This window comes from Urocampus carinirostris, chromosome 1, assembly GCF_059441175.1.
Source record: "Urocampus carinirostris isolate Australia breed hairy pipefish chromosome 1, RoL_Ucar_1.0, whole genome shotgun sequence".
Lineage (NCBI taxonomy): Eukaryota > Metazoa > Chordata > Actinopteri > Syngnathiformes > Syngnathidae > Urocampus > Urocampus carinirostris.
In genome coordinates this window covers 59,973,260-60,117,438 of record NC_142349.1, presented here as the reverse complement: position 1 = coordinate 60,117,438, position 144,179 = coordinate 59,973,260, and the positions used below count along the sequence as shown (strand labels likewise).

General features: G+C 39.0%; 7 protein-coding genes across 10 annotated transcripts in view; 3 read left to right on the top strand and 4 right to left on the bottom strand.

Moving 5' to 3' along the window:
- The window catches only part of cdk5 (cyclin dependent kinase 5), an 11,908-nt gene extending 11,506 nt beyond the window's left edge, over window positions 1-402 (bottom strand). The window contains exon 1 of the mRNA XM_088347223.1: window positions 208-402. Coding sequence (XP_088203349.1) covers window positions 208-244 — 37 coding nt within the window. The 5' untranslated portion in view covers window positions 245-402. The remainder of the gene's footprint in view (window positions 1-207) is intronic.
- Window positions 403-1,753: 1,351 nt separating this feature from the next.
- abcb8 (ATP binding cassette subfamily B member 8) lies at window positions 1,754-8,054 on the bottom strand. 2 transcript variants are annotated; one of them, XM_088319912.1, is made up of 16 exons: window positions 7,894-8,054; window positions 6,948-7,269; window positions 6,730-6,885; window positions 6,551-6,645; window positions 6,378-6,483; window positions 5,742-5,903; window positions 5,078-5,163; window positions 4,894-4,991; window positions 4,545-4,650; window positions 4,428-4,461; window positions 4,215-4,351; window positions 4,023-4,117; window positions 3,812-3,945; window positions 2,623-2,770; window positions 2,209-2,459; window positions 1,754-2,082 (listed from the first exon to the last, which is right to left on the bottom strand). In XM_088319912.1, exons 1-16 carry the CDS (start codon window positions 7,989-7,991, stop codon window positions 1,999-2,001), a joined length of 2,112 nt encoding a protein of 703 aa, XP_088176038.1. In that variant the 5' UTR covers window positions 7,992-8,054; the 3' UTR covers window positions 1,754-1,998. The 2 variants fall into 2 exon arrangements, with proteins under 2 accessions (XP_088176038.1, XP_088176045.1); XM_088319919.1 differs by lacking the exon at window positions 1,754-2,082 and having other exon boundaries at window positions 2,398-2,515; window positions 2,605-2,770.
- A 260-nt stretch (window positions 8,055-8,314) lies between these two features.
- On the top strand, window positions 8,315-24,115 carry atg9b (autophagy related 9B). Of its 2 annotated transcripts, XM_088347209.1 has the most exons (14): window positions 8,315-8,955; window positions 9,063-9,106; window positions 9,982-10,046; window positions 10,786-10,956; window positions 13,863-14,004; window positions 14,361-15,109; window positions 15,190-15,343; window positions 16,811-16,990; window positions 18,370-18,615; window positions 18,699-18,937; window positions 19,896-19,977; window positions 20,056-20,140; window positions 21,513-21,676; window positions 23,439-24,115. In XM_088347209.1, exons 1-13 carry the CDS (start codon window positions 8,847-8,849, stop codon window positions 21,656-21,658), a joined length of 2,412 nt encoding a protein of 803 aa, XP_088203335.1. In that variant the 5' UTR covers window positions 8,315-8,846; the 3' UTR covers window positions 21,659-21,676; window positions 23,439-24,115. The 2 variants fall into 2 exon arrangements, with proteins under 2 accessions (XP_088203335.1, XP_088203327.1); XM_088347201.1 differs by lacking the exons at window positions 8,315-8,955; window positions 9,063-9,106 and having other exon boundaries at window positions 9,988-10,046; window positions 23,311-24,115.
- An 11,505-nt stretch (window positions 24,116-35,620) lies between these two features.
- On the top strand, window positions 35,621-94,779 carry obscnb (obscurin, cytoskeletal calmodulin and titin-interacting RhoGEF b). Its single transcript, XM_088325985.1, has 80 exons — window positions 35,621-36,689; window positions 39,024-39,293; window positions 40,478-40,738; window positions 40,839-41,144; window positions 41,325-41,591; window positions 41,673-41,779; window positions 42,009-42,177; window positions 42,581-42,856; window positions 42,939-43,220; window positions 43,302-43,577; window positions 43,662-43,937; window positions 44,126-44,407; window positions 44,502-44,783; window positions 45,290-45,568; window positions 45,641-45,907; window positions 46,841-47,110; window positions 48,681-48,947; window positions 49,714-49,980; window positions 50,232-50,344; window positions 50,434-50,587; window positions 50,657-50,818; window positions 50,997-51,101; window positions 51,691-51,957; window positions 52,891-53,160; window positions 53,225-53,494; window positions 54,575-54,841; window positions 54,917-55,183; window positions 55,275-55,544; window positions 55,609-55,878; window positions 57,464-57,730; window positions 58,199-58,465; window positions 58,788-59,054; window positions 59,262-59,528; window positions 59,790-60,056; window positions 60,795-61,061; window positions 61,175-61,441; window positions 61,631-61,905; window positions 63,009-63,072; window positions 63,246-63,512; window positions 64,923-65,189; window positions 65,318-65,584; window positions 66,077-66,343; window positions 66,676-66,945; window positions 69,045-69,311; window positions 69,546-69,824; window positions 69,931-70,188; window positions 72,093-72,359; window positions 72,681-72,953; window positions 74,982-75,248; window positions 75,395-75,943; window positions 77,536-77,826; window positions 79,053-79,486; window positions 79,682-80,585; window positions 80,741-81,022; window positions 81,352-81,433; window positions 81,509-81,630; window positions 81,695-81,892; window positions 81,979-82,011; window positions 82,193-82,291; window positions 82,368-82,586; window positions 84,847-84,880; window positions 84,958-85,010; window positions 85,226-85,330; window positions 85,663-85,719; window positions 86,187-86,326; window positions 86,399-86,599; window positions 86,685-86,761; window positions 86,839-87,009; window positions 87,093-87,252; window positions 88,501-88,617; window positions 88,685-88,849; window positions 89,532-89,690; window positions 89,759-89,936; window positions 90,054-90,167; window positions 90,237-90,404; window positions 90,477-90,579; window positions 90,930-91,059; window positions 91,221-91,311; window positions 91,393-91,435; window positions 92,845-94,779. The coding sequence occupies exons 1-80, from the start codon at window positions 35,621-35,623 to the stop codon at window positions 93,887-93,889; spliced, it is 19,569 nt and encodes a 6,522-aa protein (XP_088182111.1). The 3' UTR covers window positions 93,890-94,779.
- A 2,578-nt stretch (window positions 94,780-97,357) lies between these two features.
- On the bottom strand, window positions 97,358-106,181 carry guk1a (guanylate kinase 1a). The gene is made up of 7 exons (XM_088347189.1): window positions 105,489-106,181; window positions 103,189-103,302; window positions 101,689-101,730; window positions 101,367-101,602; window positions 99,559-99,643; window positions 99,180-99,265; window positions 97,358-98,074 (listed from the first exon to the last, which is right to left on the bottom strand). The coding sequence occupies exons 1-7, from the start codon at window positions 105,520-105,522 to the stop codon at window positions 98,036-98,038; spliced, it is 636 nt and encodes a 211-aa protein (XP_088203315.1). The 5' UTR covers window positions 105,523-106,181; the 3' UTR covers window positions 97,358-98,035.
- c1h1orf35 (chromosome 1 C1orf35 homolog) lies at window positions 105,631-116,279 on the top strand. The gene is made up of 8 exons (XM_088347175.1): window positions 105,631-106,145; window positions 108,219-108,366; window positions 108,445-108,490; window positions 108,562-108,644; window positions 110,160-110,232; window positions 110,548-110,627; window positions 111,535-111,648; window positions 115,857-116,279. The coding sequence occupies exons 1-8, from the start codon at window positions 106,049-106,051 to the stop codon at window positions 116,107-116,109; spliced, it is 894 nt and encodes a 297-aa protein (XP_088203301.1). The 5' UTR covers window positions 105,631-106,048; the 3' UTR covers window positions 116,110-116,279.
- A 4,165-nt stretch (window positions 116,280-120,444) lies between these two features.
- LOC148376442 (ADP-ribosylation factor 3-like) lies at window positions 120,445-135,200 on the bottom strand. Of its 2 annotated transcripts, none has more exons than XM_088347164.1 (6): window positions 135,086-135,200; window positions 125,626-125,739; window positions 124,883-125,055; window positions 124,702-124,812; window positions 123,461-123,585; window positions 120,445-121,407 (listed from the first exon to the last, which is right to left on the bottom strand). In XM_088347164.1, exons 3-6 carry the CDS (start codon window positions 125,022-125,024, stop codon window positions 121,249-121,251), a joined length of 537 nt encoding a protein of 178 aa, XP_088203290.1. In that variant the 5' UTR covers window positions 125,025-125,055; window positions 125,626-125,739; window positions 135,086-135,200; the 3' UTR covers window positions 120,445-121,248. The 2 variants fall into 2 exon arrangements, with proteins under 2 accessions (XP_088203290.1, XP_088203281.1); XM_088347155.1 differs by having other exon boundaries at window positions 125,613-125,739; window positions 135,086-135,198.
- Window positions 135,201-144,179: the final 8,979 nt, after the last annotated feature.

Sequence of the window (144,179 nt, the reverse complement as noted above, 5' to 3'; positions counted from 1 at the left end):
TCGCATTCGTACGTCGACACAAGACATACTATTAATATATTATTTGTTAATGCGTCTAAATCAATGTCCTTAAGTTTAACTACGGAACAAAAGCAAATTAAACATGCCGCTAACGCCAGCTAACCTATAAGCTAAACAAATGCTTCTAAAGCAAATTTTGGTTAGCAGACATACCGGCGACAATATATTCTATAGAAAAAAACTTACCCTCGCCGATTTTTTCAAGTTTTTCATATTTCTGCATGGTCTCCCTCTTTGAACCAGCTAACGAGTAGCCAGCGGCGCAACCCGATGACCAAGTCCCGAAATTTTGCCGGGGGGTTGAACTTGTTATGATAGCTAGCGTTAGCTTGGTGCTAGCGACATTCGCTGCTCCCGAGCGCTTCAGTCTAGCCGCGCTTTTTGCGCCCCCTAAAGTACAAATAATGTATTGCATATATATATATATATATATATATATATATATATATATATATATATATATATATATATATATATATAGGGTTGGGTAGGGTTACTTTAACTTGAATACTTTCAATTACTTTTTGGATTACTCCAATACCAAATATGCAAATAAAGGACAAAAGAAACTAAATAAGAATAAAATTATGACTCACAACAAGTGGTAAGCTCTCTCTCCTGGCTTTGATCTCCGGCAAAACTAACATAAAATGCGACAGAAACTAAATGAAAATAAATCCAAACAGCTTGCCAACATCATTTTTGCCGTTCCATGTATTCCGTTACTCCCCAAACCTGAACAAAATTTAGTAATTTTATTCATATTTAGTTTCTTTTGCCTTTTTTTTAGCATATTTGGTAATGGAGTAATCCAAAAGTAATTGAAAGTAATCAAGTGAAAGTAACCCTACCCATATATATATATATATATTATATATAATTATTTTACTTGTTAGTAAAAAGTATTTTAAGAGCTAAATTGTCTGCTTTAGTGGGTTATGTTGCTCACGTTATAGTTTTGTTTTATTAACACAAATAAATGACACGATTTACTAGAAAAGATGGCTAAAGTATGCCAGTAAAGCCCCATTTATCTGCTTTGATTTAGTAATTAAACTATTAAAAATCAGAATAATGTTAAAACTACTTGTAAGCAATTTGATATAAATGCGAACAGGAGTCATACATAGTTTTCAACGCAGCAACGAAGATCATCAGCGGCTCTCTGCCCAGTTTGGAAAACAGTGCCAGCTTGTGATAGCGCAGCAGAAACATCATTTTTTTAGGACTCTTCCAACCCTGGCCACCACCTCTTTTACCTGTTGCCTTCTGGTAGGCACCAGATGTCCCTTATAACAAGGACAAAAAGACAGCTTTTTCCCCAGGGCTAGCACCACCCTAAATGAGCGCAAAAAACTGTTAAAAACATAGCTTGCGATTTTTTTTATGAGGGTTTTATTGCTGCACAAAATTGAAAATATACCTTGTGACTTATTTGGGGATTTGTGTTGCTGCAAATTTTTATATCATTTTTCATTGCATTATTATTATTATTATAACTTTGGCCAGTCTCGAAGCACTACGTTGTAAATGTTTAGCCTACTTAAGCTCACAGCGTTTATATTTTTTCCTTTAAAGTCTATTACATCTTTACCCTGGAGTGTCATGTCTCATCTCACTTCATACAATGATTCACTACGTTGTTATCAATGACAATGAAGACATTTTAATTCAATTGTTTTCTTAAATGTTTTTCAAAATCTCACCTATCCCCATCTGAAAACTACTGCATTTAAATAGGCAATGACATAAAAACAACAACCATTTTTTTCTGAATTATTATTTACATCAATCATTTACATACAATAAACTTTGGATAAGCTACATGTAAAACCCCTAAGACATCATACTGTTTTTTTTTCATTCACATATGGCCCAGGTGATCCCTTACATTAAAAATAATGACTGATATTTTCATCTCATTTGTTGAAGCTAATTGGAAATTATAATCATAAAATGTACAGTAAACATTATGGCTCATTTCTGCCCCTCAGCTCTCTGTCTTCGAATCAAGTCGGAATACAATCCACCTCGGCCCAGTAGTTCGGTGTGAGTTCCAGCCTTAGAAAAAAAAATACAAAAAATAGTTCACACACTTGAAAAATCTGCATTATTTCCTAAACAAGAATGATTTAACTTAAAATTTTCTTTCACCAATTAATACTCAAACCCTTCTGTCACACTCACTTCTGCGATGCGCCCGTTGCTCATTACGCAGATGAGGTCAGCCGCCCGAATGGTGCTCAAGCGATGGGCAATGATGAGCACGGTGCGCCCTCTGGTGGCTAGGTCCAGGGCTTCCTGCACCACACGCTCAGACTCTGCATCTAAGGCACTTGTGGCCTCGTCCAATATCAGGATGCTCGGGTTCTTAATGAGAGCTCGGGCGATGGCGATGCGCTGCTTCTGGCCTCCAGATAATGTCACGCCGCGCTCGCCTTAGGATGGATGGTGAAAAACTTTTAGGCCTTGTATCCAGATAATTGGCTCTAAACTAAATTCACAAGTACAATCTTTAGCTTTCTTTTACTTTAAAAGAAGCAGAGCTGCATTAATCCAGGAGACATTTTGACATACACACACATTATTAAAATCTCACACCCAAAACAGTGTTGTAGCCATCTGGGAAACTGGTAATAAAGCGGTGAGCGTTTGCTTGCTTGGAAGCCTCAAAGACCTCAGCGTCGGTGGCCTCGGGTTTCCCAAAGCGGATGTTCTCCATGATGGATGCGCCAAATAAAACCGGCTCCTGGAGAAAAGAACATGACGCAAATGAGACTCGTTTTGTGAGGTCAATTGTAATACTTGTCTTTTTTTAAGGTAAAAAACAAACACATAACATCCCACTATTGATTCTTAAGCAATTCTGAGCATTTATTCCCTTTTGTCATTCATAGTCAACACAGGCCCATTTATTTATGTTCTTATCCAAAAAAGCAGCATCTATTTATTTTATCAGACTTAAATTGAGCTTATTTTGGGATTTAGCCCCTATTTTAGAAAATATAGGATGCCTTTGGATCCGATACATTTATTTGGAGAAGTACTGATACTATACAGTCCTATGGCACCAGCCCTCTTATTTTCTTCAAGTAGCAATGGTAGTCAAAACAGTATCAGATGCCTCCTAGTGCCATTTCACAATCAGGAATCTGACATTACAAAATATGACAGAAATGAAACTAATGTAGATATTTTTTAAAGAGGAACACTGCAAAAATGTATATTTTAAATTATGTATTATGATAATACAATTAATTTCATTTACTATAATATCATAGTATATGATGTAAAATTAAAAAAATAGATATTATACTATACATATATTTTTTAACTAAAATAAAATTACTAAATGTCAAAACTTTCTGAAAAAAGGAAGAAAAATAGCTAACTTAAAGTACTAGTTTTCACATTTCAGTAAAAATATATCGTAAAAAAATAAATTATTCATTTTACTTGTTGATAAAAAATATTTGCCAAAGCTAATTATATTTGCAATTGGCATTTCTTTTTCCCATGGTAAGGATTATTTTTCTTGTTTTAACAGGAAATACTTTTAAAATAGTTAAAAATGTATCTTTTTTAATAGAAAATCGAAAAATGCCATTAAATAAATGCAACATTGACGAAAAGTTTTACTTTTGACTTTAAAAGCATTTCTCATAAACAACCTAAAAAACAGTCATCTTTAGCAAAGGGACAGGTATCAATGACATCAGTATGAAAGTTTTGTTATTGATCAATACTCAAGATTTGAGTATTGGTATTGGTCAGAACATCCCAAAAATACCTGATTAATAAAGCCAATAACTTGTCCCCTGAGCCAGCAGAGATCAAGAGTTCGAATGTCGAGTCCATCCAACATCACTATGCCGTTCGTCGGGTCGTAGAAACGCTCCAATAAGGATGCTACTGTGGACTTTCCTAAATTAAATAACGCATTGCATACATCATTGCAAAGTTTGAAGTTTATGTTACACCACAAATCATAAGGAAATTACCTCCTCCAGATTCCCCGACAATGGCAATTGTTTTGTTAGGTGGCAGTGTTAGGTTGAACCCCTCCAAAACCTGATGACCGGGTCTTGTCGGATAGCTATAAATGTAAACCCACAACAAACAAATTATAAAGGCATGTGCCAAATGTTAAATTTCAATATTTTTGTTCATTAAATATCAAAAAAAGGTAGAACCTGAAAGAAATGTCGACAAAATCAACTCTTCCTGTTAATGAATGATACGGGATGTGTCCCCCGCCAGAAAGAGGAATTGAAGGCTTCAATGACAAATATTCAAAAACCCGAGCACCGGCGCTGGTTCCTCTCACCATCTTGCATGAGTAAAAGGATGTAATGAGAGCAGACCAAAATCAAATTATCATCTCATTTGGACTTAATTTTACTTACTTGCCCAAACAGGATAGATATACTAGCGAGCGATCTAAAAAGTATGCAGAAAAAAATAATAATGGTTAACGTATAAATGATTTATAGCATGTTCACCAAGTGGGATGTGGCGTTTACCTCTGCACTGTCTGGGAAGCAACCAAGAAAGACATCAGGTCACCAGGTGACATTTCGTTGCTCGAAATGAGAGTTCCTCCGGCAAAAATTGTACCAAGAACAATACCTGCGGCAAAATAAGAAAAAAAAAAGTTTTTAAAAAAAATATCCGTAGTGCACATTAGCACATTCCCCTAACACGCAAAAGTCCCCTGTGTGGAAACATATGTTGGCTTTTAAGGGATGGGAGCCACCAGGCTGTACTTGCCAAAGAAACACCACAGGAAATGGTGTCCTGGTGGTTAAGGGATCCAACCATCCAACCAACCAACCAACAAATTTCAAAATATTTTGAAACCAGCCGACTCACAGTTGAGCACAATGTTTGAAAGTCCTTGGAAAACAGCAATTCCAGTCCCAAGATTTTCATTCATTTCACAAGACTTTTCAACTTCGTATGCGTACAGCCTGTTTGAAACATGGTGAAAAATGAATTAAAGCTAGTTGTTAGTATTTAAGCATACAACACATCACAGTCAACTGCTTTCACTTACTGTAACTCCCGCTCCTCCATGGCAAAGGCTTTTACTGTTCGGACATTGCCTAGAGCCTCATCTGCAACGCTGGTTGCCTTGGCAACCTTGGTGAAAGAAAAAAAAAACTTAATAGTCGTAATGCATTTTGAAAAATAAATTTGACAACATGAATACTATGGATCAAGATAAATACATATATGGTTGAATTTAAATAACATATTTAATTTCCTCATTTTAAAATGAATATGATTAACTACTCTATATTAAGACGTTCCCATCACTGTATATTTAAAGCAGCAGGAAAATGGATGATTGTATAAAGAAATGTAGTTTCCTCATACCTTTTTGATTATGGACAACTTCCAATTGCTGCATATGCAATCAAGTTAGAATTCCATACACAAATCACATCTGTAATGTTTGAGATTTTTTAAGTGATTGACATTATTTATATTCTTTTTTTCAACAACTGCACATCTGACAGTTCTAGGTGTTTTCCTCTTTTTTCCAATACAGTTGTCATTTGAGAGGGTGCACTCAATGTATATGTTTAAGAGGGAGTGGCAGAAATCCAATTTGAATCAGATTATTATCCATCATGTGAAAAATCTGTGTACAATGTCAGTTTGGTTTTATACTTGTATAAAAAACAAAATGGCACAATTTAGAAAAACACCCTCACTTGTTCTTGAGCCAAACGAGACAGTCTGCGGAGGAACGAGCCAATGATAGCCCCCACACAAACTAGACAGGGGAGCACCACCACAGTCAAGCCTGTGAGTTTTGGAGAAATTATGTAAAGCGACACAAAGCATCCCACTGTTTGAGTGATACTTCGCAGACCCTGGAAAAATAAGACAAATCCACAAAGTCTTTCAACAAAGCTGTTCTGGATGTAATATTCATAAATTAATAATCAGGACTTTCAACTCAGGAATAAATTAAACCACATGTGGCCACATCAGGTGCATAATGCATGATGTATAAAACAAACATTTAATTATTAAAAAGAAATGTAAACACGTGAATTATGGGGGTGGGTGGTCAATGAATGAAGGTCTTTTTTGTACCAATAGGAGGCACTAAATAATACACAATGTCCCTTAAGGCAGAGAAAGTTGAACGTGTTTGCAAAGCAACACTGCCCTCTAGTGGTATTTAGTGGCCATGGTAATTCCTTAGGCACCATAAAGTGGTCAAACAAAAAATGGATGAATGTTTCAATTACCAATTCTACCCATATGATGATACAAGTTCTCTGTTTAAAAAATTAAACCCTTTCGATGATGTGACTAAAAGAGGTATGTTTGTGTTATACCTGAGAAATGACCAATTTAAAGGAAGACTTGAACTCCTGAATGTCAGCTGTCAGGCGATTCACTAGTTGTCCAGTTTTGTTTGCATCAAAGAAAGCCACATCTTGCCTGAGGGATAAAGTACGTTAAGTATGGGACATCTGATTCAAATTAAAGTGACGGTAGGAATAAATACCTCAGTATGGATGCAAAAAGGGTTTTCCTCATGTCCGCAGCCACTCTTTCTCCAACTCTTGACAGGAGAATAATGTAGCCGCTGGTCAACAAGCCCTGTTGTACATGTCATGTTATTAAAGGATTGACAGTACAGCAGTGTAATAAACTGATTGTTTTCCAATAATTTTTATGACGTACTTGGATGCCATAAAGTCCAAGCAAGTTAAAGGCGGGCCCCCTTATTTCACTGGCAAAATTTCCAGTGTGCTCCCTAAGGTAACGTGCCACGACATTCACCAGCTCCCCCAGCATCAGCGGGATTTGAATGTTCAAAATGGCTGCACCAAAAGCCAGCTGGAAAAAACATGCAATTGAGAGAAACACCATTATGTTGCATTCATCAAGAGCTGGCTTACCATTACGGCACACATGAGTGCAAGCACTTGGGGCTTCACAAACTCCCACAGGATGTGCCATTTGAACTCTGGAGTTTTGGTCACAGTCTCCACTTGGTTGTTATTCAGGTCAGTCTCACAGTACGCCACGCGGCAAAAAAGTCGCCCGGAAATTGTCAGCGCTGCCGGTGCAAGGATAAACCGCAGTGTCACGCCAGATCGTTTGGATGCTCGTGTGGATGATAGTCGTGTGCCTCTCTGAGCCAAGCTCCATAAGCGACTGATAATATTCCCACGTTGCTGAGAGGCAGTGAAAACATTGGATCCAAAAGATGAATGCAACCTTAATACAAAATGAAATGATTACCGAATGAATACAAAAGCGCACGTCTTTACAGTTATTAGTCTGCAAACCTCTTGGACTTGTGTAATTGTTGTATTAGAAATGTATAAACTTTAACTATAAATGACTAAATAAAAACTCAGTGATGTTTGACGGATTTATTATCTTATTCATGTATCATTTTGACTATAGTTTAAGATTCAAGTCAAATCATGTTTATTTGTATAGCCCTTAATCACAAAAAGTCTCAAAGGACTGCACAGACCACAGATTATTGCAAACCAGACTATTATGACACCATCCCCTGATCTAAAACCTACATGAGGGAAAATAATACACAGATATTGTCAACATAAAATATAAGCTATTCATATGCTATAGAATAGAAGAGTGTTTTAAGCTTAGATTTAAACATTTCCACTGAGGTTGAAGATCGAATCTCAGGGGGAAGAGATTCCAATTACAAACAAAAAAAATTCAACAGAATAAAAATGAATTTACACTTTTGACTACGTAAAATGCAAAGTGCATACAGAATATTTTCGTCTAAGCAGATCAGGTCAAAGGTGCAACAAGCATTAGGCTGTCATAAGCCAACCATGATACTGGGTCACATTACCCTACCTTGAATATTTCCATAAACCTGCAGTGTTATTGCATTGTAGCTGTACCAAATGCGACCGCATAGTTCTAGCAAAAATTACTCTGCAGCAAAACCACATTTTAACGTTTTTTTTTTACACAAAAACAAACATATGATTGTTAGACTGGTGTTACAAGTACGCGGCCATATTTAATTTACCCAGAATGCACTTCTCAAGCTAGGGTAGGCAGGTGAATTACTTTTTATTTCACGGTTGTTATTTTGATGCTTTTGATGATTTCTAAATGTTTTTTATATATATTTTTGTACTTGAAATATATATATTTTACGTTGTACTCGCAAAGAGCCAACGTGACCCGGAAACCAGACAACAATTTGTGAAAAACTACAAACCTAAACCGGAAGTAATCACTGCTACTAACCTGGAGTGACGTTTGTTTGTGAAAGACAAAAACAGTGAGCTCCCACACGTTGGCCATGTTTATTTATAGAAGTGAGCTGGCCGAACTTAAACTCTGGCGGACTCCGGTCGATTGGACCGTTACGTGAAGCGAAGCGATCGGGTTAAAAGAACGCGAGTCCTCGTTTTCGCGGAACTGGGAGGAAAAAGAGTTCTACCACAGCGGGTGGACGGAGCAAGTCTGGAACAAAACAAAACAGCGCTCTCCGCGCGACCACGCTCGACTGGCTGAATCATCCTCCACCAGCCGATCGCTTCACACTCTCCACCGGGGACTCGACGTCGTCTTAGGGGATTGTTTTATCACGTTTACCAACACCAAAAAATCCTCATCTGGGAAATTTATCAGCTGTCATCCTAAATTGTCACGCTAATTTAGCATTTAGCTAACGTGACTGGGGTGACTCAAATCGCTAGCTGCAGAATGTAGCTACGCCTTTGATGGTCTTCGATCGTTTTGGATATAAGGTAGCTTCTTCTTGCATACTCGAGAGGAGAATGTGAAGCACAGCCATGGCCAACTTGGAAGCCTACCGGGAGTATCAGAGGATTGAGGATGTGGAGGAGGATTCTCCACCTGGAGAGGAAGACTTGCTGCTCCATGTGCCCGAAGGCCTGAAAGGTACATTTGTTTTTTGTTGTTTTGTTTATGTTGCGTACCCATTTTGCAAGTCTCGGGGCAATGCTATTTCTTTCTCTTCTGATTATGTACAAACATGTGTGTTGCAGATTCATGGCACCACATCAAGAACTTGGATAACTTCTTCACTCGAATATCCTTGCGTTATTATGCCCTGACTACTGTCTTTGTACTTCACCGTACCTAATCTATCACCCCGAAGAATGGATACAACGTATTTTTCCACAGTGAAGCAAAATCTCAACTTGAACTACAATTAATTATTTGTTAATCAGTCAATTACTTAGAGTATTAATAGATTGTTTTGTTTATCATTCAAGTAACCTAATAAGGTCTTAATTTCAATTATTATATTCCAAAATTCATGACGATTGACCCAAATAAATCCAAGCAATAACACCAATCAGTTTTTAAATAACAGAAAAAAAATGCATTGAGGCACCATCTGCAAAAAAATAAAGACTCTGGTATAACAAAAGTGGTCAATAATTAGTAAAATACCATACACCAGCAGATTGATCAATATTAATGATTTGTTTTAATAAGCTAAGAATGTACTAAATTTATTTATGGACATATGTAAATTATATCATTTTAATCACAAAAAGCAGTAAAACAGAATACAAACTACAGATCATAAAAAATGTTGTCAATTTATTAGATAATCAATCGCTTGTTTATTGATCGTCTCATTTCCGGTCTCTAATCAAAGTAAAAGATAAAGACTATTCAAAAATCAGTTAAAAAAAAGAAGACACGCAGCATTCTAAAATTAAAAAAAAGTACAGAAATGGATGAGAAACTGCACTGCATTGTCCATAATGCGCAGAAGCTTGTCACAGTGTTCTACATTCTCTTTCATCTCTTTCATCATAATATCTCCAGATTTTAGTGGCGTTCCACACTTGTTTTTTTTTTTTCATATTTGCTTGGGGCTTCTTTTTTTTTAATCTTATACTGCATTTGTCATCCATATGTGCCTCTTTTTTCCTTAATTTTTCTATCTACATCTATCATTTTCATCAGAAGAATGGCTTTGCCTGTATGATGCTGTCGGAGTTCTTTGAACTTGTGTAAGTATTACTCTGCCGAACTTCCCACATATTCATTTATTCAATGTTTTAAAATTGGAACCTACTAGTATATATACTTGTGAATAACACTTTGTTAACTTTGTTAAATGTTGTTGTTTTTTTAATATAAAAATGAGATGTAAACAATTTATACTTGTACAACTCAGCTATCTTGCATCCTTGGACAAAATATGTCCTGTGAGATAATGCAAACATGATTTTATCGTTTACGTGTCAGTTGTGTAAATCATGCCCCTGACTCCGAAGTGAATAGGTTGAGTGGGGGAACTTTAATAATTTTCGTCGTACCTGGTTATATACTATGATTTACAACACAAGCAAAATTTAAATAATTTGATTTTATTTTACTTTTGCAATCAATTTCAAAACAGTTCGCAGCTGCAGAACTTGACCTCATTTCACTTATTGTTTATTTTTCATTCCGACTCTGCTAGCGGGGGTAATGGCTATTTTTAGGTCTTGATGTTTGTCTGAATGTAGCCAGCCGACACCTTTAATACGGGGGTCAGGAAATAATAATCTTGTAGCGACAAGTCAAAGTTTCATCATAATACAACACTGACTTTTACACATATATATCTGGATAAGACATGTTTATTTCAGATTGTGTTCGGGGATTTGGGACAGGTAAGATAATGTTTAGATTTTTGTTTATGAGGTGGAAGGATGACAGTTCATTTAGAATTGATGCTTCAATGTTATTTCATGTGTCCGACAGCCAGTTTTTGTTCGTGGTCACTTTCACGACGTTCTTGGTCAACTGTGTGGAGTATGACGTCCTGTTTGCCAACCGCGCTGTCAATCACACGAGAACGGGTCACAACCCGACAGACAGGAGCAAGGTCACCATCCCCGATGCCCTTTTGCCCAGCCAGCAGTGCACTGACCAGTAAGAACCACTTTATTCAAGATCATCCGCATTTTTGTAAGGTGCTTCAAATCGGAATTGTATTTATTGTCATCAATTGCAACGTGCTTTATATTGTGAACTACAAGATTAGACGTGTCACTCCTTGATAAATATGTAATAAAATAGGTAAAAATGAATAATAGGATAATTGGCATTTTTTTTCTAGGCAGATAAGGAAGATAAACATCTTCATGTGATTATAGCTTCATGTTGTGTGGTTAAGTGGAGGTTGTTCTGTAAAAGGGACAAGTTGTTCCGCTCGGATTAAAAATACCTTATGATTGATTTTCCTGTTACAACATTTAGGTGTTGATCCCACTGATGTTGTTAGGTTACAAGTTGAGTAATTGATTCTTGTGAGTGTGGTAAATGTTGTCAACAAGACTACAGGTTTTGGGCTTTGGCTGACTGCCACATGTGACTTCCCTGGCAGGCCATACTCAACTCATCTAAACTTTATTTATCATGCTCTTAAACACAGCCACTACTGAAGACAAAGTGCTGTACACCAGTGTTTTTCAACCCTTTTTGAACCAAGGTACACTATTCATATAAAAAGAAGAAAATAATAATTAAAATAAAAACATAATTATTTGCTTATTTATGTTTTTATTTTTCACAGTGCAATCTTAAACCGCTTTATTAAACAACATAAGTTATTAAATGTAGTGTGCTACCTCATGAGCAGATAATTTGAATATAAAAAGTATATAAAAGTCTACTGCTACCTACTGATGTGGATTACTATTACAGTTCCTCGTGTGAAGAAAGCAACAATGCTGAATAATGATTTTTTTTGGAAGGATTAAATTGGGCAAATTCCAGCAGCACACTAGTGTCGTTGAAGAACACTGCGGTGCACAGATAAATTATTGTTAATAAAAAACTTAAATAAACCCTAAAATAATAAAAATGCTTTAAAGATATTTGATGAATATAATGATGATGATGATAATCTATCTATCTACCCTGGTCATATCCCTCGGGAGGGGTGACCGACAGTAAGACAAACACATACAAAGAAAATAGAAAGGGGAAAAGTAGCAAAAAAAATCACACACAAATTGTTTTTGGACCATGGCCAACCCAAATGCCCTAACACTCAAACAAGTTAAGCACCTCGGCACCCAAGTTGGTCATGCTTTCATCCCACCAGATTATCATAATTCAGCCGGATGATAATAATAATAAATACAATTGAACAAAGTTTCATGCTGGGTCAAAAGGCAAGGAATACAAATCTGTTTAAAGGTTAGTTTTAAAAAATCTTGAAATGAACCCTGAAACGCACAGGCAGCCAGTGAAGGGAACCCGGAACAGGTTTTATGTGCTCCTTCTAACCTGTGCCAGTTAAAAGTCGAGCATTTTGGACCTGCTGTAGGCGTGAAATTGAAAACTGTCTGATTCCATAATACAGTTCATTCGAATAATCCAGCCGGGATTTGATGAAGAAGCTTGACTTCACTACTGCACTTATTTGTTGAATAAGGAAAAAAGTTCCTCCATGTCTGATCATAATTTTTCCTCCACAGTAGTGTAGCTTGTGTTTTTTTCCCACATATTCCACGAAGTAAGAAAAACTTGCGCAATTTTCTTGGAACCCTGTTTGGATCATCTTGTTTCTTTTCTGCTTTTCGAAGGAAGCTGAGCATATTTATAGATTTGGCTAGTGGATATTCACTGAATTTTAAAAACATGATCAATAATGTTAAGAATGTTGTAAAACTAAATTTAAAAACACTCCATCACGCGAATAACAAAGGCTAAAAAGAAAGCGAACAAGGAACTATAAATCCTTAAAAAAACAATGTCTTGCAGTTACACTTGGTCACATTGCAATATAAATTAGATTTCAGGTAATTGTGTAGCCCTACAGTATGTCTCCTTCGTTTTAAATAAGGAGCAATTTTGTGGTAGTCTAAAAATATTTGGTCCGTTTTAATAATCTGATTTATCAACCATTAAATGGGCTAAAATCTTAACCCAATTACACTATCTTTTTATTTGCTATTTTTTTCAAATGACAAACTTGCATTGACTTAGATCGTTGTGTAATGATGCATGAACACAAATATACGTGATATGAACACACCATGCCATATAGAGTCTCTGATGTGCTGCCATGGTCTAATTCAGGGGTGTCAAACTCATTTTAACTCGGGGGCCACACGACAGAACAAACATTATGTCGGGGGCCGGACTAGTAGATTAAAGAGAAAGGAAAAGAGAGATAAAGAAATAAGAGAAAGAGGGAGGGAAAAGGAGAGAGGCCGGGACAAAGAAAGGGAGAGAGTGTTAGAAACAAAAGAGATAAAAAGAGAAGTCGTGAGAGAGGGGGAAAGAAACAGAGCGGAAGAAAGACATCCAAAGAGAAATAGAAAGACAAAAGGAGAGAAAAGAAAGCGCAAAGGGTAGGAAGAGAGAAAGAGATAAGAGAGAAAGGAAAAAAAGGAAGTTAGAGCAAAAGAAGTTAAAAAGGCACACAGAGAGAAAGAGACAAAGAGCAACAAGGGAAGAGAAAAAGAGAGTCACAGAGAGTGGGAGAAAAGGGGTGGAAAAGAGGGAGAGAGAGAGAGAGAGAGAAATACAAGTAGTGTCTTTGTTCGAGGCACCTTTCTTTGGCACGATCAAGTTGACATATTTCAACCTGCAGCTTGTTTTTCTCTTGCGCTTCTCTGAGTGTTGTCTCGCGGGCCGGATTCAATCCCTTAGTGGGCCTGATCTGGCCCGCAGGCCGCCTGTTTGACACCTGTGGTCTAATTTGTCCCCGCCAGGGTTTCTAATTTTTAACTGTTCCCCTCACATCACAACTTTACTCCGCTTTCCATTTGGAAACATGGATTTCCTTTAATGTTCTGCTTATGTACTCTTATTTTTTGCTTCAGAATCCAAGAAAACAGCTGGATTATATTCCTTCTCATCATGGCGGCCATTTTCTGGATCTATCGACTCATCAAGGTCATTTGCAACGTCTTGAGCTACTGGGAAATCCGTCAATTTTACATCAAAGCGCTGAAGATCACAATGGTACATATATAGACCTTAAAGTAAAATATTTTATGAATTTCAAAACAGCAAAAACAATATCCCGCTTCTTTAAAAATTTGAGAGAAAAAATCTACTAACGGGTGCATTATTCAGAAACATGCAGGTCAGAGATTTAAAGGGTTGATTAAATTGACACTTAATAGGTGGATAGACTATCCACAGTATGTTATTGTACAAACAATCCAAATGTCAATGTTGGAATAAATACCTAAACGTACTTTTAATTACTTTATGCTCAGTGAAAAATATAATGCATTATTTAACACCCTTCATTTTGCATTGCTGGGGTTTGTTTATCCACTAAGGCGATTTCTTTTTTAAATTCACTGTTCTAGGATGAACTATGCAACTTCACGTGGCAGGAAGTCCAGGACCGTCTCATCAGCCTGCAGCGAGAACAGCAAATGTGCATCCACAAGAAAGAGCTGACAGAATTGGACATCTATCACCGCATCTTGCGCTTCAAAAACTATATGGTGGCCATGATCAACAAGTCTTTGCTTCCCGTGCGACTGCAGCTCCCCCTACTGGGGGAAGTGGTCTTTCTCACCCAGGGCTTGAAGTACAACTTTGAGCTCATCCTTTTCTGGGGCCCCGGCTCGTTGTTCCAGAACAAGTGGAACCTGCATCCCAAATACAAGCGCAGCGGAAATCGGCTGGAGTTAGCGCAGCAGCTCAGCAGGGTCATCCTTCTCATGGGCGTGGCCAATCTGCTGCTTTGTCCATTTATCCTGGTGTGGCAGGTTCTCTACGCGTTCTTCAGCTACACAGAAATTATCCGGCGGGAGCCTGGCAGTCTGGGCGCTCGCCGTTGGTCCCTCTACGGCAGACTGTACCTGCGTCACTTTAACGAACTGAACCACGAGCTGCACGGACGTTTGGGCCGAGGCTATAAGCCTACATCGAAATATATGAACTCTTTCATGTCGCCGCTGCTCACAGTGCTGGCTAAAAACGTCGCCTTTTTCTCGGGCTCAGTCTTGGCTGTGCTCATCGCACTGACAGTCTATGACGAAGACGTTTTGACGGTGCAACACATTTTGACGGGCATCACGGTACTGGGGGTGGTGATCACCATCACTAGGTGAGTCGTCCGCTCCTTTTTCTCAGTGAGTCTCGCATCCACATTATTAAGCGCTTATGTTCCTTTATGTCCTACACAAGGTCTTTCATCCCAGACGAGCATATGGTTTGGTGCCCAGAACAGCTGCTGCAGTGCATGCTGGCCCACATACACTACATACCAGACCACTGGAGGGGCAACGCTAACAAGAGCGAAACCCGCGACGAGGTGGCACAGCTATTTCAGTATAAAGCGGTAAGTGCAGGGAACTTTATTTTTTATTGAAGCTCTTAAGGTAGTACCCAGTTAACCAAGGCATTATAAGGGGTAAATAAATTTAAAGGAGCTGAACAGAATTTGACACCTTGTTTCTCTCTGCCACCATCTCCTGATTTAAAGTCATGATTGCAGCCTTAATCAGCTCGTTCATGATGTTCATGCAAGTACGTGTATTTTTTAGATGTGCACAAAAAAGCTCTTCATCTTTCTTGGGGCTTGGGTTGGCGTTTGAACTGTATTTGAAGTAGGTCTTTTCTTACTTTCACCATTTTCACCCAACACTTAACAAAAAAACTCTGCAAGGACAAGCAGGACGTCACTCTACAGCACTCCCCCAAGGCCTCTTTCTTCAAACCAAATGTGTTCAGGCCCGAATAGCTCTGATAAAAGTAAGGTAATATCAGGTGGGCGCAAAAAAATAAGGGCTCTTTGAACTCACTTGGCCATTTTAACACTTACTTTACAGAGAAAGCTATTAACCCCTCTTTTAAGTAAACTACACTGTACAAATGTTTAGCCCTGATAACAGGTTTTGGGCCAATAACTGGCCTTTTAAGTTCTTCACTCAAATATTGGCCAAAATTAGAATATTGCGAGGAAATTATATTAATAGAATGTTCTCCCCATGCCTGTACTCTGTATTGTGACTGCACAAAATAAATATTCATTCTGGTGGTATCTGTCTGAAAAAAGTGGTATTGGTTAGGTACTGGTCAGCACCAGGTATCTCTATTGAGCCAATACTAGTTCATACTTAATAGTTTTTGGCCATATGATCTATAACTCCTGACGTCTATTACTAAGAGCCACCAATGAAGACGATTTAAGATCTGTATTATTACATGTTGGTAACAAAATAATTCTTCTCCTAACATATGGGGAAACAATTGAAGAAAATAACATTAATTTTAAAATTGGAATTTTCATATATCAAATACTGAAGTGTTAAGCACTCGTATCAATTTGAAAAACGTGGTGTCAAACATCCCTAGTATTGAGCATCCCTTGGCACGCAACAATAAAATTTTGTCACTGCAGTAATAATTTTGAAAAACTGTACAATACCAATCCAAACAGTTGTACTGCATTGTGCAAATAAATGTTTTATTTATTTATTCCTTCCCTAATTGATACTAGGAACAGTTTAACACCCTTGAGAATTCTCCTATACCAATTTCAAATCCAAAATGCTATCATTATTTTAGATGTATAAACATTTAAAAGATGCAATGATACATGTAATTTTATCATACAACCTTATGATCCCCCCCCATAAATGCATGGAATTAATGGATACTTTCTATTCTTCTAAAGACTAATTTCTCCAAGACATCAAATGTACATTGAAATAGAACAATTTTCCAGCACCTGGTAAACAGACCCATCCAAAATTTCAATTCTTGCAGAGTCGTTTATAGCTAGACTGTTCTCTGCGCCAATCAGGTGTTCATCCTGGAGGAGCTGCTCAGTCCCATCATCACGCCTTTTATTCTAATCTTCTTGCTGAGGAATAAGTCTCTGGAGATTGTGGACTTCTTCAGAAACTTCACAGTGGAAGTGATTGGTGTGGGTGACATCTGCTCCTTTGCACAGATGGACATCAGACGCCACGGGAATCCAACTGTGAGCAGGACTCAGTTTGCACACGTTTGCCAAATTTTACCAGTTTTTGTGCTCTGTTTGTCATTCTATATATCACCACACATTTCAGTTCAGTACACATTTTTCCCTGTCTTTTGTGGTCTCATTTTTGTTTAAAAACAAGATATCATGTTAATTCATTTACTGCCAGGCCACAGTGACCCAAAAGTATAAAAATATTGCCCCAAAGGCAGATAATCTAGCTGGTTTAATTGAATATTTTTTTTCCAGTCATCCTTTTTTTCCTGGTAATTAAAAATACTATATATTTAAAAATATATTTTGAGTAAAATAATCCCTAATATTTGCAAAAAATAATCCGTTATAGTGGATGGTAAATTTATTTGTTTTATAATTTTCATAAGCATTATCGTTTTAATTTATTAGTATTTTTGTTGTAATCAATTAAAATTCTCTTTTAAAAACCTAAAAGACGGTGTGTAATATTTAGTGCACCCTAGTGGTACAAAAAACTTTCCTTCTGTAAAAAAATATTGATTTGAATACCAGGCAAAATTACATTAACTATCATACCAATGTCATTTTTATTAAAAAAAAAATCATAGGTTGAAAAAAATCGTACTTCTTTTACTAAGTGGAATCCACACACAGGTCTGCGCCATGTTTGTTCTGCATCTAGCCGCCACATTGTGCTCTGTGGCACTGGCCCTTGCTCGTACCAGACAACACAGTGCCATCTAGTGGTCAAATATTACGCACTGGGGCTTTAATATCTCAGCAAAATAGGGGGGAAAAAGCCCTTTAAATGACTACAGTGTTCTGCTATGATACATAACGGGCAATTCAGTGTATTTTATTTCTTATCTTGCTAAAAATAATAGAAATTGCTCATTAAGTAAAAGTATCTGCCATATCATACTATTTTTCTCATTTTTATTTTTTTCTCATTTTGATAGAGAAACGTGTTAAAATGGTAGTTTTTATCATTTTAAATTATTTCTATTTAAGTTTTATCAGAGAACAAAATCAAAGAAATACATGGTTGGATATGAAAATGTTATATATTTATATGGTATTTTTTTCTATTTTACTAGAATAAAACAAGTTAGAATTTTTTTTAAATGTTACCAGAACAAAAAGTTGTATAATAAATAATAGTTTTAATAATGTGTAATAAATATTTCATTATTCTACTAGAAAGAAAATATAGTAAAATCGAAAAAGAATTACTTAAAAATGAGCAAAATTTGTTTTTTTTTTGCAATGGATATTGGATTTCTATAGCTGTCATTGGCATTAGGAGTAAAAAAAACTGTATACTTTTGCACGATTCATAGCCAGTCCACACAACATTTAGAAAAACTCATATTTGGTCATTTCAATCTGTGTTTGTTTTTTAGTGGCTGTCTGAGGGCCAGACTGAGGCTTCAGTGTACCAGCAAGCAGAAAACGGAAAAACAGAATTGTCCCTCATGCACTTCACCATTAAGAATCCGCACTGGCAGCCGCCACTGGACAGCTCGGTGTTCATCAGTCAAGTAAAGCAGAAAGTGCAACTCGATGCACAAGGAGGTCCATCCACACAGCTCCTGCTCTCTGAAGCTCCACTCTGCACATCACTACAGTCAAACGAGTCTGCTACTGGGGTAAAAAAAAATCTCACGGACTAATATAGTTCACTGCTGTCTAGCAGTTATAATTATACCCACATTGCTGTTATTGTTTCAAGCCTGACAATTTGGTGGCCAGTGTCCTGGCACACCCCGTTCTAACGGCGTCAGGGCTGCAAGGAAGAGATCACCGATTTATCCCACCGAACACGGCAGCGTCAGCCGCCGCCAGCGTCCTGGCTTCTTTGTCCACTTCACAGCTGCCGCAACCTGGCAGGAGCCGCACGCAACGACACCAAGCCTCCTCGATATATCCAGAGAGCACCATGTACCACAGTGATCGCACAATTATGGACAGGTAACTTCACACATTTTATTAATTAGCATAAGAACATTTTCCATGTCTAACTTTATTGTGTCGTGTTTTTAGAATTACAATTGTCTTTATTGTCATTGATAACTACATAGTAAAAGTTGTTTACATAGAGATTAGGAATGGCACTCCAGGATAAACATAATAAAGAGTTTTAAAACAAATAATGTAGGAATATTTAGGCAAAAATATTTTCCAATTAGTGCTTGGAGACCGGCCTTAGTTGTAACTGCATCAGAGCAACAGTGACCTTTAGCCACAACATATTTCCGAAACAAGCCGAGAAACAACATAGTCCTCATATTCCTTTCCATAGGCAAGATATATACTGGGTTTGTACGGGTGTTTGAAATCCTTAAAAATGCTTGAAGTTTAATGTTTATTCAAGGATTTAAAAGGGGTTCAATTTTCGGTGAAGTGCTTGAAAATGCTGGAAATGATACGCGTTCCTGACCTTAATGCGCCAGTGCCCTACTATACTAAATGGGTTGGACAAAATTTGTGGCATAACACTTCTGTGGTTTTCATCTTTAAAGCTTTTTTTTTTTTTTTCACAATTTAAGCGCGATCCCGTGTTTTTTAATAAGATTATCTGCCATTCAGGATATATCACCAGAGTACACTTGATTTATACTCAATTTCATATCCGGTCCATATTTATCCCTGTGATTTCAGACAAAAAATAAATGAAGTGTTTGCAAAGCCCCCACTGACTAATTTAGCCAGTCCCCACAACTCACCACCATTTAGCCAACACAAATCTTAGTCAAGCATATTTTCCTACACTAAGGCAGCAATAAATCTTCTAATGAACTAAGCTGTGGTGCACTACATCACTAAATGAGCTGGGACTATTAGGTAGTGTCATTGTTTTCTAACAAGCTTTTGAAAAATGCTTTTAATATGCATCGTTTAACATTTTGTATTATTTTCATTAACACAGTGACAGCCATTTACGAAGTAATACCCTGCAGTCGGAGTTTGCCTCTGCAGAAATGAGCCTCCACGCCATCTACATGCATGAGGTAGTTTTTTTGTCGAGTGCCACTTCAACTTTGACACTCACCTGCTGTCTGTTGATACAAATCTATCTTTCTTTACAGGTTCACCAGCAGACATCACAACCGCAGAGAAGTTCAGGGCATTGGCAAAGTTCAGTGCCAATGACTGAGCTTCATGGCAACACTGGTAACTATCACATTGGTCACATGTCCTACTAAAAAATACTAAAGGAATTGAATACAGAGTTTGTATGAGCGCTTGAAATACAGAAAAAGGTCAGGAAAAAGCTTGAATTTTGTGTAACGTGCTTGAAATTTTTGCCATGTTTCTCAGCAGTCTGACTCGACAGACCACACATTATATGGTGAAAAATCAAAAATATAATAAAGTCTGCCTGCTGTGATTGCATGACATTGTCATCTGAAGCGTCATCGCCCCTTACAGGTGCATTAGGACAGATACACCAAAGAGTGCAATAAAGAGATACAGTAATCCCTCGGTTATCGCGGTTAATGGGGACCAAAACCAACCGCGAAAAGTGAAAATCCGTGAAGTAGTGACGCCCCTTCAAAAATGCTTAAAAAAAACGTATACAGTATACCCCCCTGTGTTTTAAAATTTTGTAAAATGATGCAATTACTAATTCTAATTGAATATTTTGTTTAAAAATTTTGTAAAATAATGTAATTTCTAATTGTAATGTAATTTTTTTTCATTATTATAAATTTTTTCATTTTTTTTTTTAAATTTATTATTATTATTATTATTATTTAGACCCGCGAAGCTCTGAACCCGCGAACGTGGATCCGCGAAGTAGCGAGGTCCCACTGTACATCCCTTCACAATGGGAAAGGCAGCGCTGTCCAGTCATACGAAAGAAAACTCACGGAGATGACTCGCTTGACAATGATTTTTTTTTTGCTAACGGTTTGCTACATGCACCTAAACACGGAACTATGAAATGTGCATCAGAGCAAGGATTATGTATCAATTATGGAGATTCATTAAGGGCTATGTAAAAAAAGAGGGAGTGTTTCCCAGTGGTGAATTGTAATGGGAAGAAATTCATGCAACTGAAGATGTAAGCTACATTTTGACAGCATTTTTACCTGACACCTATATAGGGAGTGATTTGTCTCAAAAATATTTACACATGTATTGTTGAGATCCACAAATAAATTCACAATTTATCCAAGATATAAAAATCATATGTATTGATAAATACTTGCGTAAGTTTAAAAATCACATACGTAAATTGCAGATACGTTTTTGGATATGCAAAATAAACGATTCACGCTGAAGTTCCCCTTTTAACGGGATTAGAAACAAATTAAAACTGACCTTGAAAGTGTTTAAAAACTGCTTGAATTTGGCTAGTAAAAAAAGTACAAACCCTTTTAATAGATGATTAGTTAAATTTGGAAAAAGCTGAACTCTGTGAATTGCAATTCTTACTTGACTTTTACCTTTAATAAGACAGAGTTAAAAAATATTCCATAGTATAGCAAAAACAATGATGGTTTTATTTTATTGTTTGATTCAAAATGAACATTCTCAGGTTTCCTGACCCATGCCGGTTCTATGCCGCCTTTGGTAACACCGGTGCGCCTTGGTGGATGGCAGGAAGAGGAGGAGGAGGACGAAGAAGGCGAAGAAGAGATAAACAGTGGATCCGCTATGAAAGAGGACACCAGAACATGTTGAAGTGCCTTATGACATAAGGTGCGTGGGTCCTTTTTGAAGTATGCAACAGCGCTGAGCACATTTATTACGCGCTTCTAATTTGTTAAACGTTCTTAATGCGGCGCTTCGGTGAGAAGGACCTCAATTATAAGGTTAATTACTAGACGGATGAAGGAAATGTTAGTCTTAATTAAGTACCAATCGTTAACCTCTTCGGCTTTGTTTTTCTGATGTTGTGTTTAAGTTTGCCAATACAGATGAGCCCAAGAAGTCAATCAAAAAGCATGGTTGATGAGAGTAAAGATCTCATAAGTAAACAGGACAGAAATGACGCCCAAAATGAAAAGAAATAATAATGTGTGCGTCCAGTAGAGGAGGAAAAATAGGCTACAGCAATGAAAAAACTGTATTTTATTTACCAACTTCACTAAAGTAATGCATCCCACTTCTAATAAGTAGAGAAAAAAATAGCTATGAAACAAAAGCACATCTAAAACGAATAAACAGCAACATGTCTGATAAGCAGTGTTGGGAACGTAACTTTGAAAATGTAATTAGCTATAGTTACTCACTACTTTTTCCAAAAAGTAATTGAGTTAGTAACTGAATTACCCTATAGTAAAAGTAACTAGTCACCAAGGAAAGTAACTTTTTCCATTGCTTTGAAAATAAGTTGTATGTCAAAGAATTTGAAATATTCTGAGCAGTATTTGAGTCAATTGAATAGAGAAGAACAGACCGGTAGTTGTGTTATAGAACCTTGTCATATTTATTGCACCTCACCAGCAACAGATTTATCCCACAAATATTCACAGTAAACAATATAAAGTGAGTTTAATTAGGTATATCTAACCCTCACAGCCTGAGACAACTAGTAGAAGAGACATAGTCATTATTTTATTTGTATAGCTACATAGCCTACTGTACTTCAAGTATTTCGTTTACAACAAAAGTCAATTGTAAAACAATTTAAAGTGAGTTTCACTCTATAGAATAAATCACAATCTCTAGTCAAACAACTGCTCAAGTAGACATATGCTACTGTACTTTAAGTCTTTTAACACCGATCACAAGAGAAAAAAGGTGTCCTGGAGGGAACCAGCTGTTGATTGGTGGGGAGCCAGCCCCCTTTGCTTACTTCCTAGTGCCATTTCTTAGAGACGTTTCGTTCTCAAACCACATGAGTCGGTTGCCGCTGCATCCACAAATGTCAACAGTACTGGTGGCTCACATTTTCACTCAGCCCTCATTCACCTTTCTTTTTGCTTATGAGTAACTACACAGGCCATTGTTAGAAAATCCCCTAAAATGAAACCTACATAAGGGTAAGGAAAATCTTTTAAAAAAAAACTTGAAAAGGAGTTGCACATGGTGTAATCCATCCAGGATGGTCAGGCTGCAATGGATGTTGCAAGGGCATCAACATGAAAGAGAAAATACTGCTTTTCATGGTTACCAATAGGAGGAGACTGATCTGACTCAGATACAGCACCTGGTATTTCCTGGTGGTCTTCCATCCAAGTACTAACCAGGACCAACCTGGCTTAGCTTCCGAGATTATACAAGATCAGGCATTTTTAGGGTAGTATGGCTGTAAATATTCTATTTTAAGGAAAGTAACTAGTGTTTTGTGGTCTGTTGTTTGATTAGAGAAACTTCTTCTTTTCATACAGATTTTTCCTTTCTGCCCGCCTTTTCTTTTTGTTTTTGAACATGGAAAAATGATCAACAACTACTTTCTTGTATATAAGACATTCAAACAACCATTGATTTTTTTTTCCCTCCCTGTTTTTTCTTTTAGTGTTTACATTTTTTTTTTCACCAATGAACATTGTGGCCTTAGAAGACCTTCAGCACGGACCTTTGAAACCACCCTTTTGACACAAGGACATCTCATGAAGAAACCACTTTTTTTTTTCTCTTGTGCACAGACATCAGGGAAGACAACATTTTTGGGCAGATGAAACGGATGTGTGTATGTGTGTGCGTTCTGGCGAACAAAATGGTGTATTCATAAGACCACAGATGGAAAATAATGCCAAAGGCTTTGTACGCACAATTCAAGTGTTTGTAGTGCACATCGCAAGCATCTGGTTAAGTGTTGGGTTCATACTGCATGGGAGTCTTAGGTTGATTAGATTCTTGCCATTTGTAAATTATTTATGAGTCCACATTGTTCTCACATCATATAAGATACAAGCATATTTAGCACATTTATTCATAGAAGTGTCAGTAGCTGAAGGACTTCATTTATGACTTCATATGGAGCATTTTGGTGCTGCTGTCTTTATTGGGTTCTAACACTCGCATGTTTTTACAAGATTTTCATTCTGTAATGTTAGGATAGACAAAAAGGTCTGGTATGTATGAAATATTACACACAAAGTCTCCATTCAATCTCAGTAGTGAGGCATGTTTGCTCAAAGGATTCGTGCTGCCATCTGCGGTTTTATCATGAGTAAAATGTTTTCAACACTTTAGGGTTGCTTTTATTTGTCTTGATAGTATGCAATATTATGAATAGCAATGCAGCTTCAGCTTTTATGAAGGCTATTTTGTATAAGTATACAATATTTGTACATGATTTTGCATTTTAATCCACTTTTTTTAAACTAAACCAGAGAAAACTTGCATTCTGGATAGAACAGCCAGCGGTATGTCCTCTGTACTAACATTGAAAGGCCTCTGCCTCTGCTTAAAATTACTACTTTATCCTTCTCAATTGACCATCAGGAGAAAAGAAGGCACTCTGCCTCATATAAGCTTTACACATATTTATTGTACTCCGCTGTCTTTTATTTACCATGCCTGGTAATCATTATTTATTTACAGAAATATATATTTTCTCTACCCAATGTCATAACGGCTGGACCAAGGAATAAACTAATAGTGATGCTTAGAAATGTTGATTGGCCAAAAAGAAATTACAAAATCACATCACTTTAAAAGGAGTACCGGTAATAATTCATCATTCGGGATAATACATAAAAAGTACATTCATCAAGCAGGCTTATGCAGGCCACATACTTTCAGATTCAGATTTACTTTATTGTCATTCGTGTACACGTGTATACACGTACCCACACTGAACCTGCACCAGGCCTTTGTGTGTGCGTCTCCACGGCAAAACGTACTTCATGATGCTAAAATAATACAGTATAGGCACTGTTGTATATTTACATATGAATAGAATAACCATACATTTTAAGTGTACATTCATGTATGTACACTCAGCACACGCAAGAGCTCAGGGAGGGACCTGAGCCACCACCTCAAAACGTTTGTATATAACCTACGATTAATTTTTTTATTGACAGTCTCAATTCATTCACAGTGCTGTGAAAAAGTATCTGGGCCCCATCTGATTTCTGTGTTTTTGCATATTTATCAATCACAAAGGTTTCAGATCAGCAAACCAATTTTAATATCATACGCAGACAACTCAAAGAAATACAAAATGCATATTGAAATGTGGCTTCCATTTATCACGGCACAAAAAAAAAAATCAATTTTGCAAAGCAGAATGGGCCAAAATTCCTCCACTGCCTTGTTAAAGACTCATTACCAATTATCGTGAATGTTTGATGTCTGTTGTCGCTGCTAAATGTGGCCCAACTTGCTATTAAGTTCAGGGGGTAAATACTTTTTACATAGGGCCAGATAGGTTTTCACAACGCTGTGGAGGAATTTTGGCCCATTCATCTTTGCAAAAAATATATATATTTTTTGTGGCTTAATAAATTGAATCAACATTTCAAAACTGAATTCTGTATTTCCTTGTGTTGTCTCTGTGTGACATTAAAGTTATTTTGCTTATCTGAAATCTTTGTGAGTGATAAATATGCGAAAAACAAAGAAAACAGGAAGGGGGTGAATACTTCTTCATGACACTACCTGTATTTTTTGTGTGTGTGTATGCGTGTAAGTTGTTAAGGACACTGGAGATTTACTTTGCATGTTTTTATTGCAGTTACACCTTTTTGATGGTGTTTTTATTTGAAGCAGTGCCTTAACATGAAGGACTTTGGCGTCCTATTTGATTAACATCATCAACAATAAATATCATACAATAGTGTGCTTTTAGTAAGTCACTGTGTATAACATCAAGTTAACATCCTGTATTTGCTCATAAAGTGGCCCTAATTAGAACAAATAGTTGCTCACCACAAATAAAGACCATCCACCTGTGTAAATAAATGCCATTCTGGCCACTTTTTGTGTAAGTACTCTTGATTATGATAAATGTGAGTCTTGACAAGATCAGCAAAAAGACTGACAACATGTGTATTTAAGTTATTTATGCTGTCTAAGTTTGCACTGTCATTTACTGGCATCATCATTATGGACAAACTTGCTACAACACGCCAGTCAAATACAGTATAACAATGACTGGGTCAAGGTGCTATGTTTTCATGCAGAAATACTACATAGGTTTTACAGCACGCTCTGTACAGTAGCGGACTAATACAACGCGCCAAAAGAACTTGTCAAAGACATGTTTGTGAGTCTGGCAGATACAACTTATTGAATTATTTTCTGTTTTGCTTGGTTAGTGTAATCATGATTTTGTGATGTATATTTCAAATAAACTATTTCCAAGGTTGTGTTTGAAAAGTTATTCTCTCTTATTGGCACACTTGAACCCTCTTCTTTGAACAACTCACTCATTGAGCCCAAATGTTTTACATTACATTATTTCACATAAGGCTCTGGATGTTGTGGGCGTGTCATATTTGACACGCCTGTGCAACATCGCGTGGACATCGGGGACAGTGCCTCTGGACTTGCAGACTGGGGTGGTGGTTTCCCTCTTTAAGAAGGGGGACCGGAGAGTTTGTTCCAACTACAGGGGAATCACACTTCTCAGCCTCCCTAGTAAGGTCTATACAGGGGTACTGGAGAAGAGGGTTCGCCAGGCGGTCGAATCTAGGATTCAGGAGGAACAGTGTGGTTTTCGTCCCGGCCTTGCAAAACTGGACCAGCTCTATACCCTCTGCAGGGTCCTCGAGGGTGCATGGGAGTTTGCCTATCCGGTCTTCATGTGTTTTGTGGACTTGGCGAAGGCATTCGACCGTGTTCCTCAGGAGGCCCTGTGGGGGGTGCTTCGGTAGTATGGGGTCCCTGTGCGGTCCCTGTATGCCCGGTGCCAGAGTCTGGTCCGCATTGCCGGCAGTAAGTCGGATTCGTTCCCGGTGAGGGTTGGACTCCGCCAGGGCTGCCCTTTGTCACAGATTCTGTTTATAACTTTCATGGACAGAATTTCTAGGCGCAGCTTTGGTGGGGATGGAGTCCGGTTTGGGGGCCTCAGCATTTCGTCACTGCTTTTTGCAGATGACGTGGTGCTGTTGGCTTCCTTATGCCGTGATCTTCAGCTCTTGCTGGACCGATTCGCAGCCGACTGGTCGGTGCAGCGTCTGCCGTCATTCGAACCCTGTACCGTTCCGTCGTGGTGAAGAGGGAGCTGAGCTGAAATGCAAAGCTCTCGATCTACCGGTCGATCTACGCTTCTACCTTCATCTATGGTCGTGAACTTTGGGATATGACCGAAAGAACACGATCCCGGATGCAAGTGGCCGAAATAAGTTTCCTCCGCAGGGTGTCTGGGTTTTCCCTTAGAGATAAGGTGAGAAGTTCAGTCATCTGGGAAGGACTCTGGGTAGACTCTTCTCCGCATTGAGAGGAGCCAGTTGAGGTGGCTCGGGCATCTGATAAGGATGCCTCCTGGACGCCTCCCTCGGGAGGTGTTCCGGGCATGTCCCACCGGCAGGAGGCCCCGGGGGCGACCCTGGACTCGCTGGAGATACTACGTCTCTCGGCTGGCCTGGGAACGCCTCGGGATCCCGTCGGATGAGCTGGAGGAGGTGGCTGGGGATGGGGACGTCTGGGCTTCCCTTTTAAGGCTGCTGCTCCCGCAACCCGACCCCGGATAAATGGAAGATAATGGATGGATGGATGGATATTTCACATAATCACAATGAAGGACACATACACTTACCTTTAAGATATTTCAAATTAACAGTGTGGTCAATGTAGTTTTTCTTTTTAATTTGTCAATTAAGTACACATCAACTGCAAACCAAAATACACATGCAGGTGCACTAGGAAGAGTTTACAAAGTAAGTAATAAAACGTTTTAAATGTATGTTTTCTGACGTTTTATTTTGGCAAAAGTTTGGACACCTGCTTTTAGATATCTGTATTAAAGACTGAAATATCAGATGCACTCGAGTGCCTGTTATGCAGCCAGGAACCACAACTCATATTAAGCAATTGCTATTCATTTAGTGCTATTTTAAGGAAAATGTTTTGATGTATAACTTGTTTTAAAATATCTGTGTTTTTTTTGAAGGGTCGGGGATTAGTAGTGAAATTGATGTCAAGTTTCTGAAAAAAATAAATGGTATTGGACAAATCATTTCAGTCAAAGTTAAAAATACATTTTCAGAAATTAAATGTTATTTTGTTATTATCAGGTGAGTTAAATGTATCTCCATTTTTATTGATTTTTATGTTTTGCCTTTCTAATTATGTATACATTTTTGCTGTCATATATAAAAAAATGTGTTCCCTGTATTTGTCAATTTAAACTGTTTTGCCTCTATTATTTTTACAATGTAAACATTCCATTGTGTCATGATACCGATGTGAATCACCTGTGCCCACTCCTTTGGCGCCAACTGCCTCGGACTCTGATTGGCTCCCTGTCCCTATTTAAACCCACTCCTGTCTGTCACCTTTTGTCAATCCGTCTGCGAACCTCAGCCATAGGCAAGCCTTTTTCGACCCTGACTACCACCTGTATTTTGCTCCCGTCTCTCCCCCGGCTTCGACCAGTTTTTGTTCCTGACCACGTCTACTCTCCCGTCCCGGCTTTCGACCTCTTTTTGTCCCCGACCATGTATACTCTCCTTTTCTGGCTTACGACTCGCTGACCCGTTATTCCGTTCCTGACACCGTCATCGCTCGCCACGGAACATCCACTTCCACATTCAGAGCGACCTGCTTCCCGCGTCCAGCAATTACCGGATCGTGGGCGCAACCCTTTCTCTTACTTCCAATAAAACTTGTGAGAAACGCAACGCTAGTGGGTCCTGTCTCCATTCTGGTCCTGACACATTTGTTGTCATGTGAGAAGTTTTTACCAACTTTCTGACTTTACTATTTTACTTACAATATAAACTGTTGCAAATCCTAACCCGTACTAATTTACAGCTCATGGTTTTTCCCTCTTTACAATGTTGTATTTATCGATCCTATTTATTTTGGTTATTATTATGGAATTCATGTTATAAGAACATCTATGACTAAGAGTTGCTCCAGGTGCAGAATGATTAAGTCGAGTGCATACTATCTGCTGTAAATTGTTTGCCATGTTGCATGTTTGGACATAAAATAGATTGAGGATTTTTCTATTTACTTTACTCCCTTTTCTCTAAAATTGGATATAAAATCACACAATAGCCTATACAGTAATGATGAATAATAAAGCATAACTGTAGACGTTGGGTAATATTTTCAGACCTTTTTGAAGCATAGTCATCACCCGGTGTGAGTGACAGAATGTCGTAGAAGCATGCTCGGTGTCTGCTAGAATTTCGAGGGGGTCCTATTCAAGTGTGGGTCTTAATAACCTGCTGCTGTCAATCAAGTAGTTGCTATACACTTCATAGAATGTCATCTTCCACTCATTTTTTCTCTGTTTGCTGTTTTAGGTATGATGATCTTTCGAGACTATCATTCAGAAGTGCAGTCATGTGGCCTAACAGCTGTAATGAGCTTTGTCAAACCAATGGTCTGTGGGATATATTAAGTCCATTCTGTCCATGAGGGGATCATATGAGGTTCAAAGGGATCAAGTGTGTGCTCCAGAGAAAAAGATCCTGGGATTTACGGTCTATGCTTGAGTCATGGGTTCTTGGATTGTATCTGTTGAATACAATTTCTTTTTAGGTTTCTTACCCACAAAAAAATCTATTTGGAAAACATGATAAGAGGTGCAACTAACTGAGAGATTAAGACTAAATAAATTCAACGCCAGAAAAAAAAATTCAGTGTATAAACATATGAAGACAATATTGTCACTTCTGAATTGCTTTGATTTATTTAACAGAACAGAAAACTGTTCATTACAAGGTTTCATGGACAATCACCCTAACACCAGCTTGTTCTTTTAATAACAGTAAGTATATAGAAGACTGTCTCATGAAATTAAAATATTGTGATGAAATTATTTTTTTAATGCAATTAAAAAACAAAAATGTCATACATTCTATATTCATTACAATTCAACCGAAAGTATTTTATTGTTTTAATATTTCTGATTATTGTGAAGACCCAAATACCACCCATTACATACCATTATCCAGCAACCTCAGCAAGAAAGCTCAGACCTCCCTTTCCCCAGCCACTTCGTCTAGCTGGTCCGACCGGATCCCAAGGCGTTCCCAGGCCAGCCCAGAAATCTTTTCAGCGTGTCATGGGTCATCCCTGGGGCCTCCTGCTGGTGACATGCCCAGAACACCTCCCGAGGGATGTGTCCATGAGAAAAACGTATAGGATGCCCGGGCCACCTCAGCAGCGGAGCAGCAGCTCTACATCCCTCCCAGCTTTTCACCCTATCTCTAAGGGAGAGCCAAACCACCCTGCGTAGGAAACTTATTTAAGCTGCTTGTATCTAGGATCTTGTTCTTTCGGTCATGACCCACTGTTCGTGACCATAAGTGAGCGTAGGAACGTATATCATCAGGTAAATCGAGAGCTTTGCATTTTTGCTCAGCTGCTTCACCACGACAGACTGGTAAAGGGTTGATACAAATGCAGATGCTGTACCGATACGTCTGTCGATATCCCATTCCATCTTACCGTCGTTCTTGAACAAGATCGTAAGATACTTGTTTTCCTCCACTTGAGGCAGGTTCTCATGCCCGACCTAAGAAGGGCATGCCACCATTTTTTGGTTGAGAACCATTCTCTCGGACTTGGAACTGCTGATCTTAATTCCAGCTACTTCGCAATCGGCTGCGTATTGCTCCAGTGAGAACTGAAGAGCAGCACTACATCTGCAAAAAGCAGAGAGACAATATTGAAGATCTAAAACCGGACCCCTTCCACACCATGGTTGCGCCTAAAAATTCTGTCCGTAAATGTTATCAACAGAATCGGTCACAAATCCTTGGTGGAGTCCACCTACCACTGTAAACAAATCTGACTTACTATCGGAAATACTGACCAAACTCTAGCACCGGTCATGCAGGGCCTGAACAGCCCGGATGAAAAAGTCCGGTACCCTAAACTCCTGAAGCACCCTCGACGAAGCCCCCCAACGAATACGGTTTAATGTCTTCTTCAAGTCAACAAAACACATGAAAACCCTCCTCTCTCGTACCCTTGCAGACTTTACCAGGGAGGCTGAGAAGTGTGATTCCCAACTCAAATACCCAGTCTCAAAATGTTAGAAAATCACAAAAAAGGATATTATTAGGCTGTAAGCCAGTGTCAGCAAAAAGAAATTCAATGACTATTACAATATTCTAATTTTATGAGACAGATCTGTACTGTATATAGAAACACTTACATACCTTAAATATACAAAGAATAGAAATATATTTGTGCTTTTAATGCTTACTTACACCAAAAACAAATTTATTTTAACCACATTTCTATCCAAAAGACTTTGAAAAATTGTGAGTGTCTCAAACTTGAGACCCAACTGTAGTGCTCAGTGGGCATACAAAAAATGCTAATACTTATTTAGGAACTATCTTGTGGCTCTATCATCCATCATCAGAGGCCTAAATATATCAGTCAATTTGCGTCCACATTAAAAACAATTTCAATCAGTGGTCCAGACTTATATTTCCCATGTAAGTACACCAAGTAAAAAAAAGTATATACTTTTTTAACAAATCATAAAAGAGCATCAGCAACAAATACGTAATTGAATTAGATTACTGCACATTCATCCATCCATTTTCTGCACCACTTATCCTCACTAGGGTTGCGGGGGTGCTGAAGGCCATCCCAGCTATCTTCGGGCAGTGGGCAGGGGACACCCTGAACCGGTTGCCAGCCAGTCACAGGGCACACAGAGACAGACAACTCACTCGCTCATCCACACCTAGGGACAATTTGGACCAGCCAATTAACCTGACATACATGTCTTTGGAGTGTGGGAGGAAACCGGAGTGCCTGGAGGAACGCCACGCAAGCACGGGGAGAACATGCACACTCCACACAGGAAGGCTAGTAGCTAGGTTTGAACCCAAAACCTCAGAACTGTGCTGCAGACGTGCTAACCACTCCTCCGCACAATTAACATAAAAATTAACATAAAAATGAACATAAAACAGGAAGGAGGCACATTATGTAAAAAAACAAAATTCCCCTGCTTATCCTCAGTAGTGTTGTGGGGGTGCTGGAGCCCATTCTAGTTACATTCGGGAAGTCGGGAGGGGAGATCCTGAACTGGTTGCCAGCCATTACCAGGGCGCACAGAGACATACAACTCACTTGCTCATTCACACCTAGGTCAAGTCAAGTCACATTTATTTATATAGCCCTTAATCACAAAAAAATGTCTCAAAGGACTGCACAGGATTACAATTACACCATTACCTGATCTTAAACCAACATGGGGGACAATTTGAACCAGCCAATTAACCTGTCATGCATGGAGGAAACCGGAGTGCCCGAAAGAAACTTACACAGGCATGGGGAGAACATGCAAACTCCACACAGGGATGCTGTGGTAGGTGAACTTGAACCCTTAACCTCTGCACCGTGGGGCTGCACACTAACCACCCAGCCGCCGTGGGCCGTATAAAAATCTATTCAATAATTTATTTTGTTTCAAGAATGTGTAAGAATGTACAGCAAAGAATAATGAAATAAGTCAATGTAAAAATATTGCACATAATTTTGATTATTTAAATAGTTTTCTTATTTTACGAAAAAAGTTACATTTTTGCTCATTTTAAGTTTTTTTTTGTTAATTTTGTGGGGTTAAAAATATCATTACTATAAATGGTAAAACAGGTTAAAAATCGAGTAATATCACAAATTACATAAAGATTATTGACAAATTATTATGTCCTGCGCTATGGTGGCCACACTTGAAAAATCATTTACTGTCAATTTAAGCATCATGAAAATTTAACCTTTTAAAAAACAAACATGAAACTGGTGAAGGGAATTTTTTTAAAAAAACATTTTCGAAGGACTGTGTACCTCAAAATGTTTAATTATGAAAAGTTTGCCTCTTGTAGATAGAATAGAATTGATTGTATTTGTAACAAGTGAAATGCACAATGAAATAAAAAGTGCCATCCTGATGGTGCAAGAACATTTACAAGATAAATACCAGATTTAAGAAAATAAGATAAGGGTAACTAATAGTCTAGGTTACATTTAAGTAATATAAACAGAATAAAAATATTAAAAGAAAAAACTGTCATCCCTTGTCATCATTGCACATTCTCGTTTAATCATTTAATAGCATTGAGGGTGATTATTGCAGAAGTATGGGAACCACTGATTTATTAGATGTAATAATTCTGACTTATTATGGCTTATTTTCATTTTCGGTACAATTTTAGTTCGTGTACTGTACTATCTGCCTTGCAGCAGTGAGCAACCACAGTGACTGTACTTGCTATCTTCACACGAAATGACAAGCGTCTATTTTGGAAAAGAGGCTGCGCCAAAATAGGCACGCCATCTATCTGCCAGCATCATGCTGGAACTACACCGGACAGGAAGAAAAAGGAGTCTTGTCAAGCTCGCACCACGGGCCACTAGGAGGATGCTACAGTTCCCTGATTTTTCAGCCATTTGAAGGAATATTTGAGCTAAAAGAATACCACTTCCAAGGTGGTATTGTGACATTTTGGAGCAAAGCTTCCATGACTTGACTGGCCCAGCAAAGAAAGGTGAATAATTAACATTAGTTTGAAAAATATTGTAGGATTGTTTTAAAAACACTGTAACTCATATGTACAAGTTAGAAAAAAATAGTGCATTTAACTTTTACCTTGTTGTGATATTTTGCCGTAGTAGTTTTAAAAAGAAAATAAACGTCAAAACTAGATTACTAGCATCATGTTTCACCTAAGCTAGGTAAAATTCCCGCTCTTTTTCCCGGGTTTCCATTTTTGGCGCATTTTATTAGCTCGAGTGAAGTTTGCATGGAGGAACTCAGTAGATTGCTGTAAATGTCTGAGCCTTATCAAACAGCAGAGGCACCGTCGTGCCGCCGGCTTCTACAAATGGAAATGCTGCGAGATGGCCAGGGACAGCTGTGGTTATTTTCGTACGGCCTCGGTTCAGGAGACGGAGGCGACAAAGCCACTTAATGGCACCTTTCGTGGAGCTGGGGAAAAGCTCTGCATTGACCTTGTTGCCGTGGAACTCATTAGTTTGTGCGTATTAGAATTGACATAACTGTTGTTGGAAAGTCTGCTGAAGTTGTGTAGGTAACATGTATTTCCGTGGGTAAAAACTGATGCAGGAAACGCTCTTAGGTGTATTTCCATTGCACCCGATCAACACGTTAAACAACAACAGGAAAAAATATTATTTATAAAGGTTTTGGTGATCACGTGACTTATTTAGTGGCCGCCATATTGAATCTTTAGCTTCAATGAAAGAAGATGAGAATTTAAATCATTAAGCAAACTTTACAAGTTTAGACGGGGTTTTTAAGACTAGATACAAGGAAAAGTTGAGGATAATTAACAACACATGTATATATTTATTTTTTTATTACATCATATTGTATCAACTTATTTTTCAATTTTCATTGCTGTTACAGTAAATGTCATTGCACTATTTTTCTTTGCACTACGATGCACTTTCAACTTAGGCCAGTCTCCAAGCACTACATATAAATACATACTGCATACATATATTGCGTATTTATCCTGACATCGGTTTAATCTCATTTTTCTTTTTTAAGTATTTATACCGGTTTTATCCTGGAGTACCATGTCCAATCTTGCTGTAAGCAATGTACACCACGTTGTTATTAATGACAAATAAGGCAATTCTAATTCAAATTTATAAAAAAGGGACAAGTTGTCATTGGATCTGGTCATCCTAAACTACTTGTCCAAAAAGTGAATGATGACTATTGATCTCAGTTGATCGTATATTTCTCAACCCGCCACAGGCAAACTGGTTATATGCTTTGAGGCTTTTATAGGTGTCGAGAGTGTAGGGGCTTTATTGGTGTACCAAAAAGCCTATACTGTACTGTATCCAGACATGGGACCAAGTCACACATGTGCAAGTCTCAAGTAAGTCTCAAGTCTTCACCTTCAAGTCCCAAGTAAGTCCCAAGTATTTTTTTCTTGGGCAAGTCAAGTCACAAGTCAAGTCCCGAGTCTTAGATTGCCAAGTCCAAGTCAAGTCACAAGTCATAAAAACAGCGACTCGAGTCGACTCGAGTCCAAGTCACTAAGTCTCAAGTCCCCATGTCTGCTGTATACCCAAACATGACATCCGCAAAGTGTATGTCTGTTGTCCGCCAATTATAACGTTGTATTCAATTTATACGTATCAACCTTGAGTGACAAAAGTGTGAGCAGGTCAAGGTAAAAAAATCATAAAGCTTTAGTATTAATTTTACACAACATAAGGCTCACGTAGAAGGAGTTGACATGATTGTCTATCATCTTACTGCTATGTGTACCCCCCAAAAACAAAAACCTTGTGAAAGGCTGGAGAAAAATTTGAGATGAATTATGGTACGGTTTGGTCACTTTGAGTGTCTGTAGTTTGTATTTTTACTTGTGCCTTGTAGCACCTGTTCTGGTTGCACCAAACAATACAGATATATCAAATTGACAATGTTACACAGTGTCTCATTATTATCATTACCTCCAAAGTCAACAAGCTAGGAAACGGAGCTGTTAATATTAACAAATTGAAGTATTCGTAGTCAGTCATGTTTCTAAAAGTTCTCATCCTCAATTGTAGACTACAACCATGGATCCAAATCTGTTTGGAGGGGCCCCCAGGTTCCTCACCCGGCCAAAAGCATTTGCCGTAAGTGTTGGCAAAGACACTACGCTGAGCTGCACCATTGTCGGCAGCCCCACACCACTCATCACTTGGGAGAAGGAAAAGCTGAAGCTAACATCAGGTGGTCGCTTTAAGACGGTAGAGGATGGGGAGGCGTACCGTCTTACAATCTATGACTTGGCACTGGAAGACAGTGGTCAGTACCTGTGCCGGGCCAAAAACAGCGTCGGGGAGGCCTACGCTGCTGTGACCCTCAAAGTTACCCTCCCTACGGAGATGTCTCCAAGGGCCCCTGCTTTCATGCTCAAGCCCGTCTCGGCACGAGTGAGTTTAGGGGGTGATGCCGTCTTCCACTGCAGAGTCGTCGCTCACCCCGAGGCCAACTTTGACTGGGAGAAGGACGGCCGCTACGTAGGCGAGTCAAACCGCGTCAAGATATTTTCGGACAGCGATACCAGCAGTCTAAAGATCCAGAGTGTGCGCAACCTGGACAGCGGCACTTACACCTGTAGGGCGCAGAACAGTTTGGGCCGAGCGCAAGCTGCTGCCACGCTGGTGGTGGATGCCCACGACACTCACTTGCTTGCTGCCGAAAACCACACCTCACTCCTCTCCCACCTCCAGAAGCGTAAAGAAGAAATGAAGAAGGACATATCAGTGTTTCGCACCGAGGAAAGCGCCTTCTCTGACAAAATCAAAGAAGGTTTGAGCTCTTTGAGTTCAGAGCACGAGTTGAGGTTGTCGGTGATGGCAAAGCTGCCCATGGGTGTGTTCACCCGCACCTGCACTGTGACAGAGGGCAAGCATGCCAAGCTCAGCTGCTTTGTGACTGGTCACCCTAAACCACACATAACTTGGAGGAAGGATGGAGCAAATATCAGTGAGGGCCGCCGCCACGTCATATATGAAGACCAGGCCGAGAACTTCATTCTCAAGATCCTGTACTGCAAACAAAACGACAATGGTTTCTACACTTGCAATGCCACCAATCTGGCAGGTCAGACCTACAGTGCTGTGCTGGTAACAGTCAAGGGTAAGTTGCTCAAATAAAGGTATTTGATGAGTAAAAACAAACAAACACTAAATACCAAATGCTATAAATGGTTCTTATCTGATGTCTGATCAACTGTGATGTGATTTTCAGTAGCAATTTGGTGGCAAATTTGCTGCTTCATTTGTACCAAACAAACACAATAACCAGAATGCAGCCAATGTAACATTTTATTGTTTTAAAAAAAACTTTTTTTTAACCTCTGTGTTAAAATAACTTACTTAGTTACTGTTGAAGCTAATTATTATGTTACAAAATTACCTTTTTGAGTAAAAAATGAATGAGGTAACTTAGTTAAATTCCTAGGGGAGCAGAGTAACTGACTCATATGTATCTTTATAAGAATACCTTTTTTTATTTTCTTTTAAAAAAAATGTTTTACCGCATTTTATTATTTCAACGAGCCCAAATTAATAATAATATTATTTCACGAATTATTTCCTATGATTAGATGTTGCTGGTTTACCGATTAAAGAGGCCATTGAGTGTTTTGAAAGTAGGAGGCCAAATTACAGTGAGCTCGTCACCAAGTCTACTGGCAGCAGAAGCTACTGCGCATACTGTCGGTGCTAGTAGGTCAAGCTCAGTGTCCGCTCACGGCGCTCAAACATTTAAAAATGCGTGTGACTTGTCGCAACATGATTTAATTGTGGCTCGTATTCTAAGGGGAGGGGTTTCGATGCAGCTATTCCTGCTGCCGTTGAGAAGTTCACATTTGGTATGTGGAGTTCACTCAGTGGAGTTAGTACATGCTCGTGTGATTTCCGGCATGGAGGATACTGAGAAAACATGAACATATACAAAGTCAAATCAGTTGATCTTTATTACTTTTGACAAGTTGTTTTATTTGATAAAGTTGTGTTATTTAAGGTTGTGAAGCCGTGAGTTGGATCTTTTTCCCTGATTCCGGCCATAATCTTTGTACTGATTTTTTAACCAATTGCGGGACACATTTTTTTACATCACCAAACACGTGAGTTTGGAATGTGAGAAGAAACTTAAATACCCAGAGTAAAGCATTGCAAAGACAAGACAAAAGGGTATGATCTTTACTCAGTTTTGTCGAGATTGGCTCCAGAATTTAAAAAATCTAAACTATGATTCCAGTACAGTATTATGCAGTATGGGCCTCAACCTGTCTAAATACGGCATCTGTGATTTTTTTTTTTCACTATGAGTCTAGAGGCACTATCCACCAGGTTTCATCCATCTCGGGGGTTGCAATTTTAGGGTCAGTGTTGGGGGATTTGAGGGATGGAGACATTGATGTTGCTCAAACTTTAGCGAATCGGTCTGCTTAAAAAAGCAGGTATTTTTCTATTGGTTGTCATCATCCTGCGACACCAACTCTCAAAATAACTGCCTCCATTTTGTTTCCTTTGTCAAAAGATTAGAACAAAATATTATTCAAAATGCTGTCTTTAGACTAGTGCTTTTAGGCCATCCTTAGGGATGATTTTTAAAAGACATACGTACTCAAGTAATCAAGATCAACCCAACAGAGTGAAATTATAACTAAATGGTGCATCAAAAAAGTTGATCACAGATATTTTGCCCGCACGACTATTGCTAATTCTTGAAAGTTGTAACTATATACATTGTATAAATGTTATGACAAGGGAAATCATAAAAATGCAAGTCAAAGGACAATAATTTAACAGCAGCGACTTGTTGACTGTTCCTAGGGTGAGAACCAAAACCTATAGAGATGCAAGATTTAGCCACTTTGGTCCTCACCTATGGAACAGTCTGCTTGAGGAGATCTGGTCTGCAGGGACCATTGATATTTTTAGGAGGAAGCTTAAGACACACTTTTTTAACATGGCTTTTAATTGATCTATTTTATTTAGTTTTTATCTGTTTAACTTCTAATATTTTACAATATCTTACTTTTCTTTTTCATTTCAAACTTTTATGTTCATTTCTGCAGTTGTTTTTATTTCTACTTTTATAACTGAGTGTTTCCTCATTTGGAGCACTGGTAGGGTGTGGTTCGATCGCTGAAAATCTTGAGGCCATCTGCCCCCATCCCTATCAATGTGGGTAAGCCTCCTTCGGGGCCCTTTCCTCACATGGTTAGTCTGTGCCTTGCCATAATCATATTTTATTTCTATGACTACTTATTTTCTGTTTATTGTATTTTTAACCATTGTGTTTGTCTGTGTATGATATGTTTTGGGTTGTCGGTTAGGGAGAGGAGCGGGGATTTTATTGTCATTTTGTATGCTGATTGCTTTTATACAGCACTTGTGCTTTACAAATAAATTTGGTTTGATAAGATTTGATTTGATTCCAAACACTTGCTTATTTTGCCAGAGCCGAAGGTGCCATTCAGGAGGAAGCTTCAGGACGTGGCAGTTCAAGAGAAAACTTCGGCCACTTTGATGTGTGAAGTGCCAATGACCGGACACAGGACGGACTGGTTCATGGAGGAAACGCGCCTGGAACAAAACGCCAAATATCGCATGGAGGATCAAGGCACCCTGCGTAGCCTCACCATACATAACGTAACCACCAATGATGATGGCGTTTACATCTGCGAGATGAAGGAGGGCAGTCGCACGGTGGGCGAGCTCACTGTCCTGGGTAATGCCAGCTTAAAAATTTAAGAATGTCGAGAAGTGTAACTAATTGCCAAAAATCTGTGTTTAAAGGTCCAGGACATTCGGTTATGTCTAAACTCCTCAGGGTTCCCGCTGATCCTTGAAAAGTCTTAAAAGGCATTGAATTCATAATTCTAAAAATAAGGCCTTAACCGGCATCAAAGTTTCTTAAATCCGATTTTCAAAAGTCTTAGAAATGTGAACAGCCTAATAAGGTTCATATTTGTTTGAACTAAAACGATTTAGTAACATTTATTAATTGTCTTTTTTAATAATTCACCACTTTACCTTTACGGCAATATAACGTGACCCCAATAACGTAACTATCAAAACGGTGATGTAGTTTCAGTCGGGCCTCTCAGGGCAGACATATATCTGAGCTCTACCCACATTACACATAGCAACTTCGGACAGGTACATTTACTTTGTGTAAATTTAATGAGAAGTGGCTGTCTGACGAACTTTTCTCACCATGGCTAAAAAGGCCATGTGTACAAGGCACGATGTATTGTGTGCAAAAAAAAATTGTTTTTGTGATGTTGTTTTGTTTGTTTCAATTGTGGGTTTTTTTGCTGACTTTTTCTTAAATTTGATCCCAACAGGCATTAAAAAAGTCCTAAAAGTCTTGAATTTAAGTTGCCTTAAGCCGTAGGAACTCTGTACAGCCTGGAGGCTATTCGTGGACAACTGACCATTTTTTCAGAGTACTGGTCTTTAAAATGTGTTTCATACATTGAAAAGATTTTGGATATAAGATGCAAATTCTGAAGTGCTAGATATACAATATTATATTGTGTTGAGTGCTGTTATTCTGAAATTGCACTAGCGAAAGCTTGTCTGCATGTATTAGCAAAAGCAATATCAATAGTCTTTTTTTGGACCTCTTTTTTTTACTTAAAGTACAAAAAAGGGATGGGAATACTGTAACAAATGTATTCTTGATTGCGAGCATTGAAATGGAGCCCAAAATTCTCTTTTAGGGGCAAGTGTTGCTCATATTGCGTGTTAATATTGTTATAATGCAAAAACAATGTTGTTAGTTCTAGTGACCGTTAGCAAAAGGTACTGCATATAATGGACTTGGAGCTAGGTCGTGACATATGCACTAAATTATACGTCTATATATACTGTATCACACGCAATCTAACATCGTCTCTGATGCTTCAGGCAATATTACAAAGAAACTTCCTCGGAGGACAGTCGTTCCCGTAAGCGATACCGTCATCTTCTGCGTGGAGCTGGAGCAGCCCTATCCTGATGCCTACTGGACCCGTAATGGTGATAAGCTGAAGGCCGATTCCAGGATTTCTATTGCTTGCCTCCACCGCCAGTACACACTAACAATACGGGAGTGTCAGGCGAATGATTCCGGTGAAGTGGCTTTTGTAGCTGGGGACTGCAAGACGTCCACTCGATTCTCTGTCACCGGTGAGGAATTCTCGGTTGTCAACTTCCTGTTACCGGTAGTTTGAATGTCAGTTGAAAATGCCTTTGATTATGCAATTGAATAAACCTCTTTGTTTTTCAGCGGCAAGAAAGCATCCTCCTGATACCCCAGTCGATGCTGTGGTGCAGAACAAGACAGACTCATCCATCACTCTGCAGTGGTCTCCTCCTGACAGTGATCGGCCTGTGCCCATCAACGGATACATTGTGGAAAGAAGGAAGGTTGGCGCTCAGACCTGGCAGAGGTGCAACGTTGGAGAAGTGAATTTGGCTACGGAAATCACAATCTGTAACTTTACAGAGGAAAACACTTTCCAATTCCGTATATCTGCCATCAATGACTTTGGTCAGAGTGGCTACCTGGAGGTGCCCGGAAGCTTCTACCTCGGTATGACTGCTATCTTTGATGTAATCCAGTGCTTCCCAATTATTTCCTGTCATGCCAAAGTTACACGCGCCCCGCTTGAAAGAGCTTCCCCCCAGCCCCAGCGGCCACTATTTGAGAAACACTAGTGTATTGTATAGCATTACTAAACTGTCCTCTCTGCTTTTCCTTTTGTCCATGAAGAACCTACTGCAGAAATCAAAAAAGGTCTTGTGGATAGCACTGCTGTCTCTGGTGACGAGTTCTCCATCTCGGTGGAGCTCTCCGCCGTTTGCTCTGGATTTTGGTCCATAAATGGACGCATGCTGCGGAGTGGTGGTGACTACCTCATCACCCGCTCCAAGAATGTTCACACGCTGCTCATCCGGCACGTCAGCCTTGACATGAATGGAACAGAAGTCAAATTTGTGGGCGGAGGTGCACAGAGCAGTTGCAACTTAGCTGTCAAGGGTATGTCAAATCTTAATGCTAAATTTGGCCTTTTTTGTCTGTAAGTAATCGTTAAGAAAAGCTCATTTTCCTTTAATATAGCACCACCTATCAATTTCATCAATAAGTCGGATCAGCCAGAGGTTGTATGCTGCAGTGCCCAAGCTACCGCTCAAATGACGGCTGAGGTGTCGGATTATGACGCACAGGTTTGTGATGTTAACAAGCATTTCTTAAAATAACGAGTATGTGGTGTTAGGTAATTCCCCAATTACTTAAAATGATAAGTGTGTTTTATATGGTGGAATTCACTAATGATTCTTGCAGTAAAAGGCTTTATGGGAACTACTTGCCAACAGTAATATTATGAATATTTATATTATTTTTATCCGTATTTATATTAATATTTATTTTGGAATGGTCATGGATATTTTGCAGGTGGTTTGGATGAGAAATGGACGTGAGTTAAAGACGGGAAAAAAATATGAATATGTGACCATGGACCGTAGACGAATCCTGAGGGTTCACAATGTCACAGAAGACGACATTGGCATCTACGAGTGCATTTGCGCTGATGACAGATTATCCATGCAGCTCGTTCTCAAAGGTATTGTACAAAATTAGAAAAACGCTGATTATTTCTAATGATTCGATTTTTTTATGCTTAATGAGAAAATAGCTGTCAAATATATACTCACATTAGTAAAAGTTGCAATTTAGTAGTTGCGATGGCCCTTAAACACGTCAGATATAAATTGTATTGGCTGAAAAAGCCCTTTCTGGATTATATTTGCCTGCAGTTTTGACGTTGTGTTTCTGTGATGTGAAACTAAAGAGCAATTGTTTTACTGTTTTTATATTGTCTTAATGAAAAATAGAGATTCCCAACCACAAAGGTTTCTTTTGCAGCCTTCAATTCAATTTCATTAAAAAGCAATTTTCCTTCTAATTAAAAAAAGACACGATTTGAGTAAATACAGTAAAACAAATATGTTTTTTTTTTTTTTCAGATGAACCTGCTAAGTTCCTAAACAAGCCCAGAGGTCCCATGGGTCTGTTATCATCTCTCAAAGGAGATCTCGAGTTGAGCTGCGAGGTTTCACCCGCAAGCACGGCCGTTGTCTGGAAAAAAGAGCAAGTTGAGATCATTGAAGACCAAAGAACGACCATCATTTCCAATGGTACCCAAAGAAAATTGATTATTAAGAATGCCAAGAAAAGCGACGAGGGTCAATACTGCTGTGAGACAGCCACAGACAAAATCACATTCCAGGTCAAGATTAAAGGTATGAGTTTGGTTTAATTTTAAAATATATATTTTTAATTATTTGTTGCCCTAATGACTGTAAAAACGTTTTTTTTAATTAGAAACTCAAGCCCAGCCCGTCTTCTCCAACAAGGAATTGGTCCAGAAGAATGTAATGGTGGCACTCTCCCAAAAAGCTACCTTAAGCTGCACACTGTCAGACAGCAAAACTGAAGTAAAATGGTACAAAGACGGCAAGCTGCTCATATCCAGTCAAACCGTCTACACAGAAACCAAAGGCAACAGCCGCCATCTAGTGATTGAAAAAGTGGAGAAAGGTGATGCTGGAGAATATACCTGTGAGGCAGGAGGAGAAAAACTGGAATTCAAAATTGTTTTAACAGGTAGCATAACTTTAAATATTAAGCAGGCTTCTAAGAGATTGACCTACTGCGATATTGAATTTCCCATTTGAACAAATTCAGAATCCCAGACGGCCTTCCTAAACAAAGACACAGTTCAGAGGGAAGTTAAAGCCATCCTCTCCGAAAGAGCCACTCTGAGTTGTGAGGTCTTTGATTCCAACAGGGAAGTGAAATGGTACAAAGATGGAAAGCTTATTCTCTCTGGTAAGACAATGCGGGCTGAGACAAAGGGAAAAACACGCCAGCTGGTGATCGATAGCGTGGAGAAAAAGGACGCTGGGGAATACACCTGTGAGGCCGGGGCTGAGAAGCTTGTTTTTAAAATCCATGTGATTGGTGAGACTATTATTAAATTGCAAAAATAAATCAATCAATAAATAATTAATTTACAATTAATCCACTTCTAATTCTCTTCATCAGAGCATATGGCAGCCTTCATCAACAAAGAGTCTCTCCAAACTGAGGTGAAAGCAAAACTATCCCAAAAAGCTACTCTAAGTTGTGAGGTAGCAGACCCCAAGACAGAGGTGAAATGGTACAAAGACGGGAAGCTCCTCGTCAGTAACAAGACAATTCATGCAGAATCCAGGAACAAGAATCGTCAGCTGGTAATCGAGACCATGGAACATAAGGACGCTGGGGAATATGTCTGTGAAGTTGGTGCTGAGAAGCTGATTTTTAAACTTCATGTGGCAGGTACGGGTCAGCATTACACAGGATTGATTATTTTGCTAACCAGCAGTCTTAGATTCAGGTCTCAGGTCAAATAGATAGACAGACAGATAGATTCATGTGTGTGTGTATATGCGTCCATTTTTATAAACATCCAGGAGGACAATGAATAAAGTCTAAGCAATGCAATTATCTGTTATTTTCCCCTGCAGATATGGAATCCAAGCCAACTTTTTCCAATAGGGACTCATTTCAAAAGGAGATAATTGTCTCCTTGTCCCAAAACGCTACTCTCAGCTGTGAGGTTTTTGACAATAAAACAGAAGTGAAATGGTACAAGGATGGCAAACTGCTGGTACCCAGTAAGACAATCCGCACTGAGTCCAAAGGCAAGACTCGCCTGTTGGTGTTTGACTGCGTAGAGAATAAGGATGCTGGAGAATACATCTGTGAAGCTGGAAGTGAGAAGCTGATGTGCAGAATGAAGGTGGCTGGTAAGCGATGTTTCTCAACTTTATGTTCAAAAAGTTAATTTTATTGTTGAACATGTGAAATAATAATATTATATCCTTTGCATTACTGCCTCAGCAGTCCAGCCCAAGTCAGCCTTCTCTAAAAAGGAATCCATCTCGAAAGAGGTCAAGGCTTATGTCACCCAGAAAGCCACTCTGAACTGTGAGGTGGAAGATTTAAAAACCGACGTTAAGTGGTACAAGGACGGGAAGCTGCTTTCATCCAACAAGGCACTTCACGTGGAGTCGAAGGGAAAGAGCCGACAGCTGGTGATTGACAGCTTGGTAAAGGAGGATGCCGGGGAATATATCTGTTCGGTTGGAAATGAAAAGTTGACATTCACAATACAAGTGGCAGGTAAGATTTACTTAGTATTTATTTGTTTTGAAAATACAGGTCAATATTTAATCATACCCTTCCCCTCCAACATATAGACACCCCCAGTGTATTTTCTAACAAGGACTCTTTCCAGAAGGAGGTAACAGCAATTTATTCAAAAAAAGCCGTAATGCACTGTGAAGTTGCTGATTCCAAAACAGAGGTGAAATGGTACAAGGACGGCAAACTGCTGACTTCCAGCACGGCGGTTCTCATACAGGCAAAGGGCAAAAGTCGGGAGCTGGTCATAAACAAAATGGACAAACAATATGTTGGGGAATACACATGTGAGGTTGGACCAGAGAAGCTGATATTTAAGCTTCAGATGGCGGGTAAATCAGCTTGCAAATTTCCTTATTTACATATAGACAACAGTTTGAAGTCATGTTCACACTTCTAATGAATAACAACTTAATCCACTTGCCTGCACCCAAGTCAGGCAAGCGAAACATACATCTTTGACATAAACCTACCCAACTCTGCAGATGTGCCTGCCAAGTTCCAAAAGAAGCTCCCCAAGGACACATGCATCATTCAAGCCAGCGAGCATATTGTTTTGACCAGCGAATTGACTGCAGAAAGTAGCAGCAGCAGCGTAAGGTGGTTCAAAGATGGCGTGGAGCTCAAGGAAAACTCCAAGTACCAGATGAAAATAGATGGCCTTTCTCGCACTCTCATCGTCACGTCCACTGACTCCAAAGACAGTGGTGTGTACTCCTGTCAGACGGCTGATGATAAACTGGAGTTTAAAGTTCAAGTCCAAGGTACGTCTGCTACTCTGAAAGTCAAGTGCAGGTGTCTTATTTTTGCTATGATGAATCACTATTTGTTTCCAGATGTTGCTGTTAAGTTTGTTGTCCCATTGAAAGCCATGACGGTCGAACTGGGGGCCACGTTGAATCTAACGTGTGAGTTGAACCAAGCTTTGGGTGATGTCCTATGGCGCCACAATGGTTCTGAGGTGAAACCGGGAGGCAGGTTCTGCATCAAAACAGATGGTGTAAGGCGGATCCTCATGGTGACTGGCATGACTAAGGAGGACGAAGGCGAATACTGTTGTGAATGCAAAAATGACAAGACCTCTGCCAAAGTCTCCTCGACAGGTAACATCAATACTGTCAATGCTGGCATTATTAATTTGATCTAATACAAAATCATACTTTGGCCTTTAAAAGAGCTTTTTAATGCTAATCATCAGTCCACAAGGCAAGATCTTGGTTGAAGCACTAAAATTAGGGCTATTGGTGGTTATTTTGTGGATTACTCACACTGCAAAATAAAAATGAAATCTTATCGCATTTGCACAAAATGTTCATCATTTTATGTTGCTGTTTTAAAAAATATTTTACCTTTTTTGTCTACAAATTAGCATTCATATTTATATCAAGGAAACATCTGACATTGCATTTTTTCAGACTTTAAGAATTACTTTCCACCAAATATAAAAAAAAATATTAATACTTGAAACAATCAAAACAATCTAAAGTAGTTCATAAGTTGGGATTTTTTAAAACATATTTTTTTATTTCGCTAAAAAGAAATCTTCAAATAAGAAAATAATACATCGATAATTCATCACAATTTTGTATTATTCTATTATTTGGCAGCATAATATTTGCTACTTTCTCACATGACTTCTCAGAGTCATTTTGGTATTCACTGGTAAGCTTAAGGAACGTACTGTACTTGTTCAAATGCATGTATTTCACATGCCCTCTAATCATTACTTCCTTCTACACACTTTGAAGCTGTTTGCTTTAAACAAGGGGATTTAATAATGGTTTGCCTCACCTCTCCGAATTAAACATTTAATAAAGTGGAACAAATCTGGATGTTAAGAATATTAAAATAAAGGCGAGCTTCCGATTTTTTCCCCATTACAATCATCCTTTAATCTAAAACTCAAATAAATGCATTAATTAAGCACAACAAAAAAGAAGCATCGACGTTGCAATTCCAACAGGCCTACTTTGTGAGGGACTGCGATTTATACTATGACATTACTGTATTAGTTACATAACAATCTTTCCTTTCAGCTCCCAGATCCGTCAGGCTGACCACTAAGCTCAACAACGTAGCCGCAATGGAGGGCAAAGATGCCATATTCAAATGCGCCGTCACCCCAGCAGACGCGCTCGTCAAATGGTTCCACAACAATGTTCCGATCGCTCATGGTGCCAAGTATAAGATTGAGCATGGTGGCAACAGTCACACAGTCACCGTCACTTCTGTCAGTCTCAAGGACGCGGGCGAAATCAGTGTGGACGCTGAAGGAAGAAACTGCAAGGCTACGCTTCAAGTGCAACGTACAGAAAGCGCATTCATGACAGACCTTCTAAAGTTGAACACATTTTAATAGCATTTATTTTATCAGAGTTTTTTAATAATTATTTTTTTCCTTGAACTCTTCATGAACTGTATTTATTAGTGCATAACCCGCACTCGTGTATAACACGCACCCTTGAGTTTTTAGTAAAAATTGTTGTAAATTGTGTTTTTTCTCGGCTCAACTTAAGCATTGTGAATTACATGTCGTCGTATTGTGTGCGGTCTTGAAAAAAATATATTCATTCACAGCATTGAGTATGAACACAATACCAAAACTTTTTATAGTACCGGTATCTATCAATTGTCCTTCAAAGTTCAGTTCATCATCAGACACACCAAACAGTTGTTTTCCTCAACATGCTTTTTTGGTTTAATTTACTGCATGTTTAAAGACGATTTTCTGTTCTTCTTTTCTTCTCCATTTTTAAACATTCGTCTCTCGTACAATAAATCTTCGGCTCGTTGCTCAATTTCCAAGAATTTTAGCATGATTATCAACAGGGTTGGGTAGGGTTACTTTAACTTGATTACTTTCAATTACTTTTGGATTACTCCAATACCAAATATACTAATAAAAGACAAAATAAACTAAATATGAATAAAATTACTAAATTTTGTGCAGGCTTGGGGAGCAACAAAATACATGGAACGGCAAAAATGATATTGGAAAGCTGTTTGGATTTATTTTCATTTTGTTTCTGTCGCATTTTATGTTAGTTTTGCCGGAGATCAAATAGATCAAAGCCAGGAGAGAAAGCTTACCACGTGTTGAGAGTCATGATTTTATTCATATTTAGTTTATTTTGTCTTTTATTAGCATATTTGGTATTGGAGTAATCCAAAAGTAATTGAAAGTAATCAAGTTAAATTAACCCTACCCAACCCTGATCATCAACTATGAGCTTGAAAGAGGCGTCAAAAACTAAACCTTTTCTCCATGTTGCCTTCTAGGTGCTGATATATCATTAAAAATTTGAACAAGATTGAATTTAAACTCTATAATGTTAGATATTGTTAATTGTGCAAAACAGCAGCGATTAACTCATGTTTCAGTGTGGGCAAAGCGAGGCTTCAAAATTTACCGTATTTATTATAGAACTTTCACACAAGTAATTTGGATATTGTTACTAAAAAAGACTAGAGAGATGTGGCTGCAACCAATACTTTGTGATTGAATTCCGTGCTATCTTTGACTGATAAATAATCGCACAAACACTATAATACACTACCGTAATACAACTATGCTTGTCACCTCAGCTCTTGTTTATGACGCACACAAAATGTATCTTCTTTTTTTTGGGGGGGTAGAAAAGTGCGCATAATACTTAAATAAATACGGTAACTGTATTTTTAAGCGGTACTGAAATAGGTGCTGACAATAATACTACAACATTTTCACCTCTTATTTGACATATTTTAAAGTTGAAGTAATCTCTCATGTTAAGTGCTTTTTATAGCTTAGACTACACACTTTTTGGTGGTGCCAAATAATTTTTAAAAACTGTTTTAATAAGTAAGCAATACCTGTCATCTTTTACTACCATTCAGGTGAGCCGGTGACATTCAAGAAAAAGCTTGAGAACCTGACGGTGGAGGAGCAGAGCGAGGTAAAGATGGAGATAGAGCTGAGCAAGCTGTCTGATGAAGTTCACTGGATGAAGAACAGTGTCAAGCTGCAGACATCAGCGAGCGTGGAGGTCCGTGTGGACGGTGCCAAGCAGGCATTGGTCTTCAAGAGCGTAACATGCGCTGACCGCGGCCTCTATTCATGTGAAACCCTCGATGACAGAACTCAGGCCAAGCTCACTGTTGAGAGTACGTATGAAATTAATTTTATTTGGTATTAACCACGTTGGAAAGTAAAGTAATGTAGAAAAGGTTGAGTAAGTAAAATAATCTTTAATAACTAAAAAGAATGTAAAATATTCTTGATCCACTGTAATATTTGACCAATTACATGTCGTCGTATTAGTTAGTGCAACTGAAAATAAATGCTACAAAGCACAAGGAAGAATGCAAACTACGGATACTCAAAGTGACCAAAAAGCTTCTTTTTATTTTCTTTTTTACTTGGCCTTTCACAAGGTTTTTTATTGTGGAGCAGAATAGCGGACAATTATGTCAGCTCCCACTTGGTGAGCTTCATGACATGTCAAATAAATGAAAATTCCTCGACCTACATCTATTTGAAAAATGCATGTTTGTATGATAGCTCATGTATTTTTGCTTATTAATTAACGAAATATACATTTGTTTAATGAACGAAGGGTTTTTATTTCCACAAGGAGGCACTAAATAATAGACAATGTCCCTCTGACTCAAGTATTATTTTTCTTTCGTTTTTATTTATAAAAGTTCTTATACATTTTCAAAATAAGAGAAGAAATAATAGCAATAATAATCATTTGAGATGATTTAAGAATATTTTTCAAAAAATAATACCCATGTATATATTGAGAAAAAGTGCACATTTACTAAACTAAGACATTAAAAGTTTCTATATGTATTATAATATAATTTTTCATCCATTGTTGATGTGTTTGAAACATACAGATAAAATAATATTTTTCCTTACCTTCAGAGAAGCCAGTGGAACTAGTTAAAGGTCTGACTGACACCAAGACACATGAGACCGAGACGGTAAGCCTGCAGGTGGAGCTCAGCCAACCTGATGTCGAAGGCTTGTGGACCCGGGATGGCATCAGGATAAAAAACGGACCAACTATTCGCATCTCAGCTCTGGGAAAGACGCACAGCCTCACCTTGTCAAACCTATTGAGAGACGACGCGGGGACTATCTGTTTCCAGGCAGAAGGTGTCCGGTCTTCCTGCAAACTCATTGTTACAGGTACACGTGTAGTAGGACAATTTCTACAATATACCACATCCTGCGGAAAAGGGGACATCTTGTAACTTAAGGTTTCTTTTTTTTCTTTTTGGTAATACTTGAAAAAATGGGTTTTGGAACTTTAGAGGAAATGCTCATAATCGATGCTTTCACTTTTCCATTGGTTTGCACAGCAACTTAACTACAAAGTATACATCCATTATGTGACTTTTTTTGGACAGTTAATTGTCTAAACCATTCTCATTCAATAGAGCCTCCTGCTAAAATCTCAAAACACATTGAAGACATCAGTGTTGCTGAAAAGGAAAAGGTCACCTTGGAGTGTGAAGTTTCCAGATCAAATGCAGATGTAAAATGGCTAAAGGTAAATATGTTGCTCGGTTCATTGCGGAGAGATTTCTTACATGTATTAAGTAATCAACCTAACGTAAAAAATTATATAAAAATCTTTAGGATGATGTAGAACTGAAACCAGGAAAGAATTTCGGCATCCACTCGTTGGGCCTCAAACGAATCTTAATTATCAACAAATGTGGCCTTGGGGATGCAGGCACCTACATTTGTCGCAGTCCCGATGACAACACATGCGCCAAGATCACAGTTCATGGTGAGCATCTTGTATTGACTGTTGGTATTTTCCTACAGCAAATCATTATAGAATTGATTTCCACTGCAGCCAGGGATATAAAGATTGTTAAGAAGCTGGAGGATGTGGAGGTGATGGAGAAGGAGAGCGCTGCTTTTGTCTGTGAGGTCTCGCACGACGAGGTGGAGTGTCAGTGGTACAAGGGAAGCTCGAAACTCAGAGTAAATGACAATGTCAAGATGAGGCAAGAAGGTAGAGCAATATTTAAAGTGTGGAGAACCAATAGGAACATTTTGCATGCAAATTATTCCCCCCAGTCTATTTCCCAGCATGTAAGCATTTATTACTTTTTACAAATTAGTTAAAAATGACCATAAGTGTACTCACGTCACATCTATTTAATTGAATAGCAATATTTTCTTTTATCCAGGCAGGACATACGTGTTGCTGTTTAAAAGTGTGTCCCCAGCAGATGTAGGTGAGATTAAATTTACAGCTGAGAGGGCTTCATCAACTGCACAGCTGAAGGTGAAAGGTAAATATAAACAATACATTCATATCTAGTATATTTATTGCATGCTTTTGCAAGGTTTGTTGCAAGAAGATTAAATAAAGGTCACTTGCAACTTGCATGGAAGTTGAAAACCAACATTGACCCTCACTCTTACTAAAACAAAAAAGTACCTTAATGCATCCCAAAAAGGCTAAAATGAAAAAAATAAATTGGGTGATGTTTAGGGGGGGGAAAAAGGAACTATATAGTGGTTTCTTTTTATGTGTTTTGTAAGATATTCGTTTGTGTAGTACAAAATGTAGTACAATACGGGAATTGGGTTGGGCCTTTTTATTCGTATTTTACCTTCATTTTGTTTAAAAAAATCCCTGTTAAAGGTTAAAAAGACTAACTCTTAATTCTTATTTAATTTCCCCTCCATGAAATTGTTAAGAAAAGGACTATCCCTGAATTCTAATTTAATTCCCTCTTGAAATCATTAAGAAAAGGACTAACCCTGAATTCTAATTTATTTCCTCCTCTATAAAATGATTAAGGAAAACACTAACACAGGATTCTAACTTAATTCCCTCACTCGCCTACATGATACAATACAATCCATTTGCTGTAGAGCTGCCCGTCAAGTTTGTGAAGAAACTCCGGGATAAGATAGCCATGTTCAGGCACCGTGGCCACCTAGAGTGCCAGGTGTCCCGCGCCAGCGCCCAGGTCAAGTGGTTCAAAAACAAGACAGAGCTCAAACCCGGAAAGAAGTACGAGATCAAAAGTGAGGATGTGTACAGAAAGCTCACCATCAACAATGTGGAGGCTGCTGACGAAGACACGTACACGTGTGACGCCTTTGATGACAAGACATCCTGTAAACTGCTTGTGGAAGGTAACACAATGGAAGCACAGGAGTCAACTCTAGGAGAGAAGTAACCAGTCTTTGACAATACGACGTTTATTTTTTTCTATACTCCTGTCTTTGTATATAGATTTAATTTTAGAAATGTTCACACCAACTCGTGAAACTGTGATTTAGTTGTAACTCACCGTGTGTTTCCACTGTTTTTTTAAATCACACCTTGACTCACATGGGCTATTAATGTTTGATGTGCCATGTATACAATAACTTCAAAAGGATTTTGAATGGTCTTGATTTGCTGTAATGATGTAACAAATAGCGGTTTATAAATTTGGAAAGATGTGGCTGCATAGAATTGGGCCAAATCAAATCTTGTTTTCAAATACATTGAGATACATATTGAATCCTCCTTTAAGGATCAAATCTTTACCTTAACTGTCCTTGAATTTGGTCTATAGCATTTGTGGAGAGATGAACACCATTAACTATTTGCTATTGTATTTGAATATTATAAACAAATAGCTTATAGATTATTGTAATGGTTGCATAATGTATAACTTAAAAGGTACTTGGATGATATAATGTTTACACTTGGCAGAGTTAAGAAATTGATTAAAAACTTTGAAAACATTTCTAAAAAAAAAATACTAGAATTTTAGCTTTGTGCATATATTTCATTCATCCTTTCATCCTATGCACATTCGGACTGTAACTACCTGACTCAAATCCCACCCAGCACTTTTGTATACTCTTTTTTTAATTCAACACAAAGCTTAGATGCAAACTCCACATTGTATGTCCTCGGCAGAGATTTTAACCCTGGCTCTCCTTAAATTAATTACACTACTACAGTTAGTTTTACTTCAGAAAACAGTATTGTTATTATTTACTGTGAGCTTATGGAGTTTATTTTTATTTATTCTAACAAGCTGTAAGCAAGGCTTTTATTTTTTACTTCTGTAGAGCAGTCCATCAGCATTGTGCGAGAGTTGAGTCCCGTCGAGGTGATGGAACCTTTCGCTGCTGTCTTTGAAGTTGAGATCAGTATGGAAATAGTGAAACCACCCGTTTGGACACTCAGCGGAGTCCCCGTGAAGGAGAGTCCAGATCTCGAAATAGAGAAAGAGGGCACCATGCATCGTCTTACGTTCAAAAAGACCAAAGCGTCCATGACCGGACCTGTGCAATTCACGGCTGGCAAGAGCAAGTCACAGGCCCAGCTTACAGTCAAAGGTCGGGACTGTGTGTGTAATCTCCATGTTGGCAAAGCATTTTAATATTCTTTGTTGTCGTTCAGAGCGTCCCCTTGAGATCGCAGAGCCCATCAAAGATGTGAAAGCCAAGGAGAAGAGCTCCGGCCTCCTCACTTGTAAATTCTCCTTCCCGCCCAAAGACAAAGTGCAGTGGTTTAAAAAACAAGTACCCCTGGCCGCATCTGACAAATATAATATCAAGCAAGATGCCACAAGGGCTCAACTCACCATTCATATGCTTACTGAGGAAGACAGTGGCGAATACAGCTGTCAGTCCGGACCAGCTGTGACGAAAGGCAATCTACTAGTTGAAGGTAATTTGAATTCAATGGAGAAACCAAATGTCCAATTTGGATTTTATAGTGGAAGTCAACTCAATGGACTCCATCACAATAACATAGTGAGGGTCCCAGGCTTGTCCAAATACTGCAATTTTTGTTCATGTATATGAGTTACGAAGCATTATCCACCTGCATTTATACATCTCCAGGGACGGCCATTATAAGAATTACAGTCAAGGTATAATGACATCAATGTTGAATGAATGAATGAATGAATGAATGAATGAATGAATGAAAACTTTATTTCGAACATAAAAATAAAAACAGGACAAAAACAATGAGTCAACAACGAAATAATGTCACACAACATGTTCGAAAAGGGGTAGTCAGAAGCAGATGCTTATTTTTCCTACCCCTTTATCTTCCCTATTAAATACATTTTATAGATAGCTCCTCTTGTGTCCAATACAACAAAATCTCATGGATATACTTATTACATAGGTCAGATATCAATAATTATAATAGTTACAATAATTACATATTTTATACACTAATCTTCGCAATACCCATCCCTCAACGTCATAATGCGCATAATGTCACTGCGGCACCAGTGATAATATCAATAAAAATAAACACAATACTTATAACAGTTCTGATGTGATAATAGCACAATAACAACAAGTTAGCCATAGTTTGAAGTGCAGTATTTCCAGTCTCCGTCATATCCCATTTTCTTCATCTTTGTATTTGTCACCCTGTTGCTGAGACTTTAAGCTAATGAACAATCATGGCTCTGCTTTAGAAAGCAGGTGAACCGTGATTGGTTATTAGCCGTCACCTGAGCATCATTGATGTCATCATCTCTTGAAACCAACTCCTAAAATGGCTGCCCCCTGAGAAAGATGGATTTAGCTTCTTACTGATTTTCTGCAAACACATTATTAATCAAAATGCTGTGTTTAGCGTCATTAAAAAAACAGGGCCCATAAAACATATTATTGTTCGGAAATATGGGGTAAACTTCCACTTTAAGCAGAATAGGTTTTACACCATCACAGAAAATATTAAGTTGCCAAGTGTAGTTGATACTGAGTACCTGGTTTTCATTTTTAGTCCGTGAAATTAAATTCACCAAGCACCTGTCTGACACGGAGGTGGACGAAGACAGTGACGCAGTGTTCATTTGTGAGGTCAACTATGCTGATGAAGATGCCCGCTGGCTCCTAAATGATAAACCACTCTTCAACAATGAAGTCAACACCATCAGCCATGAAGGCAAAGTTCATAAGCTCACTCTTAAGAACCTGGCCCCTCAAGATGGGGGGACTATCACCGTTCAGGTACGCAAGGTGAAGGAGTCAGTCACACTTAAGATCAAAGGTAGGAATCTGCCTGAATTGATACTGTTTGCTCTAAAAATGGAAAAAAAATAGAACCACATACTTAACTTTCTAGAAAAGCCTGCCCTTTTCCTCAAGTCCCTGGATGATGTTGTTGGAGAGGAGAAAGGTTCCATTACTCTGGCTTGTGAAGCATCCAAACCCAGGGTTTCTCCCACATGGAGGAAAGAGGGAAACACGTTAAAAGCTGGACCAAAATATGAAATCATTCACTCAGGCAAATCTTTGGGACTGATCATCAAGGATGCGATGAAAAATGATGCAGGGGAGTATACTTGTGATCTTGGAACAGAAGTATCCAAAGCACAAGTCACTGTGAGAGGTCTGTTTCGTTGTAAGAGTGGCCTTTAAACACTGCGCATGATCACCTGGAAGTAACATTTCAATGACCAATGTTGTGTTTCCCCCTTTAGAAATTGGCATTGGGATTACAAAATGGTTAAAGTCAGCTGAGGTGAATGAGGGGGAGTCTTGCAGCTTCGAGTGCATCTTGTCTCGCGAGAGCACCGACGATTGCAACTGGACTCTTAACGGACAAACCGTCACGAGCGGAGGCCGCTTTAAAATCAACAGTAAAGGAAGGAAATACATGATGACTGTCAACGACGTTACTCCTGCTGATGCCGGCTCTGTGATTTTCAGCATTAATGATCTGACTTCAAAAGCAACACTGACTGTTGAAGGTGATGATTTTTTTTGTGTACTTTTAAAAATCAATATAAGATATCCAAAATGTTTCTCTCCCAGGAAAAGCTTCATCTCTCTCAAAGGAGCTGGAGAATGTCAGTGTTGTTCGAGGTGAAGATGCCACTTTTCTCTGCGAGGTGACACAATCAACCTCAATGGTCAAATGGACTAAGGAGAACAAAACCATAAGGAAAAGTCAGAAGTATGACATCATCAAGGAAGAGAGGCTCATGAAGCTCATAGTCCACAATGTCTCTACCAACGACTCAGGAGAGTACAGTTGTGAGGTTATAGGCGGGGCAACCACGAAGGCGAAGCTCGTGGTTAAAGGTATGTCATAAATTACCGTAATTATTTTCTGCCCTATGAGATGCAATGGCTTATAAGACACCACCCCCCCCCCCCCAAATATTAGTCTTCTGTGATATTTTTTTCATATATTCTATATAAGGTGCACCAAACTATAAGACACATAATCAAAACTACAGTAAGTGGTAGGGTTGCACTTAGAAGCAGCAAGTACAATAGTTGTGCATTGATTGATCAGTGATATACATTGCTGATCACACTTGCAAAAATTGAACGCAACGGCAATCAAACCCAGATCACGACAGCGCCAGATCCTATCTACAAGACTACTAGGGATATAGATGATACACAGAAAGGCATAAGGTTTTATGTCATCGTCACACTATTTTTAGTCACTGCAGCCCGTTGTTGATGTTATTGTCAGACATTAATCTGCTCCTTGGTACAGAAATGGTTGGGACCACTGAAATACAGTAATGTATTGCCAATTCGCAGTTTACAAAGCGCATAAGAAATGAAATGAAGAGAAAGGCATTGTCGTAAGTAATTTGGTCATCCCAAAATGATATAAATTAATGCATGGATGCCCGCATTCAACTATGTGTGTCACTTATAATGCTAAGAAAAAGTGAAACAAAATTTTATGCCGAATTTTTATCACTTTCTGTTTTCTCATTCCTCCAACATTTGTATCTGGTTCTGTGACTAAAATACTGTAGTGTGATAATGCAATAAAACCTATTGCCCATTTCTACGTCATCTATGTTCCTAGTGGTCTTGTGGTTAGGATTCGGTGCTCTTACCGTTGCCATACGGGTTTGATACCCGGTCAGCGATGAATATCGACTGATATATAATTGCATGAAAATGATAATATCACGTACATTAGGTGCACTAGATTATAAGACGCAAGTTAAAATTTCTGGCCAATTTGGGGTTTTTTGGTGCGCCCAATAGTAACAAAAAATACAATATACAGATTTCATTATTTTTATTTTTAAAGTGTGCACCTGAACTACTAAATTCATACAAAAAATACAACTTCAACAGATACCTGTCTATCTATCAACAGCACTGAATGTTTTAATGGCTCAACAGCCCAGCAGTGATGGCAAAATTGTAAATACATTTCAGCTATGATTTTCAACGCAAACCATATATTATTCTTAAAGTTTGTCAATTACATTCATCTCATTCGGGGACTTAACTTCCCTGATAATTTATTTAGGAATAGACATTAGTATTTCGTACTTATTGTAAAGTTATGTCATAACCTGAGGTTTATGACTATTGTCCACCTAAAATTATTTCAATTCATTTGACCCCCGAAAAATAATTTAAGCTGTGTAATGTAAAAAAAAACTTTAGGCAATTGAAAAGAAAGGCATTTGAAAAACCTAAAAAAAAAATTAAACAGATATGAATAAGTGTATACAATTAGTGATTTTAATTGTTTTTCAAAATGTTACATAATTAGGCAACCTTAAAACTTTTTATTTAATCATATTTACTGAGGTTAAAATAAGGTATTGATATTCCTTAAGCTACTGCACACCACATCTAAAGAAATGCAAATTATAATATAATTCTTGTCAATGTCTGACAGAGCCAATCCATAAATTCACCAAAGAATTAAAAGACTGCAAAGCAGATGAGAAGTCTTCTGTGACCTTGCAGTGTGAGACAGCACTTAGCCCATCTGCAGTTGTGTGGCTTAGGGGTCACACTGAGCTTGAGGCCGGCGGTCGATATGAGATAAGTCAAAAGGAATGCGTTTTATTACTCACTGTCAAAGACCTTCAGGAAGACGACACTGACATCTACACATGTGATGTGGGCACTGCCAAAAGCATGGCCAAGCTGACTGTTAAAGGTAAAAAATTTTGTTTACATAATCGATTTTGAAACAATATTATATATTTGTGTATATTGTTTATGCCCACGGTGGTAATTTTTTGTTTTACTGATCAAAGACGTGACACATTTCTTTTGATGTGAGGACCTTCAGTTTTCTCAAATTGTTACTAATATGGAAATATAGATTTCTCTTACTTTTTTAGCAATTTCAAAGCAAAATATGCTCCCTTAATCTTCACTCGATCCTTCACGTTATACTGCTTTTGTTAAGAGAAATTTAAATAAGTAATTGTAGAACTTACCAGAAAAAAAAAAGTTTTTAAAATGGCAATGTTTTAAGACAGGTACTGTTTTGGTCTGCGGGAGGGAAGATTCTAAGTGTGGTTTTAGTCTTACCCTAATAAATAGCCCAAACAGTATTCGAAGAAGTGCATATTGCATATAACATTTAAAATAGATTAATGAACATGTTTCTGTGTTGTAGCTCTACCTGCTACTTTCAAAGAAAAGCTCAGGAATCAGGAAGCAAAAGAAGGTGATACTGTTATGTTTCGGTGTCAACTCTCAAAGCCTACAGCCAATGTTCAGTGGAGGAAAGACTCGGAAATTCTCTTTGCTGGAGATGTGTATGAAATACAGAAGAAAGATGCATATTGTGAGCTTCACATTAAAAATACTAAGACAGACCATAGTGGAGAGTACTCTTGTGTTTGTGGGGACCAGAAGACATCAGCAACCTTAAAAGTAAATGGTACGGATTCATCTTTGTATCACATTAAGCTGCAGTATATTTTCATTCTGCCTAAGGAGGAAATGTTTTGTCTCTGTAGTAGAATTTAAACTTAATCTCCAAGTGCTTTATTATATATTTTTCTTGTGTTAGTTTCCTTTCACAATCTAGTCTTGTATGTTAGATTTATATGAATCTCCACAATGTCTACAGATGTAAATGTAAGTGTGAATTATTTTTGGTCTATCGCACTGTATTGCCCTGTAATTGGCAATAAGCATGTGTTTTGTCACCTGAACTTGCAAAAAAATGTTAATGTTGACAGTCAATCTTTGCCATGCAGAGTTACCGCCATTCTTCACGGTGAAGCTGCAGTGTCAAGAGGCCGACGAAGAATCCAGGGTCACACTACGCTGTGAGACCTCTAAACCTTTAGTCCTTGTGGAGTGGACAAAGGGAGGACAGGTGCTGACATATGGAGAAAAGTACCAGATGAAGCAGCAGGCATGCGTGAATGAACTAGTCATCAACAAAGCAGAGCCCGAAGATAGTGGAGAGTACAACTGCGTGTGTGGGGAGCAGACAACCTCGGCCTCTGTCAAAATCAAAGGTATGATGACACTGTCATTTTAAATTTATTGGCTAAAGAAAGCAGCATTGTTTATTTAAGCCCCTGATCATGATTTGAGATAAATTTAAATTTTATGTCTGAAATCATGTTGCAAAGGCAGTTGTTAAAAGGTACTGATATTTACGGAGTTGATGTTTAATAGATTTCCAATTGTCCCTTTTTATATTTACAATGTAACACCCCCAGCCCTACCCGTGACATTCACGAAGAAGCTGCAGAGCCAGGAAGCTGAAGAGGGATCCAAGATAGTGTTACGCTGTGAGATATCCAAACCTGAAACTTCAGTTGAGTGGAAAAAGGGACAACAAGTGGTCAAGTCTGGAGAAAAATACCAGATAAAGCAGCAAGCATGTGTCAATGAACTCCACATCAGTGAAGGGTTGCCAGAAGACAGCGGGGAGTACAGCTGTGTGTGCGGGGAGAACATCACTGCAACTAGCATCACTATCAAGGGTATTTGGGACATAATATCAGTTTGAAAACTAATAAATAAAACTAAAATCATAAAGTCTTTCATTTATCTGAACTTCAGAAAAGCAATGACCCCAAACTCCTTTAATTAGTGGAGTCATATTTTCTTGTAAAATATGCTTCGTACTACAAAGCATGCTTTTTTCTCGAAACATCTAACAAATTTAGCAAACCATCATAGGGTGACTTTATTGTCTGATATAATCATGATATTTTTACAAGCTGACCAATTAATGTGTTTAGCCAAACCAGTGACCTTCACAAAGAAGCTGCGGACTCAAGAGGCAGATGAAGGATCCCAGGTTACTCTGCGCTGTGAAACATCGAAACCTGCTGCCCCAGTGGAGTGGAAAAGGGAACGACAAGTGCTAAAGTCTGGAGAAAAGTACCAGATGAAGCAAAAGGCATGTGTCAATGAACTTCACATCAGTGAAGCAGTGCCAGAAGACAGCGGGGAGTACAGTTGTGTGTGTGGGGAGAACAACACATCAGCTACCCTTACTGTTAAAGGTAGGATGGACATTATGTCCAAAAATATTGAAAGAAAAATACGATAAAATGTGAGGAGACAGTTTGTAAGTTGAGATGTTTTGAAGTTGAGTAAAAAAAAAAGAGAAAAAATATGTATGCTGTATCCTGGGATATATTTATACCGGCGTTTCATTTCCTAAACAATGTGTCAATCATCATTTGAATCGGTCACTATTGGCTAAATTTATTTGGAGGTAAAGGAGGCGGGTCCTTTTTAGCATTTACAGGCTCGCATAGGCTAAAGCGGGGCAAAACAAAGCCTGCAATTGGCCAAAAAATATGTGAATCACATGTTTGGTTGCTCTATAGCATTTTTTACTACTGTAGTCTGTATTTGTAAACAGGAGTTGTTAACACAGTGTGTTTTATACTCACTAAAATATGGGCTGGATGTATGTGTGTGTGTGTGTGTGTGTGTGTGTATGTATGTATGCATGTATATATGTACCGGTGTATATATATATATATATATATATATATATATATATATATATATATATATATATATATATATATATATATAAAATTTATAAATGATATAAGATTTTATTTACAAGTTTAAGCAGTTTAATTTATTTATTGTTTAACAATTGTAAGGGCTAGTTTTAGAGAGCTTTGACAACCACTTCGTGAGTTCCAACTCACCCTGTTTTTTGTTATTCCTAAAATGTAATCAGATTGACATCATCGGTTGCTGACTGAAGTAATTATGTTTAGCCCAACCAGTGACCTTCACAAAGAAGCTCCAAACTCAAGAGGCCGAAGAAGGATCACCTGTTACTCTACTCTGTGAGACGTCTAAACCTTCAGTTCTAGTGGAATGGAAAAAAGGAAGACAAGTGCTGAAGTCTGGTGAAAAATACAACATAAAGCAGCAGACGTGCGTGAATGAGCTCCGTATCAGCCATGCCATGCCAGAAGACAATGGGGAGTACAGTTGTGTTTGCGGGGAGAACAGCACTACTGCTAGCCTGACCATTAAAGGTATGATGAACACCCAGCAATTATTTTTTTGAAGAGTTACTTTTTAAATAAAAAAATGATCTTGAGATGTCTTCTCAGCATGCTTTTATTTGCTAATTAATTAATACCTTTAGCCCGACCAGTGACCTTCACAAAGAAGCTGCAGAGTCAGGAAGCTGAAGAAGGTTCCAGTGTTACACTTCGCTGTGAGACATCTAAACCTTTAGTTGCAGTGGAGTGGAAGAAAGGAGGAAAATTGATTAAAGCGGGTGAAAAATACCAAATGAAGCAACAGGCCACTGTGAATGAACTCTTCATTGATAAAGCAGCAGAAGAAGACAGTGGGGAGTACAGTTGTGTGTGTGGCGAAAACAACACCTCAGCTAACCTTACCGTGATAGGTAGGAGAAAGTTTCAGTCACTTTTTATATATTGACGCCAACCATCAGCATCAAGGATTGGATTCTGTACGATTTTAAAGGCTCTAAATACATAATGTGCATCTGTAATGTCACTTTGTTTGAATTTGTTATAACTTTTTCTTATGTCAAGTCATCTTGTTGATTACTCAAATTGGATTTTTTTTTCAGCATTACCGGTCACCTTCACAAAAGAGCTGCAAAGTCAGGAGGCAGATGAGGGATCCAGCGTCATTTTTTACTGTGAGACGTCCAAACCAGGAGCGTCAGTAGAATGGAAGAAGGGACGACAGGTCCTGAAGTCTGGTGAAATGTACCAGATGAAGCAAGACGCAGCTGTGAATGAACTTTTTATTCATAAAGCAACCCGAGGGGACAGCGGAGAGTACAGCTGTATTTGCGGAGACAATAAAACAACTGCGAGTCTCATGATTAAAGGTAAGAAAGTGTGTTATTTAACAAATCTGTGCTCTTTTCTATTTTACATTTTTTACTTAACTGCAATTTTCAGACATCATTTGGGATATCATTGCCCGTTTTTTACGAGCATTTACCTTCTTCCAACTCTTTTTTTGGTATTCATGGGCCTTTGGTCGTCATGGCTCTCATTGTTTTCTCACTTGTACCCTCTTTTGAGGAACACATTAAGTATTGCGTTCCAATATATTTTCCTCTCAGCTGTGGAGCAGGAAGCTTTTCTCCCGGCAGCGCTCCGCTGTTAACATCTAGGAATACTTTCGCAAGCGTGAGTGCATTGCGTGTGACGTCAGCGTCCATTTCTGCGAATGCGTGAAGGTTGTGGCGTTCACACGGAAAGATCAAGTCACATACAGATCACATTTAGATGGAAATGTGGAAGCTCTCAACAAAACATCTGATTTCACAAAAAAATCGGAATTGAGCATTAAACTCTGCAGTGTGAACCTAGCCAAACACCCTAGTAACAAAACACAGTGAAAGTTATTGGCATAGCAGGAAGATAGCATTTGGTTGCCACTTCCGCTGGATTGTTTCAAATGGTGACAGTGGGCTGCTATTATATCTTTATTATTATTGCTTTTCAGCCAGTAAGACTGAATCCATGTTGGTAGTTCATAAGGAAAAAAGGCAGAAGCAGGAAATAAATGAAGCTGTAGAAGGTAATGTCAGCCAATTTCAATGTTATTTTTTGAATGTCTGTCCTGTGCATCTCTGTAGTCAGTGGAAGTGTCCCATTGTTCATTTTTTGGCTTGGCTTTTGATTTGTGGCACAATGTGTGTCCTTTCATCACGTAAATTGGTTTTGGGAAACTGTATAAGCACTTATACGTTACAATTGGTGAATTGATGAATTATTACATGTTTTGTCAGTAGCACATTTGTTGTTCCTGTTCCTTAACAAGCCAACTTTTGCCAGGATATGATAAGAACAAATTGTTTCACGTTGCACGATGCTGGTTTTTGTTGTCTTCAATGTTGTCAGAAATATCCAGCTTTGTGACACAAACCTAAGCAGTTTTCTACATCAGTTTTCAATACAATATTTGATTTCATAGTGGTGACACTGCAGCAGACCAGTGAGATCTTTGAACAGCAACTTGTAAAACAAGGGACTCAGGAGCTCAGAGTTGAAGGTACAGTATATGTGTAGAAATGTTAAGAGGCCGAAAGAAGCGTAATGATGAGTGTGAATGAAGCTATTTGCTGACCAGTCCAGCGTATACCACACCTGTGAGCCTTAGCTAGCTGAAATAAGCTCCAGCTGAGAAGCGGTTAATCGGTCAGTGAACGCATCTTTATATTTTAGTCGAACCAGTGACTTTCACAAAGCAACTGAAGAGTCAAGAGGCCAACGAAGGACTTACTGTGACACTTCGCTGTGATACATCCAAGCCTTTAGCCTCAGTGGAATGGAAGAAAGGAGTTCAGGTCTTGACGCACGGAGACAAGTACAGGATGAAACAGCAAAAGTGTTCGAACGTAATGCTTATCACACATGTTCTGCCGGAAGACAGTGGAGACTACAGCTGTGTTTGTGGGGAGCAGACAACCACAGCCCGCATCAAGATCAATGGTAGGCAGTTGCAAAGACAGCTTTTTATGGAGACTTACTTCTTTGGAATTTATTGTCAAGCTTTACCTGTAACTGTTTTTGAAAATAGTTCAACTGGCCTAAGCTTGTCAGTGATTTGTTTCATAGCCTGAATAGATACTGGCCTTCAAATTTGGCTTTGCATTATCTCATAGCTAGGTAGAGGATGGTCAATAGTTTGCACTGTCTATCATGACACTATTTTCTCTCAGCCACAAAGCCAGCAGCTTTCTTCCCTGCTGCTAAAGAGGAAGCAAAATTACTGGAACACAAAGAGAAAGTTGAAGGTATTAATGCTCTCATGGTTTTATGTCCTTTGTGGAGTCTGTCATTGAAATTTCAGTATTCTGTGCTTGTTTTTATTATTTGCATTGCATCTTCATTTTTAAATATGTAGTCACTTTGTACATGGCTGAAATATTCTAAAGAGGATGTGAACTACGATGATTTGAAAAAAAAAATCAATTAAATTGACTTTATGTGGTTGGTTTGAGTGTTGGTATCCTGTTTGAGTGCATCGGCTGTTTCAAATCCTCACTGATTTGGCTTAAATGTATGTTGTGTACAAATAGCAACTGTTGTGTTTGCCAATGGATGCATGCAAATTGTTGTCTTTGTACTTTTACAATGCTGTGGTTCACTTGTCTGATGTTTATGTATTTTAAAGGCTTGTCTTTTGCTGTCTGGTCCAAAATGTCTGTGATTTTCATCATGCACAGTTATGCCTGTTTTGAACTTGGGTTTGGATAGAGTTTATGTCAAATGCAACTTTGGTGTTTTGGGATGTGGCGATATTTTCCTTGGTTTTTTTAAGTGTGTTTATTATAGTATGGTGCTGCTGGGAGCATGCAGTTCGTTTTCTCTGACAGCTGTTGGTTTTGCTCAGGTGTTGGCTCTAAATATTTTACTACTGCCGTTGCATTTATGAAGTGTTCGCTTTTCAGCCGATGTAACCCGAAAAATATTGAATCTTTCTAAAAATCAAGCAGGCGATTCTTGAAACAGGTAATGCTAGTCCTTATGTGACCCGTTTCATTATACTGAAGATTTAGATGTTTTTTTTTGCTATTTGATTATATTTCTCTTGATTTACATGGCTTGAAAGAAGAAGGTGTGACATTATTCCCAACATTAGGCTTCACTTCAAAGACGTGAGGTCAAACATTTCTAGGTTTGTTTAGATCTTAGATGGGATTTGGTTCTGTGTTTAGTTTCTCGGAAAGGCTAAACGGAATTCCTATCTCTTTTTATCATGTGAACAGGGATTTTTTTTTTAATGATAGACAATTTGGTATTTCTTCAACTCCTTATTACGTCTCTGAGCTGCTGTCTAAGCTGAAGTTCATTACCACACATGACCCATTTTCTATGATCCATTTCTTTCATTGCTAGTACTTCCAGTCACATTGATTCAAGAAGTTGAATGCCAAGAGTCAGTCGAAGGAGAATGCGTTACTCTGCTCTGTGAGCTTTCTGAACCGGGACTTCCAGTTGAGTGGAAAAAAGGAACTCAACTCCTGAGCTGTGGAGAAAAATATCAGATGATACAAAATGGATCTCGTTACCAACTTCAAGTCTATGACTTGGAGCCCTGTGACACAGGAATGTATTCATGTTCTTGGGAAGACGTAACAAGCACCGCCTCCCTTAAAGTCAATGGTACGATAGATGACTATTTCTGATTTAAGATGCCCATTTTAGTCTTTTCAATTTCTTTCTCCGACTTCCCATTCCACCATCTCCATTCCCAATTCATATTTTCTCGGTCATTGCCTTCTATCCATCAGCTCTCCCAGTCACTTTTACAAAAGAACTGAAAGACCAAGCAGCTGATGAGGGAGAAAATGTGTCTCTAGAGTGTGAGCTCTCCAAAGCTGGCGTTCTTGTTGAGTGGAGGAAAGAAGAACTTGGTCTTTGTCCATGTTCCAAGTATGACATTAGACAAACTGAGTGCACCGCCAGGCTAGTAATCCACTATGTAGACAAAGATGACATGGGGTGTTATACATGTGATGCTGGGTTACATCAAACTAAAGCATACGTGGATGTGAAGGGTATGTATTTACCATTATAAGTTACTGGTTTGTCTTAAGCGGGAGACACTCAACTCAAAAGTGTTGTGCATGGCGAATATTTGTAATGGACTCAAAAAAAAATGTTAGCTTTTGAAAATGTAATTCATTGGGGGGAAAAAAATCAAAAATCATGAGAAAAATATTTTATTCTTCCAAGGCACGGTGGTTAAAAATGTTGTGCAAATTGCAGCTAGTTGTCTAAATTTTATGATAAATCTACAATACAGTGGTTGGGAGATTCCAATCTTCTTATTCAGCCCTGACAGGGTTCAATTTTGCAAGATAATTTAGAACAATTTGTTTATTTTTTGTTTACGTTCTGACTGTAATACATCTCAGACTTAATCAAATAATTGGCCTTTTGTGGACTCGGTCAGAAGTCGGCTGTCTACCCCGCTTTTGGCATCCATTTTTTGGTATTTTTAGTGTAGCATTATTCACCACAAATGTCATAATGTACTTTGTTCCTAGCCCAACCAGTGCTTTTCAAAAGTCAACTACAGAACATTGAGAGGCAGTCAGGGGAGAGTGTCGTTCTCCGCTGTGAAACCACAAAACCCGGAGCGAGTGTGATCTGGAGACATGGTGACAGGGTGCTGGTGTCCAGCAGCAAGTATCACTTGAAACAGGCAGGAACAGTTGTAGAACTTGTCATCTATAAGTTGCAGAGAGCTGACTCGGGAGAATATTCATGTGATACGGGCAGTCACAAGACCTCAGCCACCCTCACTGTGCAGGGTATGCTCTTTTTCATATATTTTTTTCCTCCCATGTGCACTTTTTTCATTACTGTTTGACTCACTTTTTCATCTCTTGTGGGTGTGAATTCTATCTCCACTGATCCTGTTTTCACTTTTCTTGGCTACATTTGAAATGATCAAATGTAATATGCCTTCACAAGTGTGAAATTTGATCTTCTTCTCCCACTTCTCTCTAATGACACAAACCTTTGAGTTGCTGTTTGTGATCACTCAACTCATCCTATTACCACTTTTAACACACCTCCCTTTTTTTACATAATTATGAAGACTTTTCTGCTCCAAAACATGAAGTGTTCATCTCTTACACAGAAAATGAGATGTCCATAGTCAAATTCTTGGAGAGCTGCATAGTATGTGAAGGCGAAGACGTCTACTTTGAATGTCTGGTCTCACAGAAAGACGCGCCGCCAGCTCAATGGAAACTCCAAGATACCCCTCTACAGAATAATGAAATGAATGTTATTAGGACAGATGGTTGTATGCACAGCCTCATGCTTCGAGGCGTCACAACGGCAGATTCAGGCATTGTCACTTTTTCAGTGGGCAACAACACATCCACAGCTGCCTTGACAGTCAGAGGTAATGAAAAACATTAGCTCTACATAACATGTACTTACCATAAAACATGAAATCTCCTCCATCTTGAATATAAATGATTTGAAAACATGGTGGTTCTACTGTCCTATTAATTATTCTTTTTCCCTAAAACCATGCATCTTTTAAAATATTTTCATTTCAAAATTACTTATAGGTTCTGCCTAACATCACATGTTGATATAATTGCTCTTGAATGATTGTTTTTGCTCCTGTTTTTAAGGGTACGTGGTACTCTTACTCATAAGGTAACGTTATTACGATAGAGAATTCATATTTTGTTTTTAACTAAGGGTTGTATTTTGTTTAAATTACAGTGGCACATCAAAACACCACAAATGCTAATCTTAACCTATCAAAACAATGACAAATTAAAGTTCAGTAATATTTGTTTACATAATGTTCACTGTCTCAATTTTTTAGCTTGCTTCCTTGCTCCTTTACCTAAAAAACAAATTCAATATGTAGATTACTTCATCCCATTACCTTACGTTAATTTCACCCTATTACTTCATCCGATTACCTTCCCCTTAGATAGACCTTAGTATATGGACCAAGGGTCTCCAACCTTTTTCAAGTTGAGAGCTACTTTTTGTAACTAATTACGGTAAACGGCTACCAGTTTGATATTCTTTTCTAAAATAACAAGTTATCATGTTGGTTAATTATTGTAGGTAGGGTTAATCAGACTTAAGGCATCACTAAAAAAATAACAATTTTACTATGAAAAGACAGTGCCCAAGCGCTGGTAAGCTTATTTCAGTCCGCAGCCACCTAAATTGACTTATGTCACACCATTGTGCCTGTGGGCACCACATTTGAGACCCCTGCTCTAGAGTAGAGTAAGTCTTGTCACCAACCTTTTTAAAGGTGAATGATGCTTTTTGTCACTGATTGGCGCAAAAGGCTACCATTTTGATATACGTTTCCAAGTAACTTTTGTTACTACCATGTTATTACCAGGTTGTAATTATTAGAAGACAAGTCAACCACTAAAACATCATGTCAGTTAACAGGCACCATGTTGGAGACCCAATGCTCCAGAGCAGGTGTGTCAAACTCATTTGTACAGAGGGGCAGGATAAATATTTATTAAACACACTAAAACTTGACTTTTTCTTTTACATAATTTTGAATTTAAAACAGATAGGAATATTATTCTACAATTAAAAAATTGGAAAAATAAACAAAATTTGTGCCTTTTACTTTGGGATTTTGTTTAGTGAAAAAAAACGTCTTCATATTCTTCTTTGACTCTTCAACTTTCTGTATTTTCTGCTCTGCGTTCAGGTTTTTCAGTTTATCCTGATGTTTTGTCTCGCAGTGCCTTTTTACATTACATTCCTTAATTATGGCCACATTAGCACATTGGTTTACCAACAATGGCAGTAAACATATATTCCGGTTTTGAAAGGCTCCGTTTTCAGATTCAACTTTTCTCTTGGCCATTGTGAGGGTAAACCATTCGCATAATCCACAGAACACACAACAGAAACGTCACCCTGCTTTTCTCCATTTAGCCTTCCGAAGATAGAAGCTCGTCCCCGGACCTCACGTCTCCGCTTCCTGACACTCACTGATAATGCACCTCCCAGTTTTTTTCAACTGGCCGATGTGTTGTTTATCAGTACAGTAGATAGTTTTTAAAGTGTCTGCGCTCGTCAGGCTACAGCTAATTGGATTGATATGGGATTGGTTCCGAGAAGTCTTGCAGCAACAGGGAAGCTAAAGCGCTGCATATGGGACCTTTAGTTTGAGAGCCATTTTATGACTTGACTTAAAATGATTTCACGGGAAGTTTAACACGTATGCTCTATAGTTTCCTTCCGTTACGCAGTAAAATTTGGAAAAAGGCCAAAATGATTGTGGCGAATAAAACATACATGATTTTGGCAATGTAAGATATTATTAAAAGTAACAACAAAATGCATGCCTAAGCAAGCCAAAAATCCTCCGTGAATCGTTGGTTAAGGGGTCCTTGGCTGAAAAAAATATTTTACGATACTATAGTTATATGGTGGTATTTTTATCAGAGCCCAGGAAAAAAGTGACTTATTCTCAGTGGTGATTTTGTTTTTTGACAGCTGCGCCTATTTCATTCAAAAAGAACCTGGACAACCAGGAAGGCACTGAGGGTGAAAAACTGACTTTGTCCTGCGAGACATCAAGCCCTGACTGCACTGTTTCCTGGCGGAAAGGCTCCATCCTCCTCAGCCACGGAGAGAAATACAGCATAGAGCAGAGCGCTGCCACTCAAACTCTTACTATTCACAAAATAAAACCGGAGGATAGTGGCGAGTACAGTTGTGACACAGGTGACAAGAAAAGCATTGCCATGGTTACTGTGAAAGGTAAAATATTTTTCTTGTCTCTTACTGCATTTTGACTCTCAAAATTTATAAAAACATATTTTACAGTACGTATTACACTTCTCAACAAAGTATTTTATTCTGCACCATTCATAACTTCAAATAGTAAAGTTGAGTTAAAAAAAGAAAAAAAAATACACTGTACCTATGAAACTTCAACTACGGTACAGTTCATTCAAGTTTAAGCTTTGTCCATGAAATCCCTTTCATCCTCAGAACACGTGCGTATCCTTCAAGAACTGCATGACCTTACTGTGCAAACGGGGCAAGACGCCATTTTCGAAGTGAAATTGTCTCATGCCGGTGTGACCAATGGACAGTGGTGGCTCGCAGACAACCTCCTACAGAACAATGATCTAAACCAGATGAGCTGCGATGGCAAAGTGCATCGCTTGGTCCTGAAGATGGTGACCACTGACGAATCGGGAGACATTGCCTTTGTTGTAGGCAAAGAAAAGAGTGTCGCTTGTTTCCTGGTGGAAGAGAAACCAAGAGGTAGAGGATAAAATACCAGATTATCTTGGCACATGGAAATCTAACGCCATAACTGAAGAATTCTGAATGATTATTTATTGACTATTATATTTTGTATCCCTTCCAGTGCTCATTGTTGAGAAGCCAAACAACACAGTAGCAACAGAAGGCGAAACTGTAACCCTGGCCTGCACCATCTCAGACCCGAAGGTGACCATGATTTGGATGAGAAACAATGTGGTCATCAAAGCAGGTCTCAAGTATGACCTAAAGCAGAATGGAGCCTTTCATCAGCTTCAAATTCATAATTTGCTGCTCGAAGATGCAGGGACGTACACATGTGAGACTGTAGATGATCGGTGTGACATCACCCTGGCTGTTGAAGGTAATGGAATCCCTTACTAAGATAATATTTTCCTGTTATGAAGACATGGTGGATCTTATAAAAATATGTTCCAGTTATTTAAAAGTCTTAACAAATATTTTGATAAATAAATTGACATATCACCTCAAAGATCACAAATTATCCAATTTACAGTAATCAGATGGGGAACACGATCGCTTTTTAATAATGGGCCTGACAAAATCAAATAATATTTTCCTGTTATGAAGACATGGTGGATCTTATAAAAATATGTTCCAGTTATTTAAAAGTCTTAACAAATATTTTGATAAATAAATTGACATATCACCTCAAAGATCAAGAATTATCCAATTTACAGTAATCAGATGGGGAACACGATCGCTTTTTAATAATGGGCCTGACAAAATCAAATAATATTTTCCTGTTATGAAGACATGGTGGATCTTATAAAAATATGATCCAGTTATTTAAAAGTCTTAACAAATATTTTAATAAATAAATTGACATATCACCTTAAAGATCACAAATTATCCAATTTACAGTAATCGGATGGGGAACACGATCGCTTTTTTAATAATGGGCCTGAAAAAAATCAAATTTATTTGTTAATCACTTTTTAGGCAATAAATTGCTACTCAAAGTACTGTATAAATACATGTTGTGTACAATAAGACGATAAAGCCCCCTCCTTTATCCCTACCTACAACCCAAGGCACCTAATACACAGACACATCCACAATGATAGGGATGGCAGCAGATGGCCTCATGAAAGGATTCGCAGCCATTCAACCACATTACCAGTGTGACCCCCGCCAAAACGGGGAAACACTGAAATAATACAAATAAAAAAATTAAAATAGTAAAAAAACAACTGCAGAACAAAAAAATATGAAATAAAAAGTAAAATATTTATAATAAAAGGCTGGACTTTAAACAAATCTAACTAAATAAAATTATATATTAAAGGCCTTATTAAAAAAGTGGGTCTGCAGCCTACTCTTAAAAATATCAAAGGTCCCCAGACACCTGATATCATCTGGCATTGAGGACCAAAGTGGTTGAATGCTGCTTTACCATAGGTTTTGGTTGTCGTCTTAGGAAAGGTTAACAAACCGCTGCCAGAAGACCTCTGGGACCACAAGGGCTGATATAATAAAAGCAAATCAGACATATAAAATTGCCCAAGATAGTTAAGACATTTAAAAACTAGTAAAAGAACCTTAAACCTGAAACACACGGGAGCCAATGCATCGATTTTAAAACTGGTCTCATGTGATCCCTTGCCCCGGCCTCTGTAAGCACACATGCTGCTGAATTTTGGAGTAGTTGCAAGCTGGCAATGTTCTTTTTGGGAAGCCCAAAAAGCAGGGCATTACAATAATCTAAACAAGAGGATATAAAAGCATGCATCAGTACCTCTTTGTTTGCCTGAGAGAAATGGGCAGACTCTAGCTCTATCTTTTTCATAGGATTTTAGTCATATGTTTGATACGGGGAATAAAATTGAGCTCAGTCATCGAGAAATCAAATGTGTCATTTATTAGAAGCTGATGTTGGTAACTGTAGCTTATCTGTGCATCTACTGAACCAATGCAGCTCTGCTTACTGTTGGACTTATGAATCACCAAGGTGTAACCGCCATGCTACATGATGGTGTCTCTGTATTAGAGGGTTTCAGACATTCTTACCGCTGGCTTCTCTCTAGCTTTACTTGAAAGTGACCGGAGCGTAGTTCAACAATCGATGGTTTGAGAAACTTGGATTGCTTATCAGCTATGTCACAGTTGGGCCGAATTGCAAAAAGGCTTCCTCACTAAAATATTTAAAGATCTCCCAAATATTCCAAATATGAAAAGACCTCACTAACACATATCATCTATCATGACAAATAACATCCAATGTTCCTATTTTATATTCTTTCCAAGCCTCCCCAGCATTTTTCAAGAAGGAGCTGCAGAACCAGGATGCTGTTGAAGGTGATGACATCACACTACGTTGCGAGCTCTCCAAACCGGGAGTCCTTGTGGAGTGGAGGAAAGGAGGAGCAGTTCTTGCGCCCGGTAAGAAGTATGAACTCCGGCAAGATGGGTGCATTCAAGAGCTCTGTATACGCAACCTGGATCCAGAGGACAGCGGTTACTACACCTGTGACGCAGGAGATCAACTTACAACTGCCTGTGTGATAGTTGAAGGTAGCGTATTAAAATGCTCTTCGATCCGTCTTTTCTTGTTTTTGTCATAGCATGACCAGTTACAGGGGTTCCTTGTTTTACAACTTTACAGAAGTGGTTTCAAGTTGTTCTAAGAAGTATAGGATTTCACTTTTTTATTGCATCTTTTGGAAGTGATGTGGGAGCATAGGCCCTTGTTTTTGTACTGATATGTATACATTATGAGCTATCGACACGTTGTTCTTAAAATAGAATGTGACATGGACAACGGGAACCCCTGTATCTCTGGGTAAGAATGTAGAGCCTAAAGGTTTGCTGCATATGTGTATTCTCACTCAACAGCGAAAGAGGTCTACATTTTGTGCGGTATTAAGGCCGTGGACGTTTTTGTTGGGGAATGGGCAACCTTCTCTTGTCAGTTGTCTGGCGAGGCACCCGACATGGTGCAGTGGTGGCTGGACGGCACTTTGCTGAAGAGCAGTCCCTTTAGTGAGATAGGGATGAGCGAGGATCACGTCCACACTCTCACCTTTAAGAACCTGGCCACCAATGACTCAGGCACTGTCATGTTCAAAGCTGGCAGTTTAACTTCAACAGCAAAGCTCCTAGTCAAAGGTATCACCTACGTGGATATGAATATGACCAGAGCTGACATAACCTATACTTTGCAGAAACTAAATGATCACATTTGAATCAATAATATGTTAACTATCGATTGCTATAGATAATACAGTGGAAACTCCAAAGTAAAATTTTGTAAATGGTGCCATTTAATATTCAAATCAAATTTCAGTAAAATATGACTCAAACTTTAAATTCACCTCCTTTTTTCCTCATATCAGAAAATCTTATGACATTGAAATGAGTGGATTTTAACCATACCGATTTATAATATCTTAACAATCGAATCACAATCATTGTGATCGAGGCCTAGTGTTTAAAGCTGTGGGGATATAGACTGTTGTTACACCATTTACACCATACAGTGAACAAGGGAGTTTTTGACTCTGTTTAAGGAATGATGAAATGTATTGTGGTGGAACTTTATGGTATGGTATCGATAAAACCCGCCCCAAAAAAAGAAAAAGATGTTTTTTTTCTTTAGGCTGCGATTAAACAAACAAACGTTTCTCTGACACTTTAAGGTGGAACATCATGAATACAGTCAAACTCTTGAGGCCTACATTTATTTATCAGTTACTGATCTTCCAGTCCAAAACAGGTCTTGATAATATCATTATATCTTTAAAGTTGTTGTAAAAAATATCAACCAGATAGGAATAATTACACAATATTTACGATAAGGGGTTAACTAAATATGACATGAACGCTAAAGTCCTTCTATGTGGTTTTTACATGTGCTGCTCAGTTTTTGGATGGGTGCTCCCACTTTCCCAAAAACATGGATTATAGATTCAGTTTAGATTATTAAGTGCACGTTGGTCTTAGTAGTTGCTTGTCTCATTTAATGCTCTGCTAATTACTGCCAAACAGTCAGTACAGAAGAACGGATGTTTGATGTTTTTACCCTAGTCTTAGTAAACTAAAACCAGTGTCACAGAAAGATGATGTTTGACATGGAGATTCCACTGTAAATAAAAAAGCATGCTATTGCCGCACATTTATTTTCTGCAGAAGTTTGTAAAAGGCTGTCACAGATGTATTGATAATCAATACATGTATGTGCTGAGTATGCATAAGCATGAGGTTTGATATTTAAAACCATGTCATACATGTGGGTGTGGCACGAAAGCAAATATACAAAACTATTTTGATCCATTATTATCATCATTTGCCTTCTGAAATTTGCTAAAGCCATATAGCTTGTTTTGATTAATACAGGAGACCTCTGTTTCTGTTTGATATTTTGTTCATTCATCTCTCTGTCCATTCATTAATTTATTCATCCATCCAACTAACAGCGAATCAAAACTATCCTTTTAGCCATGTATTCACTCATTGCACACAGTTCATATTTACATTATAAAGGTCGAATTAGGATGTTTTTTTCCCTAGTACTGTAGTTAGATCTGTAACTAATTTGTAATTCTCAAAAAGTTCCTCTCTGTGCATGTTTGTGTTTATGTCCAGATGTGTTGCAAGAATGTTGGTTGTAACTTATTTATCATGAAGTTTAGAAACATACACAAATGTGCAATATTTGCAACTTCCCACTTGAGCAAATTTGAATGATCTCACTCCTATTAAAAATAGGGGTCTACTAAATTTAGGATGTTGTCGCTAAAATCAGACAAAACAGACAAAAGAAAATGTAGGATGTAACGTAAACAGTGCAGTTCTGCCCCACCCATCCTTTCTGGCCTAATGCTTTTCTACTACTGACTTTTACTTAGAAAACGACCAGATAAACCTGCCCCTTAACCTGCAACCCTACCCTTCCTTAACATTTCACATCCATTCTTTTGAGTTGAAAATGGCCTCCTTGATCAACATTTGGCTACTCTACCTTGTCTTTTGCACATTTTGGCCTTTTTGTCCTTGAATTTATTTCAGGTCAATCATTTACCTTTTTAAAATCACTCATTTCGAAGGGATATTAAAGCCCTCTTTGGCATGTGCTACACACATATGTTCAGTCTTCAAACACCACCGTGACCATGTAACACCTGACCTCAACCTCAGATCCCACGCTTGATGTGGTGAACGACATGGAAGACCTTAGGGTGGTCGAGAACCAACCGGCCGAATTCATCTGCCAGTTCTCAAGGCCGGTGAAGGCCGAATGGAAGAAAGACGGGCAGCCATTGCAGCCTGATGGCCGCAGGGTTGTAGTGGAGCAGGACTGGACTGTGTCTCGCTTGTACATTAGCCGGGTGTGTGCTGGAGACAGGGGTGCATACTCCTGTGAGGCGGAGGGGACCCGTGTGGTTGCTTCTCTTCATGTGGAAGGTGAGCTCTCCTCCACATGGTAGAAGAGCATTGACCAATAGAGACTCACCTTCCTGAGACTTATGCGGCATTATCAACTAATCTACTGCTTTATGTTCAAACATTCATCGTATCAAATATTTTTTTTCTCATTCCTTCCCTGTTAGCTAAACCCATCAACATAGTCCAAGGCCTGGAGAATGTTGAAACGTTTAACGGAGGAGAAGCTTTGTTTGAGTGTGCCTTGTCTCGCCCGGAGAACAAAGACTGCCAGTGGCTTCTGGATGGCAAACCAGTGACGGAATCACCCAATGCAGAGATTGTAACCTTCGAAAGTGGTCGTCGTCACTTGCTCCTCCTCAAAGAGCTCAGCATTAGTGACAGTTGCACAGTCACCTTCAAAGCCGGCAAGGCCACCTCATCTGCCCAGCTTTCCGTAAAAGGCTGGCAACTGGGTGTGGCTAAGCAGCTGGAGGACATGGTAGCCACCGTTGGTGAGAGGGTAGAGTTTTGTGTTGAGTTGACTGAGCCCGTGCCTGAGGCAGAAATTGTTTGGTATGCCAACGGGGTGGAACTCAAGACAGGTGACGTCTGGATCACCAAGAACGACGGATGTCGCTATCGTCTCATCCTGAGGCGAGCACCGCTTATGCCTCAACAGGAAATAACGTTTGCAGCCCGAGATGCTCTCTCCATGGCCAAGCTCTCGATTATCGGTAAGACTTACAGTTTGGCTCCTCGAATTACTCAATTTTGACATGTGTTTAGTGTATATTATTACAAATTCTCAATTTTGTAATATACATTTATAAATATGAATGATATAGGGGGAACTACATTATTTTCCAGATTAATTAATTGGTTTAAATATTTTTACGCTAAACTTTCGTGCAACCGGGCAACTCTTTTTTTCCTTCATCAATATCAATCATATATATTTTCATTGTGCTTAAATGATATAGGACATCAAAAATACAAGGTGCATCTGCACATGCCGTGCTATAACATTAGCACTTCTACGCTGAAAACAAGTTTAATCTCTGCTAGAAACTAACGTAGTCTTCTACCGCAACTAAGGGTCTGCCTTGAAAACAAACCTTTTCTTGCTAAAAAAACAAGTGTTTTCCTTTTCTGAGCTAGAAACTAGTGGAATCTTTTAAACGGTAACTATTCTTCATCTTCCAAGCCAATAAGCAGTGACATCTTTTTCAACAGTTTTATCTCACATTACGTAGGCAGCTAATAATGCAACTTTTACTCCAGTACAAATGTTTTGCATCCCTAAGAGAGTAATCTTTTTAACACTGAAATTCAGGTTACAGTAACAGCATTGGAATGGAATTTATTCGTAAATTCAGGACACTTGGGTTATAGAATCAGACTTTGCTTATTTTGTGGTGCATGAGTTAGAAACAAATCTTCTATCTTGCTGCAACAACGAATAGATAAAACATTATTAAAAGCGTTGGCAACTAATTACCTCATCGATTCATTGTGTTGCGCAATTTATGAGCCACTAAGCACAGTAATCAATGCAATCTTGATCTCGTTGCGAAGTTTTAAAGGTGTAGTATCTTTTTGGTCCAGCAGAGGGATACTTGAGACCGTTTTTATATAAGTAATATTTTTTTTTTAATTCTTTTTTTTGTATTGAACATTACATCATTACAAACAAAATTGGCATTCATCAGTCAAACACTAGGGAACAGAAATTGCTGCAGAAAAAAATAGACAAACTATGAAAATAAATGAATAAAATATATAAAGTGAAGAGTAAAATAATAATGTTTATCTTTGAAGCATACAGTATATTATTTGCACATTGGGAATATTGATCATATTCAAAGATGTGTATAAAAAAGCTCATTCGTTGAAAGTAGTTTTAAAAGTGGGTTTACATTTTTGATATTTTTGGGCGGTTAAAATTTGGATACATATAAAAATATAATTTATTGCACTTTCTTCATTTTTGTTATGTGTGATAGGTCTAAATGTAATATGATCTTTGGATTAAGTGGTAGGAAAAGTGTATCTTGCACATGTGCAGGTGTATAGCATAAATGTACGTGTATTTTTTGTTTATTATCAAGTTAATTGTCAAAGACTTGGTTCTTTTGTTTTTTTTATTAAAGAATATTCTGTTTTTTTCTATTTGTCTAAAATATCCATTCTTTAATATGGAACAAAAATAAAAATTTATTTTCGAAAAATCTGATTCATCAATTGATCAAAATAATAATCAACTGATCTATCCGTTATTAAAACTATCAGTTGCACCCCTAATTTTATTCCACTTTCTGTATGACAGCTGTACCAGATCCACCCGAGGATCCCGAAGTCCTCAGCAAGACCAAAGATTCTGTTACCCTTTCCTGGTTCACTCCTTTACATGATGGAGGAAGTCCCATTCTTGGCTACAAGTTGGAGTTGAGAGTAGCAGAAAGTTCTCTTTGGCTTCCATGCCACTCTAGTCCTGTGTGCAACACAGAGTTTGTGGCGGAAAATCTCATTGAAGGCACTGGCTACAGATTTAGAATTGCGGCCATCAACAGAGCTGGTACAGGGGAGCCTGTGGAGCTTCCTCAGACTGTACAGCTTGGTGAGTGGAAAGAAAATTTCGGTCATTGGACTTTTTCAATGCAGTTAATGTAATTGACAGACTTATTTGCAACACATTAGTGTGAAAGTAAACCTTGGATTACTTTGGGTAGGTCTCCATTGATAGCGCATAACCAGAGTTGGGGAGTAACATGTCAGGATACAAAAAAATGGAATTGTATTACGTTACAGTTACAGAAAAAAATACGTAATCAAATACAGGTATATTGAGCTAAAGTAAGGATTACTTTGCAGACTATAATTTTATTCAAAACTATTTACAAAATGTGTCATAATTTCAATCACTGAGCGACATAGAGGGATTAGGTTTAAACACGACAGGTGCCAGCTGTATCTGTTGCGCAGATTGTACAGACCGGCATCCAGGTAAAAACCCTTTTTTTGTCTGTATTTATTTCTCCTTCATTGTAGCACTCATTTTGTTCAATTGGCGCACTCCTGCAGCTTTGTGAGGCTGCTAATTTGTGCGTACTGTGCACTAGGCAGAAAAATTACTCGCTAGTGATGCATTCAGGGACTTTTAGTCAATTTAATTGATCATCTTCTTTTTGCATTTTATGGTTAATTGTTCAAAACCACTATTTGATAATTGCATTGTTATGTTGTAAGACTGATTTACTTAGCCTGAGAAACCTGAATACTTTCAAGAGGTTTTGGCATCCCCACTTCAAACAAGTAAAAAATACTTTTTGTGTTTGAAACAATATTGAGTCCCTAATTTCCTCTCAATGTAAACCAAAACAGAGCATATCTTGCCTGACTTGTAAAAAAGAAAGGTTTATTTTTGCTTTTTTAACTATGCTATGTCGTTAAAATGTAAGCTTTTATTGTGGGACTACAAGCAACTATCAAACCTTTGTTTCCTCTAATTCTTTTTCCAGGTTACCATGTTCATTTATGTTAAACAAAATTTGGTAATTTTATTTTGTTTATTCATTTTTTTATGTCTTTCATTTGCATTTCTGGTATTGGATTAATCTAAAAGTATTGGAATGTAATCCAGTTAAATTACTTTAATGTTATAGTACTCGGATTACATTACTGATTACATTTTCAACAGGTAATTAGTATCTGTATCTGATAACATTTTTAACGTAACCATTCCAACCCTGCACATAACCTAATTCATGTGTACCCATTTTATAAGATTGCATTTTCTATATGATTCCTTCCTAAAGTCCTATTAAAAAAACGTTCTGTCCATAGAAACGGCTGTAAAAGAATCAGAGCATTTAGGACAGCCCAGTCTTCCTCCTGAGGCTGCTGAAGAAGATCTCCATGAACTGTGGGAGGCCTCAGCCAAGAAAAGGCGCATGAGTCGCGAGCCTACTTTGGATTCCATCACTGAACATCCAGAGGATGACAGTAAATGTGGCCTAAAGAAATCAGAGCAGGAGAACAGTACATTAAAGAAAGTAGAGATGAAGTCATCAGAGACCAAGCAAGGCGAGACACAGACTGAGACTAAATTGCACACTAAATCTGAGGAGTCCAGTTCTGGCAGTTCTTCACTTGTCTCTTACCTTAAGAAGAGCAGTCAGCTTCAGTCTTCAGTCACGGTTGTGACCTGTGATGACCAGTCACTAGCCACAGAGCGCTTCTTTAAACACTTTCAGATGTCTGACGAGAACATAGCTGCAGTTCAAAAGGCTGAAACAAAACAGGAGTCAACAACTGCAGTTGAGTGGACTGAATCAAAACCAGTGTCAGCGACTGCAGTTGAGCACACTGAGATAAAAGAAGTGTCAACAAAGGGAGCTCAGCAGACCGAAACAGAGAAAATGACTGCAGTACAGCGGGTCGAAACAAAACAGGAGTCAACGCCTGCAGTTCAGAGAACGGAAAAAAAACCTATGTCAACATCTGCAGTTCAGCAGTCTGAAAAAAAACTGGTGTCAACACAGGAGACTGACATTGTGGAAGTCAGCCAAGAAGATGAACCTGATCTCAGAGAAGCTGCCATCAAGATCCAAGCTGCTTTCAAGGGCTACAAGGCACGCAAAGACATGCGCCCAGTCTTTAAGGAGGTTTTCAAAGACCAGACAAAGGAGCCTAATGGCACCATACAACTGGAATGCGTGGCTGAGGGTAAACCCGATAAAGTACTTTGGCTAAAGGACGGAGAGCCACTGACGGACGGCAAGCACCACCACATTGACATCTACAACGATGGCACATGCTCGTTAGTCATCACTGCCATCACCACTAAGGACACGGGCGTTTACACGTGCGAAGTCACCAATAAGTTTGGTGTCGATTCACACAGTGCCAAGGTCACTGTGGGAACAGTCAGAGAATCTTCCGGGCGACGTCCACTGACTTTTGGATACAGCGCCGACAGTGAGCCTGAAAGCTCGTCGGGCAGTGAGATGGACGAGTCGCTAAGGCAAGCAAGCAGACGCCTCCGTCGGCTTCTGCGCACGCGGCTGCCGCCAGATGTAGAGGAAGAACCTTTTGTCAGTGCAGACGAAGGAGACCTCCGCCCCCCGGATCCGCAATCTTACCGTGAGGATGACACATACATTTATATTCGCTTTGACACATGGTCAGAAGCAGTGGTGGCATCTAAGAGGTTCCAGGAGATGTTTACGAGCCATGGAGTCCCAGTAGAGACCACCATTCTAGAGGCCGGGCATCTCAAAGTAGAACTACGCATTCGAAAGATGGGGGACACTCAGGATGGCACGGACACGCCCACTCAAGAAAAACAACCTCATGCATTGTTGTCTGGTGCTCCAGGTAAGCATATGACTTACTATCTTTAAGTTATTTCATGTTCAGGTCTACAATACACTGTGACTGCATACTGCACATATGCTATTTTGAGACTGCAACCAAAGTGTCAATTTAGTAAAGTTGATGGTTTCTGTCGCGTTTTTGTATTCCGCCCTAAGCCGCTCCCATCTTCCTGACGGAGTTGCAAAATCAGGATGTGCCCGATGGCTACCCTGTCAGTTTTGACTGCGTGGTGATCGGCAAGCCTACACCGACGGTTCGCTGGTACAAGGACGGCAAAGTGCTGGAGGAAAATGATCACTACATGATAAATGAGGACCAGGAAGGCTGTCATCAGCTTATAGTCACTGCTGTGCTACCCTCTGACATGGGCGTTTACCGTTGCACAGCTGAAAACAGCAGCGGCATTGCATCCACCAAGGCAGAACTCAGGGTTGACGGTGAGTTTGTCTTTGTTCACATTTGAACATGCTAAATTTAAAAAAAATTAAGAATCAGTTGCTACAGTTTAGTTTGTCTCGATTAACTAATAATTTTGTCCATCGCACCCAAACATTTCAAAACCAACAGCAAATGTTTCATTACCAAGACACTCAGAGGCTTCTTGTTCTCTCATTTCCAAAAAGTGAATTTGTACGGTAAAGCGCACATGCCAATAAAGGGCACAATTTAATTTTCACTTGCAACCACTAAAAGTTACTTTGAAAAATCACCATATTACCAATCTGTCCTCACACGTGTAGGATTAATTCATCATCTTCTCCATTAGTCTCCTGCAGCTCTGATTATGACACTGCTGCTGACGCCACTGAAACATCTTCTTACATAAGTGCCAAGGGCTACTTGTCCAGGTAAATTAATTGTTTACAGTTACTATACAGCTGATAGATTGATCAAGAACAGTTATGTTGTCATTCGTCAAGCAGGGAGACTGAGACTTTTGAGTCCGTCACAGAAGATGATCAAATGCCTCAAATTGTGGAGGAACTCCATGATGTTCATGCTAGTCCAGGGTCAGCAATGGCTAAGATGCAGCTCAGAGTAAAAGGTATTATTATAATATAAGATTTGATGTAGCTGCAGTTTATAAACATAAATTGTTCTCTTTCCAGGTTTCCCTAAACCAAGAGTGTACTGGTTCAAAGACGGCCATCCACTGCGCTCTTCCGAAAGAATTTTACTTTCAGTGCAGCAAGACCTTCACATTTTGGAGATCCTGGAGGTGAACAAAGAGGACACAGCAGAATACTCAGCTTACATCAGTAATGCAGCTGGTTCTGCTTACTCTTCTGCTCGAATGGTTGTTCTGAGTATGTGTGCCACTTTATGAATACAAAACTTCTATGTAAGAATAATAGTGTTTTTTTTCTTTAATAACCACCGTGTTTGATTTTAGATCCAGGAGAGATTATATCTCAAGATCAGAAAGGTAACTTGATATTCATAAATGAGCATTGAACTTTGAATAGGAGATTGAAATATCAGTAGGATTTCTGTATTGTTGGTACTCTAATTGTGTTTTAGTGCAAAATGCTTCAAAACTCATATTTATACTAGATGAATGAATGTGACTCGGCGCCATTTTCTTTCTAATTCTGTGAACATTATAGACAACCAGGAGTCTCTGGTGCCACCACGTTTCCTGGAAAAGTTCACCAACAGGAAAGTGAAACAAGGAACTAGCATTACATTATCCGTCAAAGTAGAAGGTTTGTACACCACCCCATTTTTTAGAAAATATTTAACATATTTTTTGCATGTATTATACTACCTGTGCTCCTCTAGGATCTCCCACTCCAATGGTGTCTTGGCTAAAGGAGGAGTCAATGGAGGATGTGCTCTGGATCAAGCCTGATACCAAAGGATACAAAGTAGCAAGCTCAGGCCGCCAACATAGCCTCATCTTAATGGATGTCGGAACAGAGTATACTGGTGCCTACACCTGCATTGCCACCAATAAGGCAGGACAGTCCATCTGTACCGCACACCTCGAAGTGGATGACAGTAAGCCAAAAACAATTAGCACAGGAACAGGTCGAGAGGAAACCGGGCAATTGGCGTATAAGAAGAAGGAAAGAAATAAAAAAAAATTTGTGTAAGCAGGAAAATAATCCTAATTTTAACTCATTTTAATTATAATAATATTATTGATTTTTATTTTGTTGTGTACTTTGTCTTTTAGGGATTCTGTGTTGCTTGACTATAAGTTACTTAATATAAACTGTAAATTAGTTTACTGTGGAGTGAAAAAATAAAGGCTAATCCAATCTAATTGTATAATACAATTTCATTCACGCATAATGTTACATTATTATTGGTGATATATCGGTAACAACAAAAAAATCGGAAGAGCCATTTGGGAGTTTAAATTGCTGTTTCTTTGTAGTGAGTCTTGACGAAAGAGCCAATTCTCTATCGTATCACCAATACAATATCTTAAAATACCACAACCTTGCTGTGTCATTACATTTTATCACTAGTGGAATTATGATTCAACAGTTTAAAAGGGCATACATTCATCTAAGTTCTTGATTATCCTCTAAAAATGCACCAGATCGATGCAGTTGAATTTAAAATGTACGAAATTTTCTTGCCCTCGGATCCACCAGGGTCTCACCAAATTATATGGGAAACACTGATCTATATGAACACCTGAGATGCTTTAAGAAACTCAGGCCGATATCAGACATCAAACCTGACGGGGCTGCTAAGGTGTAATTAAGTCCCCCAATTCCTGGGCGAGAATATCTAATTGGTGCCCACACTAATCTACACTGTAGACTCTTTAATTTTTTTGTAAACATTGTGACATATACCGTGGCGCGGGGCATAGCCTGGAAGCAAAACCGTACTTGCGTTAGTCAGAATACAGAGAAAAATAAAGCTGTCATTGCTCCCAAAAATCGTCATGTTGTGTGTTTGTGTGCTTAAGTCAGAGAAAAAATGTTTAATTGAATTGAAGTTTTACAGGATCCCAGCGGACACTCAAAGAAAAAGAAGAGAGTTGTGCATTAAAGTGAAAAGATTGGGCCGAGGCACTCGTCAAAAATACTCGGGTTTAGAACACTCACTTTATACCAGGTAGGATAAATTAAACATTTATGATTGTTGTTATCGAGTCCATATTACTTGTTATACCTGCAAACAATCGCAATGCGTGCCCGTTTTTATTTTTGACCAACGCGTTATTTACAAGGCTACCGTTGGCATTTAGGCTACACACAAACATTTAGCCGAAGAAAATGGCAAACTATTTTGCCGATATAGTAATATGGACTCAATAGCAACAATCTTAAACATTTAATTTCTCTTTCCTGATATAAAGTATGTGCTGCAAACCCGATCCAATCTTTTCGCTTCAATGCACAACTCTCTTTTTTTTCTATAGTAAGGAGTGTCCGCTGGGTCAGGTAAAACTTCAATTTACAGTCACTAACGTTTTTCTCCCAATCTGGCCCAGAAACACCCAACATGACAACATTTTAACCCCGAGCTAGCAGAAACAAAAGCTTGGTTCATTCAGTGTGTTGACTAGTATGGAGTATTCTTATGCCTTCAAATTCGACTGTGACGTCACAGGTTATGAAAGGGTCTCATACCTGTCAACCTCCACGGCTCCATGCCCGTACAAACTGTCGTATTTTCCCGTACAAAATACAAAATAATCGTATACCATATATATTTTTTTTTTTTTCGCAATGATTGCATGATGGGAGATCCCTAGGCGGCAGATGCATGCGCACAGTAGCGTCAAACCGCTCGCTTCGTTTGCAACGAAAAAAACGATACCGAGATAGAGGCTTCGGCGGCGAACTCATTTGACTTGATTGATTTGCCGTTTCGTGATAGTCGGTGTATACCGGATGGTACCCATCATTGACAAATTTGCGTTTTTCCATACAGATTTCCTTGTACGTCGTACTCATCTTAAAATGCATAAAAAATGTACTTTGTACGGCAAAACCGTACAGGTTGACAGGTATGGGGTCTATATGATTCCAATGCGTTGTTTAAGGAAGACTTGAGCAGATTAATCCACCGATTCTCATCTATTCAGGAAGTAGTTATTTTGACTATATGCTGCCTACTGCAGTTAACTGAAATTGCCATTTTAAAAAAGCCCTTTTTTCTTTTAATCTTAAAATTGGAACAATTTCAAGGTAATTCAAAATGATTAATGTACACTGTATTGCTAATTTGTGACCAATTAACACCCACTGTTGTTTTTTTTTTATCTGCATCATTTTTCTTCATTTCCTTCCAGCTCCACTGCATACGAAAGAGACCAAAACTTCAGAGTAGGTTTTTTAATTTGCTATCTTAAAAACTGGAAAATACAAATGATGATAAATGACACATCATTTTTATTCCTCAGAGTTCTTGGGATTACTGTCAGTCCACCAACAGAAGATACAAAAAGTAGGAAAGGTACATATATTATAACTTTTAAAAAACAATGTTGTCTGCTGTTTCCATCTATGCAGGTCTATTGGCCAAATTTTGATGTATGAAACGTCACCTTGCTTTTTTTTTACTGACTTTATTTTACATTTGCTTCAAGTTTGCATTGACAGCAACAACGACTTTGTTCCTTGATTCAACCATGAATTAACGGCTAATATTGTGTTGCAATCTGGTTCAAGAGAGTAAAACACAAATGCCCTACCTTGGAGAAGTCGGGTCCCAAGAATTCCTCATGAATCTCACCTCCCAGATCACTGAAATGGTATCAGCCAAATTTACTCAAGGTGCGTTTCTATTTACGTCATCATCTACTCCGTCTTAGAAAACAACTATTCTTTTCTACAATAATATGACATTTTAAGTCATTTACTTTTTAAATGTTGTACATCTTGCAAGTATTCTACATCTTGCTTGTGTTGTTTTAGGATTGTTTTGTAGTTTAGATAAAGAGTTTACTCATGTAACAGTACAAAAATTGTCCTGTGTTTCTGCATGTTTTGCCTGTGTGATGTGTTTTCAACCTCTAAGCCTATCTTGCTTTGCTCCAGCAACACTTCTTTACCAGTTCATAAGCACTCACGTTAAATTGTCATCCAATCATGAATGTGTTATTCAGACAGCACACAGAATCAGGAAGTGCTCCAGTGGATGCAATCTTGGCCCAAAACTACCAGTATGTATGACAAATACATTCATTACCCTTTAATTATGCTACACATACTGTATACATGAAGAGATACCTTATCAAGACATTTGTTAATCATAGATCAGAGAGTGTCGATGAAGCCTAGATTAATTCTATTTACAGTTTGAAAAGTGGTTGGGATTATAACACAATTGTCTGCAACTACAATAGTTTTCTCTGCTGCATTATGAATGACTTTTGAAAACACTCACCATTGCTCTTTGGTTCATGTACAGTAGAAATGAAGAATCTGCATGCCATGACACATAATGAAAGACTGTGCTTGGAAATATACTTTTTTAACTGCTGAAAACAAGTATAGTTGTTAATTATAACATTGCCAAGGATTACACGGGGCTTGACACTTGAGCTCCAATACTCACTGGAGAATTAAGTCCTGTATTAAAAAACATCACTTAAACTGACTAATTTTCAACATACCTTACTTTTGTCAGCCTCACTCCGCGTGCCAGGCGCCGACAGTGACGATGAGACCAAGACGCCTTCAGCTACTCCTCATCACGGTCGCTCCCGTCCCCCCTCACTCGTGGCTGACTCTTCCTCTGAGTCTGATGAGGGGGATGCCAGAGGAGAGGTTAAACACTGCTGTCCATAACTTGGCGTAATAAATGGAACACTAAATACATGGACTTTCTTGTAAACGCAGATGTTCGACATTTACGTGGCTACGGCCAACTATGACCCCATTGAGGCAAGCAATGAATCCATCTCCCTGAAGGAAGGACAGTATGTTGAGGTGTTGGATTCAGCCCACCCTCTCAAATGGCTCGTCCGGACAAAACCCACCAAGATGACGCCGTCCCGCCAAGGCTGGGTCTCACCTGCTTACCTGGACAAAAAGTTCAAAGTAAATAGACTCAGTTTTTACAAAATGCATGTCACACCTAAGGGTCAACATTTCAGTTCAAACACTGATGGTAAACATCCTTCAGCTTTCTCCTGACTCGGGTGACCTTCCTGAAACAAGCGTAGAGGAGGTTTCTGAGGGTGAATACAACAAGAAGTTATTGTAAGTAAAGTTAATTCAAATAATCAGTGCAAAAAATGTAAGCCCCTAATGCAAGTTTGTTTCTTTTATGCATGTAGCCAAATGATCCAGGACATAATTGGCAGTGAATCAGAGTTTGTCAAAGATATTGACTTCTTCACATGTCATCACGTGAGCCACGCTGACACTCTCAATGCGCCAGGTGACATTATCAGCCAAAAGGAGGCCATCTTTAGGAATATCGGCGACTTGAAGGACTTCCATTCCAGGTTTGCTTGTTACCTCGCAATGACCAAATGCTCGTCGATGGTCGAAGTTTTGTGGCAGTTACTTTTCTGTTGATGTATTGCAGTTTCTTCTTACCAAAGCTGAGCAATTGCGAAACGGACGACGATGTAGCGATGTGTTTCCTGAAGAATAAGGAAGGCTTTGAGAAGTACCTCCAGTACCTTGTTGGTCAGACCCAGGCCGAGCGTGTCCTCAGTGACAAAATGGTCCACCGCTTCTTCAAGGTATTGCTGGGTAGACTTCAGCTCACTTGTGTTCTGTTTCGCATAGGTACATTACCATATAAAAAGGAGCACAAAACAGTGTACTTCATATTTAGTCATTTTCAAATGCATACTCCGTTCCCAATTATATTAAAAACCCTGTAATGAATTATACAATGTAAGTCGTTTACCGGTACATCTCATAATGTTGAGAGTTGAGTCAACATTCTATCTATCTACTTTAGTCATATCCCTCAAGAGGGGTGACCGACAGCAAGACAAACACATACAATAACAAAGAAAATAAAAGGGAAAAAAAAATGTCAACATTGTCAAAGATATTGACTTCTTCAACATAATACATATAATGTTGATTATGATCTGTTTTATGCCTCCTATCACTTTTAGAAAACACAATCACATGTAAAATTGATTTGGAGACTTTTATTCCCTCATGTTGCTGCAAGAAGCCAACAGAATCGCAAAATATACAGACGCTCCCCGACTTACGTACATTTGATTTACGGATTCCGGCAGATACGATCATTTTTTTCGGGATGTCGAAAAACATCCGGACATTGCTGTTAGTTAGATTGTGTATTGTGTGCACCTTTTTACGAGGAGAGGACATTTCTGTAGTGCTTCTTTGCGCCGCTACCAGCATGTGGCGCTATGAGACGTCACCCAGCATCCACACCGTAGAAGAAATCCGGCTTCTACTTCCTGGTTCTTGTGTAATCATAACAATGTGTACTGTATCGCTAACGTGCCAAGAACTTTGACGTTTCTATTGTTTAATATCTCATGCATCCATTCAATATGGTTGGTGTAAAGTTTAAAGAAGAGGCGAGCCGTTTCTTTTGAAAGTGGAATAAGAAAGCTGTTGCGTTTGAGAAAATGGTCTGAACGCTTCTTTTTTTTTGGACCACTATTTACCACGGAGGATGACCTTTGGAATCGCATCTTCCAGAAGTAAGTTAAACTCAACTTGATTTATCTTTATAGAGCATATTATTTTTCTAAATGTTATTTTTTTAGGAAAAAAACAATACAGGTTACTTTTACAAGCTTTAAACATACTTATATAAACCATAAACATACAAAATACATTGAAGCAACATACGGACGAATTCAACTTACGAACGTTCATAGTTGTTCATAGGTCGCGCATTGTCTGTATAACTACTTTATTTCTATGTTGATCAAGCTCAACTCAACCGAGAGGTTACGATGCCCCTGTTTTGTATTAAACTTTTCATTGTATTTCAGGAGTACACAGAGAAGGAGCAAACCAGTGGAGACCCATCTGCCCCACCTTTACGCAGCATAAATGCTTACCTCCTACAACCTCTAGAAAGGATTCAAATGTATAAGGCCTTCCTTAAGGTGAGATACAATAATAAATTTGAAATGGAGTATCTTGTTTTTAAAAACAGCAAATCAACGTCACCAGGAGCTTATACGAAACAAGGCAAGAAATGGCCAGAACTGCTGCCTGCTTGAAGAAGCATATGCCATGGTCTCCGCCCTGCCACAACGCTCTGAGAATACACACCACGTCTCAATGATTGAAAACTACCCTGCCTCTCTTGAAGCCTTGGGAGAGCCCCTCAGACAAGTAAGCTGTTCTGCTTGATAATATTTTATTTGAATTATGTAACTTTTAAAAGGTTTTTGGCTGTTCGTTAACATGAAAAAAGGATAAATGAATTACTAATTCACCAACATGGCAGTACGGTGGATGATTAGTTTGCACATCCGCCTTACAGTCCACAGATCCTGGGTTCCAAAACCAGCTACTGGTCTCCCTCTGTGGATTTTGCATGTTCTTGCTGTGCCTGCATGGGTTTTTTTCAAAGCACTCGTGTTTCCCGCGTACCAGAAAATGCATGGCAGGTTCTTTGGCAAGTCAAATTTGGGAGGGTTGGAGGGAGGGAGGGTATTAGTGAGTGAGGGAGGGACTGAGTGGGAAAGGGTTGGAGGGAGGGATTTAGTGAGTGAGTGTCATGCAAATGACTAGCAACCATTTAACCGCTTGCAAAAGTCGGATTGGATTGGCTTTGTCCACCCTCATGACCCTCATGTAGATATGATTTTGGAAAATGATGGAAAAATAAACAATACAAATTAGTTCTATTCTTTAAGGGTTAATCAAACCTTCATAATGAATGTATCAGTTGCATTTTTTATCAATGTGCATTCGTTTATAAATTATTCTTTTTTTCTGCCAGGTAAAATGAGTTTTTTTGACAAAGCCTACAGGAGGTGTCTCTCAATGTGTTTTTTTTTTTTTTTTTTAGGGACCGTTCCAAGTTTGGGAGGGAGCTCCTGGAATAAGGACATCCTCTCGAGGTCACCACCGCCACGTTTTCCTCTTTAAAAACTACGTTATCATATGCAAATCCAAGAGGGACAGCAACATTGATACACAGACATATGTGTTCAAGAACATGATGAAGGCAAGAATCAATGCTCTTCCGTTATCTGCCTCATAAATGACGTTAACTGGCTCTTTTTGTCCCTGCAGTTGAACAACATTGACGTGAATGAAACAGTGGAGGGTGATGACCGCGCATTTGAGATTTGGCATGAACGTGAAGATTCTGTGAGGAAGTACACTTTGCAAGCCCGAACAGTGACTGTGAAGAACTCGTGGCTCAGAGACTTCCGAGAACTTCAGCAGAGATACAGCATGCCTGAATGGAGTTAGTTCCCACTTCTCTATTTTGTTAAAATAGTAGCATTATAAAATTATATTGAATAGGTGGTCCTCACTATTTGTTTTTGTATGTAAACAAATGTTTGTTTGTTTTTTGGTAAAGGTCCTCCTGACTTTGTAGAAATATTGGCAAACTGCACAGCTGAGCTTGGCCAGACCGTCAAACTGGCGTGCAAGGCCATTGGAGTGCCTAAACCTGCCATCACCTGGTACAAAGGTAGAAGATTTACTCCTTTTCCACAACATAAACTTATAAAGAGTTTACACCAAAACTTGTATCTCTTAGACGGACGCATAGTGGAGGCAGACCCCCACCACATCATCATTGAGGACCCAGATGGCTCCTGCACACTCATCCTGGATAATATGACGGCAGAAGACTCGGGCCAGTACATGTGCTTTGCCACGAGCTCTGCTGGCAATGCCAGCACGCTGGGCAAGATCACTGTACAGGGTGAGCAAGTAACTCACAGAAAACCCCACACTGACATTTGTATCTGCTTCTAACGAGTTATTCTTTGTTCAGTACCTCCGCTGTTTGTGAACAAAATGAGGAATGCTATTGGAGTCACTGGGGAAGATGCTCAGTTTACTTGTGTCATCCAGAGTGCCCCCAGTCCTAAAATCAGGTGTATAAAATTTCAGTGTACTTCCACTCTCTACTTTTTATGTGTCCAGGTACTTGAGTAAATATAGGGATAGTGGATAACACCAGTTTGAAAACTTTTAAAAATGTGTAATGTATACAAATTTACAAGAACAATGCTTTCAAACAGAATACAAGATTTGATCACTGATCACAATTAAAACAAAACATCTACTGCATGGAGAACGATTGGATTTAAGAGATAATCATTTTTGCAACAATAATAAACATAAATATAATGACACAATATTTTAACTTTCTAACATTCCATCATTCCCAAAGTTTAAATGTGCATGTAACTAACATCTTGCTATTTGACTATGCACAATCAAGGTGGTTCAAAGATGGCCGGCTCTTGAGTGATCAGGAAAAGTATCAGACCTACAATGAACTACGGAGCGGAGTTTTGGTCTTGGTGATCAAAAATGTGACAGAAAGAGACCTGGGACACTACGAGTGTGAGGTTGGTCAATGTCCACTCTTGTAAACGTCAATACCCTTACATTTGCCCTTCCCCAACCCTCATTTTTTTTTCTTTTTTAAGATGTATATACCCCTTATCTGTGGCTGCATGTCACTTATTAGTAGCAGGTCCTCTCTGAAAAATAATTCTTGTTTGGCTAGTTGTCCAACCGTCTAGGCAGTGCCAAGTGTGCCGCTGACTTAGTCCCTCCATCTGTCGTAGCCACTGGTGAGCAGGCTATTGTTCTTGAAGGTAAGAACAGAATTAGTCCTTAAAAGTAATGCACATATTTGAAACGTAACATTTATTGGAATCACTTTGCTTGCTGTCCAGTTACTGAACAACAGACCAAAATACCAAAGAAAACCATTATTATGTAAGTAACATTCATGAATTTGTTTTCTTGTCATCAACTAAACTCTTAAATCTAGACATGGTTTAGGCTGTAATCTAGGCTCCTGCTAGATTTTTTTTACAGAGGGGTAGTCAATGTATTATCTGAGCGGGGGGTTGAAAGAGATGACCTTGCGTGACACACTGAAAATAAGCAGGCATTCTATTTACCAGATAATACAATTTTGTTTCCATTATTTTGCCTTTGTGTAATATTCTCAAAACCCGTGGCCTCCAAATGTGGGTTTGTTTAAATTTTGAAACAAAAACATTGCATTCATATCATTTTACAGTAATTCTCAAACCATATAAATACTCAATTTTAATGTCCTTAAAACCCAAAGTATCACCTGCCATATGCCAGCGCGGCTGACCTGCCAATCATTTCATAAAATTGTCTAAAATTAACAAAACGACTGTATTTATTTATATTTTTTCTGTTTTAGGGTTGAAAGTGGATTAGTGAAATTTTATACTTGTACTCTCTTAAAACGTTTTAAACATGTATATTTTTTATTAATTGTTAAATACAGTGCTCAATAAAAAAAAGTTTGAAAGTTTAGTTAGTAGCACAGGTTTTAATGCCCTATTATTATTATTATTATATTGTATTATTTTAATTTTTAAAAATCTCCTGAACGAAAATGGTTTGCATTGGTTATTTTATACGGGGTATAGAACATCACTCAAAAAATTGATAACCAATGGTGTCCTTCTAGCACATGCATTAAGAGACAATTAGCTTGATCAACTTTTACTGTGGGCCAACATTGTTTTTCATAGCTCCAATACATCCATCCATTTTCTGCACCTCTTATCCTCTTTGCACCCCTGTCTTGTTGCGGGGGTGCTGAAGCGCATCCCGGCCATTTTCAGGCAGTGGGCCGGGGACACCCTGAACTGGTTGCCAGCCAGCGGCAGAGCATAGCTCCATGGTTCACTTATTCAATCATATCTAAAAGATAAACACAGTTACACACATTTTTTACTGTTACATTTTTTTAACAATTCATGTTCAAAAACATAAAAAAATAATAAAAGAGGATTGGTGGTTTAAAGTATTCAAAGTTTCTCTATAGTTTGTGCAAACTTGAAAGGTTCTACAGCATGTGTGTCCTCTTTTGGCTTGCAGTGTGGATTTAAATTTGTGGTATGTAAAAGTGATTTCTAACAATTCCTCCTGGCTGACTAAAGGATGGACTGTTCTACCCAAGATGTTTATAAGCTACTAACTTTTTTGCGGCATCTCACATGGATTTACTGTACATGGCGTTACTCGGATTTTGGACACTCATTATCCACTCCTCGACCCCGCTTGGATAGTCTGTGTGGAAAGTGCATGCAAACCTGCAAGACCTCTCAGATAATAATCTGCACTTGGTGTATTAACAGTGAGGAGACTATCACCACAGTGGTGAAGAATCCGAAAATGAAGAGGCACAAGTCACCTGGCAGGACCATTATTGGTGCCCACCGTTCGGAGGTCACAACCTCAGAGACCTCCACCACAAGGACCAAGAGGTTGGGCACCTCCAAGAAAAGCACAGTGCCGACCTACTATGTCACAGAAGAGGCAGGCGGTGCCAGTGCTGAGGTAGTGGACAGCAAGCCCAATTGGGTTGAGGTGGAGGAGGTGATTGAATACAAGGTCAATAAGTCTCCCAGGCTGTCCAGGAGGAGGGGAGTGTCTCCGGCCATTTCTGACCACACCTCAACCCCCTCCAGACCCAAAAGATCACCCCCGGAGAACCCAAATTCAAATAACTCAAACAACAACTTGGCTGAGCTAGGAGTAAGTACCACTGGCCAACAGCTTTCTTGGGAAGATAGTGAGGCACACTTTAGCTTAGAAGATCCCCATGCGAGGGAAGCTCATGAAGCCCTGGAGGATGCGGGAGTCATTATCCTTGAACCTGATGATGAAGATGAAGACCTTTGCCAGAGGCAGCAGGCAAAGACGCTAATGGAAAGAGGTCGGGTATTAGCACTGGAAGACTTGGAGGATTACATCCCAGAGGAAGGAGAATCTTTCGGCTCGACAACCCACAGTCCTGACGAGAAGCCCTGTGAGATCTCTGTGGTCCAAAGGGAGGTTGGTGGGTCAAGCGTTGGACAACCAGTGCTGCTCAATGTGGGACAGCCTGTGGCAGGCCTTAGGCAGACGAGCGGGCTTTTTTCTAGCTTTGGGGAGCATTTTCCCGGCTGTCTTTCCCCATCTCATGCTCCGCAAGCAAGCAGTAGCAAGGAAAGACGCATCCCCATTCGAGTGAGCAAAACAAACCTGGAGATGAAGCCTTCTTACTGCTCCGAAGTACAGAGGGTGAAAGGAGGGCAGAAAAGCTTTAAAACCAAAATATCAACACAGACCTATGAGTATACATCAGCGGATAACCTGCCTACCCATCAAATTAGAGATAATCAAAACCAGAATCAGTAGTTTGAAAATAAATCCTCTTCAGTCTTAAACAACATCAGTTTAATTTCTATTCTGACTTTCAGTAATATTCAGTTAACAAAGCATTCCCTATAGCAAAATACTTGTCCATTTAAATATCAAGCATTCACACAAGCATATTTCAGGAATCGCAACAACCTAAACATCTGATCTACACATTCGACTAAAAACCTGATTTTTACTTTTAATTGCTAAAGAAACAAGCGCTTATGTTAATCAAATGTTTATTAACGTAACAATGGCAGTAAAGTGTGCACGACTCAAACAAATAAACAACCATTCATGAGTACTTTCACCAAATGGTAAACAAATCCACGGTACTTGCACGGAAAATATTTTCGAACCACTATAGTGTTTGTCGAACTTTTACTGAGAAATACAAAATTACAAGAATGAAGCATGTAGCATTTAGATTAACAATGAGGTACATTTGAAAAGATGTATTCCTTTGCTTCTAGAGTTGATTTACAAAGTGAATATTTTTAAGTTGAGGGAGAGAACAATATCGAAGTGAATCCTTTTCGTGTGTAATTTATTTTGTTTCTACATAAATAGTGCAATGAATAACTGAGCTGTTGACGTGAGCTCACAGGGATTTTAGTTCTGCATGCTGCTTTTCTGAAGCAGGTGTGATTATTTCAAATTAAGAGATTAAAGTGGTCTTTAAAGGAATTTGTGTAGTTTAGTCTCTTAACCCTCTCCAAAGAGTGTAATTGCTTGTACCTTTGATGTTTTTAAATGGAAAAACATGTAAGCCTCTAAATGTTTTCAAATCTGAATATTAAAAGATTTTCCATGTTTGTAAAAATGAGCAAAGTGGTTTTGTTGTTATTTGAAATCAATGCTTGCATTACAGAGCCCTGAACAGAGCACTTTAAAAATTTGGAATCAATTTTGAAAACATTTTGGAATACACTGCTTGCCTAGACTTGCCCCTCTTTACAGAAATTACTCAATCCTATCATTCTGCTTTAATCATGCTTTGATCGTTCCACTCATTTATTACATTACTTTCAGATTTGGCATTTTATCCTAAATCAATTTATTCACTTCTAAACTGACCCTGGTGGACTCATTATTATTACTAGACACAACATAAAAATCCCTTATCTCAAAACTTTATCTTCTATTCCTTAAGGTCTGTCTGGGACCAAGATCAAAATCACAATTTCTGATAAGCAATGGGACTGAATACTCAATCATGTACACTCTTCGTTTATTTGTGCAAGACACCAACTCCTCCAAAGTAAGATCCTGCACAGAAGCTATCTCACCTACTTAAAACTAGCAAAACATTTCCTGGACATGAGAGACACTTGCAACAGATGTAAACAGTCACGAGCCAATAACATTGATATGTTTTGATCTTGTCCCAAACTTAATGACTTTTGGTTTTCATTTTTTCATACATTAAGTGAAGTCCTCGGATTCCCAATAGACCCACACCCGTTGCCCTTTGCAGAATCTTGACACCACCATGCCAATCAAAACATTCACAAACTATCATTTCCTTTTGCAACCTACTTGCGAGGTGACTCTTCCTACTTAAATGGACGCATACATCCCCTCCAACACACAACAAATGGATTAGGGAAATACTGCAATACCTGGTGCTTGCGAAAATTGGATTCTCAAAGGTTCCCTGCAGGCCTTCCATGAGACCTGGCAAAATTCTATCACACATAGATACCCTACAGTTTGAAATAGATCGGGGGTAGGGAACCTATGGCACGTTTCTTTTCATGAGTACATAGTTGACTTTTAAAGTAGGTAAAGCGCTCGTCTTGGGATCAAGAGGTTGCAGGGTCAATTCCCGGCTCTCCCATGTTATATGTCGAAGTGAACTTGGGGAAGGCACTGAATCCCCAATGCCCCCGATAAGCAGATAGTTGCCTTGCATGGCTGACGCTGCTATCGGTGTGTGAGTGTGTGAATGGGTAAGTGTGAAGCACATTGTAAAGTGCTTTGGGAGGTCTTTAATGACTTGAAAAGTGCTATATAAATGCAGACCATTTACATTTTAATTTGATTTAAATCCAGACTTTAAATTGGCCACTCCAGAACTTTTTTTTTGAGTCTTTCCGAAGTGGACCTGTCGGTGTGTTTCAGATTGTTGTTCTGCTGCATGATCCAAGAGCGCTTGTGTTGAAGGGCACGAACTGATGGCCGAACGTTCTCCTTCAGGATGTTCTGGTAAACATCAGAATTCATTATTCCGTCAATCACATCAAGCTGTTCTGGTCCTGGGGCAGCAAAGCAGACCCAGACCATCACACTGCCACCACCATGGGTCATGGTTGGCTTCATAGTGTTTTTGTCAAATAATGTGCCAGACGTAACTGGTTGCTCACCTTCCAAAGAATTACATTTTTGACTAATGAGTCCACAGAAACCTTGAGGATAATCAAGATGCTTTTTGGCAAATTTGAGAGTGCCAGCAATCGTTTTCACGAGGAAACTCTCCCATAGATGCCATTTTTGGCCATTGTCTTTCTTATAGTGGGGTAATGAACACTGACCTTAACTGAGGCCACCGAGGTCTGCAGTTCCTTGGGTGTTTCTCGAGGTTCTTTTGTAACCTCCTGGATGAGCCGTCATCCCACTCTTGGAGTACGGTAATCTTTGTTGGTCGACCGCTCCTGGGAAGGTTTTCCACTGTTTCCAGTTTTTGCCGTTTGTGGATAAATCCTCCGACAGTGGTTTGCTGAAACCCTACAGCCAAATGGTTTTGTGACCCTTTCTATTCTGATTGATTTCAATCACTTTTTTTCCAATTTCTTCTGGAATTTCTTTGGGTCGTGGTATGTCAATCGTGTTCTTGAGATTTTGTAGCCTACTTAACTTTGTCTACCAACTTTAATTTAAGTGATTTCTTGATTCAATACAGGTGGTAGAAATTAATTTGGGTGTAGCTTGTGGAATTTAGCTCAGCTGTCCCAAAACTGTGGTTAGTCACAATTATTTTGTGATTTCACTTTGGCCTGTGGCCTTGTTAAATGGAATAAACATTTCCAAACTGCATTTTGTATTTCCTTGGGTTGTTTCTGTGTGGTATTAAAATTGGTTTAATAATTTGAAACCTTTGTGAGGGATACATATGCAAAATAAAACACGGAATTAAAACAGAGGACATATAACTTTTTTTGCATGGTCGTTTGTGTATTTTTGTTCATTATTTAAAATTTAAATAATTGATTTACATTTTAAATCAATATTTTTGTTTAAATTAATGAACTTTTTTTTACCACTAGGAGCTGCTAAATACACACTGTCTCTTTGACAGCGGGTTCCACTGTGTAAGTATGTAGAGCGAGTAGAACCACCCTTGTTTTCACCAAAATACACACACATAAAACAAAAAATACACATTCAAAAGTTTGCAATGTTATTAAACTTCAAAAGGTATTAGTAAACTTGACAATTCTTTTAGTTAGAATTGACGACACCCACTACAGAAATTAATGCAGTTTGTAATTGCAGTTATTCTTTTAAGACACATAATTCTCTTTTCACTTCATTCCTACACAATGATACACACGCCGCACACACTTGACATGACTATCATACTTTCTAACTATGAAATATGACTCAATTATAATACAACAAAGTTAAGTTAGCACAAAGTAAAATAAAAACATTAACTGGAATACATGAAATACTTTACTTGACGTCCAGCACTCTGCAATTGAATATGCCAAGTGTTTTTATCATCACTGAAGATGTTATCACATGATATCAAACCAGTTTACCACATTTAGCCAGAGGAAAAAAAGTGGGTTTGACAAACCAGTTGATCAACATATCGGAATGAGTTCAGTTGGGTCAACGGTGAATAAAATCTTTGAATGACTGCATACAGCACTATTCGTCTTGCGAGCAGACAATGTAACACACACCGATGTTTTTCGAATAAAAATGCAAAAAGCAATAATTGAAATATAAAGTTCTTTGCTACTAAAAAATGATCCACTTTAGAAATAATAACTATAGCTAAACAGAACACAAATGTAAACCTAAATATTTGGACGAATATGCTCAGGGAGCTTTTCCAGACCAGCTTTGGACGGAATGTTCATAACGAGGTCTTCTTTAAAAAGGAGTGAATGGTGTTGTCTTTTGCCCAATCTCCTACGAAGACATCTGGATTTTCTTGACCATATTGATTTCCTAAAGGATATGGAAAAAATATATCAATTTACAACAACATTTGCTTACTTTAACGAAGTTTCAGACTGTGGTTGTTTTTGTTATATAACTCATACAGTGGTTAAATATCTAATGCAGTGTTTTTCAACCCTTTTTGAACCAAGGTACACTTTTATTTATAAAAAAAAAAAAAAAAAATTAGAGGCACACAGTCCGACGAAAATGTTTGAAAATGAAGTTATGTCATATAAGAAGAAAATAATACTTAAATAAAAAAGAATGATGTGCTTTATTTATGTTGTTATTTATTACAGTGCAATCTTAAACCGCTTTGTTGAACAAATTAAGTTACTAAATGTACTGTGCTACCTCATGAGCAGATAATTTGTACATAAAAAGTATATAAAAATCTACTGCCACCTACTGATATGGATGACTATTACAGTCCCTCGTCTGAAGAGAGCAAAAATACTGAATAATGGCCTGATTTTTTGGGGGAGGATAAAATTGGGCAAATTCCAGCCGCACACCAGACAAGGTCTCACAGCACACTGGTTGAAAAACACTGATCTAATGTATCACTCCTACTAAAATAAAATATCTTATAGACATCAATCTTAAGCACAACGTGATAACAATTTAGCTTGATGCAGCATGCTGCATACCAGCTAGTAGTTAAACATTAAATATTCGTTGCAGTCAAGTTAAAATGAAACCAACAATGGTTAATGTTTAATCATACGTAAAATTGGAAATGATTTATTAAAATGTAATTCCAGGTGTTGTTGTGACTGAAAATGGCAGAAATATTTATTACTATGAGCCTTTGAAAGTGATATACTGAACTTTGTATAACCCAAAGCAACTGCCACCACTGCAAAATTGGGATTGGTTGACACTTTTTTGCTCTTGCCATAAAAGTGAATACGAAGTCCTTATCTTCAATTTCAGTTTACCAATCGATAAGTTTATGGATACGAGTTATAATAAGTGTATTTTGACACGGGCTTCACGACAGAATGAAAACGCTGTGAGTTGTCTCATCTGCGAATGACGTGAGATATGGAGACAAGACAGGGTTTAGTGGAAAGCCACAACTGTCAACCTAAATCCAATTATGGCTCACCTCAAGCAGCGCATCCCTCAAGTGCGCATAAGCATCTTCCAAGTTCTCGTTGATGATGACAACATCAAACATGTTGGGTTCTTTACCTGTGCAGGAGTACAAATGCGTTAATGTCGTGTTTGATTGAATCTGAAGCTACAATGTGGTTGTTTGGAACAGTGTTAAATTTTAAAAAGGTATAGATTAACGTGGAAAAGAATAAAATGATCGGAAAGTTGATCATTAGGATAGCTCCTAACAAGGGGTGACACCACGCTGCCTCTCAGTTAGTCTTGGTTCTGTAACTACAACCGATCAGTGCCATGTGCTGCATCATAATCTCCAATATTTAGTGGGATATTAAGATATTAAGAAATTGCCAATAAAAAAAAGCACTTACTTAACTCAATGTCAACCCTGGCGGCCTGCAAGCGCCTCTGTAGGCTCTCTTCTGACTCTGTTTTTCTGTCCCTCAGACGGGCTTCCTGAAAATTATGCAAAAAGGATCACAAGTAAATGGATAAATAGATACATGTACGGTTCACGTTGCATCAGGAGAGAGATCCAGCATTAAAACGGCCAGATTTCATGTGGTTTACTCATGGCAAGCCCTGACAAACTTTCAACCCTGCGGCTTATTCAGTGATGGGGCCAATTTATGTAATTTTTCTAACGGCCACCAGCGGCGCTCGAGTACAAAAGGTAGGATTTGGACCGGTAGAATATATGCGCAGAGGAAGACTGCAACTTCTTAGCTTGTGCACAAATTAAATTAGCGTAGACATATCCTCATCATGCAAATTGCAAAAAGAAAGGCACATGGCGCAATTTTCAAGCTAAACGCAATCGAGCAGTCCGATGAAGAAGGAAACAGAGCTACTGCACGTAAACTTTACTTTGCGAGCGTGTTGCTAGCGTGTTTTTGAATGAGGGAACGTGGGACTACGTCTATATGACAAAGTCTCTTTCCCATACTGAAGGAAGCCGACTTTGATGACGTCAGTTATAAGGTGATAAATGAGGACGGTCTACCGTGGTTTCTACATGTACGGTATAATTTTTTTAACAGACCCGTTTACTGTGTCGCGAGCGTGTTCCTAGTAGCATTTTGCTACCCTTCACAGGCACGGTTTGGGATGAAAGTTATAATATTATTATTAAAGCTTTGAAAACTCTCTTGGTGTACAGTCTTTCTTTGTAAATATGTGTAACCGATGTATAATATGTATTTGCAACTGTATATTTTTGTAATGTATTTATTTTAGAAACTTATTCTGATATGTTTTGCACGGGCAAATGAGAAAGAAAGGGCGGGGCAAACGCGGGCTGACGGGAAGTGGAGTAAAGGTGAGACGTGTTTGTGGACGCGGCCGACAATAGAGGATATATATTTTTCCCACCCTTACCTTTGGAAATATACACTTTTTTCCTTGGATTACTTTCAACGGGCACCCGGACTCTGCAGGTCTGCATCAAATCTTAAGTACCGGTATCATTTTCCGTTCATTTTGCCGGCTGTGATTTTTGGACTGTGTCGGGTATGGCTTATTTAATATACAGGTGCGGCCTATGTATGTACAAAACCGGTTTTCCTCCCGAAATGTGGTGGGTGCGGCTTATAATCAGGTGCACTCTATAGTCCGTAATTTACGGTACTAATGAGTGATAATTATAGCCAAAGGCGAGTTTCAGTATTTTCAATGTTTTGAGTTTTTAACTAGGCCTGGATGACATTTTCAATGTTTTTAACACTTAAAATTTAATGAATATTGCACTTGCCCTGTATGTTTAAAAAATAAAATAAAGAAATACAGGGCAAAAATGATTGTGATGAAAAACAAATTTAAAAAGATTTTATGCTAAAATTTCCTATACTTACTTTCAGAATCTTTGTGGGCCAGATCGAGTGCACTTGCTGTATTTATAGCCTGCACGCTATAGTTATAGCACCCGTGCCCTGCTGGATGCATATTACAACATTTTGAAGGTACGTGTGATATGTAGAAGGTTTACATGGACATTTTTACGAGGATTTAGTAACGGGGCACCAAAAAGACAATGTTACTGTTGTGATTTAGTATTTTTACATTTAATAATCCTGTGTAGCGTAGAGGGAAACGAACAATAGATGTTCTTTTATATTATTGTGATTTTATGACATGACAGAACCATGATAACAGACGGCCTCCTGCATCAAGTTTTTCTTACCAGGATATCCAAAGATGGAGGCTGGATAGAGATGTAAATGGGATTGAGGTCAGTCTTCTTGATGTTCTTCACCCCTTGCATGTCGATGTCGAGTATGCAAATGAGGTTACGTGCCTTGACGGCCTGCACGGCCGCTCTGCTTGTCCCGTACATGTTCCCGGAAAACTCTGCGCTCTCGATAAATTCGCCCCCGTCAATGGCCTCCTGCATGGCTTCTCGGGTGACGTAGTGATAATCTGAAAGACCCGGCAAGGAGGTCTGGTCACTTGTTGATAGTCACGTCACATAACGTATACTCAAGTAGAATCAAATTAAGAGGTACCTTTGCCATTTTCTTCTCCTGGTCGTGGGTTCCTTGTAGTATCTAGATTAAAATAGACGAAAAAAAATACATGTGTTGACTTTTTGTGTTATAGAAAAACAAATAATATCTTTATTCATTATGGAAGTTAGAAATGACTAAGTCGGTCAAATGTTGTAAGTAAAGTACACGTCTTTAAGTAGCCCTTTGTAATTCACCAAAAAGAAAATAACTTTCAGATTACAGTGTTTAAACAATGGCTTGACTTTTTTTTGAGGTTGTGTAAAAATTGTAATTACAAGCATTATGTTTGGGCCGTACTTAGTTGAAAAAGTGGCAGGGAGCCACAAGAGAGTGCCAAAGGAAGTATGACAGTAGCAGCTCTAAAGCCGCTTGCACACGAAAGCATATTTTTATCATTTTTCTTGGTGTTTATTGGGAGTGGCTTGACACGAAACCTCACCAAAAACATTACCAGAGGCCTAAAATACTACTGTGTGAATTTTCACGAAAATTGGTTCAGCTATTTCAGAGACTATAACCCACATACAAACACACATGAACGCAAATAAAGATTTACATGATAGTCTAGACTAGTTAAGAGTAGATTCCGTGCTGAAAATTCCACCGAAGCAAATTGCTCAAGATGCCTTTTTTCTAGCTCTGCCCACTATACTAAATTCCAGTTACATTACTAACTATTGAAAGCCACTTTACGCGACAAGTTCAACCAGTTTGGCACAAGCCGTGTCGAGTGAAAATTATATACTGTACAGCTTTCAAATAGACAAAAGTAGTAAATATTTACCGCATTTTCCTCACTATAAAAGCGTACTGGATATAAGACGCACCCCAAAAAACAATCTTGGATTTTTTTATATATAAGGCACATTGATTTAAAACTACAGTAAGAGCTACCGCATTTGTATTTTATACACTTACACTGTATATTACAATGATTGTTCAAGAAAAATATGCCGCCGACCGAAATTGCGAAATATTGTATCAAACCAGGGTCGAGGCAGTGAGAGTGCCAAAACCCTAGTATACAGATGACATACGAAAAGACATTTGATTTTATCTCATTATCACACTATATTTACTTGCAGTGCTATAAATTAATGTTAGAGAAAAGAGGAATCAGAAAGTCGTCCTGAAAGATATAAACTTCCATGATTCAGACTTTGCGGTACAACAAAACTACCTCATGTGGGTTGTTTTATTGTTGATAAATTGAAACAAAAACCCGCTCAAACAAAATAACTTCCTAAACGCCATTCCTCTATTTATATTGGTTGTGCTAATCAGAATCACATGAGCGGATTTAACAAATCCTGGAAAACTAAGTAGGCTGCAGGGTCATCCTAATCCGAAATCCAACCAGCCAGTGGATCGTACTAGTTTTCACTTAAACAAGAGACATGTTTTGAATATAATAGAGGAATCTAATCTATTTTGAAAAATAAAATGTACACAACATGTTTCAAACTCTTTAAAAGGGGGGGAAGGTGAATTAGTTACGTGAGACGCTGAATCCGAAAACACCGCTGTATTCTTTCATGAGTTTCTTGAGCAGAGTGCTTTTTCCTGCCCCGGATGGGCCGGATAGCACCACGGGCCTGGGTCCAGCCATAGCTAAAAAAAAAGAAAGAAAAGAAAAAGAGTGAGCAATCGAGAATAGTGAGTCTTGGTAAACCGGTGACACAGTGGAATTTCAGATGAGTCATGAATTTACTGTGGAAAAAGCAATTAACACAGCACCCTTGAGGAGTAATTATGCCGCCATAATGCTTGCGGGAGCATAAACAACTGCTAAAACCAATTATATACCAGCTACCAATTTCATATTGAAATGTAATGCTTTGGTTACACTGCAATATGTTCCATTTACTATGAGCAGGGTTGGGTAGGGTTACTTTAACTTGATCACGGTACTTTCAATTACTTTTGGACTACTCCAATACCAAATATGCTAATAAAAGACAAAAGAAACTAAATATGAATAAAATTACTAAATTTTGTGCAGGCTTGGGGAGTAACGGAATACATAGAACGGCAAAAATGATGTTGGCGAGCTCTTTGGATTTATTTTCATTTTGTTTCTGTCGCATTTTATGTTAGTTTAGATCAAAGTCAGGAGAGAACGCTTACCACGTGTTGTGAGTCATAATTTTATTCATATTTAGTTTATTTTGTCTTTTATTAGCATATTTGGTATTGGAGTAATCCAAAAGTAATTGAAAGTAATCAAGTTAAAGTAACACTACCCAACCCTGACTATGAGTCACGCATTAATCATGAAAAAGCGTATTTACTCTGCCTTACATGTAAGTAAGCTCACAGCTAGATAAATCAAGCCAGCGGAGTCAGACAAACAGGGCAGGGCTATGTTGACTTGCAGCCTCAGAAAAACGCTTTAACATTTTATGGAGGGGATGACTAATAAAAAACTAGAAATTAGGGATTAAAACCACTACATGTAGTCAAGATCCTGAACAGATTGCTGTACTTACGTCTTTTTTCAAGAGGGCTTTGATTAGTACCAAATCGTCCACATGATAGCTGACATGCAGAAATCTTCAACACACAGTAGTTTAGAAAAAATACAAAATCTGAATTTAAAAGCCATCTTGTTTCCAAGTGATCACAATGGAGGCTGGTTGTGTTTGCAGGTGCAAATGACAAGAGCCCTCTATAGTCTCGTCCCTTAAAGGGCCAGGGACCTCCTTTTTATTTTTATTTTAACTCATGTTGATGATTCATCCATGTATTTCGGCACAGATTCCTACAGCCCACGGTGTACAAAAACAACTACTAATTGATATACACTAACTTGTGTGGTATGATACCTGTAATATATATTAGTTTCATACCACACAAGTTAGTAATGCCAACTATCCGTACATGCAATAAAAAAAGAATAATTGAGCCTACTAATATTTAACAACATAGCATTTTGGGGATCTCTAAATGTCTTATGGGAATATCCATTTTCCCCATTTAAAAAAACATGTCATCAAATCATAATATGTTCAAAACATTGATCATAATCACCACACCAAAAGTAGCTTTTTGATATTAAAAAAAACTTTTCACTTGCAATTTTAATGACGTATTTTGTAAACGCATGGAAAAAAAACGATGTTGTAATTTTACATATATTTTCTCTCTCAATTTGGTCGCTTCTCTATTGAGTCTTGACACCTCTCTTGAAATTGCAAGAAAAATGATGTGCCAAATCTAAAACAAACCATACAATACACATGCTGTTACCAGACTGCATATAACAGAACCAGAATCCAAATCGGATAACTTGATTGGCGTCGGCTGACTCCCATAAGGTCATGTGAAGATTTATTTGAAACGGATGGCCAGAATGGAACAATGAGTTTGTGTGTACTGTAAACATACACGGTGCACGAATAGTAATCGTCAGAAAATTCATGTCCGATGCATTGTTCGAATTAATTGTTGCAACTAAGTTACGTTTAGGCTTTACAAGTCAGGCACTTGGACTTCCTGAGACCCAATATTTGATCTTCCTTGATTTCATTGACTCATATCGTGCACTATAGGTGCCAAAACAAATGCTGACAAGTACAAAATGCACGCATCGAAAGTACTTATAAACCGATTCGTCAACGTGTGACTTCCGAGCAACGTGCAAATAAGAAAGCAAATGGAGCAAGTCGGATGTGATTAGCCTATTATCGAATCAACACACAAAAATAAACATTAGGGTGATGCATCTCGATGGCAACCGTTGCTACGGTACACATTAACTACCTGGAAAAGAGAACAAACATGAGTGTTCTTCCTACCTGAGTAAAGCCGGGCGAAGTATCGCATATACATTAGCGATTATTTGGACGTGACCTCCTTGTGAGGACGTCCTCGAGGAATTGTGATCCTTCTCAGGCTGAGCTCCTTCGCTTCAAAAGCCATTCTGCGCTGACGTCGTCACTCTACGTCATCTTTACGCGACAAATCCGATAAACAACCTGCGTCATAGGCGGTGCGCACGTTGATGTACGCTGATAGAAGCTCTCTTTATCGTTTAAAAATGTTTCAACGTTTATATTAAATAACGAATGAAACCCCTGCGGCAACTGTAGCTGTAGAAAAAGGGGTTTCGGTGACGTGAAGAGTCGTAATTTACTTAACTATTAATAGAGATATTATTGTGTACGTTTTAACTCACTTATATTAACCGTACATAATCATATTTAAAAATACTAGAGAGGAAGTAGCACCGTAAACTCGGGGAAATAATCGGGAAAACCCCTGGACGTGAGACTACGGGGGCGCTAGCTAACGTGAAGCTAAAAGCTAACAAGCTCCATTCGATACACCGGTTGTCTTTTCAAAACGAAAGTTCAAGATGTTCGGTTCTTCGAGAGTCGGAGGTTCCCGAGGAGGTCAGGATCAATTCAATTGGGATGACGTCAAAGTGGACAAACACCGAGAGAATTATTTGGGTGAGTGTGCACAATGCTAACTACAAGCGTGTATGGCCTAGCGAGTCAGTACATGCAGGCAACGAGAAAAATCAAAACGTAGCGCCTCTGGTGCGTTTTGTTTGTCGTTGTCTTACCTTGAGCTACTGTGTCCTTCATCACACAGATCCTTGATTGCTTGTTTTCGTGTGTGTTTAGTCCCGTGTGCCTCTTATCATCGCCCACCACAAGTTGATCCACGTAGACGCTGCGCTGTCAGCCCCCCTTTTAAACTATGTCAACACGAGGCCCGCGTGGAAGGCGTTTTCTAAATACAGCCCTCTGTTACCCTAAAATAACTCAAATTTTTAACCACTTTGAAGTTATCTTGTATTCAGGTTATTTGTACATATTTTTAAGTTTTGGTGGCTCAAATTTAACACCCAGGACAAGTTGTCCAACAAATCTAAATTTATTTGTGAAGCAGTTTTCATCCTTTCAAAGTTTGCATCAAAACATTGTGTACAATAAGACAATGCAATCCCCTGCCTTTCCTCGCCCCAACAACCGGGATCACCAAATACAGAAGCACACAATGGTAAAAATCAATGTGAAAAAGGAATAATAAAATAATAATAATGATCCGAATATAATTATAAAATAAATACAAATATGGCAGCACACAGACCAACCATGTGAGAAAAGGCACATCCGCTATGATAGGGATGGCAGCAGATGGCCTCAGGAAAGGAAGTATATTGTGCTTTCAGGAATTCCAATTATCAATATCCATCCATTATCTGCACCGCTTAGCATCAGTAGGGTCGCGCGTGTGCTAGAGCCCATCCCAGCTATCTTTGGGTAGTGGGAAGGGGACACCCTGAACTGGTTGCCAGCCAGTCGCAGGGCACACAGGATAGACAATTCGCTCGCTCATTCACACCTAGGGACAATTTGGATCAAACTCCACACAGGAGGTTCGATCTCATGACCTCAGAACTGTGCCACACACGTGCTAACCACTGCGCCGCCGTGCTGCCCATTATCAATATTATGTACGAAATTACTACACAACTTTAGTTGTTAATGTACTCGTGTCTTTCCCGGCCTTTAATAAGATTGGCGCAGAGCACCAGATTTCTTTAAGATTTTCCAGCTGGGTCAGATCTGTTATAAAAGTAATTTATTACAAATAAATAAACATTTCAAATTCGGTTGTGTTCTGCCCGTTCAATATGTTCCGAAATTTGTGTGGGGTGCTCGGTGCTCTGCAGTGGACAGGAGGATTTTAAAGGCCCAAAAGATTACCGGCTGCCCCCTTCTCAGCCCTGAGGACATTGCCAGCTCTCGCTAACTCAGCATATCCAAATAGACCCTGAAAGGCACATTACATTCCAGCAACCACCTTTTCAAACTGTTTCCATCAGGCAGACGGTTCCCACAAGGCCCGAACGAACAACTGAGCTTCTTCCACAAAGCTATCAACACATTATCAGTTTTAGAACACAGTTTTGCAATATCCTGGTTTTGTACAATTTTTAAATATGAATACTTCATATTAGAGGTGTTTACTTTATTTTTTATTATTCATTATTTTGTTATACTATATATTTGCCAACTGGGGTGCAACCCTAATTTCGCTGTGCCAACACACCAATAAAAAAAGTGATTCTGATTCTGCTTCGTTCTGTATTATCCCAAAAAATCAAATAAAGACTTCATAACATTTTGTAAATTAAATTTGTTGAAATTGAACTTTTCAACCAAAAAAGATGTCTTCTTTAAAAAGTTAAAACAAAGACCTTTTAATACAGTTTTTCAAAAAGAGATTTGATTGTAAATCATAATATTCAGATATCTTGATCCTTTGCCTGAAATTAATGATTTGCATATTTGAATTTTATTGTAATTATAGTATTACTACTAACAACAGGGTTTTTGTCACGGTTTTCCATTACATCTCTACTAAAAGAATCATATTTCTGTATTTGTCTTAAGAGGCATGTTTAGGTGAATCAGCTTTTTAAAGTCTTTGGCCAGTTGAGAATGCAAATCCTCACGAATATCATCCATTCAACTGCCTGTGAGAATTCAAGTGTTATTTCTTCTCTGCAGGAAATTCTCTCATGGCTCCAGTGGGTCGATGGCAAAAAGGTAAAGACCTGACGTGGTACGCCAAAGACAAAAGCGGAAAACCCCGGACAAAAGAGCAGGAGCTAGCTGCTGTCAAAGCTGCAGAACATGACGCATTGATGGCTGCCTTGTAAGTGTGCCATTCATGAAAGTCCATTTGGCAATGTAGGAGATTGTGGGTTCTAACTCACTGTCATTGTTAATGTAGAGGTCACAAGGTTATAAAGAGACAGCCTACTGGACTGACCAAAGAGGTAAAGGATCCCAACTTGTTTTCTTATAAGTTTTAGATATCTCTAAACTCAAATGGTTGATATTCCCACAGGATTTGGCAGATATTTGTAGAAGGGATGAGGATGATGGGGAAGAAAGGAACGTTGATCGTCTCTCAGGATTGGGGAGCTCCAGGTGATGTTTTGAATTTAGTTTGCAAATATTTTACTGTAGAAACTTGGCAATTTTATTTTCTGTGCTATTAATAATGTCGTTCTTGTTATTCAATTTAAACAAACAGCTCATTCCTATTAAAGGAATTCTAAAACATACAAAAGGTGGAAAAAATACCTTATTTTTGCATACAGTATATGTCATCGGGGGCAGCGCAGTGGTTAGAGCATGTGCGGCCCAGTTCTGAGGTCATGAGATCGAACCTTCCTGTGTGGAGTTTGCATGTTGTCCTCATGCTTGCGTGGGTTTCCTCCAGGCACTCCGGTTTCCTCCCACATCCCAAAAACATGCACGTCAGGCCTGTCCGAATGGTCCCTAGGTATAAATAAGCAAGCGAGTTGTCTGTTTCTGTGTGCTCTGCGTCTGGCTGGCAACCGGTTCAGGGTGTCCGCTGCCCACTGCCAGAAGATAGCTGGGATGGGCTCCAGCACCCCCGCGACCCTACTGCGGATAAGCAGTGCAGATATTGGATGGATATATGTCATTGGTATATTCCAGTTATTTTCCGAGATAATGGATTTTGAAGATAGTGTGTCTGATCTTGGACTTTATGAGCTCTGGCGTTATTTGAAGCACACCAGCACCCTAACAAGCCAGTCATCATTTTAGTTTACATGTTAACTACAGTAGTCGAAAAGGTTTTGAGCGTTTTAAGCCAAGTTTTGGTATTTTTTTGTGAAGCATGCCTTGGCGTTGTGTCACAGGTGCAGCAATGGCTAAAATAACACACAGAGAGCTAACAGCCCTAAACTGGCCGGGACACGGCTGGCTCGCCGGGACCGCTCGGCGGAAGAACGAGAGGTGGGCTGACTGAAACCATGCATTGAGCAGCAAGGATAACCGTGAGCCAACGGCAAAAGAACGATTAAGCAAGAAACACGAAGCCAGCTGTTCGAAAAAACAATGAGCGCGGCAGCCAAGCCAGCTAGCTGACTCTTATTGGGGCTAACCTAGACCCGCACGCGAATGGGGAGCTATCTTGACAATATTATATCAATTGCAACACACACGGCCAAAAACACGAAAGGAAAAGTCACACATACCTAAGAGGATACAAAGGCAAAAACGGAACGCACACTGTACAAGAAGGCAGATAAATTTACTGCACAAAGCTAGAAATTATCAAAGCAAGCGCCTCGGACAAAACAGTCAGAAGTCCCCCAGTGACAAAATAAGCAAAGTTCCAAATACTCCAAGAAAAAATGAGCGCTGTCCATTTGCTGATTACTACAATCTCCGTCTGTTTTTCAACGTGACACGCCATTGTTTTGGTTCTCTATGTCTTCCGGTGGCGTCACAGCTCTTGGGATATGAGATCTACTTTGAAAAATAATTTCTTGAGATATTTTGAAACATATCTGCATGATTGTGGGGGAGGAACAATACACGTTCTATGCCTATTTGGAAAAAAATGGTGTCTTTCGTAATCCCTTTAAGTGTAATTATTAACGAGTGTGTTTTGATTTCTCTTTGCAGCGCCGGCTCACGGAAAATAGTCCTCTCCCAAAAGGAAAAGGAAGCTGTAAAAATGGGCCTGCCAGTTTTTACGGTAAAACCTCGTGTGAAGAATGACACATATTTCAGATTTATTGCAAAACGATTTAAAGCTGAGTTAATAGGAATTATGAATTGTGTCAGGGCAGTTAATGTAATTATATCCACATATTCATATTTACATTAGACACTGCTTTGTACAAATCAGTAAACTAATAACTCACAACTGAGTAACCAATGAAATTGAGTCTAAACTTTAAGGGGTTCCACAATGTATATTTTTACATCTGGGATGGCTCATTAGTTGCAATGTTGTGCAACTGCTTGGAGCATTAGGGGAGTTAAGTATTTCGCATCTTGCTACTTTCAGCACCACAAGACTACAAATCGTCCAGAAACCTCAACAGCGAAAACAGCAGAGATTGTGGAAAAAGAAGACGTAGAGCAACGGTGAGTAACCAACAAGACCTACAATTGCATTACAGATGCTTCCCTACTTATGACCGTTAAACTTATGTATAACGGTAGATACGAAAATTTTTTGGGGGGATGTCGAAAAATATCCAGACATGGCTGTGAGTTAGATTTTTTTATTGTGTGCCCCTTTTTCCGGGTACAGGACATTACTATAGTGCTTTTTTTCCGCCGCTACCGGCGTAGTGCGCTGTGAGAGGTCACCCATAATCCAGCCGAAAGTAAAAAATAATCTGCTTCCTCTTTCTAGTTCGTATGTAAACATGCAGTGCTACGTGTACTGAATCTCTAGCGCGCTCAGAACTTCGAAGTTTTTATTGTTTAATATCTCGTGCATCCAATCAATATGGTTTGTGTAAAGAAGGGGCGAGCCGTTTCTTTTGAAATGAAAGTGGAATAAAAAAAGCTTGATGCGATTGAAAAAATGGTCGGAATGCTTTTTTATTGGCTACTTTTTACCACGGAGGAGGAAGGCGACTAATTCTTGAAGCTTATCTTCCAAAAGTAATTTAAACTCAACTTTATTTATCTTTAGAGAGCATATTGTTTTTTGAAATTTTTATTTTTTAGTACAAAACCTTCCAGGTTACTTATACAAGCCTTAAACATACTTAAACCTTAAACATGAAAAATATAGCACTGAAGCAACTTACGAACAAATTCAACTTACGAACGATCGTCCGTAACCTATCTCGTTCGTAAGTCGGGCAGTGTCTGTATAAAACTAATATACACACAAATTGCAGTGTATCAAAATCTGCTGTGTATGCAATCGCCTTTACAGTGAAGACGGACTTTTAAATGCAGGTGTTATTATTTTGCATGTGCACCTGAAGCAGATATCAGTTGGCTACAAACATATTTTTCCTTTTCATCTTTTCAGGCATGAGACCAAGAAGAAAAAGAAAGAAAAGAAGAGTAAAAAAGAGAAAAAGAAGAAGAAGAAGCGAAAGAGAAGTGACTCATCCTCCTCGGATTCTGATGACGACAGAAAGAGGTAGGTTAAACAAACATCCCGTTTCCAGGCATTTTGTGCTATTTCTATCTACTATTGATTATTATCAAATCATGTTCACGTTTGTAATAATTAGGACGCCTTTCACTAGAGGGCGCCAACACATTGGTGGCTGCAACCTCAAGACACTTAGCGCTATGGTGGTTGGGTGGGTGGATCCCTTAACCACTAGTGTCGTAGGGGCACCATTTTCTGTTGTGTACCTTGGGCAAGTACAGCCTGATGGTGCCTAGCCCTCTCAAGGCCAACAAATGTTTCCAGACTGTTTGGAATTGAACAATGAGTGTGAGGCTCTCCATTAAACTTGACTTTTTTGAGGTTAAATTAAAAACATTTTTTACACTGCTGGCGTAATTGACATTAAATAGTAAGAATTTAAAAATCAACTAGGGGATTTCCAGTTGCAATATACAAAAAAAACAGTACAAATAAGTATTATTTCTGGGGTTAAACATGTATATGCTTGTTGTTAAAGAATAGGCCTTAAAAAAAGAATTTATTTTATTTTTTCATTGAGATGAGTTTCAGTAAAATAACATGCATGGTACGTGTAAACAATATTGGAAAATTACGTTTCGAGATTAAAAAGTCTTAATCGAATAGCAAATGATCTCGAATTTCTCGATTCACCTGATTTTTATTTTATTTTTCACTCATATGAATAGGCAACTAACAATATCAGGCATACATTTTCGTCTTATCGTCCTTGATATACGGGTATTTGGCAAGTCATTGCAGAATAAGATATAATTTTTTTGATAATTTTGCTGTTTGGGGCAAGCGTTTCACATTTTCAGTTTCCCCAGAATTCCCCGTATCTCTAAAATCGTCCATAATTTTAAGCGCATTAAAGGGAACTGCTATACACAAATTAGGGTGTAAAAAATGTTATTACTACGTTCCGTATTGAGAATACTGTTGGTGTAAGACTTTCTTTATCGGCAACACTGACCAACTTTTTATTGTCAGTCCTTTGAGACATTTTTGTGATTAAGGGCTATATAAATAAATTTGACTTGACTTTACTATTGGGGACGAGCGAGTACCGAAACCCAGGTATCGGCTTTTTTATTGAATTGGTACTCGCAAGCCTACCTATTCGAAGCCATTTAAAAATTATGAGCCTGAAATTGAATTATTTGTTGATTCACTTTAAATAAATGCATTATAATGTGGGAAAAAAAACCTTTTTCCCAAGGAAAGGTAATTGTAATGTTATCAGTGTGTAGTATTGTTATTAATTACTTCTTAAGATTTTTGGCATCTTTCCAAGAAAATTGTATTGATCGCACCTAGTTTTTTTCAGTACAACCAACATGACTTAAATGAACTTAAAACATAAAGTGCATCAAAATTTGAATCGTAAACTGAAAAGTGTGCGCACTCCTGTTTTAGTGCCAGATTGGCGAACTAATGTTATGGTAAGAGATAATTACTCAGCCTCCCACTTTGGCGTGCTTCGTATGCTCTCTTTTATCCACGAACACACCTGTTTGATTGAGAAACCAATGTTATGATAAGAGCTAAAATGTCAGTTTCCGCCTGAATGTACTTCCCTAGAACAAGTTAACTACATTTTTTACGCTTCTCTTATTCATACACACGCTTTCCTACCACGAACATTTTTCTTAATATTATCAGAGATCTTTATTCACAGGCATGCCGGGACTGTGCTGTTAGCAGAGTTGTTGCTGTTTACTCTACTCAAACATTCTTCTTCCTGCAATATTGGCTCCGCCCACGGTCGCTTATCCAATCAGAAGGCACTGGGTGGGTAGCAGTGTACCCTCTAAGCTGCGCGCGTGCGCAATTGAGCACTGCTCGCACATTATCGGCGCACAAGCAAATCTAGCCAGCGCACAAAAATAAGGGCTCAAAATGACTAATTAAGAAGTGACTTAAGTCAAAGTTACAGTGCATGAAGGTAAAAATACACAGGTTCCCCTGACGCTGTGTCCGAAATGTGGTATTTTGAAGTCGAGTCGAAGTATAACCGGCTCTTTCGAGTCCTCTTCAGGTGGTTTTTGCTTCTTTAATCCCAACATGACCAAATATTATGTACAATTATGCACAAAATGACTTTAATGAAGGGGGGAATAGAACAAAAAAGAAAAAATACCAAAATTAAAAAGTAGTGAAAAGCTGAGAAAAAAAGGAAGAGAGAAAAAAAAGGAAAAATTTAGAAAAAAAACAGGAAAAAAATGAAAAGATAGAAATGTAGGAAAAAAGTAAATAGAGAACAAAAAGAAAAAAGAAACAGCTCGGAAAAAATAAACAATGAGACTTTTTTTAAAGGAATAAAAAAAAAAGTAGAAAAAAAACACGGAAAAAAGAAAAAGTTTGTGTTGCTTTAAAATAATTTCCAATTATATCAAGTGAATCTTGTTGCCAACATTGTACTTCCACTAAAAAATGCAATTAAGTACAGTTCTGTATCTTACAACCGACTAAAAAAGCCTCCCAAAATGTTGATATTATGCGACAAAATATATCCAGGGATCAGAATGGAGATTTTCATTTTCAGCTGAAATAGCCAGCGTCCAGGAATAAACCAGGGCGCCCCCAAAAAAAAAAAAAAAACCTGGGTTTTAGGCAATTTACTTGTCCAAAACCATGCTTATATTTATCATTTAAGTAACATTTTTAGAAGATTAAAATAATTTGCCCACATAACTGATTTTTTTGTAAATACTGCAAGATAAGTTCAAATGCAGTTCAGTCCCTGCAGCTTGTGCGACAATGCGGCCAATTTTTCTAACGGCCGCCAGGGTGCGCCAGAGCAATAAAGGTAAGAGTGAGACAGTCGGATTTTGAATTTGTTTGCTACGCAAGAGAAAAAGTGAAAAAGTCGGAATGCCTTTGGGGTTCAAAAACAGCGGAAATCCGCGGATCCGCGGAAAATTCTGATCCCTGTATATCAGGAAATAAAAAGAAATGGATATCTTGTGAAAGAATTGTAAGAACAAACGACGTTTGTAGGCCGTACAACCTTTGCAATAGTACATGAGTCAATTCATTCGAAAGAGAAAAATAATTTTGCATTGCCGGAAACTCAGCAAAATGTAACTTGATGTCAAGTTTTGGACATGTTTGATAATTAATTATCTTGCCACACTTGGGATTAGGGTTGCTCACTGTTGTTTCAAGCGCTGCTCACCGACTTTGTGTGAACGCTCAGACCCCTGGAAAATTTGAGGGAACATTGGTGGGTAGTGTCAGCGAAATAGAGAGGGAGAGAGAGACTCGGCTGCATCTGAGCCTAAATAACCCAGTTTTAAATATATTTAACCGGCCCGTCCAATAGATTAAAATGTCGACACCGGCAGCTGTCGAATTCCCAAATATCTGTGCCGATAATAGGTCGACCTCTAACACTGAGTATTATTACACTCAAGAAAAAGTTTTGAAAACTGACTCCAGTTGTAATGGGCAAAGTCAAGTCATGTTTATTTGTTTAGTAAACTACAGACTATTAAGACACCATCCCCTTAATTAAATCTACTGCAAATATATTTTTATAGATATTGAAATAATTCTATTAAGTTGATTCTACAGTCCAATAAAATTGTAGGATAATGTTTTTTTATATGCATAACAACATAAGTATTACATTTTTTTTGTAATCTCAACTCCTAATAAGCTATCACTGTGGCCAATTTAAGAAAGTAAATGCGAAGCCTAAGCATATTCTAAACCCCTTCGCCTGCTCGTATGAAAGTTGCATGAGAAAAAACTTACTATAAGAAAATTTTCCCCCAAAAAAGTCTTTTGTCGAACAAAAAAAAAATTAAACGCAACTCTAATACTCAATACAGAGATAGTAAAAATACAAACTCCTCTCTCTGAGGGCCAAAAACCAATCTGTAGGTTAGTCTGTTATTGTCCAACAATTATCCAATTTATTTAAAATAAATTTCATTTGCATTTTCAAATATATAGTTTTACAAAGTATAAAACGTGTCTTGTAAGTGCTGAAGCTATTTTTACAATATAATACAAGCAGCTGAAAAAATGGTTACGGTCCATAAAATGGCCCCCGCGTCGTAAATAGGACACCCCTGCTCTACATCAAATGAAAATGTATTTCATAGAATACTTCTGCAAAATGTCTGCCCCAGTCGTGGGTGAATCGCGATTTCCAAAAGGACGAGAAGCCACGATCCGATTACGCGCTGTCTATTGCTCTTCAGAGCCCGAAAGGACCACCACCGTCCTAATCCATCATACCACAGCCAGAGTGGAGCCAGAAGCCATGACAGCCATTCAAGGGGAGGACCAAAGACACAGCGCCAATCCCCACGCCCCCATCATCGAAAGCCGCGCCACCACACAGACAGCTCCGACGGGGGGTCGCCCGGCCCCCGTAACCCCTCGGCCCACAAGACGGCCCCTGGCCGTGCCGCACAAAGCCCAAGGCGACGCCACGACACAGACTCGGACTGAGCTCATGCGCCCCTCTGCCGCCCAGCCTCGCTCAGTCATAATAGTCCTTGACCGCGCCCTGAGATATCATTTACCTAATAGATGCTTGAAGGGCCGTTTTTGTCGATGGCCCTTTTATTACTGCGTGTTTTTATTTTTTGAACAACGATTAAACCACGAAATACCACTGAGACTTGATCTTTATTGTTGTTTTTTGGTCATATTAATAACTTCTCATCAAGAGCATATTTTTGGCATGGACTGAAGGGACGTGTCCCCACCAACACAGGGGAATAATTGTTATGTCCCCACCAATATGTTTACTTTAAGAAAATGTGCAATGTCATCATTGGTCCAAGAGCAATCAAATGGGATCACTTAAGAAATGTGCAATGTCCCAACCAATGTCAAGATCAAACTTAGGCCTTTGCCCCAAATGCAATGCAATTGTAATGTATTGCACACATAAAAGATTTAGAGGGGCGGCAGTAGCTCAGGAGGTAGAGCGATCGTTTTAGGATTAAGGGATCCCAGTTCGAATCCCGGCTTGTCCGTGTTACATGCCGAAGTGTCCTTGGGTAAGACACTAAACCCCACTACCCCCAATAAGCAGGTTAGAGCCTTACATGGCTGCACAGATCACAGCCGCTATTGGGAAATGTGAAGCACAATGAAAAGCGCTTTGGGAAGTCATTGACTTGAAAAGCGCTATATAAATGCAGATCATTTCATTTCATTTAGATATAAGTAATTTATTGTCGGGTATATTACGCACCCAGATTATAAAACAACCGCAGAAGCTAATAACCTACATTAACAGATGTCTTTGAAGGATGAAACTTTGGAAATGATCTTACTAAACAACATTATATTGTCAACTTAGTCTATGCTAAATCCCCCCTCTTAAAAAGTGGAGTGAAAAATATTATTTTTAGAGTGTGCATCCAGATCTAAATCTAATCTAAACTACTTTATAAATCCGGATTTGTGTGTGTATGTGACTCATAGGCTCCAAAACAACTGAACAGATTTTTGTGAAAAGTTACCAGGTGGTACTTAAGGCTTCAGCGAGTGTCTTTAGATGGGTTTAGTGTAAAGACACCCCCAATAAATACCAATAAAGATCTGGTTTCCTGTGCTCTGCTCTGGTGGGGTCTCTAATGGCCTTGGACGGCCAAATTGGGTACCGCAGCTCCTGTCCACTTACCACTCCAAGGAGTCAAATCCAATCTTTAATTGTCTCGGCAACGCTGGGCTATTTTGCTGTTTTTTTATTAAGAAAAGTAATACTTGCCTTAAAGGTGGCATGCAGAGTTTTATGTGTCCTTAAAAAATATGAAAATATTTTTTCTATTAGGTACGTATTAACATTTCCCAGTTCGAAGCACCTTTTTTTACTGCACCTATTTACTTTTTTCTTACATTTATCATTGGTGTTCTGGCCAAGGAACTAATTAGGGTGGGGGTGACCTACGTATTAGGGGTTTTCTTTAATTCTAGGATGAAAATGGTGAAAGTAAGAAAATGACTGTACAAATAAAGTTCAAAAATGTGTTTGAGTATGTAGTAAAAGTAGCACTTCAAGATATAATTCACTTATTTAGTACCACAAGATTTCATGTTTTCCCCGAAGCTATCAGGGATTTATTTGATGTGATAACTTTCTTTTTTTACATACTAAGCGGACGCTAACAGAACTGTGGACGCACACCGTCTCAAATGACCAGTCTCCATTATAAAAGGCGGCTTAAAAATATGTCTTTAAAAGATGTAAATAAAAAAATGGTACGTGTATATATAGAGCCAAAAAAATTGAACAAAATAAGCTTGTTAATGAAAGCCCTATACACGTTTGATCCCGCCAAGGTTACTTTACCATCTTCTCAGCATCTTGAGCATTAGTTGTAAATTGATGAGGGCTACTTTAAAAGAAAGAAAGGCATTCCTCGTGGGGGGAAAACAGTCGTGCATAACTTTAGTGTGCCACACACGAACCAAGCTGACGGAACAGCAGGAGATATTGGCCCTCACAAAGCCCCCCACCCTCTAAGCAGCCCCGGACTCATCACCACCTCCGTTTTTTGGGCTCGGATGCCCAAACCATAGCAGCCTAATCAACCCGCAAGAATGCCCGTCTAGAATGCCTCCCCACGCAGCGTGCATGCGGCAGGTCACTGGCTGCCGCGGGCTAAACGTCGTGTTCCTTTACACGCACAGGCATTACATTGGCCTCCCCCTGGGTCACCTAATGAGGACTGCAAAGAAAATGCCCTTTTTCATGACCACCTTTCCGATGAAAACCAGGGAAAAATTCAGTGCGCATTGAAAAAGGGTCCCTGCTACATTCCTCTATTTCAAGGGTCGGGAACTTATGGCTTGATTGAAGACAAACTTCACTGCGGCGTCCTAATATAAGGGTGTGAAAAGCCAAATAGGTAATGAAATGACCTGCATTTATATAGCGTTTTTCAAGTCAAGACTTCCCAAAGCGCTTTACAGGGGGCTTCACATTTCCCAATAGCGGCCCTGCAGCCATGTAAGGCGCTAACCTGCTTATTGTGGGTATTAGGGGTTCAGTGTCTTACCCAAGGACACTTCGACATGTAACACGGAGGAGCCGGGATTCGAACTGCGATCTCTTGATCCCAAGACGAGCCACTGCCGCAATACTCTGTTCGGTTCAGGATATTGTTGGAATTAAATTAACAAAATGTACCGTTTACCTAATTGTTCAATGTAGTTATCTGACTCCATTAACCAAACACAACCTACATTCACCCAACAATTTATGCATACTCGTTTCTTGAGGGAAAAATGAACAGGAAAGCTGACATTTTCACACAGGGGAAGATTTATTTTCCTTAACAAAAGAACTAAGTGAACTCCATCAAAGACAGCCGAAGAAGCGACTTTGGTGTCTGTGTGGGAAGCCTTCTTCTGAAGTCCTTTAGCTTTCTCTTCTTGGCCACATCTCCCCACAAGATGGCGTCTCGACTCCTCCCATGGGTGTGCCAAGGAATTGTTTTGCGCCCAACGTTTTCACAACATAGCGCCTTGTTCTCAAAGCAACGCCTGCCGTCCTCCGTAAGACTCCTGTTATCAAAATTCCCTTGACAAAATATTATGCATTTCGAACAGCCTATCCTGTCATTGAACTAAAGCCCACTCGGTGAAAATCTTACATTAAACTTAATAAACTTCTAAATTGTATTCAATCGTATAAAATCCTTCAATATACAGTATATATTTGGAGGCATGGTGTTCCAATAACGGACCCTGTGCATCTCTATGGAATCTTTTAAATGGCAGCTCATTAAACATTGTATGTTTACTGTTGAGACACTTTATGATGAAAACCAATGGAATAAACTGTTCCAAAAACTCAGAACCCTAAAATATATAAGGTGGCTCTCTCCCCCCAATTTTTTTTTACTTTTATGGCTCTTTGGGTCAATGGGGGTCAGCACGGCGTGTGCAGCACAGTTCTGAGGTCATGAGATGGAATCTCCTGTGTGGAGTTTGCATGTTCTCCCTGTGCTTGCGTGGGTTTCCTCCGGGCACTCCGGTTTCCTCCCACATTCCAAAAACATGCATGTTAGGTTAATTGGCCAGTCCAAATGGTCCCTCGGTGTGAATGAGCGAGCTGTCTGTCCTTGTGTGCCCTGTGACTGGTGGCAACCAGTTCAGGGTGACACTGCCCGATAGCCGGGATGGGATACAGCACCCCCTTCGACCCTACTAAGGATAAGCGGGGCAGATAATGGATGGATGGGTCAATAGGGTTTCCAATTCTGCTCACTTTACATCATCCCAAAAATTTATCTGTAAACCATCTTGGCACTGGCCACACCAAAGGGCCAGTTAATAATTATGAATTTCATTTACAACCTTGGGGCGTCCATGGCACAGTTCTGAAGCCAAGGCTTCAAAACCAGCTACCAGCCTTCCTGTGCAGTTTGCATGTTCTCCCTTTCCTCCGGGCACTCCAGTTTCCTCCCACATTTCCAAAAACATCCATGTCAGGTTAATTTCCCGGTCCAAATGATCCCGAGGTGTGAAAGAGCAAGTGTGTTTTCTGTCTCCGTGTGACCGGCTGGCAACCAGTTCAGAGTGTCCCCTGCCCACTCCCTGAAGATAGCGACCCTACTGAGGATGAGCGGTGCTGATAATGGATGGAGACATTGGGACCACTGACTTTAAACTTTGGCGCGATCGGTCGACACTAATCTCAGACTTTCGCTTCGGCGTAACATCACAAAGTAATGCTAACAATGCAGGTGTATGACACAATGCTGCACCTCACAGGTCAGTGTTGGTAATACAACTGATGCAAGTTATCACATCAAAAAGTTACAATTATTTAAGTTTTGTAACATTTTATTGCATAGTCAAGTATAAAGATCTTAGATACATTCAATCCATTCACTTTAATTACAGTGCTTATTACTCACAACACCCATAGATTAATTCAAACATTTCAAGAGTTACAAATCACAAAAACAAACCCACACCCAGATATATTCAGAGCAGTGCAGTAACAGTGAGGAAAAAAACAAGAGGCAACACTTTCCCTTACAGAAAAAGGCATATTAGAAGTAGCCGTTTCCACCAAATGCACGAAGCGGAAAATGCACATTATGGCCTTCCAAAGGCGTGCTTCACTTTTCAGCGCCATTGAACTGGCTCATGTTGTATACATTACAACAAGATGTGCTGAACAGGCCAAGTTTTCGTGCATTGTTTTAAGTTAGTACAAGCTCTTTAAGGCAACTGCGGACCTGAGATTGAAATTCTAGAAAAAGGGGAAAACAAATGCCTGACAGGATATGCTGCATAGAACACATATTCCAGTGTTAACCAAACAGGAAGCGCCTCGGGGTTGATAATCCGGCACATTTGAGTGGCTGGAAGTGCCCATTGCTTGAATGTTTGCTGGGAAAAGTTGATTGTGCGCTTCTGCCGTTTATTGCCCTGACAATCCATCACACTAGGAAAGAAAAAGTCAAGTAAAGCTGCCCCCCACCGTCCCCCATAAAGAACACCAGTACACTTACATAAAATACAAACTTGTCGGCTTTTTGCCGAACGGAGTCATGGTCTAGTTCGTCTGCGGTAACAACAGCTCACAGAAGGCAGAAGGTCAAAATGTAAGACGCGCTTTTAATTTTTCTTCAGAATATTTGCCAACCAATCCAGTCCCTCGTAGAGGCCGTGTCCGCTTGTGGCGCAGGTCGCTTGGATGAACCATTGTCTGTCGCGCAGGGAGTGAAGACCCAGCTTGTCTGTGATCTCGGCTGCTGACATGGCATTGGGGAGGTCCTGTCAAAAGACATTACGTTCAAAAGACTCCCGATAGGAATGGGCGATATGGCAAAAAACGTTTTTTTTGCCAAAACAAAACGAGGAACAGTTTTATCAAGATTTTGCAAACAATTGCCACCTTTCTGAACATTTTCCTTTGTCATCGTAAGGGTGGGCAACATGACAAAATTAGATGTTGCAATTCCGTTCTTGGATTCAACTTGTGGTTTACTAAAGAAGCCATTAAACACGTTATTAAACGCCATCGCTCTGGAGGATAGCTTTGCTCTAGCTGCTACCATAACTTTAAAGGGACAATGTGTAAAATTTAGTGCCTCCTACTGGTACAAGTAAAAAAAAATAAAAGGGAAAAAATACATGAACTATCATACAACAGTTAGATTTCATTTAAAAAATAGGCTGAGAAATGTATTTCTTTTACATGGTGGGATCCATCATTCAAGTCGCTGCCATGTTTGTCTGGTAACTTGGTGTTGACTCTGGTTTTCGTTAGCATTAGACAATACACAGTTCCCGTATGACGTCACAACATCCAAGGTATTTTCCGACCCGGCGCCATTACTGATGGCATGTTATCGGGATTGGGTAGCGGCAAAGAGTCAACCCGAGATGACAAAGTAAATCAACGATCGTTCGAATTGCGCTGGTGCTTCGGCAAAGTTCGGATTTTTACCAAATACCGATCTTAAGACTCCGCGAGTGTGAGAAGACAAAGCTTTTGTCCTAACAACTTGCTACCTTACGACTCGCAAGGATAAACAGGAAAGAAGCTCCTTCAAAATATCAAAAGAATTTGCTCGGAGCACTTTGTGTCAGGTAAGTAATCTTAAAATTTGATGACATACGTTATATATTTAGTGTTGTTTCTAGTGGATCTGCCGTCATACGGGGTGGTGAATAATCTGCTTTCCAGTTGCCAAGTGGAAGTTACAAATTATTTTGTGCTCCCTTTACACTTTAGAAGTAGTATTAGCTAAACAAGTAAAAGCACACACAAATAATCTAGACAGATGCTGTACAGCTGTTAATAAAACTGCTATTGCCTGTCTTTTTTAAACAATCATGTCTGTACCGAACAAAAAATGTCATCTATAGCACTAAATTACATAATCTGAAAGCTAATTGCCTTGTGGGTAGACGTAAGACATGCACCTGCTCTGAAAGGCCCAACTGAAACCACATCCGTGTTATTGTGGTCACGCCATGTAGCCACAAAAAAATCAGTGAATTATCTAAAAAAAAATTGATAAAATGCGACTAAATATTTTTAAGTCAAATAAATATAATTAATGTGTTCAAATTTTTTAGACTTTTGACTTTGATTTTTTTTTATTGCCAATTTAGGCCCTATTTATAGAATAAGGATTTCAATGCATTATAAGACTAAGCATCTGTGGGAACCCTGTAAAAGAAAAAAAAATCTACTTTTTAGGAAATGTATACTTTAAGGACATGCCGTAGCAATTTTTTGCAATAAAAATGAACAATATTTAACATTGGGCATGGATGCAAACGAAGACACTAGCATTTGCAGCTATCGGCCGTGTCTACAATGCTGAAACTAGTAATTAATGTTCATGACTAGTATTGGCAGTTAAAATATTTCACATTAATTCCTTAAGAGATGCTAACGGACAACGAAGGGGTTGGCAACCTAAAGTTTTGAAAAGCTATCATGGACCCCCAAAAAAATAAAGCCTTATAAAAACCCATTTTTAAATTATAAGAAAAGGTGATTTTCACATAGGTTTGGTCGTTCAATTTTAAATACTTACTCCATATTTAAAAAAAAAAACATCACAAAAAATACATATATATATATCCCTCATACACCTCTTTCTACTTTGAAACAGTGCTAAAGAGCCACAGGTTGCTGACCTCTGAGCTAAAAAGACTATCCACCAAAATGATGCTATTTACCATTACAACTGGCGGCTACGTTAGCAAAAATATGAGCCGAATCCAGGCCTGGGAATAGAATGATCCCCAGAGACAACCCAACAAATTTTCAACATTTCAAGACAATCTATCATGAGCCAACTTAACTCACCTGTTTATTAGCGAAAACTAAAAGCTGAGCGCCACGCAATTCGTCCTCCGCCAACATCCTCATAAGCTCCTCACGGGCTTCGGTGCATCGTTCTCGGTCGTTGCTGTCAACAACAAAGATGAGACCTGCGGCAGAAAACTCGTTAGCTGGTTACCCTGCAACTTATGCTACTTATGATTAAACAAATTCCATTAGAAAACAAAGTTACAGTTGTGCTGTATCCACTAACCAAAGGTACGCCGTTCAATTAAATTTTACTGTAGTCAATTTTAGACATTGTGAAAGAGTTTTAAACGTTTGACGTCTCCTTCTAAATGTGAATCCACGATTTTTCACATTTGTGCTTAATAATGGTGCGTAAAAACGAATCACCATTAGCTTTGTGCAAGGTTACCTTCGGCTCTGATTCGCCTACACATTGTCAATGTGTAAATATTTCTGTTTGGAATTCCTTGGCTAACCAATGTGTCAATCCACATTTGAATCGTTCACTTTTGGCAAAAGATTTTTGAAGTTGAACTGGTCATGATGTTTTCATAGATTGTCACTGACTATGGACTGTAAAAAAGCTTGCAATTGGCCTAAGTCAGGGGCTCATGGAAATACTAAAAATAATCCGAGTCTGTTTATTTTTAAAGGGGAGTAATCCAGCCAAACAGACAGATTTCAAGAAAGTTCGTCAAACATTGCAGTAATGCTTTTAGGTGGATTTTTTTAATCTGTCAGCATGATCGTGTGTTTTGGAGTAAATTTGTTACACGGTTGGATTCCCTAGACGTTCGTGAATAAGAGCACACCCTATTTTTGCAGGAAAATCGTATCATGGGCTGACTCACGGGAGACGTTATAGGTGTGTTTTAGTTTTTAGGTATCTTGTTTCAGGCTGATAGTGAGGTTTCTGTCATGAGTATATTTTGAAATATCTTAAATCCCAAGAGTTTAAGCTTTCCAATTATATGTGGCATGACATATTTCAGGGACTGGTGACACGACTTTGTTTAAAGACTGGCTGTTGGAAAGTTAAAGGGTTAATAAAGGTGCACCCCAAAAAACAAAAACACTGAATTGTTTGAAATGCGTAATGGGTTTCAATTCTCTCCCTTCAAATCAGCAAGTCTTCTCTAATGAAGGCCACCACAAAATATAGTGCGTCACTACTTTATGGATTTTCACGGTGGGTGCCCATTCAGGGATCTCTGTATAATTCAAACTAGGATACAATGTGATGGCTCATCACGCACCTTGCGTGTTCTGAAAGTAATGACGCCACAGAGGCCGGATTTTGTCCTGACCGCCGACGTCCCACACCGTGAAGCTGATGTTCTTGTATTCCACCGTCTCCACGTTAAAACCTACCAGATAAAAAAGGGACGTGTATGTTTACTTTCTCAGAGTGCTGCCAAACATGCTGAAGCAGCTTACCTATAGTTGGAATGGTGGTGACAATCTCCCCCAGCTTGAGCTTGTATAAAATCGTGGTTTTGCCGGCGGCGTCCAGGCCCACCATGAGGATCCTCATTTCCTTTTTGCCAAAGAGTTTGAATAATCCAAAAAAATTCCCCATTGCTGCTGGCCGGAATGTGAGTTTGCTTTGTCTGGAGAAACAAACCAGCTATTGTCAAGCCATCTAACACGGTCAGTTGCGTCACGTGTTGAGTGACGTCACAGATAAGGAAATGTTAAATACAGTACAGCCAACGTTATGGAAACCAGTGAAAATAATGAAAATTATGATTTTCCTATTATGAGGAAGCTTTAGCGCCAACTAGCGTCGTATTGATAATGATTTGTATTAATATTGAATTTTATAAAACAAGCAGTTTACTTTCAGTGCTAAAGGTAAATGCTAACCGCGGTACCATTGCTAGAAAAGTGTTCAAGTAAACAGGCAATCGGTTGCGAGTTTATTAATATTTTGTCTGAAGTGATGAAGTTTAAACGACGTATGTAGGAGAAAACAGCCCAGGGAATCTATCGGCAAAGTAAGCCAACCGGTTAGGTTAGCATTTAGCATACGCAGATTGTCCTTTAGCTCTTTGGTAGTTGATACCGGCGCTCGTCATTAAGTCTACTTGCATTCATTTATAACAACAACAACAAAGACACATACGAAAACAATATATTAAAGTATTTTTTCAGAAAAAGGTCTTACGGGGAGCTTTTACCGGGTAGCGTCTCAAGGCGTTTCCTTCCTTCGGGAAATGGCGACCATTTGACACGTCACAGCTTCCGCCGTGGCTTCACTTCCGCGTTCCATCCTTTCTGCGCTATAGTACCCCCTGTGGTCAAAAGGGGCACTTAACCATATCTGAATTTCAAAATGATGTACATGAGGCAAAAAAAAAAATGAAGAAAAGCCGTGGAAAATGTCTTTAAATTATGCTGAGTAGTTTCAGGGATGCACTCGTCCAACAAAATAGTTGCATACCATTGAGATAAAAAAGTTTTATGGTTTTGAGTAAAAGAGTAAAAGTAAAATTTGGTGTTTCACAAGTTTGGTTCTAATGGGTTGTTTTCTATTTAGATCAATATTTCTATTTTTAAATATAATGCTTCTGAGATGAGTCTTACAGTATAATATTGGGATGAATACGTATTTTTGTACATTTTTTGTTGTTGTTTGAGGTGTCTTAAAAAGTTGAAAGTGAAATATTTTCTCTTTTCGGTTTGTTTATTTGTTGGTTGGTTGGCTGGTTGGTTGGTTGGTTGGTTGGTTGGTTGGTTGGTTGGTTGGTTGGTTGGTTGGTTGGTTGGGTAGTTGGTTTGTTGGTTGGTTTGTTGGCTGGTTGGGTAGTTGGTCGGTTGGATCCTTTGACCTCTAGGGTTGTAGTGGCACCATCTCCTGTAGTATGCCTTGAGAAAGTACAGCCTGGTGGCACCCATGCTTCTCCAGGGCATTTGGTATGTGTTAACAATGCCTAACTGACTTTAAAAATCCTTTATATTATTCCACTACGCTTATCTGCTTTTAGCTTAATTTTAGTACTGCTGTTCCAAGACTCGTCACACATTAGGAAGCAGGAAAAGGGTGGGGGAGGGTTGGAAAGTGATTTTATGCTTGTTTCCATGATTTCTTTCTTTTAGTGTAGCTTGAAAATGGAAAAAGTAAGAAAAGGCCTGTTTCAAATACAGTCCAAACGCCAATGCAAACCCCCAAAATTATGATTTTTTTTTTAGTTATGAGGAATGATCTGACTGAGGCCGCGATCATGACTTCAAATCAGGAGATGGCGGCAGAGAGTAGCACAATTTCAAGTTGCGGACACCACCTTTAAAGTTGTATGTGGCATAAACTTATCCATTTTATATATTATTTATACCTGCCAACACTACAGCTTTACGTGTTAGAAGAACTCCGGACAATTAAAAAAAAAAACATGTCAAGTCAAGTTATGTTTATTTGTATGGCCCTTAATCACAAGGAGTCTCAAAGGGCTGCACAGAACACAGATTATTGCAAACCACCGACTATTATTACACCATCCCCTGATCTACAACCTACTCGAGGGCAAGGAAAAACTCAAAAACCTCAACATGAGAAAAATTAAGAAATCTTGAGAAAGGACCGCACATGAGGTACCGGTAATCCCCGTTCCAGGATGACCAGGCTGAAATGAATGTTGCGATAATAAATAACTCAAACATCTCCCGCTTTTCAAATGAAACAATAACTAGTCTTGACTCGGGACTAGTATTTGAGACTACGTCTGCTTTATTTTGAAGCCAGACTAAGTATTTGTGGGAGAATAAACCGCTTCAACAAGTGCGTTTGATACCTCTAGTTCTAAGCAAGCATATATTGTGTTTGTTGGTTTTCGAGTATTCTGGAAACAGACTGTGTTTTGTGCATAAAATATAGTGCACAACAATATCTTCCTTTAATGTGAAAAGGCTGACATGTATGAAACCAAAGTTTCTTAAAATTGTGCTGAATGTTTTCTATTGATTAATTCCCCCCCCTTAACAAAAAATTGTTGCATTCTATCGAGATAGTGACAGATAAACGTGATTCACAAATAGGTTCAAATAATATTGTCAGATTTCACAAGTTTGGTAATTTACAGTTGGTTGTATTTGTCTAGAACTCTAGATCAACACATTTCTCATTTGATTAAAAAGGATGTTTCCGAGATAAAAATTATAATAAAAAAAGGAAAATTAAGTATTTTTGTAGATTACCATAGAAGTTGTAAGCTACATGATCTTGCACACTTTGTGTCAGAACCAGAACAGGAAGAGGACCCAGATGCGTAACGTTTTCACACAAGCTTTATTTTATGGGAATGGGGCAGTCATGCGCATGAACACAAACACCAATGTTTGGGCGATCGCTAGGCGGAAGAAGTGGGACAGAAGTCCGGCATGGCAAATCAGGAAGCCAGAGGCAGACGAGATCAATACCAGATACACAAGCAGATACCGGACAGGACGGGGTCGACACAGGACAGGACGGGACAGCCAGAATCGATACCAGATACATGAGCAGAGACCGGACATACGGGATCAATTAAGAACAGGATGGGACAGACAGGAACAATACCAGATACTGGAGACTGGAGTCAGATATCAGACAGAACGAGACAGACGGGATCGATACTGGATACTGGAGACAGATATCAGACAGGACGAGACAGACGGGATCGATACCAGAGACTGTCGCAGGATATCGGACAGGATGAGACAGGTGGAAACGATACCGGATACCGGAGACTGTAGCAAGATGTCAGACAGGACGAGACAGACGGGATCGATACCAGACACTGGAGACTGGAGTCAGATATCAAACAGGACGATATAAACGGGATCGATACGCGATACTGGAGTCAGATATCAAACAGGACGAGATAGACGGGATCGATACCGGACAGGATTCACAAGCAGGATACCGGACAGAGTCATAACACACGTCTTGCGGCTGCAGAGGTTCGTTCACGGACTGACAAGGGGTGAGTGAGGGCACTGAGCTTAAGTAGGAGGGAAGCCAATCAGGCAACGAGCCGCCACTGGCGCCAAACGGGCGGGGCCAAGTGAGGGCAATGGACAACTGTGACACTTTGAATACTTACAAATAAATGGAAAAAAAATATTGATATTTATGAAAAAAAGCTGAACAGTTTCTAAAATAGTAACATACATGCCTGGCAAATTATACTTTCTGCCTGTATTTTGTACTTTTTGGTGATCATTTTAAATTGTGTACACTGTATAATAATTTTTGTACGGGGGAAAAAATCAAATGCATATGATAAGCGATACAGAATATGATGCAAGTGGGGAAATAACTAGAAAGTTGCTAAAATAACTGTGTTGCTTATTTGGAAAAAAAAATAAACCTGTTTACCACATATTTTTTGTTTTTATTCTTTATAGTCAGTCTTGCTTTGAGTGAATAGGTGCTGTGTTGTGTTTGTAAGGATTCTTATCCTTAGTTATCATTAATAATGGGAACAATTGGCTTAAGTTGACAGGTATGGTATTATCACACATTATTATAATGTATTTATGTTTCTTTCTCGATAATTTGGTAAGTGAAATAACTAATTGCAGCAACAGTAAAATGATTTTACACTAAAATACACATTTCAAGAAAATTGATATGTTTGTCATTTTTACTTAAGCTTAAAGTTTGATTATTTTTTATACTTTTGTGTCAATCGAACCCCCCCCCCCCCCCACATTAATAAATAACAAATAAAAACAAAAAGTAATGTAATAATAATACAAAATAAGTATACAACGATAAATATCATAAACGTTGTTTCTTTTTTAAATTTAGAGTATAGCTAATCTATTTTAATTTATTGTATTTACCAGGAAATCAGCAAAGTATTTATAGGTCTGTTTTAACACACAATAATTCGACTTCCTTTCCCTTTTTTTTATGCCGAGTTTCTCATTGAAGCCCTCTTTGAGAGGCCAGTTGAATTTTAACCAGGGTCAACTATGCCGGCTCCCCCCAGCAGGGGGGGCCCCAGGAGGCCTGTGGACTTTATAGCTGGTGTAGGACCACACAGTCAAGGGTCATAACACCGTCTCACTTCCCCCCCACGAAACCATAATTTGCGTTTGGCCTTGCCAATCGCACTCCAGATCTCTTTTAGCATATTTGCACGCATTGTTGTCATTCATGTGGCTGTTGTTTATCCGGAGATAAAAATGATTTTGAGTACTTCTCATCCCAAAGTTGAAGTGGATAAAGTTTTCCAACTGTACAATAATCTCACTCTTTCATAAAAACACATTGGCCAAAAGGAAAATGTCAACGCAAAAATGTAATGTACTCTTATTTGTGGACTCTACGTATACTGCAAAGTTTAGCGTTTTTAATCCATGTGCGGGGGCGTCCGTTTGTGGAAAATTTCCATTAAAAATACATCACAGGGTACATGTTTACGCAGGCAATAATCCAATTTGAAACTCAATATTGCCACTATTCCAAATTAAGGCCTACATTTTTCAATGTCAGATTACCATGTTTTCGGACTATATTATATGCCGACAAATAAAGGTAGATACGATTAGAAATGCATAGCCTACTTATATTTGTGTGTTACTACACGAGGTTTTATTGTAGTACCGTAGTTGCGTACCGATTGAGCATTCGAAAAACATCACGGACTGAAACCATAAACCATAGATTGCAGCAGGAATCGAACCCGGGTCACAGTGGTGAGAGTGGTCAACTCAAGTCACATTTATTTGATTAGCCCTTGATCACTATCTTAAAGGGCTGCACAGGGTACAATTACACTATTTCCTGATCTTAAACCAACATGTGGGTAAGGAAAAACTCAGCAGGAGGTATATAAGAAACATTGAGAAGGGGCCTCACTTAACGACTAGACCACTAGTTATACGGATGACATATGAAAGGGCGTTAATTTTCATCTCATTTTCATACTTTTTTACTCATGTGCCATATACGAACATTAAACAATGGATGAAACAGAAATTTCATCCAGAAAGATATAAATAGACGCAAAGTGTCATGATGACTGATTAATTTTACCTGTGCCCGCTCATTCGGCGCCAGCCGCTGCTGGCTTCCTGATTGGTTTGCCGTCATATTTAAGCTCAGTCCTTTCACTCACCTCTTGTCAGTCCGTCAGCGAACCTCTGTTTCTACAAGGCAAGCATTTTGACTGTGACTCCAGTCGGTCCCAGGTTTTTTTCACCCGTTTTCCACCCGTCTGTTCCTGATTTCCCCGTTTGGCTATCGACCTGTTTTTCCGTCTACGACACTACGATCTCCCGCTCCGGAAGATCCACCTCCGCATTCGGAACACGTTCGGATTCTGTGAGCGGCTTGCTTCCCGCATCCAGCGAACACAGGATCACGGACGCTGCCTTTCCTCTTCTCAATAAACTTATAGGTTATTGTTACGCACCTGGGTCCTACATGATTCAATTGTTTGTTTGTTTGTAAATGATTCAAATTGAATCGTTTCTCCGGCGCCGTCACGAATGGCAGCCACTCCAGCAGCTCCCGTGTTATTTTCGATTGTTCTCAGCTCAGGGATGCTGCTGGAAAAGTGAATTTCCCTTCGGGGATGAATAAAGTATCTATCTATCTATCTATCTATCTAATTGCGTTGCGGTCGTGACACAAAGTCCGATTCATCATCAGACACACCAAAGAGTTTTTGGATCTATGATGGGCTGCACACCAGTGCCGGTCACTCGATCTCCCCTAACTTGCTCAACCGCAATGCCAAATGTCACAAAGGACCCAGAGTTGGATGCATGAAGAGTGCCTGCTTAAAGAGATAAATAAATTTGTTTTTTGTACAATGCACATGCAGTAGAATTAGCTTATAATGTGGAACAGGCCCTTATTAAATGCATTTTCAACCTGGATTTAAAGAACCTTTTTTGCCCGCTAAATTATCATTACTTATCTTTAGCCTGCTAGCTGTTTTTTCTGAACACAGTGTTTAGTCAGCACTGGTCAAAGGACACGATTCTACCATGACTTCCTTAGGAAAACGTTCAAAAGGGCAGCCCATTTCAAAACTCTGTTTCGATACAAATCACCAGAAATCTTTCATTCGTTTTACTGATGACTTTTCCATCCCTAGCCAGTGCCCTTGTTCTTGGCTAAGAAACCTGGGTATGATGTTAAACCTGTTACTACTAGACATAAAAACCACCACTGGGATAGTCGCACACGAATCTTGTTGATAAAGGGAGAAATCTTCAATTCAAATCATCTCATGCTAACGCCGTTTTAGTTCCGGATTTAAAAAACAGAATTGAATGAAAGATAAGTAAAATAGCATTTGTCAGCATTTCCTTTAGCACTAAAATGATTCTCTAGATGCCGTAATTAAGAAATTCACACGAAAGAGAGGGGACTTGTAGCAATGAAAGCAATGATACTAGCTTAGCTCTGTTTTCTTTATTTAGACACAGACATGCTGCTGACCTCGGTAAACAACTTGAATTTGGCTTCTACGAGACACACACACGGTTTCCAAACCCACGCTTGACTTTTTCCTGCCTTTTTAATCCTTCAATTTTATCTTGCAGACAGCCATTCAAAAATAGGCCTTTGGTTCAGGTGTTGGTCAGGCAGTACGAGGCGTCAATAAGATGTCTTCCTGAGAAATGATAACCCAAAAGCATTTTTAAATTGTTGGGCTTTCTCAATGTGAAACAAAACCCACAACATCTTTTGTTTATTGCTCGTTGTCGTAGAAAGAACGAAGAGGCGTTGAGTTGGGAGCGTTGCCCTGGCTTTGTGCTCTGCTGACCAGTTTAGAAAGTCAAATTTGCATCCGAATGCTTACGCTGTCATTCCCCTGACTCAAAACACACGCACACTTGTGGCACCCGTTCCTCTGCTCTTGTTCTTTTTTACGACACTGTCTCCAACGTGACACGAGTCCAACGATTCTACAATTATTACCGATATATTTGTGTTAGAAGTACAGTTTCAACTGTCTATTGTCATTGATAACAATGCAGTGATTGTTTAAAACAATATTAGACATGGCATATAAACACCTAGTAAAGACTTTTATCTATCTATCTATCTATCTATCTATCTATCTATCTATCTATCTATCTATCTATCTATCTATCTATCTATCTATCTATCTATCTATCTATCTATCTATCTATCTATCTATCTATCTATCTATCTATCTGTCTGTCTGTCTGTCTGTCTGTCTGTCTGTCTGTCTGTCTGTCTGTCTGTCTGTCTGTCTGTCTGTCTGTCTGTCTGTCTGTCTGTCTGTCTGTCTGTCTGTCTGTCTGTCTGTCTGTCTATCTATCTATCTATCTATCTATCTATCTATCTATCTATCTATCTATCTATCTATCTATCTATCTATCTATCTATCTACCCTGGTCATATCCCTCGAGAGGGGTGACCCACAACAAGACAAACACATACAAAAACAAAGAAAATAAAAAAAGGGAGCCGAAAAAAATAATCTTTGGACTATGGCCAACCCAAATGCCCAAACACCCAAACAGGTTAAGCACCACAGCACCCAAGTTGGTCATGCTTTCGTCCCTCCAGATGAAACAGGACACAAGAAAGCGGCCATGTCACTCGGGTTAGGGTGACCCAACTCACTCTTCTGTTCAACAACAGGGCACGACAGCTTTCACTGGTTTACCCCTGCTGCATCATACAGGTGCCCTGCCCATCCCTTAGAACGTGTCCAAACATCCCACTATCCTTTCACAACACCTCTCCATTCCTATCACAAACAAGAGTTCTAGCTTCCACTACATTTAGACATCTTTCCACCAGTACACTCATAACACCATCCATTCACGTCAATCGCGGCCTTCTTCTTGGTCTCCTTCCATTTACTTCTGCTCTGTAGATCCTCTTCAACATTCGCTCCTCATCCATCCTCTCCATGTGTCCAAACCAACCAAGTACTCTCTTATCCACACGCTTGCTCAGTTCCACTACTACTCCAGTTCTGGCTCTTAAAATTTCATTTCTCAATCTATCCAATCTTGTCACTCTTAACATACTCCTCAAACACTTCATCTCTAAAACATTTAATTTTCCTTTTCAAATCTGCTTCTTGAGTGCATCGTAACAATAGTACAATAAAATTCCAAAATAAGTTGATACATAAGATATAAATACCCATTTTTCTATCCATAGGGAAGATATATATTTATTATAGAATTGTGCACTTGTTTAGGGTGGTGATAGCCCTAAGGAAGAAACTGTCTCTGAGCCTATTAATCCTTGTGGGTCGGTCGATCTGTCTTTGTCCATCTAATGTGTTTAATGCTTCTTTAAAAAATGTCAGTTTTTAAAGAATAAAGAGACTGGAAAATCATACTCTCCTTAATAAATAAAGATAAATAAACAAAGTATGTAACTATAATCCTCGTCCTCTGATTTTTGTCCCGTTCTATTAGGACTTTTAGTTGTTACAAAAGACTTTATTCATGCATTAATCATATAACAATACATATAACAACAGTAATAATGTTAGGCATTGTGATAATAATATCAGACTTTTTTTTACAGCCACAAGCAAGATCATTTGTATATGAGCTTTTGTTTTATTTGTATTTCAGTCTGGAAATATTTTTATTTATTTATTTATTCAGGTTTGAAAATACTGTGATAAAATTTTGTGGACCATCAATCTGAGAACCACTGCTATAGGTGACATCTAGCATGACTCAGAAATTATTCGAAATTTGGTGTTTTGGAATGTTGTGAAGATGTGATACATGTTTCCATTCATAAATATAAAATGCCTTGCATTTTCTAATTGTGGGTGGGAAAAGTACGGCTTGTGGTCCACATATGGCATTGTTTGAAAGAAAAGTACCAAAAATCGGACAGAAGTTCAAAAGTGCTTTATTTCCTGGGGATATAGTTAACAAAATTGGGAATGCATAATCCAAATTAAATGCTTCAGCATACAGTACCATTTATTTCTTAATATTTGTGTTTTATGAAATACACATTTTACTGTAAGTTTATTTTAATTAAACTACGCCAAGTGGAGCTAAGCAGACACACTAGCTGTTACCCGAAGTCACCTGAGCCACTCACTGATGATTTTAATGCTATTTATAGTGAAACGTTTACAACAGTCTTCAGGTTAAAGAAACAATACTATTTATTTAATCTAATATCTGTTAAAATGTGCAGATTACAATAGACACAGATGGGCAAAAGGGACAAAAACAATAAACCAGCTTACGCGTTAGCGTAGAAGTTTAAACCCTTTGCTCGTCCGGGTGGTATACCTCTCTGACAACAAAGCCTTCCTACCTTTAAACAACTCAAAATGGACCTACCCCATGGAGAAAACAAAATAACAATCAACGACGAACCTTATAGTCCACTGTGCCCTACATATAAAAAATATTTAACACAATCATATTTTTTTAAGGTGCGTCTTATAATCAGGTGCGGCTTATAGTCCAGAAACCATGGTAACTTTTTTTTTTTTAAATTTAAATGTGGAAAAAATGGCTTTTTAATTATTTTTTTATTTTTATTTCTTATTTACAACACATTTAGAACCTCTTGTAATGACCTGTTCTATATTTAAACGTCAAATAGGTTCCTGTAAGAATTGCACGTTTGATTATTGAGGTGGTCTGTTGTAAAATCCTCCAGCAACTTACTTCACTCTTCAAAACGGTTCTCTAGCGCAATGCCGCCATTCTCAGTGGCGAATCCACTCGAGGTCCAGATAAATCCATTAAATCCGAACTGCACTTTACACGTTCTTCGCTCCTTTTCGCCGTCATATCTCGGCACACACTGACAGTTGTGATGTGAGGACACACAACTATAAATAGGACAGTTGGGGGTGAAAATACGCCCCCACCTTCAAAAAAACACAACTTCTCTATCCAGTCTATAAAAGCAAACACAAATTCTGATGGGTTGACAACAAATCTCTTGGTCAATGCCACGGTGTCCTGAAATCCCCTTAAAAATGGTTTCAATCGAGGACACCTTTCATCAGATAGGGGCTCACGTCCCTGGTAGGCTCCAGTAGTAGTCTACGGACATCAAATCAGATGAAAATGAATGTAAGATGAAATGAGAGTGGAGGCATTTGCAGGGGTGTCAAAAAGACTTCCCAGGGTGAGAATCTCAGTAGGGGCCTTGCTCCCCGCTAAGTGGGGACAAAAACACTCAGCAAGGGGCATGGACATTGTGCGTCCAATATTTGTAAGACCAAACATATTCAAAAGTTTATTCATGATTTATATGCACTTTGGTTCGTTTTCTTTGAAAATAAATTGTGGTTGGCTGCTCTTTTGCTACAAAAGCAGTCCGATTCGGTCGGAAATGTAACGGAACTCGTAAAGACAGGCGTGGGACGCCTTCCCTGTGTCTCGTGTTGAGGATGACGGCTCGGCCCAGAGGTTCCAAAAAGGGAAACAAACCGAACATTATCGCGGTGGCCATGAGAGAGTCGACCCTGGCGCTTGGCCGCCGGCTACCGGAGCCAGCGGGCACCGTACCCTACGCACCTCACAGTAGGGGGCGCCACGGAGGGAAACAGAGGATCAATGTGCTGCGATGTCGTCTGCCAATCACCTTTGTGTCCCAATTGAAAAGGTCGCTAAGAGGATTTGCATACGATTTTACACCCCGCCACGGATACATTTGGACACTTTCGAGACCTGGTCGTCATCGTGATACTTTTCACGTTCGCACTATATGTTTCTTAGGACCCAAAAATGTGTGTGGGCGAGAGGCAAGATTCTGGGAAGCCAATCCTCTGAACAAATGGTTAAAAATTGGCTTTTGTTTGCTTTGTACAGGTAAGATCAGTGTACTCATTGTGAGTCATAAGGATGATTCAGTTAAGTTCATGAGGTGTTACGCTGCTTCAGGCAAAATATGTCTTGAATCTGTATAGATCAAATGAAATTAAGAGATTTTTTGGAGTGAACTCTGTTGCCTGGTGGGTGTCAGAACACTTGGTGTTGGCCCTATCTGGGAGAATCTGCACAGGGAGCAAAAGAAAAGACATGATGTTCTGGAAAACGTCGGAGAAAATGAGTCTCATGTTTTGCACCTGATTTGCCGTGTCTGTGCTGAGCATCTTGAATCTGTTTTAGGTCGAAAAGCTGTATTACCTTGCTAGTTCATGCTTCACAGCCTTCGTGCACTGGGGTTGATAAATATTTGGCGATCTTTGACCGCATAGAGCTGCGAACTGGGACTGGCAGAGCGCCTTTTATTTTTTGTTGCTTTCTCGGCCGTTCTGAACTGCAATGATACAGCCGTGATTCATTATCTCCAATCATTAATACTGCAAACGGGGACCGTCAGAAGGCACTTTTGTCATTAGCCATGCCTTTCTCACCTGCCTAAAATGAAATGCAAAGTTGTGGACGTGATCCATTATCACAAGTGGACTATTGTTTTTTTTCGGTTCGGCTGAAGTGCGCCATTGTGACCCGCCCAAAAAGGAACTGTACTGTTTTGGACGTGATTATTAGCCCCATTTTGATGCTCTTTTATTATTTATCAAAAACATAGCCTACTGTACTTTTGTTTTAAAACGGATCAGGGCGTTTACATTCAAAATGCGTCTGTAATTACAAAGTTTTCAGGTTACGAAGCTACTCCTAGAACTAATTACACTGTATTCTAAACCTGATTGACCACATCCTTCCAAGAACGGTTTTTATCCAATAATTTGCACTAAAGTCCCATCTATTATGTGTTTCTACAAGGTATATTCTTTGTATACTGGACCTTCTATTGAAACTGTCACCCTTCAATCCCTCTGAGTAACACTGGCTGAAGAACACGAAAGACGTTGGAGTCAACGGATGACATCTTAAGACATCCGTGACGGATGGTTAAGACAACTTTGCAGGATGCGCTACTTCCCAAAAGACACGGGGGCCTCTGATGTCAGGATGGTTCGATTGTTGCCTTGCAGGATGTGGGCCTTATTGGCAAAGCCTTAGGGTAAACATGATCGCCAAGCCAGGGAAGTGGATTTGATAGTTGAGGGTGACCCCTTTGGTTGGAAGCTGTTTCTCATAGATCGGGATTCCATACGGCTTTGGGACCCTTTTTCCTTCAACGACCCTTCAGAGATGAAATCAAATAGAAAGTGAAGGTTTGTCTGAAATGACGTCCGCTGTTTAAAGTTGTCTTTGCTCTGTTGTCTTTATTATAGAACAGGGGTCACCAACCTTTTTGAAGTTGGGAGCTACTTTTGTTATTGATTAGCAATAACAGGACTACCAGTTATATACATATACATATATATATATATATATATATATATATATATATATATATATATATATATATATATATATATATATATATATATATATATAGGGGCAGCACCGCGGCGCAGTGGTTAGCGCGTGTGCGGCACAGTTCTAAGGTCTTGGGAACCTCCTGTGTGGGTTAAAATCCAGCTACCGGACATCCTGTGCGGAGTTTGTATGTTCTCCCCGTGCTTGCGTGGGTCATCTGTCAATGGGGACTGCATTTATCCCCTTATATATATATATATATATATATATATATATATATATATATATATATATGAGTCTTTTTTAAATATATATAACGCTGTTACTATGTAGTTTCTATAATATCATCATGCTTCTACTTGGTTGCAATTATTACAAGTACATATCAAATAAAACATCTGTGTTCTATAAGGGCACTGAGTGATTGACATATAGAAATTTTAGGCTAACTTTACAAAGAATTTTGGAAGAATTGATCATATTTTTAAAGACACTGATCATATCAATGATCTCTAATGCCATTTAAAAATTTAATTTCCCAGAAAACCACTATCATTGGTGAGCTATTTTGAGAACCGGTCCACGAACTACTCAGATTTTCTTTCACGTTGGTATTAATTTTGCATTTTGATTTTTTTGGGGTGAAAATCTTACACCTTTAACAAAGATGTTACATAAACTACCGAATGAATAACGTTAGGAGAAAATCAGACTGGCTCCAATGTCCAACCTAAAAAGGCTTTGCTGTTTCATTCTTTGCCACAAGACCAAACAAATACAGAAATAAGTTGGTTGTTGCTAAAATTAGCACTTAGTCTAGCTTTAATCAATCTGACCAGATATATTTTTCAAATACTGATACCCGTGCATCCATGAGATAGAGGGTGAAGGACAACGGGACACCAAAGGTAAGGAACGAAAAAAATCTCAGGTAAAAGCCAACAGTCGGAAAAAACAAAACTCAGACATAACAGGAGACAATTAGGTAAAATTAGATCATCAGTGGTGGGTAATTACTGCTCTGAAATCTTATCCTGGGTGATTATTCTGCGGTGAGAGTATGAGCTATGCGTGACTCCTATTTCCCGGATAACTACGATTAGTATTGCACATCCTTTTGTGTGGTTAGCTAACATTAATGCCAAAAGTAAAAAAAGTGAATTAAATCCTATGCAATTTCTCGATGCAAGACCGTGTTAGCAGTAATGGATAAGCACATCACAACCACTCCGTGATTTGGTACGGTGGTACCTCTTCATAGGAGCTTAATTTATCTCAGGATTGCATTCGTAGCTTGAATTGCTTGTGTAACGAGCGAATTCTCTTGATATGAAATAATTAAAAACTAATTGGTTCGCTCCCGTCCTCCAAAAAAGCATCCAAGTGAACCCCAAATAGCTATGAAACACATCTTCCTGATCAATAAAACACATTTTATTAGTAATTCACAGCACGGCGGCGCAGTGGTTAGCGCATGTGCGGCACAGTTCATGTCTTGGGAACCTCCTGCGTGGGTTCAAATCCAGCTCCAGACTTCCTGTGCGGAGTTTGTATGTTCTCCCCGTGCTTGCGTGCACTCCGGTTTCCTCCCATATTCCAAAAACATGCATTTCAGGTGATTTGGCCGGTCCAAATTGTCCCTAGGTGTGAATGAGCGAGTGAGTTGTCTGTCCCCGTGTGCCCTGCGATTGGCTGGCAACCAGTTCAGGGTGTCCCCAGCACACTGCCCGATGATTGCTGGGATGGGCTCCAGCACCCCCGCGACCCTAATGAGGATAAGCGGTATGGCTAATGAGATGAGATGAGATGAATTAGTAATTCAGCATAAAAAAATATATGGTAATAAAACAAGCAAGATGATAGCAACAGAATAAAAGGCGAGATCATTATGAGAGCCGAAACAAATGTGTGCATGTGGTATGGAGGAAAGGGGGAGAGGGATAGCAAGGAGTGGTCATGGAGATTGCATAACCTTTAACTCATACGTTTTCCCTGTATTTTATGTTTTTGATCATTTTAAATTGTGTAAACTATTTAACAAGACCGATCTCGTCTTGCCCATTTTGACTTAACATTGTCTCGGTCACTGGTAGCAAACGATGTCATGTTAGATTTCTAATATTGACGCGGTATTCTACATAGTCTTGCTGTGAGTAAATAGGTTATGTGTTATGTTTTTAAGGTTTATTATTGCTTAGTCAGGATGAGTTGCAATCATTAGTAAGGGGAGCAATCGGCGGAGGTTGACATGTATGAGGTCAAGAGACCTAAGCGCTTAGTCTACACTAACTTTAATTGTACGTGCAATAGGGCTGCACGATTAACCAAAATATACTGAATATTGCAATGTGACGTAGTGAGTCAAGTCAAGTTGAGTTTATTTGTATAGCCCTTAATCACAAAGAGTCTCAGAGGGCTGCACAGACCACAGATTATTGCAAACCACAGACTATTATGATACCATCCCCTGATCTAAAACCTATGTACATGAGGGCAAGTCCATGCATGATTTTGTATACGACAAACAGAACCTTAAAATCACATCTTAAGCTCACAGGGAGCCAATGCAGGTTAGCTAAAATCGGGTAATGTGAGCAAACTTTCTTGTCTTAGTTAAAAGCCTCGCTGCAGCATTTTGTACCAGCTCTTGATTTTGGACTTCGGGAGACCGGAGAGTAGTGCATTACAGTAATTGAGACGGGAGGTAACAAACGCATGAATTATAATCTCTGAATCCGACTGAGACAGCATCGGGCAAATTTTAGCAATGTTGCGAAGATGGAAAAAGCTGTTCTAGTAATATCCTTAACTTGTGTTTGAAAGGACACATCGACACATGACTGAGTCATTCTGTGTGATATTACATTTGTCAATGCTTCGAGCAGTTTTTGAGAACAAGTCACGACATTTAGATGGACCAATAACTAACATTTCGGTCTTTTAAATTGTGTAATCTCAAGACACTGTGTTTTTTTCAAGAATTATATTTCCATGATTGAGATTTTTCCCACTGTGTCATTTGAGTGATGGAGGGTTTGGCCATCCAGTATTGTCACGGTTCGGCTTTTATCGGCGCCAGCCAATCAGAGGCAAGTTTTAACAGCACTAGTCAATTAAGGCAAGGCAAAGTTTGCCTGTAATATTTTGCATATGCAAACAAGACAAGCTAATGCTAGTGTTAATAAGTCTCTAGTTGTTGCCTCTGGGACATCTCGTGAACTGGATTGTCCTTGGTACAGAGACCTTGTGTAACCTAGCGCTTCAGTTATCGCTGGTTCACTCCTCCACGGGAAAAAAAAAATATTAAGAAAAAAAGATTGAATAAATAAAAACAACAACAACGAATGCTTCCTGCACCACTGAGGATTGTTTCGGACAACCAAGATTCACGCCAAGTAGCCAGCACCTCTTGACTTATGATCTCTGATCCCCATTGGCCAATTCATATCATAGTCTTTCATACTGTACTGTGACAGGACACCTGTTCTGCGTTCTTCAACATCTCGCTGAGAAGAGTTTGTGTCCCTTTTTTTTTGTCATGTCACCTAAATGATCTCTCTCATTCTCTTTCTCTGTCTCTTGGTCTTTCTCTCCCTCACTGTCTCTCTTTATCTCTTTCTGCCCCCCTCTCTCAGTCGGAAAGTCGGTAGGTTGGCAAGTAGGCAGGGCTTTCACTAAGGTGCGCCCCCCCCAGAAAAAAACGACTAGTTTAAAATACGTATTGTGTTCAAATCTGTCGGTAAGTCGGCGAGTCTGCTCTAATAAAGGCCGCCAATAAATGTCCCCATTAACTGCAAAAATCGTGGGATCTCTGTGTAGCGAGAAATATTTTTGTTCCCAAAAAACTGGTATACAGAAATTGTCCTGTATAAAGGTGCTCGTATAAACAGGTACCACAGGATTGAGAATGAGGTTTCGTGGGTGTTCTCTTCGGGTTTAAACATTTGAAGATGCTAATTTAGGGGTCGCTCACCTTTTAAGCTGAGTTTTTTTCTTGGCTCCTGACACCATGATATCATTCTGCCATTTTCCAGCTCATTGTTTTGATGTAGACGGAGGGCCTCTGCGTGCACGTGCGCCGGAGTGTTTGTACTTGTGTGGTTCGACGGCACACCTGTCTGCCTTGGGGCTGCGCAATCGACTGCAGTCTCTCATTTTTGGCTGCTGTTGGTGAGCTAGCGCATTAGCGGGCTTGTTGTGGCATCTTATTGAAGGCCTCTGACCGGCTGTCTGACGTGCCTGACAGGGTCAGAGGTGTCAAACTGCTCGCGCTGACATCACATTAGACGCATGAGGGTGCGGGCATATTAGCTAAGTCAACTCATTATTGCCCCCTCCACCTTTCCTTTCTGCAGTCATGGGGAAAATGTGCATGTAACTCACCTATGTTTTAAGTTCATCCTCTGTGTTACACTACGATGACACACCTTTTCACTTCTATTGCACGTAGCTTTAAGAGGATTGTTTTTTTCCACTATGAGGGGAATTTTGGCATGTTCATTTTGAAGGTAAACTTAACCAGTTGAATTCTTTGAGAGTCAAAACAGGACTGAAACATTTGTAGTCAAAATAAAGAGAAATATCAATTAATTTTGAGCTTGCAAAGAGAACAGTAGAGGATTGTACAAAAACCCTCAAGATGCAAAAATTCCTTCCTGTACTCAAGGTCCTCTCCAAGCCCTTTCTTTTTATTAAATATTCTAGTTTACAAAAAGCAGATGAGTCCTAAGGTGAGCGGTAAATAATATGCGAAATAACGAACACCAGTGAACCAAAATAACGAAAACCTGCACACAATAATAGTCAAAATAGTTAACGCTGACCACTAAGCCATCTACTTTGCAGGTGTCCAATAGTAAAAATAAATCCGAACCAACAACAAATTATTTTCTTATCATACCCCCTTTAACGTCCCCGAAACGAAGAAATTATAAGCCGTTTTTATAGTCAGCATGCAGAATAAAAAACATTCCGATCAAACATTTAAATTATTTGCCTAGGGACCAATGGTGTGGAACTGTTTTGTTCCATTTTGCATGAACAGGTACATGTCATGATTACCCAAGTGGAGCCACCTGGGGTAATCATGTGGCGCGCTGGAATGTGCTTCCTGATTGGTTAATGCTCCCTTTTTAAACGCGTTACGCGGAGAACTCTTGGTGGGAGGATACTTTTTACCCCGTTTGACTCGCTTGATTTTCCTGTGTATTTTTGACTTGTTTACCTGATTCTGCCTGCCTCCGATCCGACCTGCTTCCGTTCCACGCTACGATCTTCTCTCCAGTCCCGGTAAACTCGACCTGCTTCCGTCCCACGCTACGATTGGCTACGTGTCCCGAAGTTGTCTTCACGGCGTTGCTGCTGACGTTCGACGGTCATCGCGTCTCCCGCTAACCCTGTACGCTTCCCCAAAATAAAGAACTGTACGAACGCTCTGGGGTCTCCTGCTCTGTTCTGGTCCTTCCTGACAGTACATTTAATTTCGCGATATTTAATGGCACATTTTTTAAATAAGATATTTAAATATCCTAAAAGGCTTGAATTTTCTGAAAATATTTAAAATTTAATAATGTGAATCATCTGAAACATCTGGCCTGAGTTGCACGGAAAATTATCAGGTAGAAGAAAATTAGGAATAGCATTGGTTCAAAATCCTAAACAGTCGCAGTTTGGTCAAAACCATATTCCTTATCGAGGTAAACCATGTGTGTGCCTTCTTCGTAATTCTTCATTATCTCAAGCTTTTTTCCATGGTTATCTTCTTGCAAACATTGGGTCCCATGACTGAACAAATCAAATTTTGTGACACAATATCCTGAACTCAATGAAGAGAAAAAAGGGAGCATGTTGTGATGGGTGGCATTGGCTCAGAAGGTAGAGCGCTCATCTTGGGATCAAGAGGTTGCATTGCACGTTCGATTCCCGGCAAGACACTGAATCCCTAATGCCCCCGATAGCCCTTTGCATGGCCGATGCTTGTTTTGGTTAGTTAGTGTGGAAAAGTGGAAAGCGTTTGGGAGGTCTTCATTGACCTAGCCACTCCTTTGCACTTCCGTTCTCCTCTGCACTATCGTACTCCAGTGTTATTGTTATTGTATAGTGACTTGTTTACCTGACTGCCCATTTTGCACATCTGGTTAGCTGCTCCTCTTGCACTCTTTGCACTACTGTATAATACTCATAGCTATAATTATTTAGTACATTATTAGTACTTCAATACTCCAACTCAATACAACCTTTTATTTATATGTGTACATTCAAGGAAACTGTGCGGGTCAGATGTATTGACATTTCGTTCTGTATACACGTGTACAAGAATGACAATAAAATCTATCTGAATCTGAATCTGATCTGAATCTGACTTGAAAAGCGCTACATAAATGCAGACCATTTACATTGAACCCAATAGCAGACCAGAATTTTATATGACCAAAACCAATAGCAGACAGGTATCTTGGAGACATATGAGTCACTT

Excerpts from the sequence above, each read along its gene's own strand:
- c1h1orf35 (XM_088347175.1), top strand. The coding sequence starts at position 106,049 with ATGTTCGGTTCTTCGAGAGTCGGAGGTTCCCGAGGAGGTCAGGATCAA. Across the intron at positions 108,645-110,159 it reads TCAGGATTGGGGAGCTCCAG|CGCCGGCTCACGGAAAATAG; the intron begins GTGATGTTTTGA and ends TTCTCTTTGCAG. Across the intron at positions 110,233-110,547 it reads TGGGCCTGCCAGTTTTTACG|CACCACAAGACTACAAATCG; the intron begins GTAAAACCTCGT and ends TGCTACTTTCAG.
- guk1a (XM_088347189.1), bottom strand. The coding sequence starts at position 105,522 with ATGTATATGCGATACTTCGCCCGGCTTTACTCAG. Across the intron at positions 99,644-101,366 it reads CTCCATCTTTGGATATCCTG|GAAGCCCGTCTGAGGGACAG; the intron begins GTAAGAAAAACT and ends CATAATTTTCAG. Across the intron at positions 98,075-99,179 it reads TGAGGGATGCGCTGCTTGAG|GAAATCAATATGGTCAAGAA; the intron begins GTGAGCCATAAT and ends CATATCCTTTAG.
- LOC148376442 (XM_088347164.1), bottom strand. The coding sequence starts at position 125,024 with ATGGGGAATTTTTTTGGATTATTCAAACTCTTTGGCAAAAAGGAAATG. Across the intron at positions 123,586-124,701 it reads TTACTTTCAGAACACGCAAG|GTCTCATCTTTGTTGTTGAC; the intron begins GTGCGTGATGAG and ends TTTCTGCCGCAG. Across the intron at positions 121,408-123,460 it reads TAGTTTTCGCTAATAAACAG|GACCTCCCCAATGCCATGTC; the intron begins GTGAGTTAAGTT and ends GTCTTTTGACAG.
- obscnb (XM_088325985.1), top strand. The coding sequence starts at position 35,621 with ATGGATCCAAATCTGTTTGGAGGGGCCCCCAGGTTCCTCACCCGGCCA. Across the intron at positions 53,495-54,574 it reads AGGCAATCTACTAGTTGAAG|TCCGTGAAATTAAATTCACC; the intron begins GTAATTTGAATT and ends TTTCATTTTTAG. Across the intron at positions 84,881-84,957 it reads AAAGAGACCAAAACTTCAGA|AGTTCTTGGGATTACTGTCA; the intron begins GTAGGTTTTTTA and ends TTTATTCCTCAG.
- abcb8 (XM_088319912.1), bottom strand. The coding sequence starts at position 7,991 with ATGTGGTTTTGCTGCAGAGTAATTTTTGCTAGAACTATGCGGTCGCAT. Across the intron at positions 5,164-5,741 it reads CTCGTTTGGCTCAAGAACAA|GTTGCCAAGGCAACCAGCGT; the intron begins GTGAGGGTGTTT and ends TCTTTCACCAAG. Across the intron at positions 2,083-2,208 it reads GCAACGGGCGCATCGCAGAA|GCTGGAACTCACACCGAACT; the intron begins GTGAGTGTGACA and ends TTTTTTTCTAAG.
- atg9b (XM_088347209.1), top strand. The coding sequence starts at position 8,847 with ATGGCCAACTTGGAAGCCTACCGGGAGTATCAGAGGATTGAGGATGTG. Across the intron at positions 10,047-10,785 it reads TCGGAGTTCTTTGAACTTGT|CCAGTTTTTGTTCGTGGTCA; the intron begins GTAAGTATTACT and ends TGTGTCCGACAG. Across the intron at positions 15,110-15,189 it reads GTGGTGATCACCATCACTAG|GTCTTTCATCCCAGACGAGC; the intron begins GTGAGTCGTCCG and ends GTCCTACACAAG.